Source organism: Rousettus aegyptiacus, unplaced genomic scaffold, assembly GCF_014176215.1.
Source record: "Rousettus aegyptiacus isolate mRouAeg1 unplaced genomic scaffold, mRouAeg1.p scaffold_m13_p_11, whole genome shotgun sequence".
Classification (NCBI taxonomy): Eukaryota; Metazoa; Chordata; class Mammalia; order Chiroptera; family Pteropodidae; genus Rousettus; species Rousettus aegyptiacus.
In genome coordinates this window covers 80,627,716-80,771,894 of record NW_023416286.1, presented here as the reverse complement: position 1 = coordinate 80,771,894, position 144,179 = coordinate 80,627,716, and the positions used below count along the sequence as shown (strand labels likewise).

General features: G+C 32.2%; 1 long non-coding RNA gene and 1 pseudogene across 1 annotated transcript; both read left to right on the top strand.

Annotated features, from left to right (window-relative positions):
• The first annotated feature begins 24,099 nt into the window (after positions 1–24,099).
• Positions 24,100–138,652, top strand: LOC107506487. Its single transcript, XR_001595941.2, has 4 exons — positions 24,100–24,207; positions 62,096–62,179; positions 105,130–105,194; positions 138,576–138,652. It is a non-coding gene; the product is annotated as an uncharacterized LOC107506487 (long non-coding RNA).
• Positions 73,164–73,282, top strand: LOC118609511 (annotated as a pseudogene).
• Positions 138,653–144,179: the final 5,527 nt, after the last annotated feature.

Genomic DNA, 144,179 nt, shown 5'->3' with positions numbered 1-144,179 from the left:
AAGCTTTGATATTTTTAATCATTAAGTACGATATTAGCCATAGATTTTTGTACATATTTTTTTATCAAGTGGGAAAAGTTCGCTTAGTTTACCAAGAATTTTTTCATTAATAGGTTTGGATTTTGTCAAATACTTTTTCTGCATCTGTTGATATAATCATGTGATTTTTATTATTTTACATATTGATATGATGGATTGTGCTGTTTTTCAAATGTCGAACCAGCTATTCATACCTGGGATAAATTCAAAACAGTGTGGGTAAATAATTATCTTTATTCAATGTTTAATTTAATGTGCTAATACTTTATTGAGAATTTTTTTCATCAATATTCATGATAGAATTTGAACTGTAGTTTTCTTGTTATGTACATCTGTCCAGTTTTGGAATTAAGTAATACTGGCCTCATAGAATGAGTAAGGGAGTGTTCTCTGTTTTTTCTTCTGAAAGAGATTGTAGAGAATTGGTATAATTTATTTCTTAAATGAACCCATCTGTGCCTATTAGGATTTTTTTTTGGTTGTTGTTTTTGATGCTTATTAATTTCCTATTTAATTTCTTTATAGGTATAAATGTATTCAGATTGTGTATTTCTTTTTGTGTGAATTTGGGCATATTGTGTCTTTTAAAGAATTGGTTCATTTCTCTTGAGTCATCAAATTTGTGGACATAGAGTACTATGTGTTCATAGTATTCTTTTATTATTCTTTTAATGGCCATGGGATCTATAGTTATATCCCCTCTTACGTCTTTGATATTAATAATTTGTGTCTTCTCTCTTTTTTTCTAAGTTAGTCTGGCTAGAGACATTGATTTTATTGGCCTTTTTAAAGAAACAACTTTTGTTTTTGTTGATGTTTTGTTTTCACATTTATTGCTTTCTGCTCTAATTTTTACTATGTCTTCTGAATACTTTGCGTATATGTATATAAAATATATAAAAATATACGTTTCAGTTTTTCTACTTTTCTAATATATGTATTCAATGCTATAAATGTCCCTGTAAACACACTTTCACTGAATCCCACAGATTTTAATAAATTGTGTTTTCATTTAGTTCAAAACATTTGTAACTTTTCTTTATTTTTTCTTTCACATATGTGTTACCTAGAAGTATGTGATTTAATCTTCAAGGGTATGGAGGAGCTCCAGTTATCTTTTGGTTATTAATTTCCATTTTAATTGCATAGAATATATTGTATGATTTCTAGTCTTTTAAACTTATTAAGGTGTGTTTTATGGCCCAGAATATCTATTTTTGTGAATGTTCCATGTGAGCTTGAGAAAAAATGTGTAATCTGCTGTTGCTGGATGAAGTAGTTTATGGATATCAATTACATAATTAATTGGTTAATTAATTAGAACATCAACAGTATTTTTTTCTCACTGACCTGTTTAGCTTCTAATTCATTAATCTTTTCCCAAAAAAATAAAATAAAATAAAACAAAGGTAAATTACAGTTAGAAACTGATCATTAATTTTAGTTTTAATTGTCTGTTATACAATTGATATTCTATTTTAGAGAAACATGTCAACAATCTACTTTTCCATTTTATCTAAGAAAAAAATGATATTGCTAGAAAGTTACAAACCTGTAATGTATATCTTCTAATCCCAATAAAAATACATTACATAGTTAACTACAATTTCACATTTCGTTTTTAGTTATATCAAAGTTGAGGTAGAAAGATGTTTTTCTGAGTTAGCAGATATTTCAAATATTTACACAATATGTTCTGTAATATAGTATACATGATCAAAAATCAAATTTATTACTACCACTATCACATCAGGAAACTTTACTAAGTATTGAGAAGGCTGAAAGCTCTCAGTTTGTTATTGGCAACAAACACTGTGGTTTTCATGAGCTGACAGGTTCACTTTGTTTATTTTTAAGAAATATCTGCACTATGATTACCCACAACTGGATAATCATAGTTTTTCTGTGAAGCTGTTTTTTTCAAATAAAAATGGCTTACAACTCAAACAATGTCTTATGTACTCTTTCCAGAGAGAACTATCATGATTTGGTATGCAACAAAAGAAGATTTTCTCATGAAATTTTTTAAAATAAAAAGATTCTCAAAGTTTGATATTTAAGGAAATGAATAAGAAATGTATATTCAATATAGAGATTTTAAGGTAATAATTTTTGTTTTTGATTTAAAAGAACATTAAGTGAAATATATATTCTCAACCACCAAAAATGTACCTGCTACTGCTTTTGCATATCCAGTGAAAATGTCAATACAATAAAAAAAGGCAAATAATCTTAATATCATTATTTTTAAAGTTTTGACTTTATGACCCCCCAGGAGAGAGTCTCATAGTCCCCAAGGTACATATTTTGAAATGTATAATAAAACTATAGCTTTGCAATTTTTTTATCTTTACAGAAATTATTTGCATTTCTTCAGGTCAAAAATCATTTTTAACATATTTATATTTTATATGTTAGCATAAACTTTAGATTTATGGACCTAAACAATAGTAAATTTCAGGTCAAACAAATGCATATATATACACAAAAGATAATCAGAGACTATTGTGAACAACTTACGTGATTGCATTTATAAATGAAGGTAGAATCAACAGATTCCTAAGAAAATGTAAATAATCGAATCTTAAGTAAAAAAATAAAACAACATGGGTATGTTCTTATAAACATTTAAAAAATCGAATCAATAATTTAAAATGCATTTTTAAAGACAATACTAACCACACTGTTTTAATGATGAGCTATTTTATATGTATAGCACAATCAATTCGAATTTTACAAAAACTCTAAAAGAAAAAATAAAGTCAAAAGATTTAAATAAAAACTATATATTAAATATTAATGTTTAATCACTAGAAAATCACAAATATCAATTATTAAAACTTACTTCTCAATTTCTCGAGATGATTGTATCTAAAGCGAACTTAATGAAGAGTACTTTTGTAGAAAAATATTTCGTACATACTCTCCATGTACATTCACACGCATATATACAATCAACAATATGGTAGTTGCGTCCAAATACCAGTGCTGACTTTTCTGTAGTGTGCTTAGCAACAATCTGTGAAGTTTTGAAAAAGATTTAACCAGATCCCCCTATAAAAAACTTCTTGTACTAATTTCTGAGAGTCTTGTCAGGAGACAGTTTTTAGCTATCTGCTCCTTCGGGAATTGTCTCCATTGGAGAGCCACTGTGCAAAGACACAACATATCTTTTTAGGGTTTTCCCCGTGATATCGACACATATGTTTAAAAGTAAAATGAAGGCATTGCCCATGAAGAATTCCACTTTTATAAAAAGAAAATATTCTTTTTTTCCTTGCAGATAATGACAGTATCTACTGTATTCCCATAAAATCTCTAAACTTTTTTGGCCTATTTACTGAAATTTAAATTTTTCGTTGTTATTTTAATAAATTATTTGATCAATTAAATATGTTCCTGGGTATTTTTAGAAGCTGACAATATACAAATGTAATAAATGTCAGCTGCACAAATATATTTACAGCACCCACTTAATTCTTTAGTTTAATGAAACCCCTATTAAATGCATGCATGATTGTTTAGGGTTTGCCAGTTCAGTTTTATTTAACTGTTTTTTCCCAAGTTGCCACAGCTGACAATAAATCATGACTCTTTTTTATTCTTCGTGGTGTCATCAAAATAATGCAGCCATTTATATTGATATAAAATATATAAATATGTAATTAGAAAGTGATTCTAATTAGTATCTTGCTTGCTAATAACAATAAGCAGTCAGTTGATGACGTAGTATGTCCTAACATAATTCTTTTAATAATCGTTAATAGTATACAGCTACAATTAGTCATTAGAAATATGATTTTATATGTAAATCCCACTTTTGATGCACAAATACTTTGTTAGACATTTCTTTTATAAAATAAAAATGAAATAAATACAACATTTAGGGTTACAAAGTATAAAATTCACTTCCTGGTGATTGTTATTTTAATTGATAAAATACCATTTTTAGTTATAATATTTATTCTTAAGAGAAAAATAAGGAGCAGATGCAATTTAGCATACATAAAATTACTTCACTTGACAACAGATGTGTACTTCAACACAAACATCTGCTTGCTATTTTTTTCTTTGGTGTTTATTTGTATGTATGAGTATATAATTTACATTAATTTATAAAATAATCTTAAGAAATGCTAAATATTTTAATGAAAGTGGGGCTTTAGTGAAATTGTGTGATATTTTAAATGAATTCTACATAATGGAGAAGCTTATATCAGAAAAATTATCAATATTTTATATGTCTGAGATGCTAAAAGTGTACTGAATATATGTACAGTCCATTCATGCTAGGAAAGTATTAGTAGCATTTGTGTGGAGTCTGGATTTCCGTTTGATAAAAAATTTCAGTGCTTTTCCCTAGTTATTTTCTGTGAAATCTTCCTAAAAAACATGAGTCATAGTAAATTTGTACTTCATTTGAATCCTGAGTAATAGAATTGTTTAAATCATTCTGTTAAAGTGCAAATAAATAAGTTTAAAAATCAGTTGTTTTTAGAATGAAAATACTTATGCTATGTGGTTAATGAACTTGGACATTTTCTATAAATTCAACATCAGTCAATGAAAACTAACACTTCAAATGATATATTTTTTTAATTTTATGATTCTGAAATGTCCAAAAAATAATTGTTAAACTCATCAAAACATTATGCTAATTAAACATTATCGAAGTTTCCTTATTTATTATCTGTCACCTCAGCAACCTTCATCCCCCTCCCCCCACACAACAGATATTTTCAAAATATGAGTTTCTTTATGGTTCCAAGGTACAGGTTACCAATGAACAATTTTTGATTCATCTGAAGTTTATTTCAGGACCAATGCCGCTTTATTAAGTATTCTGAAACTTGTAGCTTATTATCCTGGTTACTTAGTAGATAATTAATTTTTTCTTAAGTAATAATTGCCCTTATCTAGTTCTCACTCCTTTCTGAACACACAAAAAACTTACATTTGTGTTTACATGGAACACATAACATAGGTTTAAATATCTCCCCAATTTCGAGGGTCTCCTAAAGATTCACTTCAACAGTGGCAATTTGCCCTACAGTATTTCACGTCCCCATCTCCTCATCATTCCTCATAAACTCATTCTCAGCCAGCCATTCCCATTCCATTTACAGATCCTTAAAGGAAACAGTTGGCACAAGAGGGTTTGGGGACCATGGCGTTGTTAGTGTCCAGCTGGAGAGAAAACTTCATCTGAGTTCCCAGAGTACTTTATTTCCCTGGCCTTCGTACTCCCCTAGAGTATCTTGCCTTATCTATTTTCTCATTTAACTTCCTTTCTGCTAAATTCCTGTTTACTGAAGGAGATAATTAGCTCTGGGTGATTATGATAATTTTGTCTTCACTCTCCAGTTATCCTCCCAGTAGACACACACACACACACACACACGCAGAAAAATGCTTAGTAAAGTGGTTTCCGTGCCTCTTGGAGAAACACAAGCTTTCTGAGTAGCTTCTGTTGTTAGAATGTTTTAGATTTGTGTATTTATCCCCAGAATTTCTACTTAACCTAGCCATCCGCTTCACTACAAATTAAGAGTAAAAGAAATTTTAAGATTTCTATTACTAATAATTTTATTTTCTCTCATATTATTTTATTTTACTCTCTCCATTATTTTAATGTATCTCATTTTCACAGAACATTTTGTGTGGTAGAGGAGAGTGGGCAGGATTAAAAGCTAAGAGATTTTGCCTTTCCTAGTTTACGAAAACCACTTGGGAATGCAGGCGATGACGTGCATTTTTGCCATATGCTGTTTGAATTATTGTGATATATAAGTGTAAATATAGATGAAGATAATTACCTATAGATATAGATAAAGAGATGTAGAGATACAGATTTAAATCAGTTAAAATTTTATTTCATTTTTTTTACTTCATTTTCCCCCCAATTTTTAGCAGTGATGAGTAGGACTTATTTTATGTGACTTTACTCTTGTCAAAGTAAGCCATAATTTGATAGGGAATTTGGATTTAAAGAATTTTTATTTAACTGAACTCAAACCTCTTTCTTATTTTTGTTTATTTATTTGTTTGTTTGTTTGTTTTTGTGTTATGTGAATGGTTCTTTTAATTCTATGCATCAATACACAGGGACTTGATTAAACATGGTTAAGAATCATGATGTAATGATTGAACAAACATCAGTAAAAAACAGCAAAACAAGGGTTTTGACATAAGTGTTTCAAAAAGTCTTAGTGAGCAAACAGTGTTTTGATACTGTCTTTTGAAGATGAAAGGTTTAATGTATATCAAGATGTTTTTTTCAGAACAGTTAATTTATTTGCAACATTCACCTTCCTTGTCAAGATTTTCCTGAAGTAGTCTAATGTCATATGGATAAAGATAGTGAGATAAGAAATTCATGTTGATAGAAACTTGAGAACTCTGTATGTGTAGATGGTTTTGATTGTCATAATGCATCGACTTAAAAATATGTAGATATTTTGCTAATCCTCACAGTTTTAGTAACTAATGTATTACCCCTAGCATATGTTGTTTGAGTTCTTAATAAAATAATAGAATCATAAAATAAAACTTACAATTAAAAGGGAACTTATTAACCTTCCTTATGATGCAGATAAATGCTCTGCCAAATTCTTGAGAGGCTATTGTCCAGTATTGGCAAAATAAAACAACCCTGCCAACAAAAAAGCTTCTTCATACGAACATAGAAGAAAGATGAAAAACAATTTAACATTAAAAAACATCAGATATGCATTCATGTAAGTTGGCACAAAAGCGACTAGAAGTCTGGATGGGATATCACACCAATTTAAACAGTAAAGCGGAAGAAAGAAAAATTAAAACTCCTCATATTCTTGAAAAACGGATACACCAGCTGATTGTCTCTTGTATATATTATAATAAGGTTAATTTCAGAGCTATGTATACATGGTCCCGAGAGTCAGTAAGTTTGCGACTTTGCATTGTAAAATCAAACCTTTGGTTCTCTCATCTGGCCTATTCTGCTTTCAAGGAGACATGCTACAAAGGGATGAGTAGGGCTCCAGCTGCTGCCTCACCTTCAACGAAAAGTTTATTATGTTAACCCTTATACAATCTATGTTTCAGTGCTTCATTCCTTTCTTCATTCATTCAGATTTGACATCCTTTCAGCTTTTCCCATAGGTTTTTGTACACATGTCTATCATTTTTAATCTTGCATTAGGATGTATTCATTTTTGTCTGCCTCCTTTAAGTGGATGCTGAGTTCATTAAAGAGGAACTGTATTCTTGGCTTAGTACCTCCATGTAGCAGATACTTGAAAGATATTTGAGTTATTTATTTGATATATATATATATAAAATTTTATCAATATTTCTATTAACATACAATGTTCAGAACAGAAAGGGGTGCCCCAGTGCAAAGCAGAGACTTACTTTCTGTAGCTCGCATGGTTTGCTAAAATTTCCAAGCCTTTGGAAGCATTGATTTTTCTGCTGCTGGAACATCATGAGTGATTATGCTCTGTTGCATCCGATCATGCTTACCTCGATCTTTTTAACTTCTATTCGTTTGCATTAGCATGGACTAATACATTTTTCATTAGAAACTGCATCTAATGCTCATTTCATACTTATTTTTGCTCTATTAATGGTTTTTATGTTTTAAGACCCAAGCAATCTAAGGACGGGTAATTGTATAAATGGAGGATCATCAGTGTGATGCACAAATCACTTTTGATCCAATGTTATAAATGTTTAATTTCCACAACTTCTGAAGTGACCTCTGCACTAATACAGCTTAATTGCACTTCTAAGGGCAGCACCATATATCAGCTGTAGTAAAACTATTGCCTTTTAAATTAGAATCTGACTACACATAAGAAAGATGTAGAAGCTGCAAATATCTTCAAACCCTTTTTAAGTTCGGAACTATGGAGCTTTTTTACTTAGGCTTTGATTGAAATGTGTATTTATAGCTTGGTATATTCAGCTATTCTGCTGGGTTTCTACAATAGAAAAAGACTAAAATTTATAGACACAGCTTTCAGTTGGATCAACTGAAGATTGCAAAAACAAGTGGAAAGAAAATAGACCATAGAGTTTAAATAAATTAAAAAGTCTTAATACTTTAGAGGAGATAACATGGTTGAGAAAATTTCCATTTAAAAACAAACCATAAAGCCATACAAGTTTTTCATAGTCACTTGTTTATTTTTTGAACATCAAAATACCACAGAAGCAATAAAAGCTAATAAGCTTTCTAATGCCTTCAACTAAAATTGAATAAAATATGTAGAGGTTACCTGCTGAAAAAAAATGTCATTATATTAACAAAATTGTACAAAATATCAAATTGGAAAAGTTCAAACTCTAAAAATATGTACTAATGCATGAAATACAGAAAATATAAGAATTAAAATTTTTATCCTGATTTTTCTAAGAAACGATCAAAAAATGATTGCTATAATAAAGTATGTAAACCATATTAAGTCTCATTATATTATACAATGGAGTACATTTTTAATAAATGTTTTTTCAAATGAGATTTTAGAGGGAGGTGCTTTCTGATCTCTTTGTGTTATTAAAATTTCAGCTATATATTTTGCAGGAAATGGACAATTAACCTGACTGTAATTTTTAATTCTGAAGTGATTACATATGGCTACTTCAAAGATATGGATTGGTTAAAATAGTCTTTTTCACATTCTGCTTTATCACAATGTGTGTACTGCTACTATGCTTAATGTTTTCATTGTTAAGTAAGATAAATTCAGCACATTTTACATATGTTGTAAAAGTTTAATCTTATTCTGTATTCAAAATTATTGAGAACTAATAGTGCATGATGTAACTGTAAAGAAAACTTGGAAATAATTTAATACAAATGTAGAAAATGAATAAAAACATCTTGCACCATATTTACATACATACACAGCAAACACCTACAGGAAAAATTCAAAACTAAACTCTATACCAGATATATACACAGATTTTTAGATTTCCCTTCATGATTTTGATATATTTTAGTGTGACATCTTCCCATCAACATCATTTTTGTTTCTTTTTCTCCACAATGTGTTTTCATTTAGATCCTTCTACTACTTCACCTCAGCCAATAAATCTATTACGTATGACACAAAGACTTTGAAGGTAAGTGAACAATAAAATTAGACAGTTATTTTATTCACATATGTGTAAACAAAATAGATTTTTTTCAAATTCTATTTTTGTTTATCAATACTTTAAATATAAAGACATATTTATAAGAGACTATAATGTTGAAATGTATACAAGTTTAGATTCTTATAATAAGATCCATCACAATTCTACTTGCCTGGACTAGAAAAAAAATGGTATAGTTAAATTTAGTAAATTCAGAATCAAATATTAAGTGGGTTTCTTTGCCTATAAAAAAATATAGAAATTTAGACAAAAAAGAAAAGTCATTAAAATTGGATTAGCTGGGAATGGCTTTTTAACTTCATAATTTGGAACTCAAAGGAAGAGTGAAATATGGTTATATGAGAATAGCATTTCAGATTTAGACTTTGGCATAACCAAAGAAACAGATGCTGTGTTTTATCAAAGTGAAATTTGTAGATCACTAGATATCAAACACACATACACATATATATATACACACACTACTATATTCACTGTGTATTTCATATATACATATATATTCATATTTATATATGTGAATATATCACAAACCATTTGTTTTGTTTTATATATATCCATATGTAATTACTAATGCTATATATATATAAAACCATTTGTTTTGAAGTCATATCTTACAGTCAAATGTTTGTTGATTATAATATTTAAGTTTTAATGAAAGTTATTCTGACAAGGTTTCAAAACATTTGTTTTTCAGACATTTTGATGATGAGGCAAAGATTATCAGTGAAATGCAAAGACAGCTAAAGGGTTTAAACATGAAATTATAGATAATCAGAGATCAATGTAGTTTCCTATTATAGTCAAGAAATACAAAAGAAAGCTTTAAAGATCATAAGATTAGAAATGGCATTTGAGGAAAGATGGTGAATAAAATGTCAAGAGCCAGGAATGCCTATGAGGAGTAGTTTCAGTAAAGTCAAAACATCCCCCAGAGTTGGCTATTATGAGTTTTGAGAAAATTAAGACAGCCACATACAAATGTATTGTAAGTAGCTAGAAAAATGGAATAAGACGTTCAACGAATTTCATGGTTAAAATATCTAAGACAATGAAGTCAAGTTCTTCTTATCTTAATTTGTTGCCTAATTTGTTGTCAAATAAAATTGACAAAGTGTGACAACTGGATCTTTCTGTGATTAAGTTAAAGTATAATTATTGTAGCATAGTAATACCAGTATGTATAAGAGTCTCATCTAATCATCTTCAGGTACACTTCTCAACAGAAAGAGATGCATTTCAAAGGAACTCATATGTAGAGTTCAGATTCTATTTTTTGCTAATATTGAAATCTGTCTGTAGTTTATACTTCCTTGACAAATAAATTAAACTCATATACACATTGATAGTTTTTCTTTTCCCTTTATAAAGCACTGGCTTACTTTGGATCAAGGTTTATGCTTAATAAAGCATCAAACACAAGGCTCAATATTATAGAACTTGACTAAAAACATATCTGTTAGTTTAGGCAGTTCAAAAAAGCATAATCAATTAAAGATTAAAATTTGTATGAGTTAATATAATTTAATAAACACAGTTTTTGATTCAGTCAGGCTTTGTTTCAATGACTACTATTTCATTTGCTAGTGTTCACTTATTAGACATGTTTCTTGAACCAGTTATTAAAACTTCCTTTATCTAGATTTTTTTCATTTGTAAAATGAGAAAAACTAATGTAGTTATCAGATAGATAACGATAAAGTTGTTACAAGATTTAAATGAGGGCTCGATGCTTCACATTTTAAATATTATTTAAATATTATTATTGCCAATAATATTTTTTAATTGGCTATATAAAGAATGATGCTCAACTCGAAATATAAAGTATGTGAAACAAATTAGATATTCATAAACTAGAGCTTTATTTTTTTAAATCAATATGCATAATATCATCTATCATAAAGTATTAATCAAAGATGAGAGAAAAATAAATGACTATATTAAAAGCCTTTTTAAAAAATTGTTGGACAGTTAGAGCCAAAGCAAGATGAATTATAGAAAAAACTAATATAGAAGGGCTTCTTAAGGTGAAAATAAATTTCAGTGGTCAGTAGACTGAGGAGAAAAATAAAACAATTGTAGAAAAAATTAGCTATGTAAAGCAATCTACGAAAGTAACTAAAATTATAAGATGAATTGAAATTAATAAAAATAGAAGGCATAAAATAATTTACTAAAAAAATGTTAGGGTATACTATCCCATAAAGAAATTCCAGGTACAAATGATTTCGTGGTTAAATTTATCCAAATTTAAGAAAAAAAAAACCACTAATATTATATAAAACACTTCAAAGAATAGAAAAGAAAGCATTTCCCAGCTAATTTTATGAGACCAGTGTAATCCTGATATCAAAACCTAAGAAGGATATTACAAGAAAAGGAACTACTATGTCAGTGTCTTTTATGACTGTAAATACAAAGCTTAAACACAATGTAGTAAATCAGATTTAGTGACATATAAAGAATATTACTTCATATTCCAACTTTATTTCAGAAATGCAAGGTTCGGTTAACTTTTAAAAAATGAATCAATGTAACTTATTACATGTAATATCTTATTTTTGCTTGTTTGTTTGTTTTGTTTCTTTTGCAATTTGATCTTGACTCAGTTTGGAGGCCTTAGTACATACAGTCTAGTCACTTCCCCTTTAGCAGCTGATTAAGTCCAAATCCCAATCATTTCTCTTATCAGGATCTTCCAATCAGGGATCACAATGCACGATCCACAACTGCCTCTGGGGCCAGATACTAGACACCTCAGGCAGCAGTTATGCCCTGGGCATGAAGAAATTACTCAAATTAGTCACTTGAGAGTAAAACCAAGCTAACTCCACCTCCCTGTCATACAAAAGCTGCCTCCTCCAAGTCCTAGTTTGCTAGGTTACCTGTGCTCAGCTGAACTCCCTGAGTGGCCCTACCTAGTGATCTCCTCTCATTTGTAAATAACAGAATCCTGTCTTTCATCTATGCAAGTGTCAGTGGGTAGTGTCACGTTATCAAAAGTCCTTAAATCTTATAAACCACCACATTAGAAATGATTGGAATTTTTCAGTGTGGATATATTACATTGTTTTTTTTAAAAAAAAATACTGAATATTGTGTTATTTTACATTTTTATATTTTGTATCAAAATAATGTTACTTTTAGTTTCATATTTTGATAATTTATTTCTAATATATAGAAATAATATTGATTTTGTTTATCTTATGTCTAGTAATATAGCTAATTAATTTATTAATTCTATTTATCCATTCATAGATTCATTGTTTATTGTATTTTTATTTATATAAATACAATAGTAAAATTTATAAATAATAATTTATTTATTTATTTTTCTTCAAACACTATATACTTTTTTTTTTTCTATCATGGCACTACCCAGGATCACTAGTTTAATGTTTAGTAGAACTGCTGGTCATACACATCCTTGTTTTGATTCTAAACTTGGGACAGAAACACTTAATGGTAACATTTAAGTATTTATTTATTGAAGTTTTTTTCTTATGAACACCTTGTCTATGTCTAAGTAAGAGAACTTCTATTTAGAGTCTGCTAAAAGTTTTTATTGTAAATAAGTGTTAAATTTTTCCAAATATTTTTTGCAACTAACAAGATGGTCGTGTGGTTTTAGTCTTCGTAATTTTGTCAATGCGTTGAGTTTATATGGAAGTCGTTAAAAAGAAAACCAAAAGCCCAGAGTGGCACCATTCCTGATAAAGCCCTTCATACCAAATCGAGATTTAATACCTGACCTAATTCCATTTTCAGTTCCTTCCAGAACACTAATCTTAGTTCTAGAATTTTCTGGTCAGTGTCGAGGAGGTAATCTGGTCATCCCTCAAGTGGCCTATCTATTCCTACCTGCCTCCCTGGAAGCTGCAGTCTGCATGATAGAGACCTCTGCTGTTGCTGTCTCCCAAAATAAGGCTACCTGGCCTGATGCAATTTGTTCTGTCCTTTCACTCTGCCTTCTTGCCCCACTCTTCTTCTGCCTGTACAGACTGTCCTTTTTTATACAACTCCATTTGATTCATGAGTCGCTCGATAAAACAAATTAGATCCTCAAATTTACATGATAGAATTTTGTTTTTAATAACATGTAAGGGAACTAAAATAGTAAGATACTTTATTATTGAAGAATAAATATTTAAGAGAGAAAGGACCAAGAAAATGAAGAAAATACCCACGATCCATAAAAAATATAAATAATGTCATTATAAAAATTAAGAAACTCTGTTCACCAAAGAACACTAACATTGTGTATCAGTAATTAGTAAACAGGTAAAATATATTTGTTATACTGCATTGGAAAAATGACTGTTATCCAGAATACATAAAAAAAACTCCTCAATAAGAGAAGACAAATATTCAATGGTAATGTCAGCAAAAGATTTGAACTGGAATATTAGAAAAGAAGATAATGAGATAGCCATGGATATATGAAAAAGTGATCAAATTTTCTTTTCGTTAGAGAAATGAATATTATGACCAGCATGAAATATAACTACTGTGTTGATTGGTTCTTCTGGGAAGCATATATCGGGAAGAGGGTTGATGTATGAAACTCGTTGAGGATAGTACGTGTAAAAGATCAAGGGGAGAGAAAGCAAGTACAATCCTTGAGGTGGTAATGCATGTCTGTGAAAGGAGAACGGGAGAATGGAGGATGGGGAGGCAGAACTCAGGCTGCAGAGGAGCCCCGAGAACGTTCAGCTCAGGGAGCAGCTCCAGTGCAAATGTTGCTCCTAGAAAAATTCTACACTTTCGAGAAGTGGGAAGACCTTATCGGAATGTTCTGCTCAGCTTTTGGCTGGACATTGCCGGAAAAGTGCATGATCTCAGCTCACATTCTAAGGCAGATAAATGAGGCAGAAAAATGAGGCCAAATCCTGGTGGCTATTAGCCTACTGCACTTCTGGTGTTAGGTTCTCTCTCAAAGAATGTTGAAGAGACACAATTCCAAGTCTGCTACAACCCTAATCTCATCACAATGGCTACAATTAAACTTAGAAAACCACTAAAACCCACAAAAATTACTAAAGCTAATCATATAGAGATATATTCATTCCTAGGCACGCTTTCCCAAAAGAATCGAGAACATATGCCAGAAAAAAAGATTTGTACAAAATGTTTACAGCAGCTTCAGTCATAAATGCCAAACACGGTAAACAGTCAGATGTTCATTAGCAATAAATAAAGTTTGGCATATTCACATAATGGACTATTGCTCAGCAAGAACAAATAAAATACTTATGCTTCGCACAATAACATACATGAATCTTAACAATTAATATGTTGAATGGAAACTGCCAGGTGCCAAAGAGTACATAGTATGTGATTCTATTTATGTGAAATTCAAGAACAGGCAAGAGGTCCAGCTTTCAGAGCTAGTGACTCAACCACTGTGCCATACCTCGTCCCTGGAATAATGCAGATTCTTCAGTAATAGCACTCTCTATCTACATTTTTTTTTTTTTTCTGAACACATCACATCGTGTATTTCAGATGTAATTTGAGCTCTGTCTAGAAGAAAATTTTCAGTCTCACCATTCTACCACTTCTTGTTTGGTTAAGTTATTCTAATCTTTAATTATTTAAAAAAAAAGTCACCTTAATTTTAAAATTACTTCATTTGGCAAAATTATAAACAGTAAGAATAGGCTCCTTCTGCATTCCCTTCTAGTAAAAGATTGTGAGATCTTGTTCTAAGCACTTTACATATATCATCTTAATTACTCATCACACACAAAAGTATCAGTTATAATTATCGTTTCCAGTTTACATATAGAAATACTAAAGCATAGAATACTAATCTGTAATATAACATACATTTTTAAAACGGTGAATTCTTCAAGTTATTTCTTTTAACATTTCCCTTGAATGCTCTGATTCTCTTTCTCTCCCTTTAACTCTACAACTATACTATATCTAAGATGTTCAGTATTAGAGATTTTTTTCATGTTTTGTTATACTGATACTTGCTACCTTCAAGTGCCTCACATGCATTAGGTCCGCACTGGCTATTTAAATTTAAATGAATCTCTACAATGAATAAAAGTCATTTCTTTATCTTAACGGATAATAATACATGAAATTGTTTATCTACCTCCAATATTTCACACTAAATTCGTAACTACCTGTTTTGCATGTCTTCATTATGACCTTATTTGAGATTAATCAATTTAATTTCCTTGGTCTTTTCTTTAGTAATAGATTACCAATATATTTCTGTCAGAGATAGTTGGTAAAAGAAGAAAGCACTTATGAAGTAATATCCAGGGACCAAAGATACAATGGTTAATGTGAAAGATAATTATAATTACATTCTATTATAGCATTGATTAGAGTGCTTCTGTGAATTAAAAGTATCATCATTCATTGGAGCTTATCATTATGGAAATATATTGTGCCAGATGACTCTAGCATGATGTCTTACTGTAGTGATTTTAAGCAAAAGGTCATTTTGCTGCTAGCTAAAATTACATATATCTAAAGGAAATTATTAATATTTTTACATACATCTCCACATCTGCATTTAATCAATCCTTTGTTTTGCATGCCCATTTAAATATCGTATTCAAAATATTAGCTAAGGTCTAATTTGTCATATATTAACTTTCATTTTATTAAAATTCTTAATTCTCTAGATATATTATTGACTAATTTATTCATTAACTTATTATTATAGACTTGGTGTTTTACTTCCAAATCAAAGTAAGGTCAAGGCCAACTTGTTTATAGGTAACTCAATATTTACCAATATTTTCTTTACTGGTATCATTATCTCTCCAAACTACTTCTGTCATATTTCATGAAAGGATCACTTGCAACTCAAATAGGAAGAGAGAATATATATATATATATATATTTTTTTTTATTCAGATGCTTGGTGAAAATATTTAAGATAAATTTAATTTAGTAATTTTATAAAAAGTTTTATTAACATTAAAGTACTGAAGATAGCAGATGTAAAAATCCATTAAGTATTAAACTGACATCTCTGGGTGTGCATGTATGCATGTTTCATTAATAAATGACATATTAAGCATTCAAGAAAACAATAACATTCTTAATTAAATGACTTCGCAGATGGATGCTGAGAGCCTAAGCTATTGAAATGTAAGCTGTTACTTCAAATCTTCTAAACATTCTACAGACTGACAAGCATTGATGAAGCAATGCTCATTTTGTCAAATTTATTCTATTACTTACAATTTTATCACACTGCTGTGAAAAATAAAATCTATCTTTGTGAAGAGCATCATTTTAACACTTGAATAATCCATGTTTTTCTCTGGAAGTACTATGTCAGCATGTTTGGAGAATTATTTCCCCCATGTATATTAATTCCAAGTTTGTTTATTTTAATGAATATAGATTGTTTTTCTTTGGAAGGGTGGAATGTACCTAATCATAGGTATATCTGATTCTCATTTTATGTAGTGAGCGAGATATAATTGAACTAAAAAAATACAACACACTATAATTAATTATACTAATGTTTATTAGCAACCATGAGAGTTGAGTTTATTTTGTAAGATTTGGGATCAATATTTAAGTTAACTCATTTCCCCTGTCATAAAATATCTAATATGTAGTCAGTACCAAATTGGAAATATATAGGTGGTTTGTTTTGAACATATTAAAGAATAAATTAAGACTGTTATTCTGAGGCATTGTTATCTTCATTATCCACCGAACTTCATCAATTCAAATTATTAGATCAACATCATTGCTTTGCAATATATGCATTTACGATTGAATACAACTGAACCGAATTGATGCATGTTAAGAAACCTATGTCTAACTATATTATAAAGCATATAAAACACAGAAAAAATCCCCCATGCCTTCTATTTATTAGTCAAATCCTGTGTTAGCAACATTTTTAATAATGAAAATTGTGTGTCTTTCATGTAACTATGTACTGGGTGAAATTATTAAATTTTAGCTAATTGCTATGAACACAAGCTCCCAGAATGCCTTGTAAACGAAAGACAGTGTATAAAATGGTCTCATTCTCAATTACAAAATAAAGATACAGTTATCCTGTATCAGGTACATTTTTAGGAACAGTAAAGACATTTTTAAAAACATGCTTCTTTAACTAGGGCTTACTCATCCATAGGTAAACATGGGCAAGTCCTTCTGTAGACAAGCATAAAGAAGAAACTGGAGACCAGGAACAATTTTGAATTAAAAAAGATACTTCAAAAGTAAATTGTTTCAGAGTTTCAAATAAAGATTGACAAAAAAAAAAAAATGACCAATAGCTATTATTCCCCAACTTAAAGTGCTTTGAACAAGATAAATGTTTCTGTATCTTTGATATCAAAAATCAAGCCTGAGGAGAAAAAATTCTCCAGGTAGCATATGTTGAATGTCTCTTAAATGCCTGAAAATGAGCAGATAACCTTTCTTGATTGGTTCTTGCCCAGTACCTAGTATTTACCATCATATTTACTTTTGTTTGTTTGTTTTGCATCAAGAAATACCTAAGTCTTCTGAAGTTTAATTTATAAATATAACTGGACTCTGGATTCATCCCAGGACCAAACCATAGAGATTGAAGAGGCGAAAGGTAGAAAGTATCTTTCATGAAACAACAATAATGACCACAACAATAAAATGATAAAGCTCAATAAAAACAACAGTAACGACACAACAATAATAATAAATTGATGATAAGCCTTTGGGAGATAGAAAGTGAATAATTTTGGATTGGGAAAGTTGGGGAGCAGGGAGCATCGGCTAGGAACAGGGGTGGCCAGGAAAATCAGAAATGTGGGGACATTTATGAAGAAAAAAATAATCCAGAGATAAATTGTTAGAGGTTTTAAATAAAGAGCAATAAAGAAATTGGCCAATAGCTATTACTAAAAGTCTCTGGAGACAAAGACTAATGAAATAAGAAGTAGAAGATAATTTTATCCACCCAATAAAAGTTACTTATCAAAAATTATCATAGTGCTTTTCAATGGTTGAAACAAAATAAGAATGTTCGTTATTGCTACTAATTCAGAAATATAAACTGTATAGTCATAAATATACTGATCATGTCATTAAAATAACAAAAAGTAAGTAATATAATATTCAAATTTTATTATCTGGAGACATTATAATGCTTTAGGTAGGAAACTCTGGAGAATCAGTGGACCAAATAAGAGATCAGTTCAAAATTTGGCAATATTTTCGATAAAAAATCAATACTAAAAAACCAACAGTGTTTATACCAAAGATAACCAATAAGAATATGTTAATATTACATTTCCAACAGTAGCAACATTAAAATGCATATAAATATTAATTGTGGATCTTTATAGAGAATATTTTTAAATGCCATTATTGTATATAAAAAATATTTTAATACCAGAGGAGACATACATTGTTCTAAGATGATTAAATATTATAAATATGTCAAATTTTTCTAAACCAATCAGTAAATTTAATTAATTCACTATCAGAATTATAGCAAGATTTTTGGATAAGCCAGACAAGCTTATTCTAAAACGTATATCAAGTAATAAAGTCAATAAAGAGCTGAAACAATTTTGAACAAGAATAGAAAATGACAAAAGACTCACCTTATCATATATGGTGACATATTCAATTTTAGCTAATCATTTAATATGTCTCCATACATGATGTCATTTAATATGGCTGAGAATCAACTGAATAAATAAAATAAATAGTCCAGAGTTATAAACATACTCTGGAGCATCATATGTAATCAACTTTGTTCAGAGAAGTTTGAATTAAAATAGCATCAAGGTATCACTTTACAACAATTAGATTAGCAAAAAATTAGAATGTAGAATAAGATTAAGAGTTAGGGATGGTGTATAGAAACTACCTCAGAAGTATAAATGGACGACATAATTGCGAAGGGTAATACAATCCCATTTAGTAAAATTATGGATCCAAATATCACACTCACATAAGCAATTTCATTTTTGGTTATTTACCAATGAGAAACTAACATAGATTTTTTAAGATAATCCATCACAGCATTGTTTCTGAATGCAAAGAGTTAGACATGATATAGATTTTCATCTGTAAGTAATAAGCACACTACATATCTATTTGTGATGGGTATCTATGCCGCAGGCAGCAGTACTGACTTAGAGCTACAGAGAGTAGCATTAACTAATCTCAAAAATAAAATGCACAATTTATAACATAATACAACTTACCCAAATTAACATATATGCAAACAAAACAAACCTATTTTTTAAGGATACACCACAAGATATCTTTGCATACTTTAATTGTATATATACATGCATATCTTGTTCTCTTTGCATATATGCACAAATATTTATTTACATACATGTATACTTTATGATATGTATATAGGTGTATACATGCTTGATTAGAATATAATTATGCATGTACTGTCTGTGTGTTCAGTGAAAAATGGATTTGATTACTATGTGTTTGACACTGATATGTATCACTCCAACTCATGACTCAACAAACACTTCCACAAATGTTCTCTCTGCCTTTCAAATACTTAGTATTTATTCACAGACTTCCACATGTAAAAAGAACAATGTTTCCAAACAAGGATATGCATCCCATTTGGGTCAGAACAACTGGAATATTTATTAATTGCTTATTACAGGTCCTTATCTCAGACCTATTGAATCACAATCTCTAAAATTGGGCCCAAGAATCACTACTAGAATTTTAAAACATCCTAGGTAAATGGTATGCCGACAAGTTTGGAAAACAGGTGTTTACAAATGTTTACATTGAAGATTTCAAACTATGACAAAATATATATATATATTTTATTATGAAAATGTGTCATTTTATTATTATTCTCTTAATTTGTACTGAAATTAAATATATCTTAATTAAAAATGTTATAAAAACTAGACAGTAATATTTTAACATATATTTAACTCATATCTAGAATATATTTTACATTCTAATTTGATTTATATAGCTAATTTGTATTATCTAAGAATGGAACTCTTTTTTTTTTTTTAGGACAGCAATGTTTAAGGAAAAGAAAAATGAACAATTTTACTAAGTGAAGTTGAAATAGCCTCAGGGGGAAAAAAAAGATTTCTCCTAAAGTTAGGTACTTTTGCTTTATGTGTCAAATTTTCAAGAATGAATAATTGCCAATTAGTTTTCTTTTAGTCTCCAGATCAGGTTAATGCTTCACACACACACACACACACACACACACACACACACCCCTGTTTCATAGAAGATGAGCACTCAAGGTCAAGTGGTAATTTTGTCTCTAGAAAATACATACATGTGTTTTAAAGCTGATTTAAAGTGATTGTCAATAAGGAAAAATTTGGCTAGAAATGCAAAATTATATAATAAAGAGATGTAGTCTTTCATCAAATTTTGAGAACAGAGTTGCCTAAGTGAGTTAAATATACATTTTTAAAAATATGTCCTTTTGCAATTATTTTGAATTTTTGATAATAGAAAAAGTGTGATGAGAGACAATCAAGGAGGAATTAATGGTACGAAGATAAATTAATTAAAAATAAGGAGAAATTAATGAGAAGACTGAATATAATCTATGTGTATTTTGTAAGTAAATACATATGTGATATGAAGTCCAGTAAATACAGATGTGCATTTTTGTTGACTAAATAATTTATAAAATTGATTGAATATCTTAATATTACTATACTAGTAAAAAAATACGAGATTTCAGGTAGGCCCTTTAAAAAGTCTCCTTAGGAAAAAAAGTAGAGAAACTATAATGTGGTTTGATAATTTATTAATTCTACTGATATGTACTGAGTATATATTAGGCTCCGATCACTGTATGATTTTCAGGAGCTACAAAGGAAAAGAGAAATTCTTTCATCAAGGGCCTCACAGTGTAGAAGACTTACTGATAACCAAACCATATGTAATAATAATTGTATTACTTAATACTTGTAATAAAAACAAGTAATCACGCATTGTGCAATGTGTGATGACAAAGGCATAAACACAATCAGATTACATATATGAAATCTTAAATGGCACTTTATTCTGGGTGTGAAGGTTGTGGATGATATAAGGGGGGATTTCTAGAAAAGGTAATATTTGATTCATGTCATTAAAACTAAGTAGAGTTTTGTTGCAAGACCAAAGGAGTAAGCACATTTCACATAAGGAAGAGCATATGTAAATGGAAAGAAATGAGAAATGCCTTTGGGAAATTTGAGGAACTACATGAAGTTTATTAGAGAGATAAGCAATATATTAATGTCCATGAAGCATGTCTTGTTCTTCTGTCACCAACACTTAGTAGAGTTGCCAAATATGGTTGGTAATGGGAAAGTAAGTTAGAGCACAGCCAGGAGAGCATAGTGTGCGGATGCACTGAAAGAGTAGAGACTATGAGGAAGCAAAGGCTAAGTCTGGCAAAACTATAGAGGCGTCCTACAAAGGTAATGGAAAATTAATGAGCACCCCCTCCAAAAAAAAATCACTAAGCCCTATCTACTGAGAGCATAAGGTACATGAGATGCAATCGCAGGCATGGAGCTCCATGTGATCCTGATTAGGCTCTTGGTCTTCAACCATGGCCCCACTTTCTTTTGAGCCCTATGTGTGTTGCTCTTCTTTGCAGTCACTTCTTTGTGTTTATGCGCATTTCGGGGGTTCTCTCCCATTTGGAAATAACCTGAGTAAATCTGTTTCTTACTTCCATGAAAACCTAATTAAGAAAGCAGATATGATATAAAGGATAAGAGCAAAGGCTTTCAAACTAGACAAACTTGAATTCATATTTTAGCTCTCACAAATACTAGGTATTTGATTTTGGCCATATAATCTTTTGAACCCTTAGTTTTCTACTCTGTAGAGTGGAGATAATAATATGCATCTTCTAAATATTTCATCATCAGTGATTATATTTTATGCTTGCTATCTGGCATACAGTGAGCCAGTAATAAATGTTATTCAGTATCATTCAGTTAATAATAATTATTTATTGAAGGAATAAATAAGCTGGGGTAGAGAGGATATTTATTTTCAACCCCCAGAGTAAAATCACTAATCTTGTCTTTCTTATTCCAAGTATTTGTCAATGTCTTAGTATAGATTTTGATGGCATGCTTACTAAATTTGCCAGCCACACAAAGCTAGTCACACCAGTTAATGCTGGGTAGAAATTAAGTTTTCAGAGTGATTTCGAAGGAGCCTAACAATAAAATATTAAAGTCACGCATTAGGAATTTCTTTTTAAATGAAGGAAAGATTTCAGTACTGATAAAAATTTTAAATGTGACTACTCTTTAAACTAGGTATTTGCTAGAAAACTATTTTGCAAAATTAATTACTCAGGTGTACAGAAAAAAAAAAATATATATATATATATAATTGCTTATTGCCGTATAATTCACAATTGCGAAAAACTGGAGAAAACCTAAAAGTCCATTACTAGAAAACTTAAATTTATTTTGATGCCTCTATGTTATCTAATGACAGATGGCTATTAAAAGGATGAGGCTGTCCTGTCTGTAGAAATGAAGTACAACACGGCATTTAAAAACAAGTTCTCTGGAGCCAGGTTGCCTGAGGTAGATTCCCAGCGAGGCATCCCACAGCTCAGCTCTCTGTGTTTGTCCCCTCATCTACAAAATGGTAATAACAGATCTACTTCATAAGGTTGTTTTGACATTTATATGAGATTTTATATATGTAAATAAAATTTTGAGCACAGTACTGTAATATAGTAAGTGACACATGCCTGCTCTCATTTATTAATAGTGTTGGTAAGGAAAATGTTTACAATATACCAGGCAAAAAATAAAAGTGCTGAACTATATCTATAGCTTGAATCTTTTCTGTTTAAAAATGAAATAAAGTGTGATCGTGCCTTATATAGAAATAAGGATAGAATTAGGTAAGGGTAGAGATAAAGAATTAAATATAAATAAAATATAGGTACAAATATAGAATTACAATTGAGAGGGAGGTAGAGTTATCTGTCTGTCTATCTATCTATCTATCTATCTATCTATCTATCTATATCTATTTATCTATCATCTATCAATCTATATATATATATATAGAGAGAGAGAGAGAGAGATTTATTAATGACCAAAAGTCATATAGCTTCTATAACAGGTTAAAAAACAAAACAAAACTGTATATTAGAGTCCCTGAAGTGCTTTCAAACTAGAGTGACACCAGTGTCAAATATGGCTCTTTATTTACACGTTTGGAAGGAAGATAAAGGTGAAAAGATTTGGTGACAAGCAAACAGGTAAGTATAAGGAAGCAAGAAGCACTAAATGAGTGTTACAGTTTTCACAAGAAAATTAGTACACGCAGGCAGAGATTTTCATATTCTATTTCTTATGAAGAGTAGCCTTTAAAAAATTTCTGTGAAGAACACAAGGTAGTTGGGAACACACAATGATGTTACTCATACATACAATTTTATTTATTTTAAAGCAATCTTTACGGAAAACCTAGTTTTTCTTCTTATCTTTCCCTTTTTCTTTACTTCCTATTAGCAGCATTTTCTAAAATTAAAATAAATCTAGCAAAACATATCAATTTTCACAGAGAAACATTAATGTTCTCTATTTCACTTTATAATGAGGTGAAACATTGTTAATGTGTTCTGGTTCTTTCTACTGATAATATTGGTTCGTGTAGGTGATCCTTAGACTAAGAAGGTAAGGTGACTCTGTCAAAATGCTGAAGAAAAACAGTTAAATGATGATTACAAGTCACTTAGAGGATAATTAGGACTAACACCAGTCATAGATTAGAGACCTCTGGCAGCCTACCTTTGCCCCGGTCAAAACCTATTTTGTCTCTTTGACACTGGAGCAATAAAAACTCTGCTGAAAGTTTGGCCACAGAGAGGAAACATATTTATCCCAGGTCAATACGTATTGCTGGGCTCAGTGGGGCTTGAGAAATAGCAGTGACACCGTCCATAATCAGCTACTCGTGTACTTACCCCCATGCCGCTCGTGCAACTGATGGCATGCCTTTCGGCTTTCCTGTTAGATGTGCTATTTATCCGGCTGCATAAATTAGGTAAGTCAAACAGAGTGCAAGGATAAATCGGGGCTCATGTTCTACATCCACAGATATTATTGAAAAGGAAGAGGCTTTTTGTTGTTGCTGTTGTTAGAAAGTAAATTTGTGCTATCACCTCACGATTGTATTAAATGATTACGCTGCAGTACAAATTAGGCAATAGGGGGCAAGTAAAAGGACATTTATGCTGTCAAGAGGGTTAAACATTAAACTCACATGTGAAAACGTTAAGTTTGTAAACACTGTAAAGATAGTCATGATTCTTAATTATAACTGTAGCATCTTCCAGGTGAAATGTGCTGAATTAATAAAAATGCAAATTCAATATTTGGTCATAACAACATAAGAAATTGACAACAAAAAAGTTAATATCACAGATTCAAAAATCTAAAAATGTTTTCAGAAAAATAGCATATTCTGTTTTAAAAAATACTAATTGCAGGTCACTGCTTACGTTATTTAGTATTCTGAGATTTAGAAGGCTTTTAATTGGTTAATGTGAAATATTGCCTATGCACGATGTTGAAGACATAATTACGTAAAATAGACTGCCAAGTAGAGAAATGACTGTATATTTTATTTTTACCCCTTTTTGAAGGGTTAGTGGGTAGTATTTTCATCTAGCTTTCCAGTCTTTGCTATGGATGTTTCCCTAAGTATAAGTCATCTATAAAATTTCTAATATATGTCATTAACAAGATGAAGTTCTGTCAATTCTTCAGTGTAAATAATTATACTATAGTATTACAGGTAAGGTAGAGCTTTCTCCTAAATTTCTATTTCTTTTCTTGAAATATTGGTAAAATGCCTGGTACCTTATAAGGAATAGTTACTCTCACAGACTAAAAACTCATTAACACAACCAAGAACATTTCCTGATACTTATTTTTTTCTGACTCAAAGATAGAATTTAAATAATAAAAGCCTTATTACTAGAATTTCAGAGGGGACAAATCCATATATTGACTTTTGAACCTGGAAACTTAGATAACTTTTTATGCTTGTATTTTTCATTTATAAATTTTGAACAATCCATTGTAGTTTCAGATAAAGCAAAAGAAAATGTGGCTTTTCAGAGTGTTATGATGAAACAGACTCAAACTCATACAGAGCTCTTAATTTAGTTATTATTCATTTTTTTTAATTCCATTTTTTTTTTTTTTTTCTCATTTAGCAAACACTTAGACATCCTTACTACAGGCCAAATAATAGGTTTGGCTCTGGAGACACAAAGAGGACCAACAAGGACTCTGCCTTACAGCAATTCGCAGCTTAGATCCCCGGCCCCTAAACATGGGAAATGGATATTCAAACTACATAGTCTTATTCATTCATTTATTCACTTACTTATGTGTTATTTTTATTCATGATATTTGTAAAATAAGGAATAGTGATTCATACTAATTTATGTGTGGCCTACTATGTTTCAGGTCCTGTATTAAGCATGTCCTAAATATGTAATCTTTAAAGTTTGCGATTACATTTGATAGATACATTTTTTTTTTGTCCTAACTAGATATGGGAAAAAATAGCTTCAAAAAATTTACATCTCTTAACTGGGATTACATAGTTAACAAGGAAAGTTTGTATATCCTTTATTTAAATCCTGTAGAATGAATAGTACAATAGAATTTGCTAATTCTTGTCACCAGAAACCTAAACCCTGATTCCCGGACATGTCCCATAGAGGGAAAATGTGTGCCTGGTCAAATAATTTCTGGAAATACACATATTCCCTTTTTATACATAATTTAGCTTAGGCTACATAAAGGCTATGAAAATATTGCATTGAAAACACCTTCTTGACTTTTTTTTCAAATCTATCTTAAAACCCATTTTTTAAGGATATGTCAATATTCCTTGCTACTTGTAATACACAAAAAAATCACTTGGATAAACATTGACCTACAGGAAGAGTTAAGAATGTGAACTCTCATTATGGAGGATGAGAACCACAGAACAAAGAAAACCACCTGTGTTCTCTACCAGAAGTCTAAATATAAGAAACCCGTAAATTCGCTGGGCAAACAATGAATAGTTATCCTGATCCTTCCAATTTAAAATGTTTTAGGAAATTTTGGGACAGATTAAAATAAAAAAAATACTTTGATCATCACTATTTGCTGTGGTACTGCTACATAAAATTACACTCTCCTCCAATACCAAGGATGTCTGTGTCTTGGAAAGGTGAGCTTTTAATTACTAGAAGTAATAAAGAAAAGTATACCCCTGGCTAATTAACAATCTATTACCACTATCAAAAATAGAGCTAAATTACTTGTACCTCTAATAGAGACCAGTTGATCTATCATCTTAGTATAAAGGAGACTAAATGAATGATTTTGTGCCTTTTTACTTTCATATTGTAACCAAGATTATTAATCTGGTAGATGGTGCTTAGTAAATTCTACATGGGGATCTGTTACTTTAGCATTCTACTGTGGAGTAAGCAAAGATGCAGCATAGGATGACACTTAAGTCTTGTGAAACAGTGGCAAAGAGAGTGAACTTATTATCTCCATTTCAAAAGGTAAGATTTAATCATTTATCAAGCCCAAAATGATAATGCCTCACTGGGAAATCCATCCTAAGTAACTCGCCATCTTTTTGCTCAATCACTCCCAGAGATTAGTGGGATTAGTATCATTCTTTATTCCTTGAAAGGTGAGTTTTCTAAGTTTATTTCCCATTATTCCTTTTCTGAAGAGGCCTAATAGCAGCACTTTTCTTCCTAAATTTGTATAGATTGTCATGTGTTTCTATTTCTCCCTCATTCTCTTTTTCTCTCTCAGAGCCTAAAATGTATGGTTTTGCAATTTCCTGCTCCTGTGCAATCATTTGCTTCTCTTTAATCTATACTAAAACAAATGGGAAGCAGTGCCTAAGAAATTATTCTGCAGTGCCTTAAACATCCTCGCTTTAAAATTTAAGAGAGGATGGTAATGAGGTTCCCACTGTCATGCAAGATAGGTGAATCTGTAATTTCATGACACATTCAAGAATTATTTTCCATTTCGGTGGACTAAAAGAAGTGTTTCTCATTCCCGGAAACCAGGGGACTATTTTCTGGCTTCTTACAAAATGTGTTATGAGTAAATTTAGTTCAATGAGCTGAAGGAAAAAAGGTGGAAGTAAGTCATAGTGATAGACAAAATGGAATAATTTTTTTTTTTTTGTAGTGCATTAGGATGTACTCTTCTTTTTACTCATTACCTATATTTTCTCTCACTATATTCAGAAGAACCTAAGTAATGAATTGTTAGAGGCTTTTAGTAAAAAAACTGATTTTTGAAAGATGAAAGAAATCCAGAAAGAAAAGTGGTGCATTTTTTAATTAGTTCGGGAACCAGGGAGGGGGGTGCAAATTAACCAGATTTATTAATCCTCCCACATCATTTGGAACTTTAACACATTATGGAAGTTATATCACATGTCTGTCTTAGGTCAGGTTGCTGTAACAAACTATGATAGACTGAGTGGCTTATAAACAATAGAACTGTATTTCAACAGTTCTAGAGGCTGGAAGTCTGAGATCAGGGTTCCAGAGGGGTGGGTCTCTGGTGGGAGTCCTCTTCTAGGGTTCAGGCTGACAAGTTCTCGCCATGTCCTCGCATGGTGGAAGGGGTCTCTTTCATAAGGACATGAATTTCATTCATGAGAGCTTTGTCCTTGTCACTACCCAATTGACCCACCTCCAAATACAATCACATTGGGGATTAGATTTTAACGTATGAATTTGGAAGGAGAGGGGGGACACAAACATTTGGTCTATAGCAATGTGTTTCTTGAGATAACCTCATGAAAAGAAATACAAGTGTATCAAAATATTTCTTTCCTACCTTGGGAATTAGCATTGCTCTTTTTTTTTTTTTTTTTTTTACACCATGGAAAACTTTTTAATATCTAATGTCATTCACCAACTATGTCAGCATATTATCAAAATTTTCTGTATTAAGTGATAAAAACTTCTAGATAGGGTTTTATCAAGCCATTAACATGCAATATTTTTAACAAATAAAACATCTGCTACAAGTTCATGAAACAGTTGGAAGAAAGAGCTAAAATACAGGCACTAAATAGAGGTGAAAAAGTTCTGAATATTTTAGATTTTACTTTATTAATCTCTATAATAAGTCTGAAAAAAATTTTATTAAACATATAGAATAAAATATAAAAATACATTTTCTATATTTCAAAGCATTTTTTTTACAGATGTAATATTTAATATTTATGGAAAACAAAAATATCTTCCACTTTTTCTAAATTTCACCTACCTGTTTCTTTTGCTCACTTATTCATACTTAATATTTCTGTAATGCTGTGAGAATTTGGATAGAAGATACACCGTATATCACAAAACTACCATCTTTGATTTCTTATAATATGTGGTGATATATTTATTCTATTTATTATTCTATTATTGAATTCTACAGTGGTGTTTTCACTTCCTTTTCTCTCTGAATTCTTAAAATATTACAAGCTTCTATGTACCGACAAAATGCTCCTGAACCTGAAAAAGATGTCTTTAATTTCTAGCTTTAGAAAGCATTAAAATCAGGTAAAATCTCCAAGGACTTAAAGCCAACACATATTTTGATCTAAAACCTTTTTGCTGTTGTTTTTGTTGTTTCATAGGGAGAAATGTCTAAGAGATTAATGTTTTACTGGTGTAAAAGGGCATTTTTCTTCACTTCCATTGCCAACAAGGACCGAATAGCAAAATATTTGGTTGTATCATTTTTAGTATTGGAAGCTCCGATGGGAAAATATTTTTTCACAAATTATTTTGGGCATTACAAATAATATTTGTGCAAATGGTTTAGAACAGCTTTTGGACTAACATCTTAATTACAGAGGGTAAATAATTTTAATGTTGAATTTAGTTCAATTTTTTTCTCTAGGAAGTATCTAGTGATACCTCAACTCTCTATTTTATTCAGTTATATTCTAAATTTTATAAACCAGAATAGGGCATCATATACTAACTCTATTCACATTCCCTGTGTGACCTTAGGAAAATAAGTGGGTTATTCTCTTCTTTGAGATTCTTTATTTGTAATAGGGTAGTTTTAATTTAATAACAAATAATTTTCTCCACTTCTTATACATGATGATTATATGGGGTCATATGAATATGGGTTTGTTTAAATTAATATTGGGTGGCTGTTGAATCGAAGAATAGATGTGTTGAGATGGAATTAAATTTTGAATATTTATATTCTCCTCTAAACCCCAAATTAAGGTAATACGTATTGTATTTTTTTCTTCTGCCAGCTGTCATTGCTTTAGTTAAGAAAGACTATTAGGAGTTAGAAACCATAATTCGGGTATTCAAAGTAAACACATTTTTAATTTGCGCCCATTTTTAGGACTCCTTTGTGGATATTTTTGGGGATTGTAAATTGAGGCTATTCAAACAATCATCGACACCCTCAAGCCTGAAAGGTAGATGTGAGTTTAGCAAGTGCTAAAATTTGGACTTCTGAAGTTTGAACCAAATTTAAAGAAAGCATTCCCTACTCATCTTTAAGGTCACTGGAATAAAAAAAACTCCCTCCTCTTCCAATTCATCTTCCTTGACTGCTTTTTTAGAATTATTTATGGATAAACATGGAACATAGGGACTCAATATAACAGTTATTTTGCAAAGAACTTCTGGAGAAGAACGGTTAGTATTTATATTTTGTCAAACAGAGTCCAAGGAACAGAAGTATTCAAGTTGCGAAAGATATTACTAGGCATGCTGTATGTTCCAAAAAATGTCTCTGTAGGCTTAATATGATAAAAGAAAAATAAAATAGGGATCCTTGGACAGGAACAAAAATAATTCTGTTTCTGTTCAGATGATTCTGAAGTGGCGAGCAATTTAATAATTTAAAAAAGTAAACAGAATACAAAAATCAGGACCACATATGTGGTGACACTATAAGCTATAATCTGTACATAAAACAGTGACATAAAAATTATGAGGAAGTTTATGATAATTGAATTTACAAAGGCAGAGCAAGATACAGAGACTCCAAGGAAAAAGTTACATTAATAGTTGTTGTTTAAGGGTTATCTTTCTCATGAGGTATTATTCTTTTGTCTCTTTTGTTTTGGTTTTCTGTATTACCAGAAAGCAAAGCCAATTTTCGAGGTTGTTTACCTTTTCAATTTCAGTTAAAAAACAAAAGGAATTGAAGGACAAAAGAATGAAGCAGGGGGAAAAAAATGTCCCTTCAGGCAAATCTTGAACTTACCTTGTTATATTATTAATGCATTAACCTCAAAGGAATCAACAGTCTTTTGAGGTTAACACATTAGCAAATCTAATCTCTTTTTTTCCTTTTTTTATTTGAAGCTGTTATAGAAATACTAGTTATGTGAACTATGGTTTTGGAATTTTAATCCTTATGTATTTGCATAGTAATTTAAAGTTTATAAAACATTTTCATATGCATATTTGATTTTTGTTTTTATCTGTACCAGCACTGTGAGAGGAAGGCAGGGCAAGCATCATTGCCCGATTTTATAGAAACAAGGGTGAAAATGATTGATTGGGAATATCTTGCACAAGTTTATGAAGCAAGTAAATAAACCCAGGTTCTATGGATCTAAACCCACTATTTCTCGTGGCTTTCTCTAATAGTCCATTGATTATAGGCACTTTTTAAACACACGATAGGCTCAAAATTGACTTCCCAAATACCCTTTCACTTTTTCCCCCCTGTAAAAGTGAAGATGTTTCATAGTTTGAAAGATAAGAAACAAAAAATATCAGATGTCTTGGCAAAAATATGTTTTTTAAATTCTTGTTAATAGCAATTTAAAAAGTCCCATAGGTATTTACATAGGTTATCCCATTCATGTTTTAGCACTGTAGCAGGAAATTCCTGCATCCTGCTAAAAACCCACAAACATCTATTGCAGTTTAATGACAAACACTATGTTTAAACAAGGGAAGGTAAACATTTTTCAGTTATCATGCCCTCTTCATTTCAAAGTGCCCTTCCCTTGGCTCAATTGACACATTAACTAGTTGTTTAATACAAAGACTAAGCCAGAAATAATTGAAACTCAGAACAGTGCTGTGCATATTTTAATATTAAATAAAATTAAATACAATCTATATACTGTTTCCTTTCTTTAATAGAGAGGAAGAGCTATGTCTTATCCAATTTCATTCCTAGTGTGGGAAGATTCATGAGTGTTAGTAAACTGTCTTTGTGTAAGTTGTATTTCAATAGGTGAATAAATCTATCTTCTATCTTCCAAGTTGAATTACTTCTAAAATTGTCCCATAATTGATACCATCAATTTGTATCTAATCTGAAAATGATTTGTGTGGAATAATTAGTGTATCAGGTTGAGTAAAATTATGAAATGTATAAATTTAATGTTAGTTTCGCCTGGAAATTTTAAGTGCCTTTAATTTGATGTAAATTTATTATTTTATAATTATAATTTAGTTATAGTACTTTTCAATTACAACACATAGATGTAATAAAAGTTTCTCAAAGTTATTAAAACTTAGGGAAGAGACTGAGTTTGTTGAAAATATTAAAACGATGCACACTGAAGATTTAAGTGACAAAGAAGAATCCAAATCCACTCATTCAAATTTACAGGCATTTACACAGAAAATCTCCAACTCTAGATGATACAAAACCCTAAGCTGACGTTTGGCTAAATAATTATCCAAGTGTGATCAGGTACTACACAGCAGTGGTCCCACAGTGGCTCCTTACAGTGTATCTGAAACCCAATATTCTTTTTTAAAACCTGTCAATGTGCAAGGTAGAGGAGCTAACTTTGTATAAAATACACTTTAAAAAGTTCAGTAAGATTAAGAATTCTGGATAGATAGAAGATAATTTCTCTCTATATTTATATACATGCATGTATATATGTGCTGATGCATAAATTTCTCAAAATTAGACTTTTAAAAATGTCAGCAAAATTAATACAAATTTAATACTGACTCAGTGAAAAACATTCCCTTTGACCTAGATTAAATAGCATCTGATAGTTTATTATAGCATAATTTGTTAAAATGAGATATTTAATAAAAATGTGTCCACATTAATATGGATATATGCTTATTTCCATATTAATGTATACACTTATATACACATTTCAATTGACATATAATTTCTGAATGAAATAAAATTCTAATAGTTAACTAAATACTATGATAAAAAAAGTTATTGGATAAAATTAAAAAAAATAAAAGTTAGCAAATCGTCTAGAAATGTAAGCATTTATATTACTAGGCTTTATATGTTATTAAGCTTTGATAGAATTAATAGCTAGAATTTTAATTCTGATTTTTTATACAGATTAATTTTTAAATGGTATTTTATTATCATTAAAATTATTAAGAGCTCTTAAGGCTAACTATATACTGTGTAAATATATTTTTGTGAGTTTATAAAATGTGACAAAACAGATTATAAAACCAAAATGGAAGTGTTTCTTTTAATATTTTTTCAACAGTGGAAGTTTACCCAAAGCAAGCAAGCTTGAACATAGAGTAACTGAGTAAATAGGTAAAGACTAATAGATAAAGTTTAGAAAATTAATACAAAAAGGCCCTTTTTTTAATGGTATGATTTCCCATTCACATTTGAATAGAGAAGTGGACTACATTGCTATTAACATAATCGATCAATCAATAATTATTAAACTTAATTAAAAATATTAAAATAAAACACTACATGCTGAACATTATAAGTTTTGTTCTGGGAATGAAAAAAATAGAAAAAATATCTACTGTTATAGAGTTTATATTATAGTGGGAGAAGACTGACAATAAACAAAATATACACTTTCAGATGGTGACAAGTGCTCTGGAGAAAATTAAGAGAAGGGCCTAGGATGTGCCGGATGTTTGTGTACTTGTGGATGGAGGATGGTTTGAGATTTAATGTAGAATGACTACAAAAGCCAAAGGGCAAATGTCATCAGAACAGAGACCTGAAGATTATGGTAAGCCACAGAAATACACAAAATATACATTTTATACAAAGGAAACAGGAAGTGCTAAACTTTTAGGCTGGGGTTTGTCTGCTATACTCAAAAATGAATAGAGGTAGGTAGGAGGTGAATAGTAGAAATTAGATCACACAGAGCCTCTTGGGACATTGTAGGTCCTTGGCATTTGCTCTGAGAAACACTGAAAGGGTTTTGAACACAGGGGTGCTTTGATCTAACTTAATCTGGTAAATAGACCAGAGTAGAGCTGTAGAAACATGGCAGAATTCTGGACACATTTTGATTTTGAATTTGAACTAGTTTGATTAAGCATAACACAAACAATGACTGTTTAACCCATGTTACTGCTGCCAAAGCTATCTGCATGTGTGAAAACATGCGTAGAACTGTTTTGTATTGTTTGTTTCATCACTATGTATGCAAGAGACCACTTTTATATTTTGAATTGATTTATATCATACTATATCACAAGAATATTTATGCACAACTAAATTGCCAAGACAAATTAAATACATTTAGTTTAATTAAGGAGGTTTTTACATTTAATCATTGTTATTTGTGTTTTTATTTTTTATTTTTTTGGTACTAATCATTGATAAAAGTTAATAGGACTAGTGAAAGTATAAGCACTAGTCTTATTCAACATAAATATACAATACTTATTAATGGGCTTACACATATCACAATGAAAAAATGTTCAATGAGTCATTTATATACATGTGAATACCATATCTTTTTCTAAAGATGTTAAAGATATCATATAGTAAAAAAAAAAAAAATGGAAAGAAATTGATTCAGAATGCCCTTTCATATGGCCACAGTTTTATACTGAATTGTCCTTAGGTGTTTTACAGTCTGTACATTGTACCAAGCAGCAGGCCTCAGGAGAGTGTTTATGAGCTTTGATTAGGAGCCAGTATATGGTCGTTTTCATTTAATGTATCCCTATAGCAGAAAACCTAAAATGAGCGCACACTGTTATCTGCTCTGAAAACAACATACCATAATAACCAGAGGTCATCTTTCAGACAAGTCTATCAGCAGGAACGTTGGGATCCAATGAGAATCCGACAGAGAAGCAGTCATGGCATGCAAGCTGCAAGCTGAGAACTTCTTCAGTTAAGTGTACTACAGTAGATTTGACCTTGCCTCTAGGTACCAAAAAAATTATACATGACATGAGCTATTTTATGTTAACCACAGACTCCGTGATTCTCACAGTTTGGTTTTGGTTCTTATTGCTTTCCTGCAGCATATTTTCTTTAAAAGACATGATTATACAATAGTAGAAATCATTTAGAATATACAGAAGAATGGATACCTGAGCTGCAGTTTCTTTTCACAGTGATAGTTCCCTTAACTTTCAAATTTCGTGTGAATTTAAGCTCTCTTCTTGCTCTACTGCTGTGTGATTATAAAGAAACGATGGCTTTTTTATCAGTCAGTTACTTTTTATAGCATAGGTCATGGGTCACTGGAGTAGAAATCAAAATAAATAATTACTTATTTTTATTTTATGAATTATCATCCTTATAACCTTGGGAAATCTCTTTGACCTACAGTTTTAGTTTGTAAAAAGGACACAATAATATGTATTGTTTATCTCACAGACATATGGTAAAATATTTTTAATTGTGAAGTCTAATATGTATAAGGTGTTTAAATGCACTTTTTTTGTGTGTTTGGTTTTCACTATGTATGTCATGTGTATAGGTAGAGATAGTCCTTGACCGAGTAATAAAATGTGACCATTTTTTCACTTGTTCAAGATATTATCCAGTATTGCATAGATTAAGGTTCTTCACATACGTTGGTCTTCAGAATCTTGTCTCCATGCCAGCATTAAAGATCTGATATTATTACTATTTACTCTCTTACTAAGTGTTTTCAAAAGTAACTTCTTGAATAAATTAATACATAGATCATTAATTAAAGAATTAGTGGTTTATTTTGGCAATATCTATATTTTTACCTATCTGTACACCAAATTGTGGATAAACACTATTGGATTCATATATGGATTAAGCAATTTCAAGATACATATTTTTATATAAAAGTTTGTTTAAAGTTTACCTATTGTTTATTTTTGTAGATTAGGATCTCAGTTTTGATTCTATACATTTTCTGCTTAGTTTATGTAGTGGTGCATGTCCATAAACTGTGTAACAAATGATGACTAAATGAAATTTGCTCATCAAAAGACACCATTGTGAATAAATATATCTCAACAAGAAGCATGGGAAAAGTATACTATTATGTTATCCCGCAGGATTTATGTGAACATGTGTTAAAAGAGAGCATAGGCAATATTTGTCAGAGATGAAATTTAACACAGAACAGAATTTTAGCCTAGGGCCTTGATAAAACCATCCAGAAACTTTCACATAGATGATTGTATGTATGTATATGAATGTGTGTATATATGTTTGTGTATATATATATATATATATATATATATATATATATATACACATATGCACACATACACATACATGATTTTTCTAGAAACATCTGCTTGCTCCCATGAGTGTAATTGTGACACATGCCACATGTCACCTTCAGAGATTGTGTCCCAACAGTGTTGAAAATTAAGATAACTGGAAGACGTCCATATGTTAACTGAAAGAGAGGAAGAGAGATTTGAGCAGTAATAAATAATTTGTCTAATCTTATTCAGTTATGAGGACAGCTGGTTCATCAACTAAGCAGATCTCTGAATTTGTTTTGGTGTGCTGAGATAAATTAGCTTGAAAATAGCAGAAAAAGCTGCCAAATTGACATCATTTAAGTCCCTTAATAACATACTTGATCCTCTCTACTATTTGCTTCTCCATACAGGTACTGATACCAACAGTGAAAAAAATCTCTGTGATATTCTGTCTTTTACCATTGATCTTATATTCTATATGTACATTTCTTCAGGTTTCAACTATTTACTTTTGGTTGTGCTCTGAATTTCTATTTGTACTATTCTTTGATTCATTTTTTTCAGTTCCAAAAAGCACAGGGAATTCAATTCATCTTATTTGTCACTTGATATTGTAAGTGCTCAATAAACAATTATTACTCTGGGTATAAAAGTTAGATAATTTCTAAATTTATCAAAAACTATTAAAATTACTTTATTCTTAATAATTAAATTTATACTTAAGTTTTCTTATTCAAAGCTAAATGTTGCAAACAAAAATATGTTTAAGCAAAATTCAAGTTTGTATCATGAAGGTGAAATAAGAAACAGGTGAAGTAAAAAAATTTATGAATATATAATATGTATAAATTTTATAATATTCAACAATACAATAACAACTTACTTTACAAATCTATACTTGCGCTCTGAGAGAGAATTTAACTGTTTCTTTAAAACAATGAATAGCCCAGTTACTTATATATTTAACATACATACATATACATGTTATCATAAAAGGTTTATTATGAAAATATGAACACTCTGGTTAGTGTGTGTGTGTGTGTGCGCGCGCGCGTGCGTGTGTGTGGTGTGTACTGTTAAGATAATGGTGGTCCTAAAGATCTGTGTGTCCAGGCCAACACTACTCAGTTTTCTCCATGTCTGAAACAGCTGAGCTGCACATCCAAAGGCTAACGAGAAATTAAACACTCGTAGGCTTGGCGATGAGATGTATAGATCGTCTGAGTGCTATGAGTATAATTTAGAGAGAAGGAAAACTCAGCTTGTGATGTATTTGAAATCTTAGTTACCATTACTTTGCCGTGACTATTAATTCTATGTGTTAACATAACTGGGCCACTGGATGCTCAGATATCTGGTTAAATATTATTACTGATTGTGTCTCTGAAGGTGTTTCCAGAAGATACTGGCATTTGAATTGTTAAACCGAGTAAAGCATATGGCCCTCCATAATGTGGGAAGGCATCATCTTATCACTTTAGAGCCTGAATAGAACACAAAGTTAGAGAAAAGTTGAATTCACTCTCTGCCTGACAGCTTAAACTGGGACATCAATTTTTTTTTTTTTTGTGACCTAGGCACCCCTGGTTCTTAGGCCTTTGGACTTGAACTAGAATCCATACCAACAGTTATCTCACTTTTAGCCCTTCGAATTACAACACAAGCTTTCCTGGGTCTCCAGTTTGCAGTTGGCAGATTGTGGGACTTCTCAGCCTCCTTAATCTTGTAAGCCGATGTCTTCTAATAAATTTTACGAGAAACGAGAGAGAGAGAGAGAGAGAGAGAGAGAGAGAGAGAGAGAGAGAGAGAGAGAGACCTTAATGGCTCCATTTCTCAGTAGTATTCTAACACATTCCCCAAAATATCAAAACCTAAGTATTGTTATAATAAGTTCTGATTACTATGTATTTCTCATATTATACTTATCACATATATATAAGCGATGCTTTTGCTGAAACAAGAATATGAATGCTTATACAGAGAGCAGATGTGTGTTGGCTGTGGCTAATATATAAACAAAACATTTAAGACATTGTAAGTTTAGTATAATTACTAAACTTCAAATATTTAGTCCCTAATATACAAGAAGCTTTATATTGTCCTTATGACTATTCTTATGATCTACTTAATATTTAAGAATAGTTAATATTTCAATACTTAATTAACATACCACAAGTTAAGCAGCTAGTAGATGGAGGTGGGGAAGTTGTGTTTCTAAGGCTGAATTGTTTATGCCATGCTGCATCAATAAATAACCATTATTAAGTTCTTAGCAATGTGACAATCCAAAATGGGAAAAAATTTTGTGTTTTTAATAAATCCATATAATATAAAACTGTCAAAAACAATGAAGGTAGAAAGTTACTCGGTAAATAAAATTATTTTTCAAACTTCAAATAAAAAAATATACCAAGCTTCTAAAGAATTTGATTCTAGATATAATTGTCAACCTCTGCTACTTGAATCCATAAGTTCCAATGACCCTTCCCTAGCTGTTTACAAAAATGTTCAGTGCAAGAACAAGTCACTTTCTTTTTATATGATGTAGCTTCAAAAGCTTCTAATATGATATAAAGCATAATAATTTTCTCTTATAAACTGTCTGATGTTGATAATCCTTTAACATGATGTTTAAAACATAAAATTTTCAAAGATTAATTTATTAATTTTTATATGATCGGAGGAGCTAGAAGTTCTGTTTATCTTGATAAGAAGACAAAACTGATTTGATAATTATTTGGGGTACTATGTAAAAAGTAATGGAAATTATTATGCAGAAAAGTTTTCTGTTTCTTTCATGACCAAAAATAATAACCTCGGTAACACCATATGAATGCTTTTAATTAAATTTAATTAAACATAACCTTCCACTAACTTGTTTTCCTTAACACACACATGCACACACACACCTGCATTTTTCTTCTAACTTAATTTTTGCAATAGTTCAAAATTATTTTCAATGCTACATAAATCTTTTAAAATTTCCCAGAAGTCTGAATAAAAATATTAAATTAGAAGTAATTTGTATAAAAATATGCCTTGAGAAAAAAAAGTGTAGCTATTTAATTTGAATTTTATTTTTTGCATAAGTTTTCTTAGAACATATCGTTTCATTATTGCCATTTTGCATTTTGAGTTTGTAGTGTGAAGTCTCAAAACTATTTTCCTTCATAGATCCTCTCTAGATATGTAGTTAACTATAAGTAGTTTGGATAGATTATTCAAATCACAGGGCCCAATTTTTGCATAAGATTCATTCAAGAGTGAATACCTTTTAAACAAAGATGAGATCTTGATAAAATGGCTGAGTGTTATCACAGTAAAACAACTTTGGGTACACACATTTCAGATACATTTTTTGTCACCTTAATTTCAGACACATTTTTTGTCACCTTAATTAAGAATTAACACCTCCCTTAATCCTTAATAACATATTTTTTGCAAGATTACAGTAAAACTGCTCTTAGTGTCAAAAATTTATGAGGATTGGCACATATCTCTGGAATGTCATCTTGTTCTGGCTACTACATGTGGACAATCTATCTTAGCAGACATTCCTGGGTATCTTATTATTGATGGTATGGCGTAGAGATAATTGCCAGAGATTTTGACTCAAAACATGAGCCCTAGAGAAAATGATTTTAAACACCACTAGATCTAACTCTAATTACCTGATTTACTTTTTATGATTTTTATATATTTTAAATGTAAAATAAAAATGATAATTCTTATCTCATATAAATAATGCTTCTAAAGCACTGAACATATAATTGCATATAGTTTTCCTTTACTTTCCTCCTCATGTAAAACCAATTTTTGTTCGAATTTATTTCTTAAGGACATATATACATATATAATATATATTTAATTTATTTAAATTAGTTTCAAGTAGACAGTACCTTGGTTAGACGTCTATATAGTTCATTAAACAATCCCCCCAGTTGCTCCCTCCCTCCCCTGGCCCTCCACCTCGCCATCATATTAATGCTGACTTCATTCCCTCTGTTGTGCTCCCCATCTCTGTGACCAACTATCAACTACTAATTTGTACTTCTCTAACCCTTCACCCTATACTTCCAGCTCCCCAACCGCCCCTCCCCTCTGTCTGTCACCAAATTATCCACTATATTTGTGAGTCTATTCTTGGTTAGTTTGTTCTTTTTGTTCCTTAGATTTCGCATATAAGTGAAATCATATGGTATTTATCTTTGTCTGACTTATTTCACTCACCATAATAACCTCTAGGTCCATCCGTGTTGTTGAAAATGGTAGGATTTCTTTTTTTTTTTTTTAATGACTGAGTTATATTCCATTGTATATAAGAACGATAATTTCTTTATCCAATTGTCTGTTGATGGGCACTTAGGTGGCTTCCATATCTTGGCTATTGTTCATTATGCTGCCATGAATATTGGGGTGCATAGATCTTTACAAATTATTGTTCTGGTTTTCTTTGGATAAATATCCAGAAGTGCAATTGCTGAGTCAAAAGATATACCCATTTTTAATTTTTTAAGAAACCTCTAAACTATTTTCCATAGCAGGTGTACCAATTTGCAAGCCCACCAACAATGTATAAGGGTTCCCTTTTCTCCGCATCCTCATCAACACTCGTTGTTTTAAAGACATATATTTTTTAAATACAGAAACAAAATCGATTAAGTTATATAGTAGGATAAACATCATAGTAGTTCTTTAGAGGACCAGGCAGAATGTTTTTCTGGTTTGTAAAATTTAAGGAACATCAGCCAAATCCTAACAAAGAGAAGATAAAAAAAAGAATACCTTCAGATTAATAAGGCTGAGTTTGCTAAGGCTTAAAAATCCTTAATTTTAAACAAAACAAATAGCCTTGATTTAAAAAAAATACAGATGGAAAACAACTGATTGTGAGCTGGGAGAATTATGGTAATAAAAAAAAAAGCGACAAGTTGGTAAACTTATACATTACAAAGTGAAAAGACTTAAGAAAGTCCCCTCAGTTTGTGAAATGTTAATTTTTTAATTGTTGTGCCGAGTGCTCAAGTGTTTTGATGGCTAATGAGAAAATGTTCATGATGGATGGGCAGCCAAAACAAGTACGTGTGCAGTAAGAAAAGCTCTTCTAATAATTTTTTTAAAAAATCATAATAAATATAAAGTTCGCTTAAATACGTGAAGATATTAGAGAGTTCTCATGTACCCTATGCCCAATTTCTCTTATTATTAACATTTGCAATATGGCTCATTTGTCACTATTAATGAACCAGTATTGATGCATTATTAACTAAAGTCCATAGATTTCCTTAGGTTTTGTCTCATGTCCTTTTTTAGTACCAAGATCTCATCTATGATATTGCATTTGATTTAGTTGTTGTTAACTCCTTAGAATTCTTTGGATTGTGACAGTTTCTCAGACTTTCTTCGTTTGTGATGACCTTGACAGTTTTGAGAAATACTAATCTGTTATGTTTTTGAATATTTCTTAATTGTGACTTTATGATGTTTTTTTCCCCTCAGGATAAAACTGGATCTATGATATCTTAGGAGGAAGACCACAAAAATAAAGAGCTATTGTAATCACATTATCCTGAAGATATGTACTATTGATATAACTTCTCACTGTGGATATTAAATTTGATAACTTGACTGTGATAGTGTTTGTAGGATTTCTCCACCATTTGTGCAAAATCAAAGAACATAACATGCCAAGAGATGTCACTTGTGGGTGACATGTGTATGTAGGGACAGGAATTTATACGGAATCTCTGTGCTTTCTGCTCAGATTTTCTGAGAACCTAAAAGTGTTCTTAAAAATAAAATTTTTTAATTAAAAAAATCAATATTACTTTATTTTTTTGGCTCAAATAGTTCAATTGACTAAATCATCCTTAATTTAAAGGGCTACTGTTATATATTAAGAAGTAGAGCTGACATATGCATCTGGCCTTTAAGTGTGTTCTCACTGCATTACACCATTGGTTCTTGAGAGTCAGGACCCAAATAGTGCCATGAAAATCATTTGGCAATGTGTTCAAAGTGCACATTTTGAACCCTTTCCCAGACATAATGAATCAGAATCCCTGGGACTGAGGACCGGCAGTATTTATTAAGAAAGCCTTCCAGGACTTTTATGTAGGCAGAAGTTTGAGAACTGATTCACTGTACCATACTAGAGAATGATTTCAAATGTTGTTAGAAGGTTAACATACCACACACTGAGGAATACTCTTGCCATACCTCCTGTTTATGTAACCACAGAGGGAGTGAGCTCGATTCTGCCCCAGGCCAGAATGTATGGGCAGCAAAAACAAGTAAGTGTGCAGTAAGAAAAGAAGCTCTTTGAGCTGTATGATTCATAAATATGACAAAGTTAGTCCATTAGAAACACACTTGACTGGAGATTGACTAACAAATGCCCCTAATTTGGAATTTGGCTTTAGGATTCACTTACATAAAAAACAAAACAAAACAAAACAAAACAAAAAAACCTCATAAGTTAGCATTCCTGCATGATGACCATTTTCAAATATAGTCAGGAAAGTATGAAATTTACTCTGCCCATAAGGAAGAAAAATGAAGCCAAAATGAAGATTATCATTGAGTAATTGAGGCAGGTGCCTTCTTGCTTTTCCCACTGTCCAGTGTCAGTAATACTGGTTTATTCCTAGGGTAAAGATAAAACTCCTAACTCTGGATTCTTTGTGAAACTTATGCATACTTTTAATTAGGTAGCAATTTTGCTTGAACTAGCTTGATTGTTTTTCATATTTAAAAAAGTAATAACCATCACAGCAGGTAGAAGAAAGTCTCCTAATCATTAGGAAACATTTCGTTCACATATAATGCCATCTAATATGTATTTAACAAAAGACAAAATATTTTATACCTAATTTGGAATGAAAAACTCAATTGAAAACTTAAGAGGAAGTGTTTATGTATTACTATGTATGTGTTCTGGTGGAAGGGCATATTGTAGAATGGGCTACATCTTTGTATGCAGACCCTGTCAACCTTATTTGGTAAACTATAGGACAGGTCAGCATGGCATCATGTGCACAATTATGTATAAACCTCTCTAGATTGCAGTAGTTTCTGTAGACACACACACTAATATATACTCACTCTTTTTTCTGCTACTGTCTTAAACATCTGAGGATATTACACAAGAGACCTTGCCTTTATCCCAGATGTCTGTCAGTCTTTCAGTCTTTCGATCCAGACATAAAAGAAGAGTTATGCAAAATATATAGTTGACATGTATATATATACTACCCATATATTTTAGTACATATAATTTAGTATAATATGAGAAGGAAAAATCGTTTATTGTGTATTTTTTTCAAATAATACCTAAAAGTCCTGAAAATAGAGATGCCAAATCAAAATAAAACTAAACACATCAGGGAGTTTCAAGAATAGTCTTGCTCTGTACAAGCAAGCCAAGCAGAGCCACTTGTTTATTTTGTCTTAAGGTCTCTTTTTAGTAAGACATTCCCAATAAATCCCAAGAGAAAGAAGGCATTATTCCTGTTTATTGAAATGTACAAAAATCCCTCAAGTCTCTTCCAAGGGACAGCCATTATAAATGCTCATTGACCATCACCATGAAGCAGAATAAATATCTGAATGCCAAACTAAAGCAGAATAGCAATGTTGTGGCTGTATTTGCCTTAATTCATGGCCTGACTATTGGTTAAAATGTTAAGGGAGTTTTTGAAAAATTTTAGTGTTCTTTTTTTTATTATGGTACAAAACATATAACATTCCTAAGTAATTGTAAGTGTACAGTTCAGTAATGTTGAGTATTTTCACATTTTTAAATGTTTCTAGAACATTTTTATCTTGCAAAACTGATCCCATTAAACATTAAACCTTCCTTTTTGATCCTCCCAGGTTTTGGCAATCAGATTTCTACTGTTTCTGTGATTTTTGACCACTTTAGATATTTTATATGCGTGTAAATCTACACTATTTGTGAGTTATGACTAGTTTATTTCACTTTGCATAATGTCCTTGAGGTTCATCCATGTTGTAACATGTGACAGAATTTCTATGTTTTTAAAAGCTGCGTAATATACCATTGTATTTATATACCACTTTTTTTTTTCTTTATCCATACATTCTTTCATGGACATTTGGGTACTTTCTATGGATTTTTAGTGGCTACTAGAATTTACAACACAAGTTTGTGCTGCACTACCTACACCATTCATAAGGTCATCTTTATGCAAGAAAGTTAGGTTATCTAGATAATTAGCAAATATGTTCCAGGTTTCCACGTCCTAAAACATGGCTCCGGTAATCCTCACAGCTTTTTGAAAATACCAATGTCTGTATTTATTCTTTAATTATATTTAGTCATTAAGTCTGGGATGGGATCTGCATATTCTTCTTATAAAAAAAGTCAGAAGTTAATTTTGAGGAACAGTTGAGCACACTGATTTAGGAATAAAACATAGAGAATGATTCTTACTCTCATTTGGAGTTCCCCACAAGTACATTGGAACTCACATGACTGCAAATGTCTTTGAGGCATCAAATTATAAGCAAGGACACTACCAAACTATGTCGAACATAGTCAAACAGAGAAAAATATCCATTATAGTGAGTAGTGAGTCTTTATATACATACACACACACACACACACACACACACACACATACACACACACATATATATATAAGCGCTTCTTATATTTTAAGGTGACTAGGAATCATCTGGGAATCTTGTTAAAAAGAAGATTCCTATTCACTTGGTCTGGGTTAGTAAAATGTAATTCTGCATTTCTGTAACCAGGTCTCAGGGGAGCTGCTATCAGATACCAGAGCACATTTTGAGCTTTTTAAGGAGAAGTAATATCAACTCAAGTAAATTTCATAATGTCACTTTAAAAGTATTCAGCAAAAATAAAAGGAAGAACAAAAATCTGTTTTAAATAATACAAAATTTATTCTCATGTAAATTAAACACTTAATTCAGACAACTGAATACTCATTAACATAGTGTGTAATGTAAAACGTCAAAAATATATCCTTACTGGAAATATAGGTACAATCTATTAGGTTGGCATGGTATAAATACACTTCAAAATTTCTTCTATATCTTGAGTTTAGGTGTCTTTTGTGTGATACGTTGTGTTATGGTGAATTTTGCCTTATGCTAGAATGGTAACAATGGTGAGTTAATCGTTTGCCAGATATATTTCCAAATATTTTCAGTGATTTGAAACCAATGTGATCACAATAACTTGTATTACATGAACACTTTTATTTTGTTTATATATAAATGAAATTGAATTAGATAAAACCTTTTGGATACTAACGTGCAGTATTCAGGTATGATTTGTACTTGAAGTTATTTTTAAAATGTTATTTATTTTTTTTAAAGATCCATGAGGGACCAAAAGATAACATCTTAGGTATGTACATGAGACACTTAGAGCCTGATATTTTTGTTCTTCTCTATTATCTACATTTTAAACCATTGACAAGCACAGTAAGATGATCTTTTAAATCACTCATTATACATGATTTTCTATTATCTTACATCCATTATAACTTGTTAGAAACTTTTAATAATGCATGACTCCAGAAGGCAATTCCCTATAATAGATATGGATATTTAAATATTACTCCATCTATATTTTATTATTTTATGAAGCATATTGGCAACTGAGCCAGTAATTTTGTCAGAAATGAAGGGTTACTAAACAGTGTCAAATTATTCAAAATATTAAATATGACAGCATAACGCAGCAAATTTATTTCATTTTCTTAATTTAATTTTATTTTCCCAATAATGAAAGAGTTATTTGAAGCTTTCTTATGAAATTCAAAACTCAATAAAGAGGTAAGATAATAACTTAGATTTGCTAAATATTCAATATATATCATATTACCTCGATCAGAATGCTGCAATTTAATGTTTTGCATTCAAAACATTCATTTTGGCAGTATCTGTTCTATTATGTTCTCTCATCAGCATAAAGAATGAAAATTAATCAGACACTTGGTAAATTATAGCAGTCTCTTGCTTTCTCTCTTCTTCTGGTACCCCTAAGATGTGAATGTTGCTACGCTTGACGTCTCAGATCTCCTTTAAACTCTCCTCATTTTTTTTTAATTCCTTTTCTTTTTGCTGTTTCAATTGGGTGTTTTCCGCTACCTTGTCTTCCAAATCACTGATTGGATCCTCTGCTTCATCTAATCTACTGTTGATTCCTCTAGTGTGTTCTTCGTTTTATTCTATTCTTTATTTCTGACTTTTTTATGGGTTCTCTGTCCTATTTCATGCTTACTGTCTCTTCGTTGATGTCCTCACTAAGATCATCTCTTCTCTCACTAAGTTCATTGAGCATCGTTATAACCAGTGTTTTGAGTTCTGGTAGGTTACTTGCCTCCATTTCATTTAGTTATTTTTCTGGAGTTTTCTCCTGTTCTTTCATTTGGGTTATGTATATTTGTTTTCTCATTTTGATTGCCTCTCTGTTCATTTCTATGTATTAAATAAATCTGCTACATCCCTCAGTCTTGGCCAGGTGGCCTTATGTAGTAAGTGCCCTGTGGGGCCCAGTGGCATCGTCTCCCTAATCACCTGCTCCAGGTGCTCCCTTGTGTGAGTTGTGTGTGCTCTCCTATTATAATTAAGCCTTGATTGCTGATTGGTTATGAGGATATCTATGTCCACAGCCTATGAGGTGCTGTGTGCAGGCCGACCCCACAGAGTGGGATTTGCCCCAGCGGGCTTGTGTGCCTGTTGAGACCATCCTTTGGTGTGTGACACCTATGATGCTAATAAGTCTGTGCTCTATTGTGGTCTGTTGCCAGCCTCTAGGTATGTTGATTTTTTGGCCCCTTAGGAGGGGCTCCCATGTTGACCAGGGCCAGCCTCTGCTGGTGATCTGCCCGGGGCTATAGAGTAGGAGCTATGAAGTGATTCGTGGTTGGTCTTTGCCTATATAGGACCTGGTGGCACATGGGCGAGGCCATGCTCTGAACCAAGGCTGGCATACACCAACGCCAGGCCTCGAACAGCTAAGCTAAAGTCTCAGGGAACCCCCAAGACCTAAGGCTACCTGCCGGCTGCCCATAAGGCTCAACAGCTGAGAGAGCCTTGGGTAGTACAAGAGTTAGGTGAGGCCGGGATCACAGTAAGTCACTACACTGGGGTGAGTCATGTTCCTCAGGTTAGTGCAGACTCAGATTTCATGCAAGGCTGAACCTGTGGCCACTCACAAAAGTCTTAGATCACACCAAGGCCAGTCACCAACACCCTCAGGCTGGCATATCCCTGAGATTTGTTAAAGAAATATTGTAGCTTGGGCTGGGGCTGATTGTCCCACACCTGAGCCCTGTTAACTTGAAAATGCCTCTAGCTGAGCCCTGTTAACTGTTGAAATTGCCTCTAGTTGAGCCCTGTTAACTGTTGAAATTGCCTCTACCTGAGAGGATAGGGTGGGGCTGGTTGCCTAGCCACAAATATACCTCTAGGAATTTGCAAATTGGGTAGGGCAGGATCTCAAGGAATCACTGGGGTGGAGTCAATGAATCTCACCAGGCTAATGCAGATTTAGTTTGTCTGTGTTAGGCCTCAACACAGGCAAGATGGCCCTTGCCTGTAGGCCCCACTGGAGGAGGGCGCAGCAAAAGGATGACAGGGCTGTCCCTCCAGACCTCATCTTGAAGCCACACAACTTGGTCTTTCCTCATAGTCTCTGGCACCTCCCGAGATGCTGTCCCTCTGCCAGAGCCCAAGGTGGGTGCTTGCAAGTGAGTGTGTCTGTGCACAAGTCCTTTAAGGGAATGTCTGGGTTTCCAGTTGCTTTCCATCTCACCTGCACTGTCAGAAAGCCCACTGGTTTTAACAGCCAGACTTTGTGGGGACTCCTCTTCCTGCCCTTGGAACCCTGGGGTGGGGAGCCCCCACGTGGGGCTGGGTTCCCTCCCTCCTCTGGGACAACCTTTATAACGAAATATCCTTCCCAGTTCTCAACTGCCATACACAGGTGTGGGGCCAGCCTGTTTTGGTCTCCCCACCTCCTACCAGCCTAGATATGGCCTCTTCTTATATCCCCAGTTAAAGGAGTTATTGTCAGTTAGTCTTCAGATACTTCTTCGGGTTGATTGTTCTATAATTAAGTTGTAATTTTAATGCAGTCATGGGAGGGGTGTGAGCTCAGTGTTTCTCTACTTCACCATCTTTATCAGAATCTCACATTTCAAATGACTGAAGTATTAATACCTTTTCCAAAAGCAGAAACAAATCAAATTATTTCTAGTTTAAGGCTTACAATGTAGGGTAGAAGATGCCACATCTTTCTTTATAATTTATTCAAACATTTAATTTTCTAGTCAGTAAATTTACTGTACATTTTAAATATGCTTTGGTACCTTTTTGGTTAGTCCTATAAATTATGATATAACTTAACCTTCATGTAATTACTGCTGACATCTTCAGATGAGATAAACACCAGGGCAGTTTCTAATGAGATATCATACATCTGAAATTTATGGAAGTAAGGATTTTTACATTTCCAGCTCAAACTGAAATTATTTTTATCAGACTGGAATTTTTGTTTTGTTGGCAAGTTAACAAATTGCTGCAGGCCTACCTTCTAAATGTACATTTTTATATATAAAAGTACAAAGTAACTTCATGTTCTATATGGTGACATTAATATTCTCTAATGCTAGTTTTAAAAGGGATATTGTAACTGTATGATAGGTGTTTTTAATATATGGTGTTGTTCTAACAATGAACTATTTTAAAATACAATTTTGCTCATTAGGCCATTTTTGTGTTTCTTTTCTGTGCTTTCTCCAAATGAGTTCAATTTCTTATAAAGCATTGCTACTCTTTCCAGCATGCTATTTTGTTTGACCCTTTTGAATATTTTTTTTCTGAGTTTTAAGTTTTCATGGGTTATGTTATATAGACTTCATTCAGTTACTTTTTCATGTGGCATTCCAAATGGAAAAGTTGACGTTTCATTCAATGGGAATGTAAAGAAGTCTCACACCAAGAAAAATACATTTTTAACTGAAAATATAGATAGTAAAATCCATTTTGATACCACTGTCTGGTTATAATGATAATGCAGTTGTATGTTTAGTATAAAACAGATGCACAATGCTGATTCAGGAGCTGTAATTTAATATGTAACATAACTGAATATGATGCCTAGTGAGGCAATTTATCATAAGATTTTACTCTATGTTTACATAAAATTCAAATTATTATAATCTAATGTCTGTCTGTGGTACAGAATGTAATCATTGATCCTAGGTAGTGATTAGTTTAGTCCACAAACTTGAATTTGATTCTTTTATGCAACTGAATAGTTCTGTCATGTTTACTTTTCCAAGAATTGAATTAAAATGCTTTAAGAAATTTTTATGTAAAAATATAGTACACAGCTTCATCTCTATGGCTATCTTTTTTTAAATTTAATTAAATATTTAAATTATCAAGAAAAATATTAAGAGAATACTATGCAATTCATTTAAATATTTAAAGAATCCAAGCTATCACAAAGTTTGTGTAATATTGGAAACACATATCACGGAAGACCTAATTTAATGTAGGTTTTCAGAAGTGTTTCACTTTTTTATTAAAAATAGAGAACTAATCCAACTTATAAATATTAATAAAATCATACACTAAAAATGGAGCTAGAATAAAGTCAGCCAGTGTTTTGCTGCAATTCTTTAAAGCACACATTCTAAATATATGAGAGTAGAATTCTTGGCAATTTTTCTTTTCTTTGTCTTACCCTGAGATTAAATTGCAGATTTTCCACATCTAAGCACTACTAGAAAAATGTGTGTAATGTTCAATAAAATTGTATTACATAGTGAGTGAATGACATTCAATAAATGGTTTTAATAATAAGCATGTTTAGCAAATATGCATAAAACTATATTAAAACTGAATTATTCACAGAGGAGTAGTTTTAGAAATTTGAATAAGATATAGTAAGGCACCAATTTTGGCACATACTTTCATTTTCTCTTTCCTTCACTCTGCAATTAGCTAATTCATCAGCAAGTAGGGTTATTGTGTTCATTACTTTATAAATTCAGGGAAAGTGAGCAATAAAATATCCATTAAAACACTAGAAAATATTACATATATGCATATAAGGTAGATGCATATATATATTACTATATATATAAGTGATAGACTGTAGTGTCATGATATAAATATCCTTTAATTAGCAATAGGATATTACCAAAATGGTTTTTACAAAGCTATTTTTCAATATTATTAAATTTATTCTCAATTACTGAAATTATAATCAATGGGAACCGAAAGTGCTTGCTATCTATATCCAGCAAGTTGTTAAGCTATGATTAGAACATACGATTTCTTATGTTTAGTTTAATTTTATCCACCAAATGTCATAAAATTGTTTACAAGAGTATATACAAAAAAATCTGTTTGCATAGTATTCACAGGGTTAGAAGATAAATGGTGTTATGTAAAATGTTCCATTATAGTGTGGGCAGCTATGTATGGGTGTCGAAGGAATTATTAACTGAATATGTTCTTGTTCTCCTTAATCATGTTGTACCTCCTGCAAAAAGTTAACTTTTGTTGAATTACGCCTAGTTCATAGTCTATCAACCAATATTTAGAAAAGTGGTTTCAAATTTCTCTCAAAGTTATACTCTATCGAGAAGGATTTATTATATTACACAGTTTTCTTCTTAGAAGATGTTCATCAAATTTTTCTTTTTCTTAGAAATAGTTACATTTCTTAAAAGTGTATTTGTTTTTGTCTTAGGTCATTGAAAACTCAAAACTAATCATGTTTAAACCTTTCTATTGACTTCTAGAAAACAATGTTAAAATTTTTATCAAAATTGTTCTCTGATTTCCTCAGGTGATTAACTAATTTAATTACTTTATTTTTTTTCTCAGAAGTTATTAAGATTCAAATTTTGTATATTAGGATTTTAAAAATTGACCAAGATACTATGAATAATAGGAGGAAAAAGAAAAATATAAAACAAAGGCATTGGTAATAAACTAAGTTGAATATGTAGCTATGATGGCAAATGATTTTACAAAGATGATCTTAGCTTTCTCAGGCAGCCAATCTCAAAATGTTACACAACTCAGTAAATACATAAATTTAAAACTAGATAGTTTCATAATCATAGTGCTACCATTCGTAGTCCATAAACAATTAAAAACATATCTTAAAATGTTTAAAAAAATAAAGAACAGTCTATACTGTAGTCAACATCATTATTGAAAATGCAGTGACAGATTTCTTAAGACTCATTTCTTAGAAGGTTTCTCAGTGTCTTCATCCACAAAATTAAAGAATTAATTCAAGCCTTAAATAATCATCTGAAAAGACTTTAACATGGTCTCTGGAAGGAATGTTTTACAACCCTTCTCATTTTAGAGTTAGAATGTACAAAAGGTGGGCATGAGAAAACATGCAACTATAAAACATCTAAAGTTAACATTAAAGTTAAAATAATGATCACTAAAATAAATTGAATGGATATCCTGGGAGGAGAGGAAACAAATTGTTTTAGAAAATTGGGTCCCTAAAGGAAAACCTTTTTGACTCTAAAATTTGGAAGGCCTCTCAGCTTACATTATAGGTGAAGCCTCTTTTATCACTTTATAATAAAAGCACTTCAGGTAGTCAACATGACACAGGTATATACAGGTTTCAGTCATCTTTCTTTCTATTAAAATGATGATTGAAGAAAAGATACAATGGAGAAATGAAACCTAACTTTCATCAAATATAAGATTAGATCACCTAAGGTTAATATGCATATGAGGAAAATTCATGAGATAAAAGAAAGAATTTTTTTTTTAATATTGAAATAAATAGTAAAATGAAATCTAAAGGGCAAAAAATGTAGAATAATTTTAAAAATCAACAGCAAATTTCTATCAAATTGACAGAAACCAACAGAATAAGAAAGTTTTCTTGAGATTTTAGAAAATGTTTAGAAATAACACATTTTAGTTGCAGTGGCGGATTTAATTTGACAATATTGCATAGAACACAGAACAAAACACAGTTGGAAAATATGAAATAAGAGGGAAAATGCAGTGACTATTCAGGATTTATAACAGCCAATTGATATGTGTTCAAAAAGAAAGAAAATGAAGGGGGAAATGATCAAGGTGAGAATAAAAAATGTTTCCAAAATTAAAGTTCCTGCATCTTAAGAATGAAAGTATTCATTGGAGATAAAACAAGATAAATAAAAAGAGAACTAAAATTAGTCTTGAAAATTTGGAGGGAGTGACTGGTTAATAATATAAAATATAGAATACAAAATAAGTGAGAAACAGGCTTCAAATTGCTAAATAACATATGAAAAAGAAAAAAAAAACCACACATTTAAAGTCCTGAGGGAGAACAAGTTGTTATCTTTACAGACCAAATTATCAACTAATTGTAAGAAAAAAAATACATTCTTAAACACATTAAAACACAGGTTAGCGTATATATGGATTCTTCTGCATTACAAAATTAAAACAAGTTTATGTGTGTGTGTGTATCCTCCCCTCTCCCCCATCAAAAAAAGTTACTTGAGAATATATTCTAGTAAAATGAGGGTGAAAGCCTAGATGAATCCTAAACTTCAAGAAATAGTTGATCTGGCTCAAGGGTAACTAAAAAATTCAAAAGAAATGTCTACCTCTAAGTAAGAAGTGATTGGTTATAACAGGTCAAAATTTCCATTAACAGTAACTAGAAAGATAGACACACTTTTAAAATATCATAATTTTAAAGGTATTTTATTTCTGTGGAAGAAACAAGGAAAATATGGAATAATATTCCAGAGGAAGCGTAACTATTTACAAGTGAGCTAATAACAGGTAGCATCCCTCCTCCCTTTGAACCATTTGTCCCAGCTGAAGGTAGGGGATCCAGGCTTGGGTTAGGAAGACTAGCAAGTGGGAGAGAAATCAGGAAAGGTCACATGATGTTCCTTCACATCCCTAGATACTGATGTCAGTTTGGAACATGTGTTCATAATCCTCAAAAGGTTTAGATAGTCCCTGTCCTCTAGTGCAGTTTTCTGAGAAAATGGAGGGTGATTTCTTTGCAGAGCTTGGGGTAAGTCATTGCCACACACTCTCGCCCTGGTGTTGCAATGTCCTTAATACTGACGATCCAGCCTCTCTCTCTGTCATTGTGTTCTCTGAAACAGAACTAATACATGTCCATAATTTCTCAAGCAGCTGCCCCTCAGCCTGTTATTCATTCATTCATTCATCATTCCATTGGGTAGCCATCTATATTGCCCAGGATATTGCAGTACTAATTTCCATAGCACTCTGCAAGTCAAGCCATTTTGGCCATAATTTTAAAGTCATAGTTATCATTGTAGCTTCTCCTACCTTGCTTTTGACAGTTAAACTTTGATTCTTTGGCCTCTGTTATTTAATGATTTTCTGTTTCAAGAGCATTGAGTATAATACTGTAATAGCATCTTCCGCCATTTCTGGAATCGTCTGTATTGGAGACCAGTCAACACTGTATGTCTCAGTGATGCTTTTTTCCCCTCTCTCTTTCTCTTCACTCTAGTGAATGAATTGACTTCAAGGCCCGCTAGCAAAATGCAGTTATCTGATGAGTTTTCCAGCTTTAGTGATCTAGCATATCCACTTCCCTGAACATTTTAATTCTTTCTAGCTTCTTCCATGGCAATTCTGGCATTTCTACTTCACCTAATATGGAACACTGCTTTCTCCAAGTTTCCCAGAGCCATTCTCACAGTGTGTTAGCATTGATTCCACAAGTTTCTACCAAGGGACTAATTATATTTCATGGAAAACTTCTCTCACAGGAATAGAATTTCACTTGTCACTCTTATATACGACCTTGCTGATCCAGCACCTTCAGACCCAGTACCATACATACTCCTTAGGCCCCGCTGTTACCTGTTGACCAGATCCTGAACCTCCTCCGAGATACACTTTTCTCTTTTATTAGATGTTGAGTGGGCCAGGTTATGTTATGTGACCTTATAATAATTATTGGTTTGGGAGGCCAAGAAAAGAGGTGTCTATATCTTTAATAAGAAAATATGTGTTGCATCTTCATTCTCTTTGCAGTAAACCATATTAAACTAATATAGATATTATATGTTGGCTTTTAATTAGCCATTCAGAGTGCAGTATAGGCAAAGTCAGAAGATTTAAATGAGGTTAATAAGAATAAAAGTTCTTAGTATTATTATAATAATTTTGCATTATATTTATTATTATAATACTATTATAATTTATTACCTTAGTATTTTTGTTTTGGCCATGCAAAAGTAAGCATCATGCTAATAACACACTGTTAGTGGAAACAGAAAGTTACTTTGTTTCAGTTCTTATTGTGTAGAGAGAGATATACTGTAGAAATCTGACAGAATAAGAAATAGAAATTTAAATATATTATTAAAATTTAGAAAAATCAATCAGAGATGAATTTAAAAAAACAGTAAAAACTGAGGAAAATTAAAGTAGTATAATTGAGTTAAATACTCATCTTACTTATGATATGTTCACAACGAGAATATCAAAAGATAGAGACTTAAATATGCTATTTAAAAAGAGACTACAAGGAGAACCCCTCCTCGTCAAAACAGATTAAAATAGATTATAGATAATGAGACTGTAGGTGGAGAAAGTTGAATGAATTACTTGATTCTTATTGAAGATCCTATTTGATATTGTTTATACTATGTGTACATTACTTCTAGTAAAACAAAAACTTAGCAAAAATCAAAGGTTATTCTACAAGTAACTTGTTTTACCCCTATGGTAGTGGTGAAATTCATCTGTTCTCTTAGGAGATGCTTCTGCTATCTCTGAGTCTTTTGCAAACATTGCAAGATTTTAGGGCGTTTGTTGAATGTGTTCGTTCATCTCATTCCTGACATCATTTAAAATCCCCATTCATCCTTGATTTCCCCTTGCTTCATTGTCTAATTTAATTATTTTTTAAAATATCTCGCCTTATTTATGAATGTCTGCAAGATGACTTAATTACTTTCTGAATCAAGGCAATGCAAAGTAAATATTTTACATTTATTTACATGAATTTCCCTTTTGATACTATAGTGCGGATTGCAACATAGCTGCTCTATGTGCACAATATGATGGGTAATCTTCTCTCTACATTAATAATCATTAAAGTAAAAAAAAAAAGTCAGGTTTAAAAAAATTAGAAATATCTTCATTCTTAATATTTTAAAAGCAGTGGAAATAACTATTCTTATCATTTAACATTGAATAATATATTTTAAGTATTGCACTTACATTTTGGATTTAAAATAAAAATATTTCTTTGGAGAAAGGATTTAAGTTTTGTGTAGTTGAGAGCCTGCATTCAAACTGACATTGTATGGGTGAAGAGGGTCAATAATGAGTTCTGATTAAACAAGCACGTTCTGTAAAACACAATTCTTTGGTAAAGAGAAATAATAATTAAACTTTAGTATGCCCGTTGAGCTGAAGTTAACACTTCTCATTATGACTTTTGCTAGCATCCAAACCATCCTGAGTGGTAGAGCGAAGTGTGCAGCAGAAAAATATCTGGTAGTAAGAAATTCTGGAAAGAGTATAATGACATAATTTCAATAGGTTGTTTGAGGTTACATTTGTTCTGAGAATATTTTGATTATGAATTTATGGATTTTTTTACATTTTCCTTTATATCAAACACCTGCTTTTCCTATCTTTTATGAAAGTTGTTTTGCTAGCATTTCCATACAGTCTTGAATTAATGCACTAATCCACTAATTTAAGTAGCCAACCACCTCATTGCACAGAATTATTATACAGCTAGAATTGTATAATGTTGTTTTGCTAATCAACATAAATCTACCTGTCCGACAAAAGACTATTGAAACATTTCAGACAGTGATTTTACTAAACCTCACTTTCTGTCACTATTTGTACTTTAAGGATAGTTTTACATTTGTGGATAACTGTATTTAAATATTCAGAGAACAGATTATTACATTTTTGCTGAATGATTTATAAAGAAAACATTAATTAGAACAACAAAAAAAACAGAATTACAATTTTCCAAAATAGTAACCGTGCCAGGTGAACTCAAGAACTGCTTCTGCTAACTGAAACTCTTATATAGAAACTGGCAAATAATACTTTTAATAATGATTAATGGTTTTGTTCTGGATATTTAAAAGCAGATTGCTTACTATAAGTCAGGACTTCTGGTTCTTATTCTAAATTCTGTCACAATTTTACTGATTGACCTATTCTAACTTATTTTTGTCTTAATTATTTTCTCCAAGTATAATTTGGGGATTATAATTAAAAATGAACAAATAAATACACTTGGTAAAGTGACAAAATGAAAAATATCTTCTAGTTAAGAGGTTCTGACTTAAATTTTGTGTGTTTTCCACATTTAATATTAATTAGATCCAATAGCACCAACCACTGTAAAAAAGAATGTCATGCTATCAAAGTATTTACACTAAATAGGAAATAACCTTTAGTCATTCTTTCCTTGGACATTTTCCTCTCCTAAGAGGATAACTAATTAAAATGTCATGAGTTCCAAAGTTCCAAATTAAAGTCTGAAGTTTTAATAACATAAGGATAGAGACCTCGAACTACTTACTAAAGTATATAGTGAGGAAAACAATATTTTCAACTCCAAAACAAAGTAAAGACACTAATACCTTTCCCTAATTATTTCAAATTAAATTTTTAAAAATTAATATGAAAAAGAATTAGAGCCTTTGTATAAAGGGTTTATCTATTTTTCTCTTTCTCAACGAGTGCCACTTTTTTTTCTATTATGCATAACAGACTTCATTTGGATTCAGATTGTACCATATCTTTAACTTGAGCTCATCAGTTTTCTGTTAACAATTATGTAGCCCCCTTGCCACCCTGTCCTCCCAGTGTGCTCAGTTGCATTTTTTGTGTCTTTTCCAATGTGCAGTGCCACCATGTCTGGATAATTGTCTGCGCTCATGACATTTCCAAGCAAACAGTTTCAAAGATCGTTTATCCCAACACAAACATCTATAGAGAGATGGAAGGTTTACTTAAGATCACACTACCCCTTGTTCGATCTCTGCTAATGCTGCAGCATTTGGAAGTCTTTCTGAAAATAAATTGTGTGATGTTTTTCTACAGTATGCAGAAAGTACTGTACCTGAAAGATTGTACTAGTCAACTCAGCACATAAAATTCCTTTTCTGGCACCAACTAAGCTCCAAGGAAATAAAATGATCTGCCCTTTTTACAGTGCCTTGCACATATAGATGCTCATTAACTATTTGGAGCCAGAGCAACTTTAATTCCCTCTCTGTATTGCAGTAATAATACCCCTGCCATTGACTATTTTGTTCATCTAATTTTTCACTATAACTCTCAGGGCCATTAAAAATACCACCTGCCAAGTCACAATGTATCTGTAGGTTTATAATAAATTCAGCATCTCCACTTCATTTGTTAGCAGATGCTGAGCTATTCTGGAATGAACCTGATTCTTTGTGGTATCTTGTAGCAATTAAATTTGTGGTGTTTTTATGAAGTGTTGAAGGATCTAATTTTTCACTTACCTAATTATTCGTTCTAGTTAGAAAGTTGTTCAAAATCAAATATTACACAGATAAATGTAAGGAAATAAAAGAACATTAAGTAAATCAGCCATTTTGTACTTGAAGGAAACGTAGCTGTAACTATTCATAGTCAAACCTACACTTAAATTTGTAGAAATTCAAATGACAAAAATTTTCTGAGTTTAATTTAAACTTGTTAACACATTAGGTTTTCACACATCATTTAAGGGAAGAAAAACAAACAAACAAACAAACAAAAAACAGGGAAAAGAGAGGCATGTCTGAATAACAGACAAATTTCTTTTAATGTCCAAACAAATTGCCCTCCTGTAGCTTCTGATTTTGTTTTCTTTTGTTTTTGTTAGTACAGCTTCTTTCTTTCGTATGTATGATTACGCTACAATGCTATGATTCTGGGATTTCTCATTCTAAGAGGCAGAAACACTAACTACCACAGTAGCAACCTCATGTTTTTTTCATCCTCACAAGAGAGTGAGAGTATCAAAAACTCATATGGAGCTTTACTAAATATACTTCTTTAGCATGGACGTACCTACTCAAAACCTCGACACAGACATACATACACAGTCCTGCATGTATAGACCTCTTTCCTTAGCATGGATGCACAAATTCCATTCCTTAGCATGGAAATTTCCACTCAATGCTATAGAACAGACATGCACACACTATTCCAAAGAGATTATGCAAACTTTAGGAATGTCGAGGACATAGAAAGTCTTCGGTCTCACCAAATATCTCCTTTTCCTGTCCTATTATTATCAATGTTGCCTGAAATTTCTAAAATTCATTAATTCATCTTCGTGATCAAAATTGTCATATTCAGTTGACGTTAGTTCAGAATCCTTTCAAACCTGTCAGTTAACCAAAATCAAGTTAATTTAACAATGGAAATCTTGAGAGTTTGATCTACAGGATGGTAAAATTGTTCAGGTGAGGTGTGCCTAGTTAGAAAGAAAAAGAGGAAGAAATGAAAAGGTATCATAGTTAAATAGGTGTAAAGTAGGTATGAGGAGAGAAAAATATAGCATAAAAAACCCTGTCAACTTCACTATTTTACCAAGTCAGCGCATCATAATTTTGCACAATTCTGGTGAAAAGTGTTTCTTGACATGTCCATATAACTAAGTTGCATCCCTATTCTGTGTTTCTGTATGCATCTCTAGTATTTTAAATTTTATTATAGAAATTTTAAAATATGTACAAGATAGAATGGTATAATAAACCCCTGTATACATTCACCTGCTTCAGCAAGTGTCAACTCTTGGCCTATCTTGTTCCGTCTGTTCCCAAACCCATTTCCCACATTTATTTCTCCTATTGCAGATTATTTTGAATCAAATTACAGACATCAGGGTATTTCATCTAAAGTTATTTTAATCTCTACTTTGAAAATACAAGGTATTTTAACTAGAATACTATTATTACATTTAAAAACAAATTTTCATCTTTTTTCCTGTTTGCTTTTTAATGTTTTTATTGTTGTTTTATTCAAATTTATATTCAAATAAAGTCCCTTTTGATTAGTTGATATGCACCGTAACTGTTTTTAATTTGTAGGTACCCAGCCCTCTTAATTGTTCTCTTTCTTGCAATTAATGTTTTGAAGGAAATTGTGCTGTTTTTCCTGTGCTATTTCCTGGAGTCTGGGTTTTGCTGATTTTCTCCTCACGGCATTTTTAGCATGTTCCATGCATTTCCAGAAGTTGTCAGAGGGCAGTATGTGGTGGCACATTACAGCCTACAGCTTATTTTCGAAAATAAAGATTTATTGGAGCACAGCAACACTATTCACTTATTTATTGTCTATGGTTGTGTTAACCAAAATAGGCAGAGTTGAGTTGTTATGACAGAAACCACGTGGCCCACAAAATCTAAAACGTGTGCTTTCTGGCTCTTTACAGAAAACATTTGTTGTTGCTGAATTTTGAGAATTGAAGTTGTTTTTGTTTGTTTCTTCTTATTTTGTATACTTCAGATTTGGAGTTATGTACTTCCTGCAATGTAAATAAGGTCAATTGTCTTTCTTTTTGTGATATTAAAAAGCACTGATGATTATTCCTGGATCTAATCATTTTATCAAGGGGTCGAAAATGCTTAAGGATATACAAGCTGGTTTTTTTTCAGGACCATGTCATAAAACTATCTCCTTGAGATCTGATTTTTATAAAGGCCCTTCAAATATTGCATTATTTTATAAGGAAAGAACTTACAAAACTTTTTGAAAAAAATTAATGAAAGAATGTTAGATCAAATTTGTTTTCAAAAATGCAAATTCTTAATGTTACTGAGTATCAATTGCCTAATATTTAAAATAGAAGTATCAGGACTTACTTAATAGAAACTTAGTGAATATTGGAAATCGTATGTATAATTTGTTACGTATATAAGTTATATACTTCCATGTAAATCATATATGATTTCTAATACATAATAGATATTCAATATATATTAGTCATTTGTAGTACTATATTTTAGGAAAATGCAGTTTTTTATATTTTAACATCTCCAAAATTGGACTGCAGTGTATAATTAATGAGTCTTAGATCTAATGAAATAAGTAGCAATGTAACCAAGGTAACTACTTTTTGTATAAGTGTATTGACTCTGGGCCTTTGATGTTGATCCTAGAAGCTCATATAGAATTTCTTTGGGTGACTATATTCTGTTAAAAGTTTCTATTGATTATTAATTTTTCCAAAGATTTATGGAAATTCTTCATTCTGATATTTTAGCTGTCTTTTCTATATGTCCTATTCAGATTAACAAAGGTGAATTTTCAGAAATATTTGTAATTATAATGTTATCATTGGGACTTTAAGGGACAAAAGAAAATTGGAATTTAAAAAATGAGTTTCTACTTTTCCATTTTACATTTTGTATTTTCCATTATTTCCTTTGTGTATATATCCTCATGGAATGTCATATGGAGGAAGAATTGAAATTCCAATGCTTCATCCAAATTATGACTAGTATAAAATATTTTATCATCATGGTCTGCATACTCTAAAACAAACATCAGAAATTCTGAGTATCCTCTATTTGCCTAATTTAATCGTTACTTTTTTATTTCCCACTTTATTATATTCTGATATATAATATTATAGCATTTTAATATGTTACATATTTATTCATTATAAATTTTGTAGAAATACATTAAAATTAAAAATAAAATCATAGTGCCATAACCAACCCAAACTAAATACCATTTTTTTGTATTTTCTTTCAACTTATTTCTCTCATATAGAAATTATTATGCTATATATTTGATCTTGCAATTTTAGCATATTCTTGGATCATAATATCTTTCAAATTTTTTAATGTTATTTTAAATATTAAATGTTAATAGTTAATATTTTAAATTATTTCATTTCATAGTTGGATGTAGTTCAACTTACTATTATTCTATGTTGAATACCTTTCCTATTTTTTTCTACTAAAACACCTTGCAATGAACATATTTACCTCTCCCCCTTCCCACCAATATTTCTTCTTTTGGATCAAAGTTCTTGTCTTTAATTTCATCTCCAACATCTGGATTATCAGTGCATCTTTCTTTTGATTTTTTCTTGATTATGCGTCACATTTCACCTTTGCATGTTTTGCAATCTTTATTCTTGTCTATAAAGAACACAGAGCTGAAATATACTGTGTGTATGTATTTGTGTGTATTTGTATTTATTTATGTGCCTTCTCAACTTCCACCTTGAGAGAACATTCTTCTGTGATAGAACTAGAGTTAGGATGATCATTTAAACACATTTAGGGGTGAATTGCTTAGGCACATGATTGTAGTTTTAACCTTCTATAATATTCTTTTTTCTTTTTTTGAATTTTATTTTATTAGTTTCAAATATACAGTACATTTTAGATATATAGTACATTGGTTAGACACTTATATAGTTTATAAAACGATCCCCCTAATTGCTCTTTCTCTCCTCTGGCTCTCCACCTAGCCATTACATTAATGTTAACTGAATTCCCTATGCCATACTCACCATCCCCACACACATCTATTAACTACTAATTTGTACTTCCTTAAGTCTTCACCCCATTGTCCCAGCCTCCCAAGCCCCTTCCCTCTGGCCGTCACCAGATTGTCTTCTATATTTGTGAGTCTGTTTTTGATTAGTTTGTTCTTTTTGTTCCTTAGATTCCACATGTAAATTAAATCATATGGTATTTATCTCTCTCTGACTTATTTCACTTAGCATAATAAACTCTCTAGGTTCGTTAATGTCATTGCATATGGCAGGATTTCCTTCTTTTAATGACTAATATTCCATTGCATATATGAACCATAACTTCTTTATTCAGTCGTCTCTTGATAGGCAATATTGAAACACTAGAGATCAAAGGAAACCCCCCTATTTTATGCCTTTGTGGGCATATGAACCACTTTTCTAAACACTCTGAGAGAAAAATGTAAAATACTACTACTGGTAGTAGTAACAGAACATACTTTATTTGGAGCAACAAATAATAGTGTTTTTTTTTTCTTTTTTATGGTTGTTGTTTTGTTTCTCCAATAAGACTGAAATCTGGCTTCAAGCCACAAAGCAGTCTGGTAACAAGAGGAATTCTTAGAATCTATATTCTCCAGTCCTGCAAGAGTGTAGGGAAACCAGGTTTCCCTGAGGGTGGAGGTTTTCAACCTGCAGACTCAGTAAGAAAACCAAGTTAAAAGAAAACTAAATTAAACTTATCCAAGTTCTTGATATTGCCAGTTTACCTCCCATTCTGAGCACACAGGGAAATTGCATAACTTACTCCCTCAAATCTTATCATCGTTATATGATATACATTGGCCAAAAAAAGTAAACAAAAATTATGTGTTGCTTTCAGTCAAAATATTCACAATCCAACATAAATTCTCCATTTCTTTCTACTCTCACCACAGCATCATATACGGATCCCTGTATCAAGCTCATGAATGATGCTCTGTGAAGGGAAGATGGCTGCTGAGCTGCAACAAACATAATTAGTGAGTAAGAGTAAATCTTGAATCATTAAGGTCACTGTGGTTTGAAAATTATTTGTTACCATGGACTAACATAATTTATCCTGATAGATATAGTCAGTTATTTTGTAAACACAATTGAACTTGCCTAAGCCTTTGTGATTTGGCTTAGCTCACTTAGCTATAGAAGGTGTCCAGCACTCAAGGCCCCCAAAGTTCTTTCAAACTCTATGCCATTTCTTTTAATAATTTTTTTGGATAGCATATAAAAACTATAGGCATTTTTATCATATATAATCTCCCATATATAATTATTATTATATATAATCTCCCCTATCTATAACTGCATTAATGTTTTTGCTTATACTTTATATTCCAGTGGTATGTATATAAATATGGAAATATAAAAAATCAGTTTTAAAAATTTATTTTAAAAAATCTTTTTCTATCCCTTCTTAAGTTTCCTATGCCACATAAAGAGCCATTTTCACATATTTTAGGCATTATTTTAGGAATGGTTTAAATTTCTAGATAAGGTAGTGTTACTAAGTTCATTATTTTTTTAAATGTGTTTATTTTCTTCTATCAAAGAAGAATAAGAACTTAGCTTTGCTTTTATTTTCCTATAACTACAATACACACTCATCACTTTCCACTTACCAGGAGATCCTTTCATTATGTTTCATCATAATTTTGGCTAGATCAATATTTTTATTTATTTCATGATTATTATATACATACTATTCAGGTCTTAGTAATAAACTTTAATTTTTAAAGTTTTTACATATCTATAAAATTTCTATATTACACTGACAATTGAGTGATAATAGTTTGACCAATTATGAATCTAAGTTTAGATTTCACTTTTCTTCAGACTTTTTAAAACATTTTCCATTTCTTTTTAGCATCTATTGTTTTTCATAAGAAGTCTGAAGCCCTTCTAATGACTGAGTCTCATTATGTAGCTGTTTCATTTTTTTCCCATCTGGAATATTGTAGGATTCTTTTGTTGAACCCAATATCCTGAAATTTTACAAGGAAGTGCTTTGTCATTGGTCTAATTTTCTGTACTGTTACAGAAAGAACACAGTGTATCCTTGAAATATAAAAATACATGCCCTATATAGCCACAAAAAAATTCTCAAATTATTTATTTAATAAGTTTTAATTTTATTCTTCATGTGCTTTTTTCCCCCTCAATCTCTTTTTATTTGGATATTTGAATTAATGGAATATGTCTCTCAATTTCTTATACTTCTCTATCCTCTTCTGTATTCATGTCTTCTTGTTTGTTTTCTCTTTTTCCTGTGAGATTTTCTCAACTCTTTCAAACATACTATTGAGTTTTTAATTTATAATTGCAAAAGAAAATATACAAAGAACACACAAGAGAGCTACTAGAGCTAATCAACAAATATATCAAAATTACAAGGTATAAGATCAATATATGAAAGTCAGTTGTGTTTCTATACACTAGCAATAAATAATCTGAGAAGAAAAATAGTAGAAACATTACTTATAATAATATCTAAAAGAATAAAATAGCTAAGAATACATTTATTAAAGGGAGCAAAAGTCTAGTAAATAAATGTAAATATATTTCACATTTAAAGATAGGAACACTTGATATTGTTCTATCTAAAGAAACCCACAGATTCTATGCAATTCATCTTAAATTTCAGCAGTCTTTTTAGTTGAAATGTAAAGCCAATCATCGAATTCATATGGAGTTGCAAGGGGCTCAAATAACCAAATGATCTTTAAAAAATAAAAACAATGTCTGAAGACTCACATTTCTTAATTTTAAAACATAATGTCAAGCTGCAGTAATCAAAGCAATGTTTTACTGCCATAACTATAGATATATATAAAAATGGAATAATTGACATTCCAGAAATAAACCCATATATCTATGGCAAATTGATTTTTGACAAGGGTTCTGAGTTCATTCAATAAAGATGGAAAATTTTTTTCAATAAATAATTCTGGGACAGCTGGCTTTCTACATGCAAAGAATAAAATTAGGCCCTTACATTATACTATATATAAAAATTAACTCAAAATGAATCAAAAGCCTAAATATAAAAGCTAAAACCATAAATCTCTTAGAAGAAAACATAGGAGTAAATGACTTTGGCTTTTTCAATGAATTCTTAAATATGTCACCAAAAACATGAACAACAAAAGAAAAATATTAGGCAATTGGACTTCATCAAAATAAAAAACTTTTGTATATCAAAGGACATCATTAGAAAAAGCAAACAAAAACACTAAAGAATGGTAGAAATCATTTTCAAATAATGTATGTGATAAGGGTTTAATATTCATTATATATAAAGAACTTCTAAAACTCAACAATAAGAAAACAAACTCAATTTAAAAATGGGCAATGGACTTGAATAGACAGAGAAGGTATATACATGGCCAATAAGCACATGAAAAATACGCTAGTCATTAGTAAAATGCAAATCTAAACTACAATGATATACCACATCAAAGCTACTAGTATGGCTATTCAAAAAATAAAATAAAAGTAGAAAATAAGTATTGGCAAAGATGTGGACAAATGGGAACACTTGTACATTGCTAGAAGAAATGTAAAACATTACATGTTGTAGCTATTGTGGAAAACAGTTTGGTGCTCCTCAAAAGAACTCTACATAGAATCATTTATGTCCCAGCAATTCCACTCCTAGTTATATAGTCCAAGAATTGAAATCTCAGCCAGATACTTGTATGCCAGTATCCATTGCACCATTATTCACAATACCGAAGTACGTAATTAATAATATAATGTAATATCCATTATTACAGCCCAGTGTCTAACAACAGATGAATAGATAAACAAAATTTGGTGTATAGAATATTATTCAGCCATAAAAAGGAATCAAGTTTTGATACATGATACAACATGGATGGACCTTAAAAATGTTATGCTCAGTGCAATAAGCCAGACACACTTATATGAATCCATTTATATGAAATATTTAGAATAGACAAATAGAAGACAAAAAGTAAATTAGAGGTTACCAGGGGTGAGAATAGCAGAGAATGGCAAGTTATCATTTAATGATAACAGAGCTTCGGTTTGGGGTGATAAAAACTTTTGGAAATCAAAAGTGGTGATGGTTTATACAACGTTGTGAATGTAATTAATGCCACTGAATTGTACTTTAAATGATTAAAATGGAAGATTTTGTGGTATGTATATTTGCCACTGTAAAAATCTTTTGTTGATAATTATGTCCAAATTCCTTCAGAGGGATGTTATAGAATCATATTTTAAATTGCTATAAAATGCATGTTTGAGTATGCCTATGTGATATTTTCTATACAGTAGTAGAGAGTGAACAGTTTGTCATTCGAATTTGCGAGCTCCAGAGTCAGACTGCTAATGTCATGTTAAAACCCTGGAACTATTTCTTACTAGTTGGACGTACATAGCAGTTTAATTATATTATTTTTCAGTTTCTTCATCTGTAAAATAAATCTTTAAAATTACCATATAAGATTTTTTTGAGGATAAAATGGCAAAATATATACATAACACTTAGGAGAGTATAGTTAGGTCAAGTATATTAGCAATTATATTTCCTGCATTTGCACTAGAGGATATTCTTAAAATGTTGTGAAAATATTCAAGATAGCAAACTTACATTGGTTTTCAAATAAAGGAATTTCTATTAATATGCTTACACATAAAAAATTTAAAAAATGCAAACTTAGTTAACTATCTGAAGAATCTTAGCCCTGTTATTTCACAGATAATGTAAAATTATGATGGAGGAAACAAACACTTTCCCCTCACCCTAAATATATCTCTATAACCTTATAAACCTTCAATTAATTTCACAAGTGTAAATAATTTTTCAACTATATGAAGGTGACAAAGCAAAATAATGTGTAAAAATAAACATATAACAGGCCCACAAGCCAATTAATTTATAATATAGTTTGAGAAATACCTAGCAAAATTTAATGTAGACCTTTATAATTTGAGTTAAATACCTGTTAACAATGATTACACTTATGGTGACAGAAAGAAATTTAACTTTGGGTCGTGAACACACAATGCAATGTACAGATGATATAGACTTGTACACTTGAAACCTATATAATTATGTTAATCAATGTCACCCCCAATAAATTTAATAATAAAAAAAACGATGCTTACACCTTCAAGACAGAAATTTGAAAAAATGCAAATATTGGTAGACTCTTTTCCTTTTTACAGATTCATGTAGTACCTAGTAAGCTACCTCATCTGAACAAATGACAGATGCTATCTGTGATAGTTGAGCAATTTAAGAACCTGCTGTGTCGCAGATGCACGAATCCTAATACATGCAGAATATAATCTTGCCAAACACAGAGACTCATCCTTAATTACTTTTCCTAGTGTAAGTTATATTTATAAATTTTTTGCAGGTTCTTAAATGGCTGAAGATTTACCGAGAGGATATTATGTCAAATTGTTTTTGCAGCTACGTGTCATACCACCTCCAATTTTTTTTAAAGTGTGTCATTTCAATTTTTTTAAATTAACATTTTTCATGGAAATCTTCATTTGTCGGGTAATATATAAAGTAGGTTAGGGTTGCTTTTGCAGTTTCTAAGACAAGATTTCTGTGTGGCTGTGGCCACAATGTTATTTGCTATAATTTTGATGTATTGCTGATGAGGAAATATTTAAAACAAAAATCAGTGCTATAGCCATTTAGTTTTTCACACTCACAAATTATAATAACACTCATTATCAGTAGCACAAAAAATGACATCCTATGAGACTTATTAAAGAACATATGGGAGGTCATATTATATAAACACATTTAGATTTACAAAAAAAAAAAAGCCTCTTTAAAGTAATTAAAACATTCACCTCAATATCATAATGGAATGGCTTTAAAAAAAAATATTTATAATTTTATCTGGAAAAAATCTAAAATAGCCTAAATATTTAAAACAAGCCATTTACCTTCTTAACAACAGAATTAAGTTATTTTAATGATGCATGAATTCTTTGAATACTCCAAGAATGCATTAAGCTAGCTATTGTTCATGTATCTGTGAGTTTTGTAATTTTTGCCAAAATTTAATAGCACGTTACATTGTGATTATTTCAGAGAACAATCACAAAGAAGGCCATTTTTGCCAAAATATTTTAGGACTTCGTCAATTTCCCAAGGACCTCCCTCAATTCTTTGATATTCAAATCATTCTCTTTGAAGTGCATATTGGTATCACCATACTTACCAAAATGTTTCTTCAATTTTTAACCAGTCTAACTCTGCTACACTATTCATTTGTCAAAGGCTTGTTTTGTTTCTGACTCAAATAATTCAAACTTTACTTCATTAGCTTCATGAATTCATGTAGTTTCTACAGAATTGCAATTCCACTTTGCATTGTACTGTATGGCCTTTTCAATGAATACAATACCTTAAAACCAAAAGAAAAATGCCTGAAAAAGGTGTTATTCTGTATTGGAATAAACATTGTTGAGAAGCAGAAAAAGAATTGAACTAGTCAAATCAGTGATATTATTAAGTAATGTTATGTTATGATGAGTTTTTTCTAATAAAATTGTGGATAATAGATACTTGGGTACTGAAGAATTCTTATACATCTGGACATGCGAGGAGAATTTTTGTTTTCAAGTTTGATTTATTATATTTTTCTTTTGCTTTTCTGAAAAAGATAACATCACCAATAATATTTAAAAGACTCAGCTACATCTGACAAAAGCTAGTGAGTAAGGAATCTTTGTTTATAATGGAAATTTTTAAGCCACTTTGAAGTCTGATAGTTGAATCACTAATTTAAAACATGTATGCATTTATATGGTAATGTGTCATATTTCTGGAAAGTGGTCAACCATCCTTTATTTGGATACCAATCTTTGAGGATTATTTATTATCTACGAAGTTATCTCATTTTATTTTGAACCTTTCTCATTGTCAAAAAATAGATCTTTGGAGTTGTTTTATATTTGAAAGCATTCTCCCTAAACACATTTCTTTGCTGATTCTGTTTCAGAATCTGCACCTATATAGACTAAACCAAATTTCCATTTCATGAAACAATGTCTCATACATAAAAAATGTACAATTTGATATGCTTTAAGTGGTCTCTCTTCCAGGCTCATGTTCTCCAGTTTCTTGAATCATTCCATATGATATCTTTACGCCCACTGTTACAGTGTCTGGATTCAATTTGGTTGTAGATGTCCATCTTAAAATGAGGTATCCAGAACTAATCAAGTCAGTTAGAAGACATCCTTCAAGAGTATAAAAGGCGTGGGCTATTTTTGTGATGGTTCTCTCAAAGAATAAAACCTTATTTTCTCAAGTTTCTGCTTGTGCTGAAACTGACAGGGGGTCATCTATTACAACTCTCTCTTAAGGTGACTTATGCCTCATGTCATTTCTCTTACCTCAAATTTTACTTGGGGAAAAAAAAAAATTGTCTTTTTTGAAATAAGTATGTCTTATCTCTACTGCCATACTGTGCCTCTTTTTAAATGACTTGTGGCTTTAAAATACTGAGGTATGTTACACATGTTTATTATGCATGAACACTTATAAAAAATTTCCCAAACAACATCTATTTATAAAATAATGCTTATGTTCCCTCTAAATTTAATATATGAACTTAAATTTTTAAAACTTTCTATGTTTTGTATAACCTATATCATTCCCTTTCATTCTTAAGAGTGAATTGCAGTTTTCTCTTATTTCTTCCTCTTTAGTAATAGACTAATTAAAATTAGATTTAAAAATATTTTCTGTAAAGGAACAAGAATAATAACAAACAAACATACACATTCTTTTAATATACAAATTATTTGACTTGCTCACTTTTGATTTGAAAATTTACATAGACCATATGCTCCCCTGAAAATAAGAAGAGTATAGATGTAAGATGACTATAATAATAAACAAAACAAAACAAATCTGGTTATTGCAGGAAGCCCAGAAACCCCAATATCAATAGGCAAAGACAGTACCTAGACTCACAGAATTAACATCCCAGATGAAGAGATATAAAAAGAGCAAATAAAAAATTGTTTTTAATTGTCATAAATAAAAAAAATGTAAACAATTAAAAAATAAGTGGGGAACCCAGGATGTTCACATTTTCTGACCAAGAAGCAGATCAGTTGAAATCTAAACAATGAAAAGCAGCTAGTCCAAGAAAGAGGTAGGAAGCACATTCTAGAAATAAGAAAGAAAATTTATAAAAACAACTTTTATTTGCTTATGAGAAGTCTGGCATTAGAAGACATCAGGATACCTACAAATTTCTATGGAGAAGAAATCTAAAATAATGGAATTCTGTACTCAGAAAAGTTGCTATTCAAGTCTAAAGACAAACTAAAAATACATTTAAATTAAGTAAATGAGAAGGTTTACCACTCAAAGATTTTGGAGAATTAATTTCACTGTTCTTAGGAATGAGGACAAAAACTGATCATAGAAAATTTAACAATGGCCAGACCATATATGGGAATGAAACTCTTACCCACAAACTCCACAATAACTATTTCAGGAAACCAAATGACAACTTCTAGACAATTACCCCAAATTGTCAAGACCTAGTCACTGGCTGCCAAGTTCTCTATATTTTGTCTTTGCTTCTAACATAGAATAAAACAGATAAAGCTAAATATGCTTTCCAAACCATTTACATAAGATGACCACTTCTACTTAGTTTTCCTCCAGCTTTCCCATGCCAAAAGTCTCCAATTAGAGGACACCCGAAGTCTTCCTTTCCTTTTTTTTCATAATAAAATTTGCTCACTTCCCTGCCTTTGAGTCTCTGCCAAAGCAAATGGTGGTGGTTGACTCACTTGCTGTAGTAATCTCCGGATCAATAGAGTCTGCTTATTCTCAGTTGTATGATTCTGGTTTATTTTCAGAAAAGAAATAGGAAATTTAACACAGACTGATATTGAGGGATAAAAGAGGAAACAATGAACACAAATTAGTTAAAAACATAGGTGAATCAAAATAGGTATTGCTAATGGAACAACTGTTCAAATAATTATATTAACTAAATAAAGTTTAGGGAAAAAAAGAAAGAACTGAAATACAGATGGTAATAATTCAGATGGCATGATGAGGTAAGACACCCAAACGTCTTTAATAATATTCTGGTAATGGGACGATAGTTATACTTTGTTAAATCAAGTGTATCTGAACAATTTAAGAATTAATATGTATAATTTATGAAACATTTGAGAAAAACAAGAGAAGACAGCAAGAAAACTTAAACAATTCAACAGATTGTAAAAAAACATATAGATTTATTATAACCCTAGAAAATACTAGAGAAAGAAAAAGCTAGGGTTGTTAAAACTCTTATTTCTTTTTTGTTTTTCTATCTTCTCTAAAGAGTTTGATGTTTCTATCTGAACATCTATCACAATTGCTTTGAAAGGTAGGACTCTTCCTTTTCAATATCAATGGCTACATCATTATATTCTCAGCGTGCATCTTTCACTTTAAAGTAGATTTGAACTTGAGGTGAGCACATGAGAGAAAACAATTATTATTGTGCCATTACACGGATAAAAGTATTAAGCTATATATAATTTCAGTTAATCTTGTAATTTAAGTAACACAGGTGGTAGACTGACTACTAGTTCACAGGTAGAACTTAAGACACTATCTAGTATTCTTTGCAGCATTCTAGTTGCCTCCAGATTGACTAAATTATATGCACTATTCTCCAAACAAATGAGGCTGAGAGCAAGAAATGTTCAGTGTATTAAAAAAACAAAGCACAGTCTTAATGTTGGACAGAAAGTAGCATTTTAACATTATTCTTCAATTAGAAAAACTCTGTTAGCATTATGAGAGTCTTTCGAGACGGTGTTGCCAGTAACATCCACCAGCATGTTAATCAGTTGAGATTTGACTGTCCCAAGGACTTCTTGCCCCTGTTGAACTTGACCCTTTGCCTAGATGGAATGTAAAATAAAAGATGCTGGAATAAGCACTCCAAACCTTGAAAACTGCAAAGTGGATAATTCAATCTTGAGACAGCCTCTCAAAGTAATATTTTTTCTGTAACAGGTGACAAGAAGATTTTCATAGTAGAAGCATGTTTTAAAATGTTTTTTCTTGAAATGTTATTTTCTGAAATTTTAGGTGTTTTTACCACAAAAATATATTTTGCTTTATTTTTAAGAACATAAAAATTATATATTTCATTGTGTGTCATTTATTTCTATCTGTAGATATTTGATTAAGAGGCTTATGTTACCTAAAATATTATATCTAAAGTAAGTTAACTCCAAGTTAATTTTTTTAAAAATATTTACTTTTTTGGCTTCAAAATTATTTTAAAATTTAAACTTATGAAATTAGTAGTCTAGGATGCCAATTTTGTTATTATTTCTTAGCTTCTAGACAAAACTGAGTAGCCAAAAGCTCAAATAATGAATACCTTTTTAGCATCAAAATTAAATTATAGCCAGATTATGGCTGTCAGCATACAAGTCAGAATAACATTACTTTTCTAATATTTAATGTATTTTCTATAGATTACTTTTAAATATGTGGCTATATATGAAGCTAAATATAAAAGAATATAATGTTAAGCAGTTTAGCCGAAAGCACAAACATCTCTAAATCACATATTTGATTAAAAATGCTAAAGAATTCAAACATATAAATTCTTTTATTGTCTACCATTGAAAGACATTCAAGCAATTTATGACCCAGTTTATTTTAGATAATATACAGCTTTTTCAACTAAAATTATAATGAAAGAAAACAAAAATAATTTAATACATTATTTGTTGTGAAAAATAATTATGTTGTGACTACAAGTTTGCTTATATTTCAAATTGCTAATATATGCTAAAGAGCAAAACATAGTTTTGTATTTTTTTGATCATTTTGAGCTACTGAGTTTTAGTTTTTTTTTCCAGTCTCAAGTTGTTCATCTATTCATTTAACCTATATAGTCTGTTTATTGATTAGTCATTATATTCCAGAGACATAGTAAACAATAAAGAAGAAGATAAACTTAGACCATAACTTTATGAACCTATGCTGTAATTATAAAATTATCTAAAGCATTATCATTTTAAAAGCTTTAAAAGATTGAACTATAAATTTCAGCTATCTCATTCAGTGAACTTGAGAGATAAATATATATGCACTTCTTGAACATTCAATTATTACATATGGCATATGAATATATTACTTTTCTACATGAATGGATATAAAACATATATTTGCTGCTTATTTTTGGAAATTCAATACTGTATCAGGTACCTACACAACTATTCTGTTACATAATTAATTCCTTTATATAAATTTCTAGTGTTATTTTCTTTTTAGAAAATTATTAATATATGGAGAAAGATAGCCAATTTTTTAGCTACACAGTACTCTTCAATTGTTTTATAGCAAAATAACATGTAGGTTAAGATTTATTTATAATTATGTTTGCATCACATGCTTGCAAACCTCAAATCCAACAATGGGCTCTACTGAAGAGTGTCAATGGGTTTAGATGTAACAGAGGCAACTATTTAGATGAAGAGTCACTGTTATGGCCCACACTGCAAACACATAAGGCAAAGAAACTTTCATTACACATCTCAACGTTATATTTTAAGACTGAATGAAATAGTTATAGTCACAGTGGTCAATGAATTTGACCACTGTGACTATAAATATTGGAATATGCCATGAGATGATAGATTATAATTTGTTCTTTATATGACTTGGCATTTAGAATATTAAATATATTGATAAGGGTAATGTCGATGATGTAGTATGTTCCAGAAAGTTAAAGTAGTCACTTGCTTTTTGTTAAAATATCTTTTTAAATAAGATCGTGGTAAAATTTTTTTTTTAATTAAAAAAAAATTTGGAAGCTAGTGGGCTCATTTTCAAGAAAGCTTACCCATTTCCTTTTGAAAAATTTAATCGGTTACAACAGCATCTTTTAAATGTATTAGTCAAGGTCTTTTTTTTAATAATGTATTTCTATCTATGGCCATGCCACCCTGAATAAGCCTGATCCTGTCTGATCTCAGAACCTAAGCAGGGTCAGGCCTGGTTAGTACTTGGATGAGAGACCACCTAGGAAGACCAGGTGCTGTAGGTGTAAAAATAAATAAACAAACAAACAAACAAATAATGTATTTCCACTTGCTTACTGGTTTTCTAATTGTCTACTTGAGTTTCTTCCACAATTAAGAAAAATATATTTTATTATATAAAAAGGAGGTGGAAAAGGTTTTCCTAGCAGAACATAGAACTAAGAACCCTCAGCTCTTTCTATTTAGTACTGCTTATTCCCATAAATAAACCTACAAAGCAATTTGTACTGAGAAATAAACAGCAGTATCTCTGTAACAATCAGAGTTCATCTGACCTATCCTGGATAGGAACGTATTTAACGTTATCCTTGCCTAAGGTCCTTACTTCTTAATTTCTTTCAGTTTGCAATCTTTGGTATTCCTTGGCTTGTACACACATAATCCCACTTTCTGGCTTCCTTGTTCTCTCTTTGAGTGTCTCAGTCTACACATGGTCATCTTGCTATGAGGATACCAGTCATAATGGAGTGAGGGTCCACCTTACTGATGTGTGACCTCATTTTAAGTATTTACATCTATCATTTTCTAAATAAAGACACATTCTGATACACTTGGGGTTAGGATTTCAACACATACTTTTCAAAGAGACAGAATTCAACCTAGAAAAGACAAAGCTCACTTAATGCAAGAATGGATTATGTCAGGTAAAAGGAAAAAAGTTAATTAGGAAAAAAAAAGGCAATAATAAGCCTAGTAATCTAACCATGTCTCAATACGAAGATAATTCAGGCAGCAAAATTGTCTTAACGTGAGCCTTAATACTAAATCCTCCTGAAGAGAAGCATAATCTGTGAACAAGCCTGGAAGATTTGCAACTGCGGTGCTTGAAGGGTTTCAACACAGGAGTCAGTAACATAAACATGAGAAAATGCAGATCCCAGTTCACAGGACTTATAGTGGTGAAGATGAAAAGGGCACAGGAAAAGAATACAGATAACTCTAATAATAATAATAATATAGCAAAATATGATATGTATCGCCAGGGATAACTATAAAAATTAAAAAGTCAGGATAGCATATTGTGTCACTGTCTCATTACTCAGGTAATTGGGCATGTGCTCTAGAGCCTGGCTATTCTAAATGTCCAAACTAGATCAGCATTCCTGGGAGACTGTGAAAAACCTGCTCAACTTTGTAACAGTCTTCTCCAGATCCCCATCCACATTCGAATTTGAGAAGCACTGCTCTACAGGTTTATATACAAGAGACATGTATACAATAATTCTACTTTTTATTCAGCAATACGTTGGTTTTCACTGAAATGTGTGTTTCTACATCTATAGAAGGGGAATTTGAACTGATTCTCTCTGAGATATTCAAACCTTGTAACTCTACACATAATAAGTTTGCCTCTAAATTATCAAAAGAATGTCAAAAAAAATCCATCCCCAAAAATAATGTGTAATTTTAGCAAACGAGAACAAGGTATTTTTCTTGAATAGGGGGACAATAAAAGAAGCCATGCTATTTTCTTTGGCTTATTTGATTAGAAAAATACAAAAGTTTGGATAGGATTTTCACTAAACAAAAGAGCTGAGCCTCTGAAAAGATATTTCTAACTTGAATTAATGATGATTTATACTTATTATTACTAATAATTATCCCAACATCTTTTGTTCCTTAGAGCAATAGGGTTTCCAGACATGTAGTTCAAGTTTAATCAGTAATCAGTTACATGGGTAAGAAGAGATTGATGATTTCATTTAAACAGAATTATAAATTTTCTCAAAGTTACTAAAAAAGGCAAGGTTCAGACCTGAATTCAAAACCAAACTTACAGTCAGTTATCCAAAAAAAGGTCATAAACTAGGTCAGAATCTAAGGTTTATTGTTGATATAACATGCTATAACTGACAAGAACACACAACACAGTTTTTATATCTGTCTTTCTGTCTGTCTGTCTATCATCTATCATCTGTCTAATCTATCATCTATCTCAGTCTGACTTTTATTGGTCTGATTGCAAATAAAACAACTTTTCCCTAGAGTCATCTAAAAGATTCTATGTGCCTTGACATAGATTCTTTTAAGGAAGTAATCCCTCTAGTCAATTTTATCAACAGACATAACATCTTTTTATGTTCACAATCTATTCACATATTTTGTATCATGTCTTTGCAAGAGGCATTTTTTTGTAAGGTTTACCAATAATTGGGCCTGCATAATCTGGACTTAAATTAGAGACTGAGAGTAAGGGATAGGAAAATAAACTTCCTGGTATTCATTTTCTGTAAAATATCAAATCAACATGTCATACACCTTAAACCTGTACAATGTTATATATCAATTACATCTCAATAAAAAATGTGAGTCTAAGATTCATATAGGATGACATACATGAAAGTGCTTCTTATACAATAAAATGCTATAGAAGCATGTTTTAGTGTTGTTGTATGCATTTAGGTGCTTCCCAAGCCTTCCCCGCCCAACATCAATGCTAAGGTCCAAGCCCTCTTTTTTTAACTGTGAAATTTGCTTAAGAAACTGTCGCTTAGAAGCTGCAAAGTCTGCCGGCACTAAACCAATTTGATAGAAGAATCCTAGAGCGGAGAGGACCGAAGATTTTCTTTCCTCTGCAGTTCTAGTTATAAAGCCCAGATATAAAGAGAGAAAATCATTGTGGTATGGCATATGAATTTTAAGATGCTTTTATCGGGTTCATTCATATTCTAAAGTGATGCCCTCAAGACTTTTTACCATCTTAGAAAATAAATATATATATATACACACACACACACACACACACACACATACATATATAGTCTTTCTCTTAAAAATATTAAAATAAATATGTCATTTTTACAAAAATGGGTTATTATAGTCATTGATCATGTAACTACATAGATAAGATTCTGGACTTATTCACAGCCAGCTGCAAACCAACCAGCAACTTCATATTTGATATATAGATGAAGTGAAATTGCTTTAAAGCTAATGCAGAATTTATTTGTAGTGCACAATTTATTAGTATGCATAAAGATGAATTAGAACCTGCAAGCTATATTAAATTTAATGCATAAGAAAGGGAAGTAATGAATTACTTGAAAATCATTCTAAAGCATCATTGCTAATGCAGCTGCTAAACCACAGTAGTACTAACTGCAGAGACTAATATTATTAAACCGTCCAGAGTCCCCAAAGTGTTTTACACAATTCCTTAAAGAAAATAAGCAAAGGCATTTACTCCCAGTTTCATGCATAAATATAGCATGAAAGTATATATACCTAAAAAAGGTATATGTACCAAATATACAGGAAAAAAAAAAAAAGCCCTCATGATTTAACATTCCTGTAAAAGAATTATTATTCTAACAGTTAAAACAAAAATTGCCTTTAATTTTCAGAGGGATGATACATGAGATTTATTAACTTCCTATTTCTGATGGATGAAAAAAAATATAGTAAATGAAGAGATGAGCTTGCAACTGCGCTCACTCAGCTTTATTTAGTGTTGGTGCTCAGCTGACTTCACTCTCTGGAACTCTAATATTGCACTGGCTAAGCCTTTTAGTGTGCACTAAATCCTAGCCGCATAAAAGTGAAGCTAAATAGTATTTACAGGTCTTTTTCATACAAAGTGCAAACCAGCATTCCATTTACAATCCTATAATAACACTTTGTAATCTTCATACCAGTGCAGTGCAAACAACACATTTGCTTTAGAAATGAGCATAATTATATAGATCACAGTTGAGTTAGACTGGGCGACCTTTTGCTAGCATTCTCTGATAACTCAAGAAAATTTTACTTCTTGGCTGCTTTTTCTCTTTTTATCTAAATGATCAGTTTTTGGCCTGAGCCTCTAAAATCTTCAGAATCTTTCAGTTTGGTTTATATGAAGATTTTTTCCCCCCAGCAGCAGTATTGCACATACTCAAGATACGAAGAGAAGCATAAAACACAATGTGAAGGATGATACAATTTTTTTTTTCTGTAATTGGGTTTAGAATGGTTTGTAATTAAAATTTTAATTAATATTTTTGAGGATACACTTTATATGCATAATTTAAATCAAATCGATAATATATATTACATAATTCAAGCCTAGTTTTTCCACTTACTAATACATCAGAAATTTTGTATCAGATGATTTCATGTCTTCCAGTCATTTATTCACTAAAATAGTTTTGTATACCTATTGCGAGTTTCATACATTAGGACAAGCGGTGACAATCGTATGCTTGTTTTAAAAGAATTTTCCTCCTGAAATGCAAATGGAAATCAAAGCTAAGGGAGATATGATGATAATAACAACATAAACCAATTTTTTACAAAGCAAATTCCAGCTCCACTGATTAAGAAAATGAAAATGTATTAAGAGACATCTATAACCTTAACACATTTCTACTCTCACTTCTAGGACCTTCTAATAGGCACAAATCCATACGAAGCAAGCAAGTATTTCTTCCACTAGACAAGGACTCTTGTCTCTTCAAGATAACGGAGGGTTAAATTCATAGCAAGTATCCGTTCATCCCTGCATTCTTCCACCAGTGAAATTTAAAAACCTTAGGTAAAACATTACAAAGACAGATTGGGAGATTATCCTAAGTATATATATTTCCCCCCCTACTTCATTTGTAAATTCCACAAGGAGAAATTTGTTTCAAGGTCTCCTCTGCTCATAAAACAATCTCAGAGTAAAAGAATCTCATTCAGTTGCTTTAAGTAGACCATATTTACTGGACAGTAAGAAATATTACAACCTGTAAAAAATATAAAATTTTACTTAAAAAAAAAAAAAACAGCTGGAATATCGGCTTCTTGAGAGTCCTAAATCACCAAATATATAATAGATGTGCATGAATGTGTGGATCTAAATGTGAATAGGTATATATGTATAATGATATATAATTGCAGACTCACACTTCTATGTTTTATATTCATATTCATCCTAATAAAGGAAACACAATGTTCTCATGGTTAGTTTGCTGTCCGTTTTCTCACCCCCATATGATTCCTGATATTCGTGCATGCTTAAAGATATCTCGTGAATTTCTATTGGAACCATTTTAGCTCATGTTCCCCTAAGAGCTCTTATAAGCTGCCTGTAACTGATCTCCTGCATCCATTCTAGTAATGTTCAATTAGTTCTCTACACGTCAGCCAGAGATTTAAAAAAAATAATCTTCTCTTTTTATATAAACTATCTTGTGCATTACCATTGCCCTCATATCAAAATACAATGTTTAATCACAGCAGTGTAATCACATGTAACATGGCTGTTTCTCACTTCCACAAATTCAACTTGCACTATTTTATCTCTTAACATATTAGTGTCATCTAGACACATGGTTTCCTTTGGGCTCTCTGAACATAAACTATTCTTTTCCTCTCAGGCTTTGCATTATTTACAGCTACTAACTAAAAAGTTATTTCCCCAAAGAATGACTTTTTGGATTCTTCAAATCTCAGCAAAAATGTCACTTCGTGGAGGATGTTCTATATCTCCTCACTTAAAGTGACCTTTACCGATTCAGTTTTTATCCTATCATTTGGATTTTTATTATCCTTTCACAGCATTTGTCACAGTCTCTAATAATTATATTTATTGTTTTACTTGCTTACTCTCTGTTTTTTTTTGCAATAGTGCAATCAGGAGTAAGGTCCTTGATTTCCTGGTTAACTTTTTTATTTTCATACCTGCCTTGTATCCTGCAGCTAGTAGCCACACAGTTGAATGTTGAGTAAATGTGTTGTATCCACTGGTAGCAAGGGGCGGGGAATATACTTCATTTGTGAGATTCTTATGGGTCCAAATGGCTTCTGCTTAAGGTTCTATTTAGTTATACGTAGCTGTCTATGGAATACAGTTATTTTATATCTCCTGGTGTAATAAAGTTTCTGTAAAGATTTATTTAAGCACAAGATTTTCTTTTATATTTATACAATTTAAAAGTTGCATGAATTATTTTGTCACTAGCGTTTACATCCCTTCATGATTCTGTTTCTTTGAGACCTCTTCTGGAACTTTCCCTTTATTTCCATTGGATCTATTGATTGCAACTTTTCTCTTAGGTCTATATTCTTTATTCTTATCTTTTCACATTGCTAACCTTTGTGAGTTCACTCAAGTTCATGACTTCATCTGTAACATTTACATTGAAAACCACTCGTATAATTTTGATCTTTTACATGTGTAACTGTAACCTAATACTTTGGAACAGGGAATGATTTGAGTAATAGACTTTTATCTTAATCTTGACAGATTTTTTAAAAAATCACATTTATTCCTTAAATTATTTACTCCTTACATATTTCCTATTTCTTTTATTGATACATCCTAGGCCAGAAATCTTGGAGTCATTTTTAAATCAATAGTCTTTATTTTGTCTCTCTGTTTTGTTTGCTCTTAGCATTTCCTTTACAATATCTCTTGGACCAATCCTTTGTTTTTCTTTTCCCATAGCTCTCACTTTAATCCCTTAACTCACTCTTAAATAACTATAAATATTTTCTATTTAGCTCACTTCCTTCAGCTGTTTTCTACTACTCACCACTTCCAGATTATATTTTCAAAATACATTTTTCATCAGTTTTGCTTCCACACAAGGACCCAAAGTGGTTTACAGTAATCTATGTTGAAATCACACACACACACACACACACACACACACACACACACACACACACACACACTCCAAACCAAACTTCTAAAACCTACTGATAAATGTGGCTCCTTTAAAAATTAACTTGCTATTTTATTTTCTTAGCAATGGTGAAACAAATTTATTTTCTCTTCCATGTCATTCAGTGTGTTAGTACCCTAACTTCAAATTTTTATAATTTTATTCCCTTCTCTGCACTCATGTAAGATATATCATTTAGAGCTAAATGTTGTATATACTGGTATATACTCAAATATCTCCATTAATTCTCCTTCTACTTCATGTTGAGCTTCTTCTTTGAATTTCACACTCCCTTATATCTCGTACCATAAATATAATTGCTTGAAAATGCATGTCTTGTTTATGTATTCACTTTTTGTATCCTTAATCATGATCATCAAAGAAATATAATTTTAAATGTTTTCAAAGATTAAGGTTGGAAAGTGGTTTATGCTTCTAAATGTAGGAAGTAAACTAAAACAATTAATTTTAATAAAATACTAATATACAAATAAGTATGTGTCTACACTACATTTGTAACAATTCTTATATCTGACCTAATATAAGCATTATTTTAAGTCAAAATTGACAGATGTATTTTAAAAAGCACCTTGAGACAACATTTATTCATTCTTTTACATGAGTAAATGTTTAAAAATTCCCTAGTGGGTTCCAAACAGGATATAATGAACACGTTTTAAGATGTCTTTACATTTTAGAATCAATCATCTTTACATATTTTACAGCACCAGATGTTTTATAATTTTGCTTAGGAGTGTAGTATAGTAATTTTAATAAATTAATTTCACGGGAAAATGAAAAATATTAATAAATCCTATAATTCTATGCTGAATTCATTTTATACCTAAGTCTGTTCAAAAGGCTTTGACTCTGGAATACAATTTTGAAATATTTCATTTTTGTAAAGCTACTCAAGACAGCAGAGACAAATAGTTTATAAAATGTTCATAGTTAGGAATGCTGCTTTCTCTTCAATTTGACACATCTAGGGCATGCAATTATTCACAAAGGTCACTTTCTAAAGAAGAAAAAGAACAATGACCAAAGGCAGCATTTAGGTTTCAAATAGACTTTGACAATTTAATCAATGACAAACTCCCAATGTCAAGAACTGTCTTATTTCTAGGTAGACAGAGAATGACATTTCATCATAGTAAGTACAATCACCCACATTAAAAACTAGCCCCCCAAATTACTATGAATACTCAGAGTAAGATTTTAAGAAAAAAAAAAAAGGGAAATACAAAATTATATTAAGTTTAAATGTCATTACAACTTTCCTTTCCTTACTGACATTTTTTTTAAAAAGACCTCATTGTGAATTAAGTAACACTTATAATCTTAAAGAAATATAAAATTCAAATCCTGATTGAGAAAATATAATTTACCACATTGCACATTGCCCCCATTGCTTTCACTTTCCAAATTTGTACTAAAATTAACTGCCTGAGATACGCAACATTACGATTGCCCTTTCAACTGATTGTCCCCTTTTCCCACCCATCCCAAATCAAAGAGGTGTCTTAAACCATGCATGGAATACATTTTAAATTGTTTTGAGATATAGCTTAAGAATGACTTTCTAGAAATATTCTAGGATGCCAACTTTTATATTAGTTTTTAAAATAATATTGTTCACCATTATCAGTCAGCAACCATAACCACTTCAATTTATGTATATCTAGTCTACAATTGGTATCAATATTCACCTAGGAAACTGCCATTTTTAAAAGATATTTCAACTCTTTGTGGCTCAAATTCTATTCCTTAAGATAATGTAGCAACACTTTTATACACAACAGGCTTTGAGATGACTCAGTAACCCAATATATGTAAGCCCTAGTAATGTTTTAGACATATATTTTTGCAATAAACATTCTTAATGAAATGTACTAAAACAGGAGGCATGATAAAATATTTGCATAACTTTTGTTCACACATTAGTAAAACAGTATTTTAGGAGAATAGACAATGAACCTGATTTTTAATGGAAATAGCTAATCCAACCATCGTGTGATAACATACATACTAGTGATAATGATTATGAGATTTTGAAACAAATAAGAAGTATAGAAAGTGCAAAGTTGTAGAATAAAGTTATATTTTAGTATGTGCCTGCAACTGAAATGCCTGAATCAATTTTACTAAACCATAAAATTTTATTTCACATTTTTTATAAAAGTATATTATGGGTACTTAGAGCTGGGAAAACGGTGTCCTCTTTCCTCATACTGCCTCTACTAGATTTATGGCGTGGGCAAAATAGGTGAGGGAGATTAAAGGCACAAACTTCCAGTTATAAATAAATAAGTCATAGGGATATAATGTACAACATAGGGTGTATAGTCAATAATATTATAAGAACTTTGTATGGTGAGAGATGGATACTAGACTTATTGTGATAATCATGTTGTAACATATATAAATATCAAATCACTATGACGTACACCTGTAACTAATAGGATATTGTTAGATATATATCTTTTAAGGTATCTAGTCTACTTAAATTCCTTGCATTTTATAAAATGTAACCAATATCAAGGACAGATATTTTTATCTTACCAATTCATCATGTACACATAAAATCTAGTCTATATTTAGACAATATATAAAGGATTGAAAAATCTTTTTGCACATGTATTAGTTGTGGAATCCTTCCAATAAATCTAGAGTTTCTCAATAATGCATATATCAAGGAACAAATCTTCCATTTTATTCTCCTTTGTACCATTAAAAGAATAGATTACTGTAGGTTTTTTTTTTTTTTTTTTTTTTTTTTTTTTTTTTTTTTTCTTAATAGTAATACAGCAAACTAAGGATATCATTACAGTTCAATATCCCAGGTCAGCTTTATGGAGAAGTAGAGTGATCAACACTTGGTGTTAATTCAGGAAAGTCCAAAGGAGGTTTTTATTTTTGAGGTTAATCCTTTTATCTCTAGGCTTTGGTCCCTATTAAAATTCAAAGACCCCTGGGGGAAGGAACACTTTATCAGCTATCAGTCATTAAGTGTGAATAAAAGTTCTGAAATCTAAAAGGCAATAGAGGCATGGGAATAAGATATTGGTGAGAGAATTTTAAAAATCAAGTAACATGAGAAAAAAAAAGTCACATTTACTTTTTCTCTCAGGTCTTTAGAAGTAAAGTAACAAGTACACTGGCCATTGAAGTAGAGAGAAATACTCAGGACTTCAGAATTTTTGCCATTGTACTAAACTATGTACAACTGACCCATTTCAATGTTTTCCCATATGTGAATAGTAGATGCTGCAAAGTCTCTTGGTATTTGTTTCCTGATTTCCCAAGTTTCTTCTTTTCACCTTTGCCAATGTTAGACCAGAAGATTGAAGATAGCGATAATGAATTCACAAGGAGTGAGATTCCTATGTATGCATACGTAGAATACATAACACAGCTTTAAAAATCCAGTCAAAAACGTTCATTCAAGCATTAATCATTGGGCAAGTTTACTTCTAGATCCTAAAGATACAGAGTCAATTAGTCCTTGGTGACTGGATTCTAATTACAGTTCTGAGGATTCTGTTGCTAATATCAACACCAAAAGCTCCAGCTGTTCATTTTAGCCTCAAGGAGCCCATTATTGACCCTTTTCATTATGTTATTTTCATTAGTAGATAGAAATATTACTTCTAATTGTAGGTTATCTTCCTCAAGGCATATGCACTGAGTTCCAATTTCTGAAAAAAATATTGAGTGTCATACAAGGTTAATAATTCACTAAAAATAAAGATAAATTCAGTCACTTTATGATGTCTATAAGTCACACATTTTACCAGCAATACAATTTTTTTCCTAATTCCTGAATTTCAAAGTTTAATTACACCCACAAATCGGGTTCCTATATTTGATTAAACGAGACCCGAAAGAGAGATATAAGCGTGATATCTTGAAAAAGTTTACATATGTCTAAGCAATATTTGTAACAAATGAAATCAATAAGATACCTGATATTTTTATTGTTACTTTATAGGTAACATCGCAATAGCTTTACTGTTAATTAAAATTACATAAGCCAGTTAAAATCAAGTGAGCAAGTGATATCAACTCCCAATTTGAAATACTTTGAAGTTTTTGATAAAATTTTATTGTTTTTGTTTTTCATTTTATTCCTATAATAAGTGAATGTTCATAACAAATTGTTTCTCTTAGAAATGATGAAACAAATTTTATTTATAAATAATACTTAGCTCTTTATTGGTTGTCAGGACAAGAAACCAGTTTGTTTCTCTATATCGCTTCTTACATGCTACTCTAATATTGATCATCTATATCACTTCTATCCACTGTATGCAATGTCAAAACCTTTATCAACAGAGGTGAAACTAATAGAGCAGCCAGAGAGATCTATGCCAGTATATCAGAAAGGTAGATATGGTAGAGCATTATAAAATATTAAGTAAAATAATGCCAAGTTATTTGGAAATGATATATTTAAGTTTGAAGTCTTGCAACATGGAATAATTTAAGACTGCAGGCAGTGAAATGGAAGAGGTTCGCCTGTGCTAAGACAGGACAGGGTCAATATTTTGAAAAGAGAGGTTATAATAGTACATATAATTTATACCTGTGAATAGGTATACAGAAATCAAAAAAAGCAATCCAAATTCCACCTTCACCCTCTCCAGAGAAAACAAGGACTACCCAGAAGAAACATTTTGTTTAGTGGCAAAATAGATTTTGACTTTTTCCAGAGTCCTTGCTTATAAAAAGACACTTTAAGGTGCCTACAGCAGAAGCTAGTTCCAGAAAGCTTTATGAATAGTGAACAGTGTGTGTGTAGTGGTCATTCCTTCCCTAGTCCATTGATGCCGGAACATTTATATATAATAATAATAAATATTTCAACTACAATTTGAAATTTTTGCTTTTTAAATGACTATTTCTACTTGGAAAAAGTCACAGTCTAACTGAAATCCATGTATCAGGGGAAAAAAAGGAATGTTTGAAAGCTTCGGAAGAATATAAAAAAGAGGGACCACTAATTCTGAAAGTAAAGCACTCTCTGTGATTTTATTTCTCATTCGGAAGATGGAGTTAGAAAGTGAAGAAGCTCCTGATAAACTAAATGTGAAAAAGACTACATAAACAAAACTATAATTAAAACTGAATATTATATAAAAAAATTAATACCTCTATATTCAAATTGTCCATCACTTTAAATTTACCTGACTTGTGTATGTTATCATTGTCATCATCATCACCATCATCATCATCTCTATTGGTAGACTTCTATTCAGGATGACAGTGAAGTAGATAATTAACTCAATGTTTACCATTTTTACTTCATCTTTTATTGAGTAATTTATATATAATAAAATTCACAGAAATGTGTCATTCACTTTCCGTATTAATACTCGTACACAATTATATAATAAAAACACGTTTTAAAAAATCAATTCTTTGATACCTCTTTTCAATTTTCACAAGCCCTCTGATGCAATCACTTTCTAATTTTTATCATCATAGATTAATTTTGTTTATTTTTTGCCCTGATACATATACTATGCACACTTTTCAGTGTGTTGTCTTTCAATCGACTTAATATTTTTGATAATTGTACCTGTTACATGTATCATTCATCAGTTCCTTTTTACTGCTCAGTAGTCCATCATTGTATAAATAAGGCATAGTTTATTTATTCTGCAGTTGATGGACAATTAGTCTAATTCTTCTCCTCCTCCTCTTCCTCCTCCTTCTTCTTCTTCTTATTATTAATTGTAGCATCTGTGAATTTTATTTTTTAAGTCTCTTTGGAGATATAGGCTTTCTTTTCTTTTGGAAAAATACCTAGGAATAGAATTCTAGTGAAAATACTAGCAGTGATTATATGTTAAAGGTATATTTATCTTCATAAAAAAACTTCTGAACAATACTCCAAAATGGTTGGACTGTTTTGTAATCTCACCAGCAATGTGTAAGAGATGTAAGAATTTCAGTTGCTCCATATCTTTGCCAAGCTGGTATTGTCAGTTTTGTTTTGTTTTATTGGCGCTTTTGTTATTTATTTAAGTTAAAGTTAAATATAAGTTAAAATTGCATCCAATTTGTGCTTTAAGTTTGAATTTCCTAATTGCTAATTATGTTCAATACCTATTCAGGTGTTCATTAGCCACATTTTCTTTTGCCTTTTTTAAAGTATATTTTTAAGTTGTTTGCCTACTTTTAAACACCACAGCACACTGTTTAGTCTCAGTAAAATGAATTGGTTTCTTAGATATTCAGTACTTTTGTCTGAAGTTTAAAATATCGTGTAAGTAGAGTAGTCTAGTTTCTTGTCTTTTAAAAATTTAGTTTATAAAATTTGGCACTTACAAAAGAGTTTTGTTACTCAGGTTTTTAAAATATTAAATAATAAAGTATATACAAAGTATAAAATATATCTGTATTAATACATAATTTATTATTTATAATGTATTTGTATTACTTGAAATATATATGTGCATATTTGTCCATCTGTCTGTCTATACTATTAAGTTGTCCAAAATATAATTTACATATTCTATCATGTTTATAAACCTGTATCTGGTTGAATACAATCACTGTGACAAGTCTGCAAGAATCATATCTTTAAGAATATATTATAGAAGAAAGCCCAAAGGTTTCTTTCAGATAGCCATAAAACTTTGTCTCAAAAATTAAAAACAGAATTACCATATGATCCTGGAATCCCACTTTCAGGTATTTAGACAAAAGAATTAAAATCAGAATCTCTAACAGATATATGCACCCACATGTTTGTTGCAGTATTATTCACAATAGCCAAGATTTGGAAAAAACCTAAATGTCCATAGACAAATGAATGGATAAAGAAAATGTAGTATATGCATACAATGGAATGTTATTTAGCTGTAAAAGGAAAGAGATCCTGATTCATAAATAGATGAATTTTGAAAACATTATGCTGAGAAAAATGTTAGACACAGAAAGACAAATATTACATGATTCCACTTACATGAGGTATCTAAAATAGTCAGACTCAGAAGCAGAACACAGAAGGGTGTGTGTGTGTGGAGAGGTGAGGAGTTGGTGTTTAAAGGGCATAAAGTTTTAGCTGTGCAAGATGAACACATTCTAGAGATCTGCTGAACAAAAGTGTGGCTGTGGTCAACAATACCATGCTGTATACTTAAAATTCATTAAGAGAACAAATCTCACATTATCTATTTTTACTACAATTTTTAAAAAGCACGAAAAAAGTACCTTCTAAAATGCATGCACTATTGTCTTTCTCAGGAAGACGAAGTATAAGACTTGCACACCCTTGTCCTAGGTCTATTTTCTCAAAAGATAATGAGTATCTCAATTAGATTTTCTCATGTTTTAAAATCATTTACCTGCGGAGGGCACATAGTCACATGCAGGAAAATAATTACAGCTGTGAAAATATTCTTTGGACAATGCAAAAAATCCTTTACTATTTATCTGCATAGTTCCATAGCAGTAGCAGAACAAATTTAAATCAAGTTAGAGCTGCAATTATTTATTATTATCTTTTGGATTATTTTTTACTTGGGTAACACAGAAGAATAAACATAATCAATTCCAGCTGGAAACACCTCTACAGTATATCAAGGACAATAAGTTCGCAAATTGACTTTACCCACTATTCATGAGGTATATGAAAAGAGGAATGCAAAAGGGACTTTAATTAGTGTATCTCATAGTAGAAATAAACAAAAACAGATACACTACTGATTGCATTGAAAGTGAGTAGCATGCTTTAAACATGCTATTCACATGAGTAGTAGCTTTAAACAATTGAGCAGAATTGGTTTGTTAGCATTTTACTGGTCACAGAAACTTTGATTTTATTATATTATCTCATGTGGAGCTTAACCTATAAATGATTTTAAGTATAAATGATAAAATGCAATTCTCTTATACTTACAATTATAGACTTGTTAATAAAACTGATATGACAAATATTTACCCTGAAAAACTAAAGGATTATAATATTTATGGAAGGCCTTTATAGATCCGAAGAATCAAGCAGAAGAAGAAATAATACCAAAGAGAATTTATTTTTATATCTAGGTTCCCCCTCTTAAAAACTAGAATAAGAAAGCAATAGATATCTCTGATTTGGTGAAGTGCATTCTCAAACACTTTTTATCATGTATTTGTGATTATCATTTACTACCTTATTTCAAAAAGGGAAATAATTTGCAAAGTGGAAATCAGGAAATTTTTTAAGTAATGATTTTGTGCTAGTAACTACTAGAGGTAAACTGTGTAAAGGATAAGTATAATAATCCTTATCATGGTAAAATGAACCCGTATATTGCCTTAGCATTCATATAAAGAATAGTAAACTCATATACATATTAACGATTCTTTAAAAAATGGATAAAGTAATTTGTGTATTTGACATTACATTATATTCCTAACATTTAACATCTGCTCTAACCTCGTTTTACATATGAAGGATTTGGACCACACTGCTGTCACTCTAAATGTTAAGGCTGCCAACCAAGGAATGCCCACTCCCCCTAGATTGTCTAGCCTGACAGCCAACAGAGCTTGTGTTTGAGTCCAACAGGACTATAGCAAACCAGGAAGCAGTTGTGAAATGGGCATGTGACCGCTCTCTGTGGCTCTCTTCCCAAAGCTCAGCACTGAGGGAGCAGACAGAAACACCCATCCACCAGATTTTCTCTGAAAGGGGTTTGACTGCATCCTTTCCCCAATGTCACTCGAGGGTCTGGCTCCAAATCAGCCTGCATCTCGGTGCTGATTGGCATCCTCTTGGGAGCCTGAAAGAACTGTGGGCACATCTCCTATTGTCTCCTTCAGCTTGCCTCAATTATAAAACCAGTCTATGGCTCCTCCCTGCAAGCAACTGGCCTATGTATCTAGAACCCCAACTTTTGCAACAGCCACCCAAGAGATGGATCTGTAAATAACCTAGCTGTGATAGCAAATGGAACTTTGCATTCATGAGTCCCACAGGAACATATTAAACAAACAAACAAACAAACAAACAAGCATTTCAGATATGCACACAAGCACTTTCTATAGCTATCTGCCCTGAGTTGATTGCAGATGAAACCAGCAGAAACATCCAAGTCCTAGATTTTCCCTGGAAGGAATTTGAGCATATATTTTCTCAGCTGTTGCCTAAGCCTTCAGCTTCTAATCATCCTGCATGTGGAGCTGCCTAGGGTCCCCCAGAGAGCCTGGTAGAGCTGGTGGGCACATCTGCCTGTCTCCTCACAGCTTCCCCCAACTGTAAAACCAAGTTTCCAGCTTCTCCCTGGAAGGAGCTTATTTATACATCTAGCACCCCAACTGTTAATACTGTCACCTGAGGGACTGGCTCCCAAATCAACTAGCTCTGGGACTGATAGGGATTGACATTCACAGGTTCTGCCTGCAGCACAGAAAACATGGAGGTGGTTTTATTTGGACGCGCGGACACTGCCTTTTCCCCCTCAGCTCAGCACAAAGGGAGTGATCTCAAACACCCAGAGCGCAGTTTCTCTCTGATAGACACTGGACTGTTCATCTAATACCCTGAGTTTTCCAGGTGCTGCTAAAGGTGGGGTTTCCTATTAGCCTGTCATGGGAAGCTGAAGAGGCAGGCAATTAGTCATGCTTTGGGAATCTGAACAGGCTTATGGGCATTTTCCAAGTCATTGAGACACTGACTGGTCTTGACGCACCTGAGATTATCGGAAACCATTAAGAACAATGACAGCAGCTGGGACAATAACAAAAGCTTGAAAGGCAACAGGGAGCTCAGGGTGGACTGATTGACAAAGTTCCTTTGCTGCATGAAGCCCACCTGTCAAGACAGGGAGAGGTGATTTATCTATTGTGCAGAAATCAACACACAAAGTTAAGGAAAATGAAGAAATAAGAATATGTTTCAAACCAAAGAACAAGATGAATCTCCAAAACCACCCTAACTAAACAGAGATAAGTGATTTACATGATAGAGTTCGAAATAATAGTCATAAAGTTATTCCTTGAGGTCAGAGGAAGAAAAAATGAATAAAGCAAAAATTTAAAAATAGGATAGAAATTATAAAAAATACCAAAGACAAATCACAGAGGTGAAGAATACAATAATTGAACTGAAAAATTCAATTAGAGTGATTTAACATTAGACTAGATGAAGCAGAATGAAAGATCAGTAAATTCAAAGACAGTGGAAATCAACTAATCAGAGGATATAAAAAGGGAAAAGAGTGAATATAGCCTAAAGAACTTATGGAATATTATCAAGCCAACCAATATATGCATTATAGGGGTCCCAGAAGGAGAAGAAAGGAACAACAGAAAGCTTATTCAAAAATACAGTGGCTGAAAACTTAACTCCATCATTAATGCTACCTATCATCTATGTCTAAGCTACCATTATTTTATGTTTGAATTTTCTCTTTCATTAATAGGAGTCAGTGTGATTGTTCTAAAACATTAAATTAATTATGTCTCACTTAAAAAAAATTAAAGAAACTTCTAATGGTTTCATTTTTCTCTAACAATAATATAATAAATAGCCTTTGATGATTTATACAATCTAAACTTCTATTCTTTATCTCTTCTTCTACCAATTCTCCATATTATATGAGTCACCAGGACCTCTTTGATATTCTTTAATTATTCCAGGAATACTCCTGTAGCACCTCCTTTGCATTAGCTGTTTCCTATGCCTGAAATATTCACTTCTGGATCTTTGCATACGTTGCCTTTCCATCTCTTTTAGTTTTTATTCAAATGTCAACTTCTCAATAAGGCTTACTGTAGTGTCCTGACACTCTCACACTCCTTACATTGCTTGATTTTATCTTCTAATAGTAATTATTACTTTGTAACTTATGATATAAATTATCTGCTAATTATATTTATTTCCATCCCCCTCATTGGATTATTATTTCCGCAAAGCTCGAATATTTACTATTGAGTCTCCAGCTATTCTCATTACCTAAAACATTACCTATTGCATACTATGTTCTAAGTAAGTGTTTGTTGAATCAATGTCAAACAAGGCATTTATGTGAAGTTCTCTAGTCGATCACTGAAAACTGAAGATTAGAACTGAAGAAATTGATCAGGGTTGGAGATGAATGTTTAGAAGTAATTGGTGAGGAATACAGATCTTATGTATGGAACTAAGAATAAGGTAGAACTTCCAAAATGGCTAGAATTTAGGGACTGGAGGATGTTTAAACAGGAGCTGAAAATAAGTATTTAGAATATAAGACCTCTGTCATTAAATATATTTTGAAGCATTTAACAATTAATATTTCTCATTTAAAAAATACTTAGTAAAAATGTATGGAAAACCATTTTGGGAGGATTTTTTTGGAGAGATGTCTTTATTCCTCTACCTCCATCCTCAATTTTTTTCTAGCTAGTCAGCAAATGCTAAAAGAATTTAGAACATAATGATTGACTATTTCTAAATTAAGAGAGGAAAACTGATTTCTTAACATGGATGCAGAATTAAAATTTTTGGTTTGTTAATTTAGCTACTGTTATTAAAAATTTTAATTCTATTATGCTAATAGAAAGAAAATCTATTTATCCTGTTTAAAACATCTAAGAATCTCTTGATACATATCAAATAAAATCACTTAAATATTTATAGCCTAGAGATTATTTTGCTATAATTTGATTACCAAATGCGTACAGTCTGTACTTTTCAGTAGCATTTTAGAATGACTGTGAATATTCCTTCTAGTAACCTGGTTTAAACACCTTTGCTGAGTCAGTGCCACAGGTGTGTTGTAAATTTAAAATGCTTAGAAGAGATATCAAGGACTTGTTTTCTAGGCACTTTTAATTGAAGACAAAAAATTGTTACTGATATTAAGAATATAATGCCTGAATATTATACAGTATTTGAAAGAGTGATTCAATCAACTATTTAGGTAAATGTTGTATGTCAACAGATAAGGTACATTTTAAAGGTTATATAAATTGATAAATAAAGATGTGACCCTGAGAGTTGTATAGCAGGGGGCTTAATCTGTTCTATTTAAGTCTTTTGTAATCAGAATTTTAAGATTTGTTCCCACTTGGCATAGTGCTTCATTTTGCTTCACATAGTGCAAATCTATTGGGTGATCTCTGCAACAAGCATTTAGCTCTTTGAAAGGCAAAACTGTGAATTTTGAATGTTTACATCATTACAAAGTTGAATCAAGAAAATAGAAACCAATTAAATGGTGGCTGTGAAAACCATAAAGCTATAATAATTTTTAAAAAATCAGGAAAAATAAGGCATAAGTAAAATGATAGATAATTAAGATTTCTGGTGATATTACAAAAATCTGGCAAAGATTAGGAAGTAATAATAACAGCGAGTGCTACTGCTAAAACTAGCCATCCTAGACTGAAATTGAAGAAAGTTATATTTATCTTAGATATTTAAAAAAACTTTTGACAGTAAGGTCAATCAAACCATAGAAAAGTTTTCCTAATGAGGTAGATATGGCAAAGTCACTAAATGTCTTTAAATAAAGTTTAGCCATATTAATGGAAATGGTAGGAGAGCCCTTGTTTGGATTAGACATTTCTTCCAATCATCACATTTGCTTCCAACCTTATCAACTGGAATTTTCAATGGGCTACTAGTCTCCAGGTAACTGGTATTTTCAATGACAGCCCTTTATCTTTCTGTCTACCTCAGGGCATTAGAAGCCTCTATTAAAAAAAAAAAAAAAACAGTGTAATTCTTGAAGTCAAAGATTCAGAATCTTGGTTTGCAATAAGAACAAAATTTAATATGGTGAATTAGGCACACAAAACAAACCAAAAATAAAATTTAAAGTAAATTCTTTAATCTCCATGATCATATTTCTAATAATTTCCAAATGTGTAATTAAAAAGTTTTATACAGCATATAGGTTTAACTCAAAATGTATCTTTTTTAAAAAATTGCTTTTTTAGAAGAGATTATGAGATACATATTAAGATCAAGTTATAAATTTCTACTGTATTCATGTAAAAATTAGCAGCTAATGGTCCTATATTGCTATATCAATTTGCAAAATTATAAATTATGTATCATATGATCTATAAACCATAGATGTAAAAATGTGGTTAGACATTTTAATAATGCAAATGCAAAGGAATAAAAATAAGAAGAATTTAATCAGATCAAAGATGGATCTTAAAAGAAATGAAGAAATTCACTAAATGAGAGAAATGATAAGAAAATATGGTTTTGTCCTTTACAAGAAAAAATTGAAAATTATTTATTTTAAAAAGAATTATGCTTTAGATATACAAGAAGATATAATCTTCTGCAAAAGATTTATTAAAATTAAATAATCAGTAACTAAATCCAGGCCCTGAAGGCTGATTTATTATACTCTACGCTCATTCCATCTACAATCATTTACATACTAAGTCATTTTCTCAGGCCCTATGCTAGGCACCAGGTATATAAAGTTGAAAAATGCAAGAACCACATAGAATTTAATTGCAAGTCAGTTTCAAATATAACTTATAAGGAAAGTTTGTCCACTTTCATTTAACTTCAAAAAACAATTTTTTCACCATTTATAGTTTCTTTTCACATAAAAAAATGTACAGTAATATCGACTGGAACATACCCCCCATTTTGTATTCCTTCAGGCACCAGTGCTGTACATGGGGATTACTAAATTCTTACAGGTCTTATACAGACGATCCATGAAATAATTATATCTCTTGGTAATAACTATATGGTCAGACACAGTACTGAACTTTTTCTGTGCATTGCACATTGTAGCTATATGAGTACCTCTTTATATAATTATGGTAACTGAAGCTAAGAGACATTTGCAACTTGCCCAGGGCTAAAATCGTGTAATTTGTCAGGGACATGATTTTAGCTCTTGGATGGCCTAACTCCTAAGACTGCTTTTAAGTATTTCACAATATTCTGCCAGTCACGAGTTAACTAAACTTCCAGGAAAGTTCCTATAGCAAACATCTCCCAATATATGAAAATTTCCTAACACAATTATATAGCAATTATTGGATTGCTGTGTAATTGGACATCTGCCAATATATATTTAAACATGCTAGATATTTAGTTAATATATCATCCTAGTAATTTTGCATTAACTTTTGGAAACTAGATACCATTGTGCATAATAAGGAAAATAGAATTAACAATTTTTTTTCATGAGAATATAATATATTTTTACCTTTAATACTATTAAAATGTATGGTAAGAAACCAGCCATGCTTACTCAGTGAATACAGGTAGCAAGTCTTCTTTGGGAGAGTGACTGCTCTTTACCAAAGCTGTTGCAATTGGAAATGTCACTTCTTCACCTGGCTGCACAACACCTTTGCTGCACTGATTGCTCCACACGGGTTGGACTTTCCCCTGCTATTATTTCCTAGTATTCTGCAGCCATGCTTCATTACTTGAACTTGTTCTTCAGTGTGTCTGCAGCATATTCCTTCAGCTAGCCCTGTTTGAGATCTCTCCACTTCAGCTCACCATACAACAGCTGGCCAGGTATCCTGCTGTCATCCATTTTTTACACTGGTGCAGTCCAGTGGAGCTGCACGGTACCAAGCGTAACTTCACTGCTGTTGGTTTGGCTGTATTCCAGGACTTTGTATTGGTGACTATGTCCCTACTTGTGATACTAACTAAAATCAGTGTTAAACATAACGACCAATAGTCTGCTTGTTTTTTAATTATGGCATGTTAGTAAACATCTATATGTCTTTACACTTTACATAAGCTTTCTCATTAATCAAATTAATCAAATATTTCATTTAATATATTCCTTTTACCATGATTTAAATACAATATTGATAATACATAACAAAAATTGAACCACTGATACAGTTACCTTCACCTTACAGGCTACATCATAGTTTCCATATTAATAATCAATTTCTGGTAAAGTATTTAGAAATTTTATAATGTACATTTATGTAAAAAATAATGAACACAAACTATCCACAGAAATATTAAGGTTGCCCTAGACAAAATATATGCAAAACCACAAATATTCTGATAAACTTCCCTTAAGATATGGAAAAATATTCAGAATATCAGCATTTATTTTGGAAACCTACCAATAAGAAACCTGATAGTAACAAAAAGTATGAATCTAGTCCCTAATATGTTTAAGATATTGGCCTATGTATTATTTTGAGCTCCAAACATAGCAAAATATCTAAAAATTATTACTCTTTAAGCTACTTTGATGCATAAGTGATTTCATAGCTGACTTGATATTCCGTTTCCACATAAAATACTCATAAATTGTAGCTAACATGAAATGGCCAGTGCATAAAAGAGATCATTAGCATTTTTCATTCATATTCAATATATGGTAAGGTTTATTAGTTTTTTTGTATAGAAATATATCATAATAAAAACAAAATGTGATTAAAATTGTTGCATTAGAAAATTAAGTGGAGACTACACAAGCACCATAGAAAGAAGTGCTGCCAGGAAGAAAAAGTACAAGGAAATAAAGTATAGTTAGAGATTGATTATGACAGGATTAGACAGACATTATCAGTATGCAATAGACCATTCAACTGTAGTAAATTATATAGCTTCTTTGTCTAAGTGCTAATCCTCATATATCATAGTACTACACAATTTTATGATTGGTTATATTAAAAATTCTTACCTAGAAGGTGGGAGGAACAAATAAAAGCTAAAGTTGTAATCAGTAAAACAGCAACACTTATAAATATTAGTCAGGATAGAGAGGTGTTTGGCTTTTTTTTTTATTGTTGTAAAATGTTCTTGGCTTGCTCACATATGGTTATAGAGTGATTTTCTTTTTGTCTTGAGCCTTCATACTTACAGTGACCTTGTGTGATGTATTTATTCAAAAAGTAGAACACCATGGCTGGGTGGTGAATGAATGTATTTATTCAAAAAGTAGAACACCATGGTTGGGTGGGCAATGCCAGCCACAGCAGCTCCCAACAACACCGAGGCATGAATATTAATGTCAGACCACCTCCCAGCTTTCAGGGGCTGTTAATAGTCTAAGAAAGCTAAGACACATTAAAGAGAACATTTTTAAACATCTAGATAATGATTAAAAAAAAAAAAAAAAAAAGGATTCCAGTCTGCCTATTTGTGCATCGTACCACAGTGTCTTTCTTTATTCTGATGCAGAAAAGATCCAAAATCATACTGTCAAGAAACCAAGCAGCACTCGAAGAGTTGGAGAACTCAGGTTTATTATGCTGGTGGTCCCAGAGGAGCTAGTGCTCTGAAGATCTGGAGCCCAGAGCTCAGTTGCAACATTTCTTATATAAACTCTTTTTGGCATGGGCTGATTGGTTAATTTGTCCTCAGGCCATTACAAAGCAGTGGGAGTTGCTATGGTTGCAGTAATTACAAAGTATTACAAAGTGGGAGAGTTGCTAGGGGGTACAAACAGTTGCATTTGCTGCTTAGACAGATCAAGCAAAAGAGGAGGTGAGTCTTTTGTCAATTTCAAGTATGGCCCATGAAGCAAGCATATTTACAGAAGCAGAACAGAGAGCTGATTAGCCCTTTAATTCCTCTTCAATTCTAGAATAAGGGACAGGAGCCCTTTCCTTAACTTCTATCCCACCCAACTCTGCCACATCATCGTAGTGTTATTCCAGTATGATGCATGCCAATATATGTTGTAGTTATCACAAACTTCTATTATGCAAACAGCAATGTTTATTTTCAGTCAGTTTGCTTTTTCCCATCCCTTCTGTTCCTGATTGCCTCAGTTTCCTGTGGATGAGTCAAAGTTCCAAGACCTGAGACATTAAAGCACTATTGTATTTTTTGGTGAATTATCCTCTGATCTCACTCATTTACACAGAGACACATTTTTGCAGTTTTCTTTAGAGATCCATGTATGTCATAGCTGTTTCCTCCTCATCTAGACTGCAAAACATGTCAAGTTCATTGGCTCTTGGAAACTAGTCTTCAGTACTCTTAAGTACATACAAAGCCCACTGGAGCCAGAACAAACTGCTGGCTGCCAAAACACATTTGTGCAGACAATTCACAGACATTTGTCTGTTCTTCTCTTACCATCCTGGTGAAGGAGCACTTGGATACTTGGAGCCTAGAAGGCTCAGTTAGAGGACCCTACTCTTATTTGCCCAGATTGTCTGGGTATTCTAACACCATGCTTTCATGGAGTTAAATAGGAAAAAGGTTCTTTCTTAGCATCTCCTAGCTTTCAGTGGATAATCTGAATGAATGTTTTAATCATTTTCTTTTTCTCAATTCCTAGCATCTATATCTAGTTCAGTTTAGTCCTGACTCTTAATCGATTCCTCTATATCTATTACGTATAAAATTAATGATATTCCTTGACTCTATCTAATCTTGGATTTTGAAATCAACTATTTTGGAGAAGGTTCAGGGGTACACCAGGGGTACATGGTAATATATAGAAAATGACATAGTTTAATATCCCAAGGTATTATTCTACAAGATATATTTTTGAATAGAGCAAAATTATTAGCTATCAAACTGTTTTTAATTATTCTAGTGTATACTTAAATCTTGTTTATAAAAATACACCATTTGAAATTTTAAAAATATAAATTTGACTTTAATATAATAAACAATCATTGTACTTTGGCGTGTGATATGTAAACCTGACAATATCTGATTGTTAAAATCCTCATTGATTTTATTATTACCTGTAGGATATATATGTAACTTTTAAGAAACAGTAAAACCTTTGCTACATTATATTCTACAGAAGTAAATAGTCTACACAATAGCAGTATTTCCTATATGTTGAAATATAAAATATAAAAAATATATGAAGTTTTTATTTTGATTTCATATAAGATAAAAATAATGAAACTATGTACGAAAGTTTATGGAAATGGTTTAAATTAAGTTTTCCTCAGGTTGATGTCTTGTGGGCAAAATCATGCAGAGATTTTAAATTTTTCCCCAAATTGTAAATCCTCAGGAGGAAACTCAGTTTTTAATGGGATCACTGTTGGAACCTAAACTTCTTTAGAGTTTACTAGATGATGGAAGTTTAAGAGACTCACATAGGTGTGCTGCTACTGTAGACTGCTAAATGCAGCATTCTCGAGAAGAAACTGTATCCAGATCTTTATCAGGAGTTCAAGGATGTGATGCTCCTCTAAGTAGGTCTCATGATTCTTCAAAATTAGGTTCTTTTTGTGTCACTGGGATAATGTTAGAGAACTACCATCCTGCATGATAGATGATCTGTATAATCAAGTAAAAAAAAAAAAAAAATGTGCCACTGAGGACCTCAAAATCACCTAGAATGATCTCCTCTTAAAACAGAAATTTTGAAGTTTCATGGAGCTTTAAATCTTAGTAGAGTTTTGTTTAATGAAAACATGTTGCTCATATGATAAAGCTACAAATTTCTATTTAAGAACCTTAACAGAACTTAAATTGGACTGGACATTTTCCAAAGAAATAACTCTTAAAGGTATATATTAGACACATCAAAAGAAGTTTTAAGATCTAAGAAACCCAACCTTAGAAGGTTACTCTTACTAGTATGAAAGTGACGTTTAAACTCTCCTTTACTAACTTTGAATATAAAGGTAAAGAAAATATGATAGGATTTTTAAAAAATTCCATTAGATTATAAATAAAGTTAAAGGACTATTTTAATGTAATTTATTCCAACTTTTGTGAACTTTATCCAAATGTGCATAGAATTTAACTTGCTATGGTAACACATGAACTACGTTTGGAAGACGTAGCACCCTGAAAAGACCAGCACAACTCTTTTTGCATGATTGAAAGTCATACTTACCAAATATTTACTTGCTAAACAGATACTAATTTCTTGGCCCAATATTCAATTTAGAACTATTATATTTGTGTCTCTGAAATATGAAGCAAGGAGGCCACAGTTTCATTTATTAAGCATAAATATCCCAAATCATTTTTTTCTGATTTTGATTTTTAAAATACTGTTTTTAAAGCTTTGTAAGATGATTTGCCGCATCCATGTAATTCAATTCAACAGATATTTATTAAGCGTGACTCACTCCCTCAGTCAGGGCATATAATAAAAAAGATAACTAAAATGGAATGTCCATCCTAAAGTACCTTAGAACAAAGGAAAAAAATCAGGACAAAGCCTCACTTATATTTTTACTAGTATGCACTGGTTTCTTTAAACAGCCAAAGAAAAAGTCACAAGGCTCTTTTCATTTGGGCCTTAACATATCCATTTTTAACATTGCCTTTTTTTTTACATATCCTTTTTAAAAAACATTTTAACATATCCATTTTTAACATATCCTTTTTAAAGAGAAAGCACTATCACACGTTTTTAAGAAAAGTCATTTTATCTTCCATGAGGCTGATTATGGTGTCTCCATACAGTCAAGACAATTCAAAATAAAAATAAAAACAATTAAAAATTTTAAGATCGATGTCAAAGTAACCACGTTTAAAAGAAATAAGAGTCAAGAAACTGAATTGGTGTTTTAGATGGATTGAAAGAAAGAATGTGAATTATAATGTGATCCCCAAGTACAAAAAAATATTCACACAGATCACTTATGTGTATTTATCTTTGAGAACATAAAGCAATTGCAAAAAAATAGTAATTCCCTTCATCTAAATGTTCTCCTCCTCTGTCGTTACTATTATTATCTCTTTGAACTTCACTATCGAAGGCTTATTATATTGTTCTATTACAACCTTTCATTCTATCAGAGTTTACTCTCCTGTGCAAAGCTGTTTCACCAGTGCCATACGTTAGCCCAGTCATTCATTAGGAAGAAATAATAAGAAGAATTTAATAATAATAATACCTACTCCTAAAACAACCAGTGCTTTGTACATACGTTACCTCATGTGATATTCTCAGTTGCCCTGGAAGTAGATAAGTCAAGCTTACTTCTTTTCATTTGAAACATTAGTAAATAAACTCTGGTAATATAGTTTGTGAATTCAGAGTCCCTAATATATTTCCAACTTCTCAGGCTTTTCAAGCCTTTTTTAATAAACAGAGAATCTTCTCTTGCAAATAAGAAAGCTCAGATCTCTCCTGACCAGTTTCTGAGCCAACTGCAATCAATAAGAACAGAAGTTACTCTCATAACTTCAGCCCTTTCTTATTCTGATTTCAGAACAAATATAGTGAACTTTATTTCATTCTTTATCTGATAAGGTTCCTATGCTGGATTATTTTATTGTGCATCTCCTGTTTTATGTGTTTGAAACTGTGATTCATTGGATCTGGTGCCAGATCTGAATAACCTCATTGACCCTGTATTATTAAAGTAATTAACCACCCCCATTCATTCCTTTGGAAACCAACAGCTATCACTGTCTCCTTTACTCACCTTATCTGTGTACTTGCCCACATGCATATCACATTAAGGCATCACTTTCTTTTCTGCTTCTGTAGGACCGGCTACATCTTCATTACCTCTGCCTCACTTCCTCACATTTGGATTTTTTTGTGAGTGTGTGTGGTGGGTGGGAGATTTATTCAAGCAATTCCCTCATTTAAAACCAGGAATTCTTCCCTGAGCCCTAGCTTTTTGTTCTTGTTATTACTTATTCTTTATCCCAGCACTAAATCGTTTCAGTGTGTTTTTTTCTTTTTTATATATTAGCCTACAATAAATATAATTTATAACCTAATAAGCCAGTACAGAAATTCACACACACACACACACACACACACACACACACACACACACACACACACTTTTGTCAAATAATTCTAATCCTTGGAAAATGAATGAGCAAGTGTCAGCATTCTGAATGTTCCATTTTGTTCTGTTGTACCCTACTTGATTCTGTTTTATTCTCGTCTTTTATTTCATCTAAGAAAAAAGAGATGAAAATAAAATAAAATGAATTTCTAGCTTGCCAAATGAGTCATGACCCACAATTTGATAAGACAATGCTGTACCTTGCTAATAATGTTCCACTTAGGAAAACATTTACCCAACGGGTGAAAGCTACTGTTCACCAGGCTGCAAAAGTCTTTGGTCTCACATTTGGAAACTTCCCATCAAGTTTGTATAAATTCCCGTTCCTTCTAGAGGTTAAAAACACCTGAACCACTACCATTTGGTCATAAATTCATAAGCAATTATGAATTTGGTCATAAATTCATGAGAAATTATGATATTATTAAGGAATCTTCTAGCTGCTGCTTTTTTTCTTAAATCTATTTGTAAGATACAAGAGAACAAATAATTTATTTTGTTAATTTATTTCATCCTGTATCTAGACAGTAGCTAGTACATAGTAGACACTCAGGTATTTTTTGAATGAATCAATCAATGAATCAATGTTGTTTGGAAGAAGCCTAGTATATTGTTATTCATTTATCTAATAAGCATCTGATAAATACATTATATATTAATCACTCCAGTTGTTCTTGGTTACATTATACAATTGACTCAAACCATCTCTGTATTTTTATGAATCTCCTGAACTAATAGAAAATATTTTCAAAATGTTTTTGAGAGTTAAGGGACATTAAATGATAGATTAATACCTATCCCTTGCTATATATGGAGCTCATGAAAGTCACATATGTTAATTTTCTCCTTGTCAATCAGTGAGCAAATATTTAGAGAACCTGGAATGTGTCAGACATTTGTTTAGGTCTGAGAGAAAAAATTATAAAAGAAAAATTTCTTACCTTTAAGGAACTCACAGTTTAGCGGGGCAGGTTAGAAATGCAGTACCAACAAAAAGCAAATAAGGTTTTTTAAAAATAAACACTATTAAGAAATAAAACATAGTGAAGGCATGAGGAATGATTTGGGAGGAAGGGTTAGGTTAGAAAGAAGAGAGATTTCTACCTTAGCATAGCTTCTACATTTTTCTAGAAGGCAACAGGAAACAGAGGTATCGCGGAAACTGTTGTAGAAAAAGGCAGAAAGCTACCCTCTTTTCTCTCAGTTCAGGACACGTGCTAGTAATGTTCAAAGTCTGAAGGAGAAAAACAGCTTTCACTATTGCTGACCGTTCACCCTCCATGAAAATAAAAAAAAAAAAAAAATCACATAAATATAAGACAAGAAAAAGAAGAAACAGAACCTTGTCTTTTTAAGTAACCAAGGTTAATACACAGTATTTTGCTGGAAAGGAGGACAGAGTGTTAAATTGAATCCATGTTTAAAGGGAAATGATTGCTATGACATGCATTTCTCATATCAGAGCAATTTAGATAGGAAATAACTAGTAAGCAAACATTCCGTATTACAAATGAAAAAATCCTGAAAGGATTATTGTTGTCTTTTCACTGAACACATCAGCAGGAAAATTATTCAGCCTCAGGCAGAGGAAACAAATATCATCAAGTACAACAGTGTTGTTTGGATCCTTCTCCTCTCCTCAAGGACTGTCATGTTTTCAATACTCATTTCTTTGTATGTCGCCTTTTGGTACAAGTCTTTATGTCTTGTACACACTCAGTCTGCTCATTTTTGATTGCTGCCATTGTGAATTTCTAGAATCTTAAGCATACAAGGACAACTGCTTTTCCTGAAAGAACATTATGATGCAAAAACTAAAAATAAATGAAATTTGAAGACATCTGAAGTAAATTTATATAAGTAAACTGTTTTAAATGTTTACTTTTAAAACTAGATCTTATTTTTGCAGAAGTCAGAAATAGACCATATATAGTATATCTAGCATAGTTTTATGATAATTTCTCAGTAAACACAAACTAAATGGGAAAAAAAAGTAGTAAAACCATTTTATTAAAAAACTCAGCATGAGAAGAAAAACAGAAATATACTCCCTTAAGACATTTCTCACTATTTGCCTTCCCTGCTTCTATGATAGGGTTCCTGACCCTAGAGATTCATTTCCCAAGTTCTCAAGTCATCAGACTACTGACTTTGGAATGGGAGCCTCTGGTGGGACACACAGAAATGGGAGAAAGGAAGAAGCCAGAGTAATTCTTCCCGTTTGTCAGCACTTTTATCACCGTGTCGGTGATATCTCCAGTAGCCTACATCTCCTCTGTGGCTAGACAGGGCTGCCTGAATTCAGCTTTTGCAGAAAAAACTTTTTCCTGAACATAGGAAACATGGCCTCTTTCCTTTTTTATTTTTATTTTTAACATTTTTTATTGGTTTCAAGTATACAGCACATTGATTAGACATTTATATAGTTTATAAAACAATCCCCCTAATTGCTTCTACTCTCTGATTTTTGCCTCTACCCAAAAGAACTTGTGGCTCGCCATCGTTGCCAATACCTGCCTTATATCATTGCCTCATTCTATTGATCAACTTTCCTATTGCTGGTGCAACATATTCTCTTTCTTAAGTTCTCTCTGCTTTAAAATTAAGTGTTTTGTTTTCCTAGTTAATACTTGAAAAATATAATCAATATATTTTATATGTATGTACAATATTAAAATATTATGATATCTATATTAAAATAGTCTTCTCATAAATCTGGTCATAAATACCTATTCCTATATTTTTTCCATTCTCAAATTTTTAAGTTGGACATTTATTCAAATGCTCTATAAATCATTCCGACAATATTATTTCATAGTTCTCATCAGCTATGTGCTGAAGGCTTTCTTATTTCTCTGTAATAGTTACTAGACAAAATGGAATAAATCTATATTGTTCGTCTTTCCAGAACACTCTCCCATTTCATGAAAGCAAACCACTTTTCTCAGTAAGCAAACCTCTTCTTCCCACCTCTTGTTCTTATTGGAATTGCTATTTTTTCCAAGAATTCATCCCCCCCCCCCCACCACCACCAACCGATCCCCCTACCCCTGCCACAAACCCAAGCCAGGCAAAATAAAAAGGAGAAGAAGGAGAAGGAGAGAATCAATTACTTTTTCAATTAGTTTTGGACTTAGGATTGCTCTGACTATGTTAGGTTAGCTATGGTTTCTGCTTTATGGAAAACACTAATCTGCAGTGAAGTGATTCAGAGAGAAGCAGATATGAGAAAAGTAGAATTTAAGATTTTCCTTGCAGTTCTTTTGAAGTCAACCCTGAGTCCTAACCATTCCATTTATTTTTTCTAAACAAATATAAGCATACATATACATGTACATGTATTAATTTAAATAGCTGGATTATTTATTATTTATAAATTATTTTTTATTATTTATAATTATTAGAACATTGTTTATAAATAATTGAGGGATATACTCATAGCCAATATAATCATTTTGATTAAGCTAGGTTGAGTTCATTCTCTGCCATTTACAACCTAAGATGTCTTAATACAAATTTATTTTATTATATTAAATTGCCATGACATACTGTTAAACTTATTTCTCAGAACACATGTTTTGTGTTAAGGTAATGAAGTCTCACATAGAAGTTAAATTATTCTTGTTGTCTAGAATCCATTTTCAAAAGCTTGAATTTCAGACTCCAACCAGAATTAAGAGCAAAACCCACAGGTGGGCTGCAGAGTGGAAATCTGACTCTTCTCAGCCTTGACCATGAATAAGTCAAATGTCTACCCATGTTGGGGCTGAATTTTAAGATGGTATAAAAAGAGCAAGCTTGAGAGAGAAGAGATCAGAAAATATATCAGAGGGGTTGAACCAACTCTCTGAGATACGATATATATATATATATTTCATGGTAATGAGTGGAATAGAATTAGTAATTGCTAGTAATTGCAATTGAATAAGTTGACTGAGAAGAACACAAGAACTCACAATGTGAAATTACACTTTGTGTGTTTTATTTAATGCATTTATTGCTCTCCTGTTCCTCCTTACATAACTGGAATAGCTCCAAGGACAAAATGAAATCTGTTGACAGACACAGCATGGCAGATCAGAACTGGTAGCCAGCAACTTTTGAAATATCTGTTTATATATGTATTAAAAGGAAACTTTAAAATCTAGATGTTCATAGTAGCACTATGAAGCCTTATGTTAATTTCATTTTCTCCAGTTTTTAACTCTTTAAAAAATACCATATCAAAACTATTTTTTGTTGTTGTTGTTGAATGGGACAGTCATGTTTAAAAACATAAAAGTTCTTATTAAGAGAAGTATTGCCCTGGAATAACAGAGAAAAAAGACTTTATTCAAACCCTGTGCTTTTCTTCAACAAATATTTTTTTTTATTATTTTTTACCCTTCCCTAAACACACACACACACACACACACACACACAATTTCTGTTTGTTAACTAAGGTGATAATGTCTTAAAAAATAAAATTTTGGCAAAATAATCAAGCAGATAAATTTGTGTATTTACACTTTGCTTCTCCCACTTCTTTTTCTTGTCAGAACCTTCGAGTGTATGTGCTCTTCCTTCCTCAACTCACCAGCTATTTTCCAATCAATCTAACGGGGTAAGTCGTTACAAAGATTTTCTCACTTCATTTATACTTGTACCTTAAGTGGGAGATTTTTGGCGATTGAATCTTTCTGGAGTCATAGTAAGTAAATGTTTGGTGATGGAATATCTGGCCTTGATCATATGCTGAGACAGGTGGGCATGTGCTCAAAGAGTTCACTGAAGTGAATACTCACTCTACTAAATTGCTAGTCAAATATTGTGAAAGTATGGCTAAGGACTGTAAAATCGCATATTAGAATTTTGCATTCTCTGTACATAAACAGATTAATTGGTCTGTCACTTATCTAACAACAAACATATTTTATTCTTTGAAACAGTGAGTTTATACTTATTAGCTAGTGTTCTTTAGGCTCTTAGAGCCTAGGGTCAATTTGATTCAATAGGACATACAAAGACTTTTTTTTTTTAATGTTCTATGCTTGTTTAAATTTAAATTTCTTTTCACTGACATAAAAAATAAAACAAAGAACTATCTACTTCATAAAATGACAGATCTATGGATAATCGAGGTTGTTGTTTTTTTTTAAATTTAAGATTTAAATTTAAATTTAAATAAAATATTAAGATTAGTCATGAGAACACTGATAAATTTCCTTGATAGGTTTTTAGAAAGTTTTTTTAAATCTCATCAATTTAATCAACATAAAAATATTTTAGTGCATGAATGTGTCTAATAATGATAAATACCGGATTTACCCTAGGAGTGTAAAAAGTGGTGGTGGAATTAGAACCTAATAGAGTGGCCTTAAACTTCATATTCTTTCATACTACTAATAGCTTTTTCATTCTAGAATTGTTCATTCAATAAAATTACACAGGACATAATTTTTCAAAATAGTGCAAAGGAAACCACTACTGATTCTTATGTGTAATGAAAACTTTATTTGTGACCAAATTCCATTTATCTTTAAAATGTTATTCCTTATTCTACCACCTGATAGTAATTACTCACCTATTAGTTCACTGTCGCGGAGATTTTCTCTTCAGACTCTCAGTGACAGCCTGCTGTAGTTAAAATAGCTGGACCATACTGATCTACTCAATTTTATGTAATTTTTAAGATTACTTAACATATTTCTTAAATTATTTGTAGGACTGTTCATATAAATGACTTCACAAATTAAAAATAACCCTTTGTTATACCTCTGGTAACGACTTCTATTTTGGTAATCAGGATCTCCATCATTACAATAGTTACCTATGGTAACTGCCTTCTCTTGGCTCCTGCACAATCATGTGTAGCATTAAGTTAAACACTGTACCTCTTATTACTGTCTTATTACCATAACTCTTAAGACCACACTTTTTTTTCTTTCTTGGAGCTGTTATTTGTTCTAATGGAGGTGTTCTTATCATTGTGACATATCATTGCTTTCATTGGTCTTTACTGCCCATCACTGCCATCTTCAAAGCAAAGTGATTCTATCCTTCTATCCTTGACTATATAAGTGGTACTGTTGTGGTCAAGACTGGCTCCACACTGACCATTAAATCTTATCATTCTAACAGCTCCTATAAATCATTCTGGTTTAGTCCTAAATGCAATGTGATTATAAGTTGTAAGCCTCTGAATTATAGATGTTAACATTTTGTTTTTTTCACTCTCTTTCTATCTGTATTCTGAGTATTGGGATAAAAGGGATATTTCCCAAGGAGAGAGTGTCACTAGAAGGTTTTTTAGCATCCGTTCCATAGGGCATGTGATGATATACTCGGAATGATACACACAATATTTCTGAAAGTCGAATAAAAAAAGCTTGGTTAAAGAGTAAACATTCAAAAATATTCAAAGATAAAAAGTAATGGCAAAATAGTTATTTTACAATGAATGTTAAAAAGTGAGATATACATCAAATACACTAAAATAATGTTTAATATGCCATTCTGTGGGATAAAGTTAACATGTGTTTACAAGAGATGGTATCTACAAAAGAAAGTAAAAGTTCAAGAGAATAACACTGAGTTGTTTTTTTTAGATGAATGGTGAATGATATATTTAAGCAGAAAAAAATAAATTCCAGCTTATAGAATATTGCACATTGACAGAATATAGTCAAACTGTTTACTGAATAAAATAATCTTAATAATGTAATTAAATTCCAATATTTTATGTTTTTAATCATTTAAAGGAATCTAATGTAGTTGGAAATGACAAGGCACATAAGTATTAATAGACATATTAACAAACCCAAATTATACATGGGTTAATTTCCTTTATATTCTATTATTCTTTGCTGCTTTGATTCTAGAAACGTCATTAAATATTTGGCTGTGTGAGAGATAAAATACGAAACATGATAAAGGGGTGTGTTTTCAACATGTAAGAAAGGGGAATGGCTATAAAACATGAAGAAACAACTTAGAGTAAGATACATAGTCTTGAAATTTATAAATTAATGATAAATTCACCGCTTTCAGGTTCCCTTTTCAAGTCTAATGATTATCAGGTGATGAGGGAAGAAACGTCATTGATAGAAGATAATCCAAATCTAAAATACACTAGGAGATAAGAAATGAGCACCTAGGTACTCTAAATAATGTTGGATGTCTTGAGTCAAACACATTAGTTTCTTAGGTACAGTAAAATTTGCCTCAATATCAGTAATCTGCAGTTAATGATCTCTGAAGAACAAAGCTAAAAATAACACTGTCCTGAACGTCATGTCCTATTTCAGGCACATCATGAGAAGGCATGGGTTCTTTTGAAAAGAGAATAATACTGGGGAAAATAGAAGGCAGTGGGAACAGAGGAAAATCAAATATGAAATGCACTGACTCCATAAAAGAAGCCATAGGCATGAATCTACAGAAGCTGAGCAGGACTGTTGAGGACACAGGACATTGTGGATACTATTGATTCATGAATGTCACTTCTCTCAGATGAAAAAGACATTAATGCTGGGAAAGTAGAAGGCAGCAGGAAAAGAGGAAGACCAAATCTGAGATGGACTATTCCATGAATAGGGCCCATAGGGGCTGAGCAGGGCTGTTGAGGACAGGACACTGTGGACGTCACTCATTCATAGAGTCACCAAGAATTAGAGCTGCCTCAAGAGCACATAACACACAGAAAAGGTGTCAATCTGGTTAAATTGTGGGAAATGACAGACACGATTTAAGAAGATTTTATTAAGTAGATGCTTCTGAAAACTTTCGAAAATAAGAAGGGAAGAGGTCTTTGCTAAGAGTCAGAATGAAAGTATAAAGAACAACAAAGATCAAGTCTCAATAAGCACATCTCATTTTCTCTTTTACTTCCGCTCTCATTCCCTCTCTCTCCCCCCCTTTTTCTCTCTTCCTTTCTCTCTCTCTTTCTTCCTTCCTCCCTTCCTTCCTTTCCGTTCCTGCCTTCTTGTCTTCCCTCCCTCCCACTCCTAGACCCCTCTCTTTCTTCTCCTTCTTCCCTCCCTCCCTTCCTCCCTTTCTTCTTTCCTTTTATTCCTCTTTTCTTCCTTCCCTCCCTCCTTCCTTCATTTTTTCTTTTATTCTGTCTTTTTTTTTTTTTTGTATACACTTGTCATGTTAATTTGGGAAATTATATGGCTAAGGTTTCTTAATTTTGCCATTGTTGATTTCTTGAGCCTGACAAATTTTGTTGTGAGGACACTGTCTAGTGTATTATAGGATGCTTAGCAGCTTTCTTAGCTTCAGTTGATGAGGTGCTGGAAAAATCTCTTTCTCCCTTCTTACTCCTAGGGTTATGACAACCCATTTTTTCACTGGAGGGCAAAGTTTCACATGATTGAGAACAATTGCTATAGATATAAGGCATCTAAAAATTTCCTAGGAATTTGAAAGAGTCTTTCATATTACTTGGATAAAATAAACAGATATAAATGGAAGAAATTTAGCATATTCTTATCTGGTTGATTTACTTATTCACAATTGTTTATTGAAAATCTTCTTAGAGTCAGACATAGTATCTGGTGTTGGGATCAAAAACAATGTGACTTAATATATCGATATCAATTTTCAGGAAGTTTTTTATGTCTCTATTTTTGGTCCTGTCGTTTTCAACATTTTACTGATGATCTGGCTGTAGACAAAGATGTTGTGGGTTCCTAAGAAAATTTGGAAGTGTTATTTAAGTGGATTTCCACAGATTGGTCAGCATTTGCTGTGCCAAGAGGAAGGGAAGAAAATCGAGTTGGAGGGTATTTTAGGCTGCATAAATAACATATCTGCAAGTCCTGATAATGGAAATTGCAAGGACTGTAGAAGAACTTTAAAAAAAAAACAAACAAACTTTTTAGTTGGAGACGGAGTGAGGAAAACTGTAGGAGAACATGAATGTATAAAGGTAAAGAATAGCAATGCCATGATGAACTCTGTAAATAGCACTTAGAATGTTTAACTGTATATAAGACAATGAGAAAATATTAAAGGGTATTAAAGAGTGTCTAATAAGAAGACATTTGTTATTTATAACATTAACTCTGTATGCCCTAAAGGAAAAAGATTAAGCTCAGAACATAAAGGACCATCACAGTAACCCAGGTAAGAGGTGACTGTAGCCTTGAGTAGAATGGTAGCAGTGAGTCTGGAGAGAAGTGGAAGGATATGAAACACATTGAAGAAGTAGCAAAAGAAGATGCCATTGTGCAAGAGCCAGGTTTAGCCTCACCTTTTTAAAAAATGACGAGATCTCACAGCTTTGAGAGGTGTTGGAAACGGACAGCTCTTAGCTGATAGCCTACCTGGAAGTTGCCTTCCGGAAGAGAGCCAACCTCATTCAAGGTCACGGCCCACTTCTATAGTCAGCCTGCATCCAATGAAAGGTCAATGCAGAGTTTTACAATTCTGGTACATTTGTTACACACAAATAGTAACTAGAAGATGCCCACTGTGTCAGACACCTGTGACTTTACTTTTAGTTCATGAATATCCTGTAAGCTACATATGACTAATGTGATTAAACTAGTACTCCACGATGAAATATTTGCATATCTCATCGACACTCTATTAAATGAGTAATAATGTTGGATGGAAATTTCTCTGAGAAGTGGTGGCTGTCATTGGTGACAAAAGGTTAGCTAAGGTGTTGACTTTCTTGACTAGGCTTGTGGAGCTTCCTGAGTAACTTTCACAGTTTGGAGTTTTCAAAAATTCTATTTATTCTGCTGCAATGTCAAAATTGTATTGATAGCCAAAATATGCACAAGGTGTCACAGTTTTCACTTGGAAATATTTTATGTGAAAGGCTAAGTGACAGCCAAAACTGAACTGTGCCTTATAGTTGCATTAAAATGAAAATAAATCTCTGCCGATGAATATTGACTCAAAGTTACTTGCTCCTGTCCACATTTGTACCTTTCCCCAGAATGTTTGCTGTATTGTTACTAGAATGACCCAGCCAACTGGCAGGTGTGTGGTGGTATTTTTGACTGGAACCAGTGAATCTCCATGTGTTTCTTCCGCATTGATTTTTTTTTTTTTTAAATCCTTTGTCTGTTCTAAAATGAGTCAAGAAAGGTGAACTTTTAGAGATGAAGCACAGTTCAAGTAGTCCTTACTTTTAAGTTTTCCAATTGCTTCTCATTCAGGAGACATTTATTTAAGAGTGTTCTTGATTATTATTAAATCTGGCAGATTCATCCTGAGTGCCTGCAGTGCACCAGTTTCTTTTGGAAAGCTGGAGGCAGATGCAGAGACTGACGGCTGTACAGAGAATAATATCCGTCTGAAATAGCACTGGGCTTTGACCTTGGCAGTTCGTCTTTAGCTACTTCTAGTATTTATTCAGAATGGGCAGTGACTCATTGGCTCTGTCACTACCTTGGTCATGTTATATTCATTCTAAAGCCTTGATGCTGCAGAGCCTCTTTCTTTAATTCTTATTCATATACCACAAGAGTTCAGACTTGAATACACTTAACCTTCAAAATAAACTTATTTTATAGTTTTTAACATTTATTTGGAAATAATAAATAAGATGGCATTTCTAATTGGAGAGTAATGTTAATATCATCATTTGCTGGACTAGTTTATGTGCGGCTACTTTATGCTGGCTTTTGAAAAGTAACTTAGTAACTTTCCACAAGAAAAATAAAATGTTCTTTTTATTTCTTCTCTCTAGTTTCATTAGAGTAGGCATTTATCTGCATACCTACATACAATGTTAACATCTTTATATACTTTATCAATATGTAAGAGTTATGATATGTATTAAATAACATATGTATACATTTAACTTCATCCATGCCATTGGAATTATTTATGTGAAGGTTTACATAATGGTAAAGTAATAAAATGCAGAGCCTATTTAACATGTTTTTCTTATTCTAATCAAGAATAAGAAATGTATATGTATATATACACACATACATATATGTACACATACACATATATACACATATATAATTTTTGCACTTTATTTACAGGCATGATGATTTATACATGGTGAAATTTATTTTCATTTGTAAAGCATAGTTTTTGAAAAAATACACCATATCCTCTCATTAATTATGATCTAGATTTGGGGAAACAACTGCCAATTTTCATTGAAGAAAAAATAGAGAAATAAACATTTAGCATTGAAAAATTTAGTTCTTTTGTGACTCCAAAATATCTCATATAGTTCGTACAGCATATTTTCTGCAACTATCAAACAAATGAACACAGAAAGAAAACTGTACATTTTATGTAATCATTGTAAAAATATACTTTATTTCCTACAGTAAAAATCTAAACCTTCTTAAATTATATCAGAATGATATCCTTCCAAAAAATTGCCTCTCCAATTTTATACTAAAAGTACAGTTTTAAAAATGGCATCTTAATTAATCATTTTGTGTAGTGAATTCACCATTTTGTATAAAGTACATTTGATTGTTTCTTTTGAATAGTGAGGGAGTAAAATTATGCACTTCCTCTTTCACCTTATCACATGGTTATAATTTTCAGTACTTTATTATTGTTGTTCGTCAATTGAATTAATGAACTGTGAAGTCAGTTACTATTCTGCGTGTATATAAATTATAATTTCTAACTAGATACTTTAAGTCATACAAATCTGGGAAGCATTTTTCACAAATCCTTCAAAAAGAATTAAATAAACAATAGCAACATAAAAGAAAATAAACGCTAATGAATTGGGAGGTGTAGCTATACATGTGAGTCCAACTGAGGTATTGTACTGTGTAAAGCAGCTACAGGCAAATGCTGTTGAAAGTACAGTACTCTGTCAGGGTAAATCTGTCCTCTGGGTCTCCACCGAACATAATTAGTTTCATGTAAAATGACTGGTTTTCACGCTTGTTATATATGAATTTAATATACCAAATAGATAGAATACAAGAAATGATAAGTGGAAAAATTTCAAAAGATTTATATTTCTCCAGTGAGCACAAAAATAGCCTATCCTGCATTCTTCTCAGTTGCTACAAGATGTGTATTACTGTGACTTTTCCCACAAGTGAAGTGATTAACTGTTTTGTGAGGAGCTTTTTACTCCTTAATTTTTTTCTTCTATGGATAAAAAAGAAAAAAAAAAAAACAAAGTGGATACATGATGGGGTTTGTAAAATTAAAGTGTGTGCAAAAATGACACCTCCTTTATATAAAATGTTCGAATTATAAAAATCCTTGAATGATAATTTTGGAAATTCTGATAGGTGCCTTTCAGCTCAGTTCAGTTCATCTAGTTTATTTGTTATTGATAACGTGAATGCAACAAGGAACTTAATTTGATGAATTTGTTCTGCCTGTTAAAATTGCCCATGAACTCATAGTTATTTTTTGCAACTTTTCTTATTATAATGAATTAATAGGTACTTCTACAGTATTTTATCTTTATTTTTTCTTAGTATTAGACACGGATATTTATCTTGTACAGAGTAAGGTTTTTCTACAATAGTTTCCTTCCATTAAAGCTATATTTAAACAAAAGTACTTTACAGCCAGCGACAGCTCATCTAGACTATATATTTGATGGATCAGAGAATTTATAATATGCATACTCAGATCTTATCTCTTTAGAAAATCCTTCTCTGACCACCAGCTCTAACTCACTCACTTGTAGTTTATTGTCAGACTCAGTCACTTGCTACCATATCATTCTGTCTCATAAATAAGATTTAGTATTTGACAACACATCTTCTTTATTTATTTTGTCTTGGTATATTTTCCCCCAGTTTTTCCCCCAACTGCTATCATTCCCACACACTAAAATATCACTGTTATTGCCAAACTGGTTTAGTTCTTTGTCCTTAATACCTAGGGTTTTGCCATGAACCAGTAGGATTCAAGAATATTACTCAAAAATACTTTTAAATATCAACGATAAAAGGAAAATAAATAACACACATTTTAAGCATCAACTATGAGTCTGACAATAAACTACAATCATGTAAGTGTGTGATATGGGTGTAACTGGATCTTAAAATATGTTTTCACGGAGGCATTTTCCAAAATGTGTTGCTGATACCGTGATCCCAAATTTTTCAGTTTAGTATGCAAAAACCAGTTAGATATGAAAGTGTGAAAATTGAGAGAAGAGAGAAACAGACAGAGACAACATATAAACAATGTAGGAAGCATACATTTAAGGTATAAAACTCAGTTGTGGCTTTGACTCCCCTGTGCTCATCTACACAGTATTCTGCAATCGTGTTCTGTGCATTTATAATTTCCAATGCAGCATTTTATTTCTGCACCCCAAATGATTGCTGCCCCAGAAATGATCTTTCCACCAGAAAGATCATTTGGAGTAGTTAAGGCTTAACTCAGTTGCCATAGCTTCTCTAATTGTTTTCTAACCTCACCAAAACAAACAAATAAATAAACCTAATATGCAAGTGTTTCATTAGACATTTAAAGATATATTCATATCTGTTTCCCCTACTTGATTTTAAAGTCCTTCATTTTTAGTGCATACTTTATCAATCTTAGCAGCCTGGTGCAGAAGAGGATAGAGTCATATGCAAGTGTGAGCTGATCTAATCCTGATTCAGTGTGTTTATTTTCTGTGGCTGTGTAACAGATTGCTACAAACTTAGTGGTCTAAAACAACGCCCTTGCATTGTCTCACAGTTCTGCAGATCAACAGTCCTGGCAAAGCTTAGCAGGATCTCTACTCTGGTTCCCTTAGGGCTGTGTCACCTGTCAGCCAAGAGCATGGTGTCATCTGACGCTCAGGGTCCTCTTCCACGCTTGCTGGTTGTTGGAAGAATTCACCTCTTTGCAGCTGTAGAACTCATGAAGGCTGTGTATTCAAGGCCAGCAAGTCTTTAAAAATGGTGAGACGTTTTAAAATGTTTCATCAAACTGGCTACATCAAGCAAACCCAAGACAACTGTCCTTTTGATTAACTCAAAGTCAACTAATTACTAACCTTATTATGGGATTGGCATTCCATCATATTCACAGATTGAGGACAAACTCAAAAGGAAGCATTCTATAAGATATGTCCTGCTAGGAATAGAAATTTTGGGAACCGACTTAGGAACCTGGCAACCAAATTTAAGATAGAAAATGCATATTTGTAGTTATGTATTATAGCAATGTATTCATGTGTGTGGATGAACATGTGGTGTCTGCAGCTGCCTTGGAACACACCAAGTGAGAAATTATGAAGATTCTAATGGTGTACTTACATGTGAACAAGTTGTATCTGAGGCACTGAGAATCAGAAACTTAGGCAAATTAGAGCATATTTGTATTACTTTCAAACATTCATAATTATCATTTAAAAAAGTAGTGCATGTGTGTGTATGAGTGTGTGTGTGTGTGTGTGCGCGTGTGTATAATCATGTTATCTTCAGGATGAAGACGAACACATGCTCTACTTTTTAATTAGTGAGGAAAGAGAATTCTGATTAAAAATATAGAATATACTTTAAAAAGCATCCAGTTTGTTTTAAAAGGCTTTTGGTCTTTGAGTGGTCTTTGGACAGCTCATATAGGACAATCAATAAACAACTGTTTTAAGAGAATTAAAGAGAGATATGGAGGGATAGAGGGAAGGAGAAAAGGAGAAAGAGAGAAGGATTGGGGGAAAAGAGTACCACATTCCATTCCTTTCACCACAATCGGGACAAAAATCAGTGAAAGTGAGTATCAAGGAAGTCACCTGAAACTAAAACTTCAAAATATATCCAAACAGTTACATTGGGAATTATTCAGAATAATTAGAAATAAACTATATATTTAATTATAATGTATTACTAATTTATAGTGCTCAAACTTTTTTAACTAAAAAGTTTATATCATAAAATTATTTCAACTTTATTTTGAAATTTCAGAAACACCACACCTTGCTCAGCTGCTGATCACAGACTGTATAAGCAAAAAAAAGGGCTCTTATTAACTAACAGACACATTTGTTTTTTATTCCTTCTGTGGTCAGAAATAGATTTGGGCTAAATTCTGCACTGGAGGAATATCATTTCTCAGAAGCAAAACTGGAGAAATAAATAAATAAATAAATATATTTTTTCTAATTAGTTTCAAATTTGCAGTATAGTAAATGTGCTCATTCCTTGGGCATGGTCCCTGTAAAACTCAAAAGTGTTGGTGGAAATTAATTCTATATTTGCCTAGATTGACATAACTCTACACTGAATAGCCAAGTGTGTATATCAGGGAGATACTGGATTCTGCAAGAAGTTGGTAATGTAAGAGTGTAGAGCCTAAGAACTAAATGGAGTTTGGGGGTGAGGGGTATACCAATACTCAATAATAAATAAGGAGGAGGTCTTTCTGAAAATTTGCTGGGGCTATAATATTTAAACTAATCCTCTGGGACATTAAATGTCAAATTCAGAAACTATTGAGCAATACCTGATATAGACCTAAATGTTAGATAAAACAATATGCATCTCTTTAGAAATTTACTTATCTAAAAGGAGAAGATGAAACCGCATTGTTATAGATAAAAGGTTAACTTTCTTATGGAATTTGATGGCGTTTATGTCAGACGATCAAGAACACACAAATCTTGTTCTAGATGGAGATTTATTCAAATGGAATATTTGTAGAGAGTGAATCAAGCTGTCACAGTACTTGTATACACTACACACAATGACTTCAAGAAAACCCTGTGTTGGAGCACTGAGTTAGAATTGAAAGCTCAGTGAGACCCCTTATCAGCTCAATGTCTTCCTTCTCTCAATGGTATTTTTGGGACACCTGTTATCAGACAACTAATGGTAAGAGAGGTAGAGAAACCTTCAGTGAAGGCCCTGGTTTGATCAAACCCACAAAACAATATGCTCACAGGATTTCAAAAATAAGAGAAGGAAACTGGACCTTCAACACCTTATCAACCCAAGGAATGAAGCTTTTCATAGGTCTGCTTACTACATAGAGAAATGTAGCTTAAGAAAAAGAGTGAATTCTTGACTTTTTATAAAGACAATCCTTTTTCAGTAAAATTCTTTTTCAACCCTTCTTAGCTAGGGGGGCAAAAAGAAGTCTTTGCAAAAGAGATCCCAGCTGTTGGGCAAGATGATCTGCAACTTGATTGTATGACTTAGTGAATACAGTGATGCTAAAGGAGTTCATATGAGATAAAAAAAAAAAAAAAAAAAAAAAAAAAAAAAAAAAAAAATGTATGAGGTCTCTGGAAAGCTCTAATTGGAGTGTCTCAGCACAGATACTAGTGTTCTGTAGCAGACTCATGTCTTCGGCAGCAGAGAACTATTCTTACTGTGAGAAATAGCTCCTGTTATATGGATAAATTTCTAATCAAGGAGCAGCAAGTGACTGTGCAGTCAGAGCTACCTACCATCATCTTGGTATTGTCAAATTACAAAGTTACTTGTCATGAAGGAAGACCTGACATGAGGTCAAGATACACATTTTCTGAGAAATGATGATTGTCCAGCAATTGATAAGGGGCCTGAAAGCAGTGAGGCTACATGTTCAGAGTTGCAGTGAGATTAGAAGTTCAGAGTCCAAGCTTTCTGAGGAAAGGGTGCACAGATAGACTTAGAGGAGTCAAGATTTTTGCATTTCAAATTAATGCCTACTAAAGTTGACAAACCACAAAAGACACATTTAAAAACTAAGTAGACAGGATAAGCCAACAAGGGGACATTAGCCAACTTAGACTGTGACCATATGTGTTTGTGGAAGAAGTCATGAATACACTACCCATGGTAGTAGGGATTGAGGCTATATATACACTCAATAGTTTGAGCTTCTTCTCAAAAGCCATATCTACCTTCTATTGATGCTTGGAAGTCTGACATTTTCAAAGTAGAGATGAATACTGAGCCCTTTCTTCCTGGAGGGCAGTATTTTATCCTAAGCAGAATGGAATGTTACTTTATTACTGGTTTGCCTTTCCTGTCCATGGTTTTTGCCAAAACCAACATTCAAGACTTATAACATGTGACATTACTTTCTTCCTTTTTCCTTCCTTCCTTCCTTCCTTCCTTCCTTCCTTCCTTCCTTCCTTCCTTCCTTCCTTCCATTCATCCATCTATTCAAATCCATAATATATAGTTGTCTAGATGCTTAGAATGCAACTGAACAAGATAGTGTCTGCTTTTTTAGAACTTACACTCTATTTAGTAAACAGAATGAAATAATAGGTATATAGCATATTGTGTAGTAATGCATGCTAAGAATAAAACTATTATAAGGGTAAGAGAATAAAGAGAGACAAGTATTGACATTTAGATATGGGGATAGAAAAAGGTACCTTGAGAAGGAGACACTTCAATAGTATCTAGAAGGGACTGAGAAAATGGGTCATCAGCTATTTGGGGGAAAAATTTTCAAGACAGAAGGAACACAAGGAAAATGACCTAAGGGAGGAACATGCAGTGCTGGGTGGCAAAGAGGAGGGCTAAAACCAGAGGGCAAACCTGTAGAGACTTGTAGGCCAGTGAAACACTTCTGAGTTATTTTTTCTTAGTGTGATGGAAAGACACACTGGGGTCTTAAAACAGTTTTAAATAGCTCCCTTTGGCTGTTCTATGGAAAACATATTTTATTGAGGCAAGTAAAGTATTTTAAAAGAAAATCTAAAGTCTTGAAAAATATATGGGAAACTTGAGGATAAATTAAAATGACTAAATTAATTTGTTGGAAACATTCATAGACCTAGAGTCACTTTGTTAATTTAGGCACATAAATATTTGTTATATAAAAAGTGATTTTATATGCTCTGGGATATATCTTTCTCTTGCTCTTTCTCCACATCCTCATTAACTCTCCACTATGATCTTCTTACCATTTAATAGAAAAAACACCAAGAGAATTAAAAGGAGTAAAGTCTCATCCCAAAGAAATGTTTGCTTTTGATTAAAGAGAGACCCTAACAATATTGTCAAATAACCGTAGAAATCAGAAATATCTAGGATACAAAATCAGCTCGGAATAAACAGATTGCCCACAAAAGGGTTAGATCCTACAACTAGTAATGGAATATTGTGAGCTGGAATGTGAGTTCCACAAAGATACTGATTTATATTTTTGTCTGTGTATGCATAGTACATAGGACGATTAAGCACAAAGTAAGTGCCTAATAAATATTGAAATATAAGTTAAAAAAAAAAAAAAGAAAAGAAAAGGAATATCAGCATCTTTGCTTGAGCTGCTTTTTTACTGGGAGCTCCAGAGGGCACAGATTGTGCCATTTACCTTTGCTCCAGAAAGATCAGCACAGCACTCAGCAAGTCACCGACAGGCATATGCTCCTAGAAGTCCAATGTTGAGCATGAGCCAGTAGTGAAGCTGGGAATTCATTCCATTTTAGAGAGCCAGTGATCATGGAGCAGTGCCCAAAATAGAGGATTTTTTGAAAAGATCACACCATTGACTGTTATTTGTAGATAAAATACGAACGAACAAATAAACGAACAAACAAAACATTTGGCATTTATCTCTTTGATGCCCAGGGAAACCTTAACACAAATGTAAGGTAGAAATCAGAAATGTGATTGAGGCCCTAAGCAAGTATTGCCTGAACAAGAGTCTCATGGTTGCATTAACCATCAAAGCACATAACGTTAATTGGAAGGTTGAACATTTTGTAAAACAATTTAAAGTTCACTTTAACTCTAGGATAACATGAATAAAATTTTAGGAGACTCTTCTCTCTTCTCTCTTTCTCTCTGAATATCTAAAATTATTAACTGCTAAAATATGAGTAACTTCACTGTAATCTGTTACAACTGAACAGTGTTGATAAAATGTTGTGATTGCTGGTCTCTGACAGCTTCACAGACAGAATGCCGAAGACAGGAATAACGCACAGCCTCAAACCTCAGGGATCACTGTTGGTTAATTGCAAAGCGTATCTTTTTTCTCTTTTTGGAATGCTGTGTCATCTAGGGGTTCCCAGGCCGCTGGCATAGGTTCTGTAGCTGAGTTCCTCATGTCTACTGAACAGCTGCAAAATGTGGCAGCCTGGTGTCCTGAGACCACGAGTCACATTTGCAGCACGTGTTCCCACATGGCCATCATCATTTCTCAATTTTAAAGGATATCGACTGGAAATGCACAGTCAAGTTTCAAAAGGCATTACAAAACCCATTTAGAGAGATAGATGGCAGGTGACAGATGATAGATGGATGGATGGATGGATGGATGGATGGATGGATGGATGGATAGATGGATGGATGGATGGATGGATGAATGGATGGATGGATGGATGGACGGACAGATGGATGGATAGATAGAGACAGATAAACATGTATATGACATTTATATAAAAAACAGTTAATTAACACCAGAATTATTTATTTATTCAAAAATCCCAAAGTGCTTATATAACACCCACTCTATTTATAAATATATATATATATATATAATCATTATACATTTCAAAGGGAAAACATTATTGCTATTTTCAGAAAACCAGCTTAAGTTTTAGAATGTGTCTTGTATACCTATGCCCTTGATTTTTTCTTAATTGAGCATATTTTGGAAAATGGCTCTCATGAAATTCAATTACCATTTCTTAATGTGCCAGGTTTTCCAGAGAATATGATTACAGTTAAACCACAGAAATTATTCTGCTGGCCAATAGAAGGTGTTTACAGGGTAGGGAAAATGTCACCCAATCTGCCTTCAAAACAACTTTTCTACCAAAGGTGGTCTTTTTGGTAAGCCCACAAGCAATTACATGATTCCCACCCTGTGCCAAGAACCATACTGCTTTTCTAGCTCTGCACTTCCGCCACGTAAGAGCACAGCCAGAAGAGAAAACAGAAATAGGTAGAAATGGCAGCGTGAAACTGTGTGCACAGCAGGTGTCCAGTCACAGCCTCTGTGCTCTAATATATTTGAGTTTCCTAAGCAACTATGCTCCCTAGGAAACTAGTTGAACTGCTTCTATAGAAACTATTAACTGAGCAATTCCTCCTTCAAACCAGCTTTATGGGAGAATATTTTCTGCTTCCTTGATTCTAGAGATTTTCTTGTGGAGTGTTTCAGAACTATACTGGATAAATGCAAACCCATATTTCCCTGGGTTTTCATTACAGTTTTGCTTATTTCATTGCATATATTGCAGAGAAAACAATGCCACAGGATGTTGTTTCTTTTCTTTTCTTTCTTTTTTTTTTTTTTTTTGATTGGTTTGGAAGATGAGGGAATGAGGGAAATTCCTCAGTTTGCTTATGGGACTAATTTGACCTTTCCTTCTTCTAAACAATGGCACATGAATTAATATGCTGTAACGGGGCTTAAAAGAATATTGCATTAACCTTCCTCATGAATTACATCTTACCATTACCAAATTGCGTTACCTTTATGCATTCTTATGAGAAACATGAAGGTCCTTTTTTTAATACAATGAAAGTCCACATGTTAATTAAAGTACGTGTATTCTTGTGATTTCCATTTTTTATTCACATCATCATGAAAGTTAATTTTATTACTATTTTAATCTATTTAGCCAACCTTTACACATCCTGTATATTATACTTTTTCATTAAATTTAAGAAAAGTTAAGCAGTCCAGGAGTAAAAATTATCTAGGGCCAAGGTATTCAAGAACTGGCAAAAGGAAAGAGAGTGAGTTATACAAAATAAATATTTATATATAAAGTTCTTGGTCCACGTTATGGTTCTTATAAAGAGTTAAAGAGTAATAAAAAAAAAAATGCACTTGTTTCCAGGTCTATTTTATTCATTAGATTACCAGTCCCGTGAGGTCACGTGGGCAATTTTTATTCCTCATTTCTTACTCAGAGAAGAGTGCAAGATGAATAGAGTGAATTATACACCCCCAAAATATCTATGAAAGCTGAATCAGGTCATTTATTCACAATGAGAGGTATTTGTTGCTTTTATCTGCTTTGTATTAACTTTATGAATATCAGTACATAAAATAAGGTAAAAATCACATGAGTTTGCATTTCCTTAAATAAAGCACTATTTAGGGACTATAATTGAATGCAACTCCTTAGGCAGATTGAAGGGAACCCAAGTTTTGCCACCCCGAAGCTGCCTTTTAGGATATTTATTTTAAGCTATTTATTAAGAAACAAGACTCAGAAAGAACCTTTGACCCTCCTTGCTTTTTCCTCTTCAAGAGATTCAGACAGAAACGCCTGCTTCAGAAAGGAAATCTTTAGAACGTTGGCCTTAACCTAATTCGAATTAAGTCAGGCAAGTAGGAGGGCTTCATGCAGGGGCTCATTAGCGAAATATCCCTCGTCAACCACTGTTTCTGAGTTGCCTAGCTAGAATTTGCTGGCTGAGAAAGTTCCACTCTTCCTCAACTACCTGTAAGTCACCCATTCTCACTTCTGAAATCTAATACCTCATTCCCGCTTTCTGTCTTCTGTCCAAAATGTCTTATATACTCAACGTTGCCTCACTGTCTTTGAAATTTTCATGCTAATGTGAATTTGCCATTTTCTCCTGTTCATTTATCTCTGTTAATTTGATTATTAGCCCAGCTAGAAGAATTTAGGTGAGAGGAAAAGTGTTAATATGTTGTTAAGCCCACACAAGGTATATATGCTACAAATATGCACATACACAAATATTTGTACTTAAATAAGATAACAGTATTATTTTATCATACTCACATTTGTTTTCATTTTTTCTTAATCATATCCTAATCCTCTCTAGAACTTTCATTTTTCGTGACTGTAAAATTGATATATAAGAGAGTCGTGTATTACAAATTTTAGCCTTAGAGATAATAGCTCAATTAGTTTTTGTCTCTTGACTTAGCTTATGATATCTCTTATGGCTTATGAAATTCATGTTTTAGATTGTTTTATATAATGAAATATTTCTATGTTTTGTTCTCTAACCTTTAGCTTTCTGATATTTTTTAAGATACATAATTTTATAATATGCATGTGTGTATATATATATATACTCATATGTATATGCTTTTAAGTTCTCTTTTCAAGCTTTTGTTAAATTTTCTACATCTGTGTGATTTGTGAAGATAGAATTTATTTTTATTCTGTTAATTTGCAGTCTAAATTTATTTCCCTCCATAGTGAGCTGAAAGGAGAGAGATCTTGTATTTCTGCATATCCATAGAGGACATGCATGGAGAACATAGGGCTAATTAGCCATACGGTATCCTTTTAATCTTGTAAATTAGCTGTTATTCATCACAGAATTTACAGAGAACAACACCTAAATTACAAAATAATACGAATAATAATAATCACGTCTATGTAAATCCTTCTTAAAGGCACTTCACATTTTCTTGCTTTGCTAATAAAGTTGACTTGACATAGTTTAATATTTTATTGATGACCAGAATTATCATTATATACATCATCATTCCCCCTGCTCATTGATGACTTAAGCCATTTTCTGCTTTCATCTAACTCCTCACAATAGGATTGAACATTGTTTACCACTCCTGCCTCAATACTCCCTTCACTTAATGTGGTAGAAATACACACCTGACTTCCTCCTAGCTAACATGCCAGAACTTTCATCAGTGCCTTCACCACAGGATATCTAAATGCTGTGATTTTTCAAATGTTCATTACTAGCTTGTTTCTTCTTTCTCTATGCTTTCTTGATATGGGACTGTTTTGGTTTGAATTATATTCCATAAAAAGATATGTTCGAGTCCTGACCCCCAATACATCAAAATGCAATCTTCCTTGGAAACAGTGTCTTTGCAGATATAATTAGTTAAGATGAAGTCATACTGGAGTAGTCCGAGACCTTAATCCAATATAACTGATATCTTTACAAGAAGATGAGTGGGGGAGAGAGAGAGAATGAGAGAGAGAGAGAGAGAAAGAGAGCGCACAGAATGTCATGTGAAGACCCAGAGACACACAGAGAAGTCAGCCACGTGAAGATGCAGGCACAGATAGTAGTTATGTAACACAAACCAAGGAACATGTGAGACTACCAGAAACTGGAAGAGAAAACAAAGAACCTCTTATAGAGGCCTCAGGGGGCAAAAGGTCCTACAGACACCTGATTTTGAACTTCAAACCTCCAGAACTGTGAGAAAATAAATTTCTGTTGTTTTAAGTCACCCAGTTTGTGGTACTCCATTATGGCATCCCTAGGAAATTAAGGCCGTGACTTGCTGTCTTCCCAAGATTATATCCCATTCAAGTTGATATCATCAATTCAAGTGATTTTTTTTAATGTATACACAAAACAAACAAAAAATGAGTTTCAAATGTAACATTCTTAATAGCAAAGTTTCTGTTTTCCCTTTCAATTCTTTTCCTCCCTACCTCCACCACCCTTCCCAAAACAAAACAAAAAACAACCAAAACAGGCATCCACATTTCAGTGAATAATATTGCTATTTGCTGAGTCATTCAAACTGGAAGCTGAGTAATCACACTGGCTTTCACCTTATTCCTTTCAAAGAACACTGTCATAACTAATTTTGTCAAATTGCCTCCAAAAGCAAACACATTCTTTCTGGTTTCCTCTCTATTTCACCGGTCCTCACCACAACCAACATTAACACGAATAATTTTAATAAACCACTAATTTGTCTTAACCTTTTACTTTTGCTATATTTTCCTACAAAGAACAAAAATAAATACAAAATAGATCAAATAACATCTTTGCTTAGCATTTTCAATGTTTTTCCATTGTACTTAGACAGGAATTCAAACGCCTTGGTACAGATTGCAAGACCTGTCTATACAGCCTATGTTTATTTTTCTGACTTCAAGCCAAGTCACTCTTCTGCTTACTCAATACCATGTATCCAAACTGCCTATCTTTCACGTATCAGAATCTAATTCTGTTTATGCTAGTCACTTGAGTGAATTATTCTCTCCAACACAGTCATTCTTTTTCATGAGTGTCTCCTCACTGTTCAGATATTAAGTGCTACTTTCTCAGAGAAGCCATCTTTTACTATTCTGTCTAATGCTGTAGCTAAACTCCCTTATCACTATTAATCTACTTCAAAAATTGTGGCCATTGACTTTAATATACTTGCCATAATCTACAATTAAAACACACCATATACAAAATCTAATATTTATTTTTATGCAATTTTGATAATTTTTGAGTATCTCTTAGAGTCTAAACTCTGTCAAAAGAAAGGCCGCAATTATTACATTGTTCATTGTATCCATGTTTTAGCATAGGGTCTAACAATAAAATAGCAATCATCAGAGGAGGAAGGAAGGAAGAAGGAAAGAAATAAAAGGAGGAAGAAGGAAAGATAGACATAAAAGATGTTATCTCAAATGTGAAAGGGCTCTCATATGACATGCTGGAACCGGCTAGAAACAGATTTACATATTATCAGCTGTTCCTTGTCACTGCGGACACCTTTCCAGTAACTGAACTCTACCACATCATTATAAATATGCAGAAAGTGACCGTAGCTTCCAGATGGTTTAAATTTGGCTATTCTTTGTATTTTTTTCAAAATTTTTGGTTAACATACATTTTTAAATTTCAGCTTGGAGAAAATCTGATTCTTGTTCTATTAAGATATTATCACTACCCACAATTCTTATGGCATATATTATAGAATATGCATTATCAGTAGACAATTGTTATAAGGAAAACATTAAAGTGTTATTTTTAAATATGTGTCAAATATGAAAAAAAATGTTTCTAGTTTAATGCACGAATTTCTCCTATCAAACTGCAGATTTTAGGGGGAAAAGTATTCAGTTTTTACTAAATGCAGATAAAGCAGGATAGGAGAAGTTATCTGAGTTATCAGTAATATAATTGCACATTTTTTAAATAACTTTAAATAATTATAGGAAGAGTTAATATCTATCTATCTATATCTATCTATAACTATCTATCTACATATATATATATATATATATATATATATAGAGAGAGAGAGAGAGAGAGAGAGAGAGAGAGAGAGAGAGAGAGATGATTAGGGAGGATTTTTTTCTCCTCCAATTATTTTCTACTCTTCCGATTTGTTTGTTCTGTTCCTGAGACGTGAAATGAGTAATCAAGGAAAGGACAGCAGACAAAAACAGTATTTTAGAGGTCTACCCTCTGATTAACTAGGCAGCTTTTATTTGGGGATGTTCAGAAACCACATGATGTGACTATAGAACATATCCATGAACTAAAGTAGTGGAAGAAAACAGCTTTGGTGGAGAAACAGTAATTTTCCTTTTGTCTATGTTCTTCTGGCTGGTTTAATAATCAAATTGACATGAGACAGATTAACAGAAGAAAATAACCAAAGTTATTTTGTATGTAATGAGTTAAGAGTGAAGATAAGAAATATAGAAAATGGAGTCACTTTAACCAAGCTACTAAAGTTGTTTACGTTACAAAGTTTCAGGCATGAGGAAAAGTCCCACTCTTGTTCTAATTAGCCTAGGAACTTAATTTTTTAAACTTTACAGTCCTGAGTCAATGCCTGGGTATGCATCTGGGCCTTCAGATAACCCTCGAATTACCCACTGAAGGACTCATGTATCCACGTCACCAGATTACCCTAAAAGACTCATGTGTACATTCACCTGATATCTATTATTCAGACAACTGGACATGACCAGACTTTTTGTCACCCAGCTTCTAGAGCACTTGCTATCCATCATCCTGACTGCCTGTCATCTGACTGACAACTGCCCTGGACCAATCTAGGGCTAAGAATGCAGAACCGATAATTCTCAAGAATGTACTTTGTACTACAAAAACTTTTAACTTTTCTCTCTTCTTTAGAACACTTCTGGGTTTTTTTCTGCCTAGCTGTGTTTACAGTTTGCAAACTCTAAGACCCTTGAATGAATCTCTATCATTTATTTCTAGCAAAGCCCTCAAAATCTTTTTGAGTTCCTTTGACATACATATGAGTGTTTCCTAAGAATTTAGAACCCAGAGCAAATCAAGTAGTTGAGGATTTTATGTCATTCCAGACTAAGGAGAGGGAGGCAGAGGTCTGAGACTTCAAAGAGAAAGTAGGCAATTTATAGGTAGATGAGAAGGAGCAAATATGTGGTTAACAGGTTCTTACCAGGCCACCAGAAACAGTGGGACACAGAACGAGTCCAACAGACTTGGAAAATTCTTTGTCTGCCGCGATTACTTCATATTATGCTAAGGTGATAGCTCCCTTCTCTTAAGCAGGTTTTTCTGTCTGAATCTCTTTGACCTCTGTCTTAGACAAATTAAAGTCACTGAGCTTTAGCGTGCCTGAGAGTCAGAGTTATGACTCAATGCAAACTTTTCTTTAATAAAATAAAATAAAAAAAAAAAAAACAGAGAAAGCGGAATAGCCACTGATAGATGAAGGTAGTGGTCCACTTGTTTATGCATCCTGACCATAAGCAATCAGAATCATGGAAAAGTGTTTATTTTGCTGAGAAAGAGACAGCTTGAGTTGATCTAATAAGTCCCAAAAGTTATATTAAATGGAAATTCAGGATAAGATTCACATTATACAGCTATCAGCAAAATAGCAAATGTCTGAAAAATGGACAAGACCAGGTCTAAAATGTTTATCTTGATTTATTAGTGCTTCATCCCTTGATATTTCATGGTTTCTACTATTTTCTACAATGTAAGTAAAACTACATATCTCATGAATCCATAATGAATGCAGATTTCATGTTCAACAATGCCTATGAATGGAAAAATGCAACCATTCTTTTTGCACTAACTGCTAATTTAGGTTATTGCCTAACAAACTGTTGGCAATTTCAAAAAATTAAAATACTTAATCTAAAGAATTCAAACCCTCTTATGACATGTATGATAATGCTAGACTTATTCTCATTGCCTTGAATGTAGAGCTTAATTTTCCTAAAAATTTTTTATGTTCTTAGCGAATTCACACTGCTACTGGCTTAAAGAAAATTGTTAAATTTCTGAAAAGATCATACGTCTTCTCTTTTAATGTTCATCATATGTATATTTTCCAGGAAAGGTAGTTAAATTTGACTCTTACATTTGTATAGATAAATAAAGCTTAGAGGCAATTGACTTTATTCTTCTGTGTTCATCCATGACTATTTCCAATGAGCAATTTTGATACAAATCAATCTCAGTTTCCACAGACGTCTATATAAAAAGTGGCTGTGAGACCTTTTTAGCTAATAACAATGTACAAATTTCTTCATTGTATGAAAATTATCTCTCAGTTAATTTCTGTCATCACAAAGCCAGAAAGGATTCCAAAGATAATTTATGCACCCCAGTGTTTTCATATAAGAAAACAGCTGAATCATTAAGATCATTTTTTGTCTATTCTATTTTTATATTTTCTTAAAAGCTTGTTGAAGAAACACCATGCATATTTGATATCATGGGAAACTAGTTAGAATTTTAGGACAAAGATTCCGAAGTTGAAAAGACTGAGTCCCAGCTATCTATCTATCTATCTATCTATCTATCTATCTATCTATCTACACATACACACACACACATACACATACACACACACATATACACACACACACATGCATATATATGGACTTGGACAAGTTATTTTTATTATCTTGATACTTAGTTTTCTCATTTGTAAAAGGAAAATAAGAGTTCATCCTTACAGTTTTCTTATAATAATTAACTGGCATAATTCATGTTGAGTTCTTTACAAAAGTATCAAGTATATTTATAGTATCGTTATTACTTTTCCCAAAAAGATTTAATGAAATTTAACTTTCTAAAGATGTGACGTCAACCAACTTTTCATATAGGTTAGCTGGGGATTTGTCTGTGAGACATGATTGAGGGAGGAAAAATGGTATTACTTTAAAGTATTTTATATTTAAATCATAATTACTACATCCAATAAGCGCTATTAATAGTTTGAACCAGATCAAATTCTGAAAAAAATAAAATAAAATCTTGTCTAATTTATGATGTAGATTACACTTCTCAAAATATATTGTATAAAAAGTTATGCCATATGATCATTCTCACACACACACACACACACATTCCATAGGCAACTATGTTTAATAAGCATTCTTTCCACTGGGAATTTAAATAGCGTATTATTATATTAAGATTGGGCGAAGACATACATTCAAGTTTCACGATTAAATTTACTCAACTTACCATACATAATTGACCATAGAAGCTTTTTTCCTTTTCTAGAGATAACGATGTCCTTTGGAATTAACATTTTGTGGACTACTTTTTACAAAATGCTAATCTACATACTAATTTTAGGCAAGAAGCTTGTCTAAAAATTTTTGACAATAGCTGTCCAAACTCTACTTAAAATTCCCAAGAATAAAGAAAGTATTACCTCTACAAACACTATTCTGTATTTACGCAACTATAAAATATTAAGAAATTTGTCTTGATATTTAATTGTTATTTACTTCATGTAACTTCTACTCACTTGTGCTAGTTTTGATCTTAGATTTTAATCACTCGATCCCAGATTAGTCACTCAGCTTGATGTTAGCAGGTTTCATTCTGTAGCTTCCTCATTTAGTTATTTGTACCTCTCATAATTAAAATTCAAGTCATCTCATAATCACATTAATCCTTGAAATGTAATCTGGTTAGTCTACGAAACATTTGAACTGGCAGCTAAAAATTGTTCTTGCCATTTCTGATGCTTTTCTCTCCTCAAAGGCCAGGCTCCAACCCATCTGCTTTTTTTTTATGTCCTATCCTGCAGGTTTAAACTAAAACCAATCCGAGTTATTACATTAGCTAATGACAGACAAAGTATGGTATGTCCTAAAAGTTATTTTCTCTTTAAGGACAATCTTGATTAGCAAATCCATTAAAGTACAAAATAATTAAGCTCTAATGGTGGGGTGACGTGTTATAGTAGTGGTATTATATTTTAGAAAGAAACTTGGTTTCAGGCTACATCAAATCACAAAATTAAGGAAGCTTGTGATTCTAACTGCCTACAATGGGTCATATTCTTTTAAAGATTCACTGAAATAGACTCTCTAGATTTCTCTACTTTTCCATAGGGTTTTTCTTTAGATTTAAAATCCCATAACCATTTCAGTCAGATAATATTAAAAGAATATGAGAAAGTTTCAATTATCTGCTTTACCCTATCTTTTCATAGCTGACAAAAGGAAGCTCAGAAAAATTTAGCAATTTGCACAGGTTGTGCTGTTAGTTCACTCTGAATATGTGCCTTATTTAAATCTACTCAACTTGAGTCTTAGGCACAGTTTCATTCCCTTAACTCCATAAAACCACTATGAGCTGTTTTTTTGTTGTTTGGTTGTTTGTTTGTTTGTTTGTTTTTGTGAGGATGTAGTATTATTTTAGACAATGGAAAACTTAATTGGAGTTAGCGTGTTGTCCATATTCATTACATACTTCTGCATGGGGAGAGTAGTTTATTCCTTCACATTTTAAAAGACACATTGCTAGAATTTGTATGCCCTGTAGAAAACAAAATTTGCTAATGATATTAGAACCGTAAAAGTTACCTTTGAAATATGTGTGTATCCTCTTTTTGAAAGTTAATTTCTGTGCGACCACAAATCTAATCAGAACTTAGAATTAGTAGGCAGGTGTCTGCCTTCATGAGCCATCTAAATTCAATAGCTTCTAATGGCTATTTTATTGGCATCATCAATATAATATGCCTGTTCAAGCAGAAACCTATATCGTTCACAGCAATTTTAAAAATTAACACAAATTCTGTTTTAAGCCGAAGGGTTAATCATTGTCCCTTCTTTCAGAACAGAATTGAGAACAGTGGTTCAGCCAAACTGTGAGATATGTTGTTTGGTGCTAGGTTGCTGTGATTAAAACAATGGCCTTCAGTTTTCAGTGCCATCAGCCTGGTACATGTCACTAATACTGAATTCATTTTTTAGAGCAGAACCATATACCCATCTTCCATTGCAATTACTGCAGAGGAGGAGAGATTGAGAAGTAAAAATGAAACATTTCAAGGATGAATGGGCACTGGAAATTGGTAAAGTGGCAGGAAAGTCCAAGTTTGAAGAATGAAGAAGTGAACGTACATAGAAAAAGCAGTTTGGAAAACACGAAAAAAAAAAAAAAAAGATATTTTGTAGAAACATCTGTTTGCTGTTGCTGAAAAAACTTAGCATTTAAATGTTCTCATTTGGGCTCTGAAGTTAGCACTTCACTGAAGTAGTTCACACCTTCACTATTGCTCCTGTTCAGCTACAGATCGTTTTATTCAAGGCTGATTTTAACAAGAAAATGGTGCATTAATTTACAATGTGTTGACTATTTTAAAAGTGGTAAAATTTAGGCTTTTGTAAAATTTTAGAATCTGAAGAAAATAGAAATACTTATGTAAAGCTCTTTAAAATACCGGAATGGCTTCGCATATAAGAATTTATACCCTGAATAAGATCATTAGAAAATTCAGTTATTATAATTCAGTTATTATATATACATCAACCTCTAAACTATGAATTTTCTATGACTTTATTTAATAGTGAAGCCTATGTAATCTCAGACTTCATTTAGCAATATATTTTGTATATTTTTCACCTGCTTGCTCTTGCTCTTACATTTCCTACTAATTCTCTATCTCCTTTTTCCTCTTCTCTCTTTTTTAAATTTTTTATTCTTTTATTTTTTTTTTCCTTTTCTTGACTCTTTTTCTCTCCACAGCTCCTATCCTTTTTTTCTGCCTCTTTTTTAAATTTCGAATATTTTAATTGTGTTTCTGTTAAGCAAATACACTTGAGAAGTTGTTCATGCTCTTTTCTTCCTATCTGAAGTAGTTAATATTTTTGCGTTTTATGTTTCTGAAATATCTTGATGTTTTATATGCAATTAAATAAGCAATGGAGTTACCTAGGCATTACCTTGACCTACACATTTTTTTGCAAATATCAAACTAACAGGCCAAATTGGCTCAAATTTATAGATTCTGTTTCATTGTTTAACTGAATAAAGCTTTCCAAATTAAAATTATAGATATGAAATTAGGTTCTTTTACTTTAAATCATGAACACTGAAGCTGTAAAAGAACGCTTTTCTGATACATTCATTACACTTACCCAAAGTGCCATGAAATTTGAGTATCTAAATGAAAAAGAATAGGAACAGTACTTTAGGCACTTTATAGACTGAAATCATAAATATGTAGTAGAAAAGTGAGATCTTGCTTGTTTTACATATTTTGCATAGTCACCAACTTCCAAGTATAATAGCCCAGGAAAAAAATCTAAGTGGGAGGCAGGTTTATTCTTCTTTTAGTATTTTTATATAGGAAAATTAAGGTAAGAAAGCATATTAACATAAGGTAAAAATAAATGTAAGAATGGCAAAAATGTTCTCTAATGATAACATCAACTCATGGGTGGTGGTGGAAACATAGAGGCAAACACAATTATTGCTGCTTATTATATATGTTATAAAGCAGATTACATCCAACTTGACGTAAAGGCTAAAACACGAATTGCCAGTCAAAATCCTTTACCCCGAACCACCGCCCAGCCTGGAATGAACAAAGGGCCAAGGTCCATGCTGCATTACTGAGTCAGCCCATTCTAAAAACATAATTAGGATGTGTAAACTTTCTACCTGGATGTGTGATAGTTTGTCATATTTACAGAAACATTCTTCAAGTTATGTAAAATTATCATACATAAGTTTAACATATATAAACACAAAGGCATATGAAGAAATAGAGATAGATGATGATGATGATAGATAGATAGATAGATAGATAGATAGATAGATAGATAGATGATTGATAGATAGATAGATAGATAGATAGATAATGAATAAAAGAATGAGTCTTCTCTTTGAGTCACAGATTTATAGAATATATGCCATATTAAGTTCTTTCCTATTCTCAATTAATATTCCAATACTTTATAGACTTAATGTACTGTATCTCTTGGAATGTAATACTGGGACTGGAAATCTTTAAGTAATGAATGAATTTTACTAAACCGGTCACATTTTTGCTGTGAAACAAAAATACTGAAGATATGCCCATTCTTATAGATGTTAAAACTGAAAAAAAATACCAAGTTACAACTCACTATGTACAAAAATAGTTTATTGAGTCTCTGAAAACAGAGATGCAGAGGTAGAGTAATTTATTCTTAAGATGTCAGAATGATTATGCTTTTTTACTGACCTTCTCACTTCTTAAAATATATTTCCATTAGGCTAAGAATATGCTTTGTACTTAGATTACAAAAGATTACACTCATTTTCTAGGTTTCCTTTTAACTAATCTGTTAATATCACATTTTTTGTTCATCCTTTTATCCATTTCTTATTCCTACTTAATTCTTGTTTTTTATTTATGTTTCACCCTTTACCTTTGTCTTTTCTGTGCATGTTTCTCCACCTATAATTTCAAAGCAATGCAAATAGTCATACATGTACATATAATCATACTTCTGTCTGCATCCAAGTGTACTGTTAATTTAGTCCAAGCTTATCCAATCCTGAAAAATCCACACAGAGTAATTGCGTATTTTCTCATTATATCTGTGATTCACAAATCCTCCTTTCCTGACGGGAAATATTCAATATCTTTCCTTCTGAAAGAGGGGCATTAAATAACAGGAAATGTAAAACAGAGACTCTGGTGACTGATAATGGAGAGAGACCAAAACTGTAGGATGGTTTTATTAATAACCCATATAGGTTGATTTTTAAGTTATTTTTCTCAGCTTCAAAGGAAGCCTCTTATACTCTGCTATGTAATGCTGGGGCTGAGACTCTGGAAAATACATTTCAGCTTTTCCTGCAGAATACTTGCTAGAATCTTCTAACAGAGGACACATAAAGGAGACCTAAATACTAGAGAAAGAAGAAAGTACACTTTGTTTCCTGTGAAACTCTAGCAGTGGTTCTTCATTTTGACAGTGATAGTTTGTTCATGCAGCAGCAGTTAGTTGACTCCAGTTTGAGTATTCCCAGAATAAGGCCCCTCATCCCTCAGCAGAACAACAAGTAATCGCCTGGTGAGCCCCTTTCTCAAAAATCTAGCAGCCAGCTCCACAGGGCCCTTCCTCCAAGTGTGTGAGGATTAGTAACTCCAGCATCTTCTTCCCCTTGTGGTGGTAGCTGCTTCTCACAGTTAACAGATCAACGTTCCCCTTCTGTCTTCATTTCTCTAATACGTGGTTAACAATTCATTATGTTAAATTCTCTTTATTAAAATAATGATGCTGTCTCTCATCTCCTGACTGGACCTTGTATGATATACTATTTCTTATTTCAGGCCATTAGCTCCTAGCTACATGTACTTAGGTGATAATAACTAAAGACGTAAAAGCTGAAAGTTCATTTCTCTCCTTCGCATCCCTTCATGTGCAGTTTCCGTGAGAAAACACTGGATCATAGGACTGATTTGTAGTATTTTCTTCGGGTAAAAAAAGCTGCAACTTACAAATACTCGACTAGTTTTTATTTCAATATATATCATGGTTATAAAAAAATGAATCATTTATATTGTAATCTACTGCAAGTAATATTTTTGATAAAAAATATATTACAGTTTATAGAGTTACTATAGTGAAGTATATTTAGGTAGAAAAATTTTAGACTCACTGAGTAACAGCCTTAAGCAAGGAAGTGTTTAAATCATTCATTTATTTAAAAATAAGCATTGGTTATGTGACAAATATGAAAAGGGCTGAAAAACACAGTTCTTATTTTAAGAGATTTTATATCCTATGTATAAGGAAGCTTGACACCAGAACGTATATTAAAATTATATCAAATGCACGCTATGACTTTTTAAAAATACCAAGGCAAAAAAGAATATGAGACATACAGGGTGAAAAAAAATAAAGGAATTTAAAGAGTAGCGTATAGTGTTAGTGGAGGCTTTCAGGAGGACAGAGAATATTCAACAAACAAGCACTTTGATGTTTTAATGATAATGGTAATTATCTCCAAATATATAGTAAACATCAAAACTAGCCCTTCCTCATAAAGCCTGTCGCCTAAAGTAATTTATGTGGAAATTTATTCTTCTAGAATTATCTAATGCTTCATAACAAAGAAAACCAAGTGGGTTAAAACAACGGTAATCAATTATTTTGCTCCTGAATTTGCAATTGAAAACCCTTCATCTCTGCTTTAATCAATTGGAGATGCAGCATCTCTACTTGAGCTGGGGGAAATTTGCAGATGATTTGTTCACATGGCAGGTAAATTGACACAGGCAGTCAGTGGGAAGCTAAGTGCAGTTAGCAGCAGGTCCTAAGTTCCCCTCCAATGAACCTCTTCCCATGAGGAAGCAGGAGGTTCTTCACGAGATGGTAGCCGGGTTCCAAGAATGAGTATACAAGACACAGGCTGTAGAAGCTGCCAGTTCTGTAAGGCATTGGCTCTGAAGCAGGCACTGTCACTAGTTTATATGTTTTGGTTAATTAGAGCCCTCACAGATGCTTAGAACTAGGGCCACAGACCCCACTTTTCAGTGGGAGCATCGTCCGAGAATGTGAAGCCATCTTTAATGTACCATATATCCATTCTGTAATATTTGTTTATGTCTTTTACTTATATTAATGCATATTCAGGTAATAGATTTAGAAATGTCATCATCAAAACATCAAGAACAGCTCACAATTAAAAATCATATCCAGAATTGTCTTGATAATAAATAAGTTAAAGTATTTCTATTCCATTACTCTTACCTTAGTATTTTAAAAAGTTCGTTTGTGTTTAAAATATGGCGTACCATCACCGCTCTTTTTTTATACATGTCTACCTAACTTTCTATAATGTAAACTCCAGGTTGGCAGGAGTTGTCTTGTGATGTACTTTTCAGCTCATGGCATTAGGAAGTTGCTGAGGTAAAGTTAATAACAACAATGACTTATAGTAGATTGGCAAGGTGATAATTATTCTAAATATTTAAGAATTCTGAGGAAAAGAAACAGTACCTACATTTAAACTGGATATTATGGCGGAATATACACATTTGTTTAACTTTTTTTCTGACTGTTAGCTTTTGTTATCATAATTCTAACTGTGCTTTAGTTGTTGATTTAAGGGTGATTTACGACATTTGGGATTTACTTCATATTAATTTAAGGGGAAAAGAAATGGATTGGCATGTAAATTAAAACAATATTGGCCATGAAGCGAATTGGGGATTAGTTATACTTTTCATTATACTTTTGTACATATTTGAAAATTTTTATAGACATTTAAATACAGAAGTTTTACACATAAACATGCTTAAGAAAAGGCATATGAATAATGCTATTGGATTTGACTTTCTGACAGCAAGTTGTTAAATATTACTAATCATAAGAGTTTGATAACATCAATTTTCAATCTTTGTCAGTTTAATGATGATCTCTATTAAAAAGAAGCTAATATGCATTTGCTTAGTCAAAGAGAAGAACCTTTAGATACGCTAACATATTTCACATCTGATAGTCATTTAAAAACTCTGTATTCTAACTATTCATTTTCTCTTATTCTCTGTAAAAAGCCTATGTTTAAACATGAAGTTTTAGTCCCCTTCAGCAGCAAAAAATAGTTTTCACTATGTAAGTCGATGCATGACTGTCACACTAAGCCTGCAGCCAAACAGACTAAAACAATATGACCAAAGGTGATGTTATATTTCACATATTAATGAAGCATTACTTTAAGAATAAAAGAGAAACCGTTTAAATATTAACACTATTAGTCCAGTATATCAAAACAAACAGCTTCCCTTCATACATATTTAAAGACTGTGAAAATAAACTATTTCAACATCAGGCTCTATTCTTCCTGTAATAAACAGAACAATCCTCCACAGAACAGGGCTGTTGAGATCTTTCTTCACTGCATTTTCACCAGCTGGTATGGACTATAACATTTAGATAGAAAGTGATAGTGATCTGTTTTCTTTTCTGGATAACACATTTTGTATCCATGCTCAAGAAAACTCAACCACATTTATTTAACTACTTGCATTTAAGTACTATTTGTGCAAATTTACTTACATCCTACCTCACTTGGTCAATAAAAATGTGTTGAATCATTTGGTACCTACAGTACTTTGTCATACTTTGGGGGAAGAAATCCTACTTGACTTTATTTAAAAAAGTAGTAGATGATGTAAGAATATTTTAGGTAATGGAAAGAGAAAAACTTTAGGCTTTATGAAAAACTAACTATGCTTTCTAACCATGCTTAATAGTGTCTATCTATTTCTTGGGGGTTCAGATTTATCAAAAACCAACCAACCAACAAACAAACAAAACGATCAAAACAAAACGAAACAAAACAACCATGAGAATTGTGGCATTAAGTGGCTAATAACTAGTAGTTCCTGTTGGTCCTGGAATGGTTAAAATAATGATTGCTTAAAAAGATTAATCCCAGTAGATTTTTTTTTTTTTCCTCACTCATGGAGCAGTCCAATGTGGATTTTTAGTCAACATCCTTCTAGGAGGCAATACAAGAAGTCAAGTTTCTTCCAAATTTTGTCTCTATTATCAAAACATTTATTCACAATTTACTATTTAAGGAGTACATTAAGCATGAGGAAGCAGGCTCATTTCTTACCTCTCCCTAGAGAGCTCTGGAGTTCACTTAAGAAGCTTCAGCAATACAGTGGGAAAAAAACAATAGCCACACAAAAAGGGAAAAGAGAAACAGCCTCATTTTGCCTGTACCATTCAATTCCCCAGGCTAGCACCGCTTAGTGTGAAGACGGAACTCCCCAGCAAGAGTTTCCTTTGCTGGAAAAGGAAGAGCTGGATGAGTAACCAGCTGTCCCAGCTTTTGGGGATTCCTCACGAAGGATTCACTTTGGTTTCACTCCATCCAGAGGACTGGAAAGTTGAGATGCATTGAGACTGCCAGGAACAAGGAAGGAAAGCAGGGGCTACCAATATCGGCCAATCTCATTGAGAGTGATAATGTTCCCAGTGATGTGCCCTATAGACAAACCCATCAGTTTTGGCCGAAGATGAAATCAACAGGCAGCACAGCTGCTGTGGATCCCCTGCAGATTTCAATAGCTTTTCCCCTGTCTTCTCTCACTGGCTAGCACCACAGCACTGACCTGCAGCCAGTCCTTCTAGCTGTGCACCTGCATGGCCCTCTCTCAACCCCTGTCACCAGCCTCCACTACTATGTGTCCATGGAGAGACCCAGAAGCCAAGGTAATACACAGTGACAACCATGGCTCTTACTGCTGCCAGTGGGCTCACAGTTGGCCCTGGCCCTTGTTGCCTGCCCCCACCACTACATGTAGCATAATAACAGATTTATATACCAACGGAACAGAATCAAAAGCCCAGAAATAAGCTTAAGCCTAGATAGTTAATATTTGCCAAGGGAGCTGTAATACTCGATTGCAAAAGAGTAGTCTCTTCAATAAATGGGGTTGAGAAAACTGGATTTTCTCAGGCTAAATAAATAAACCCCTATCTTACGCCACTTAAAAAAAGTTAACTTGAAATAGTTTAAGGTTTTAAACGTAAATCTTGAAACTGTACAACTCGCAGAAGAACGTGTGAGGGAAAAGCTCTTGACACTGGTCTTTGCAATAATTTAGACATTTTTTTTTTCCTAAGAAGAGATACAAACAACAAAAAGGTACATGTGAAATGTGCCAAGATCACTAATCATCAGGGAAATGCAAATCAGAACCACAATGAGATACCACTTCACGACCGTTAGGTTGGCTATCACCCCAAGGGTAAAAGATAACAAATGCTGGTGTAGATGTGGAGAAAAGGGAACCCTCGTGCCCTGTTGGTGGGATTGCAAACTGGTACAGCCACTATGGAAAACAGTATGAAGGTTCCTTAAAAAAAATTTTTAGATATGACTATCATATGATCTAGCAATGCCACATCTGAGTATATATCTGAGGAAGATGAAGTCACTATCTCAGAGAGACATCTGCACTCCCATGTTCATTTCAGCTTTATTCATGATAGACAAGACATGGAAACAACATAAGTGTTCATAATACACACACAGGTACACATACACAATGGAATATATTCATTTAAAAAAATATCTTCATTTGTGACATGAAAGTGACATTAGTGACATTATAAAAGAAATAAATCAGGCAGAAAGAAAAATACTATATGTTCTCTTTTATATAGTGAATAGAAAAACATCGGACTCAAAAACAGAGTGGAATGATGGATGCTTGGAGCTGAAGGGTGTGGAAAATGAGAAGATGTGGGTAGGTTACAAATTTCTAGTTAGAAGATGAATAATTTCTGGGGATTTAATATACAGCATAGTGACTGTACTTAACAATGTTGTATCATATCAAAGGCTGCCAGGAGATTACAGCTTTAATCTTCTTACCATAACAACAACAGCAAAAACAAAGCAGTAATTATGAGGGTAACGGATATATTAATTAACCTGGCTGTGGTAAAAACTTGTGATATACACAGGTATCAAATCATCACACTGTACATCTTAAACATACACTATGTTATATGTCAGTTACATCTCAATAAAGCTGATAAAGAAAATGAAAGAAACAAGGAAGGAAGAAGGAAGGAAGGAAGGAAGGAAGGAAGGAAGAAGAGGAGGGAAAGAGGAAAGGAGGGAAGGAGGGAGGGAGGGAAGCTTCCTTTTATAGAAGGACTATCTCTTTCATAGTTCTAATAATCCTTGGATTGACCACCTGGGCACGCATTATCTTCTATGGACATATCTGAATCGGACATAGGGGAGAAGGGACAAGCACTTAGCTTGCTTCCTGTGAAACTGGCTTTACTGTTGACCTAAGTATTACAGAATTTTTTCCAAGATCATGCAGATGGTGGTTTCTTTCATGAGAAATTGTTTCACAAACTTAGCATAGGCTGACTACTGCTGTCTAGAAGATGTAATAGATAAACTTTTTTTTTTATTTGCCTAGCTAATAAAACATATCACATAACCTTGTCCATTATGTATAAACAGATGTTAAAGGATTCTTGAAAAGTAAAGAAAAGTAGGGAGATTGGCTGGGGGCCTCAGGTCCTGAGAACAACATGGTAGGGAATTTTCATATCAAAAGTACAATTCATTAAAAGAAAAATTAATAAATTTTACTCATCAAAATTAGGAACTTCTGTTTTATGAAAAACTCTGTTAAGAAGATTAAAACTTATGCCACAAACAGAAAAAAAATGCAAACCTGAAGTACAAATCAAAGACTAGGTCTAGAATATTTATGCAATTCTCAATACTCAACAATAAAAAAATATATCTAATTATAAAATGGGCAAAAAACATGAAGACATTTTACAAAAAGATATATATAGATGGCAAATAAGCACCTGAAAAATGTTCATTATTAACCATCAGAGAAATGCAAATTAAACACAATGAGAGATCACACCTATTTGAACAGGTAAAACAAAAAAATAGTGACAACATCAAATTCTAGCAAGGATGTGAACTGGATCACTTATACATTATAGGTCAGAATAAAAAATCGTACAGCCACTCTGGAAAACAGCTTGCCAGGTGTTTGCTTGTTTGTTTGTTTGTTTTACCATGTAACATCCATTGGCCCAGTGCTTGCATTCCTGGACATTTTATCTCAGAGAAATTAAAACTTATATTCACAGAAAAATCTATACCTGAATGATTATAGTAGCTTTATTCACAATAGCCAAAATAGTTTTTCAAAAAGTGGAAACAACTCAAATGTACTTCGATGAGCAAGTGGTTAGACAAATAGTGGTACTTTCATACCATGAAACCATATTGAGCAACAAAAAGGAACTATAAATGCACACGGCACCTGGTTGACTTTCCAGAGGAATATACTAAGTGGAAAGCCAGTCCCTAAATGTTACATACCGAATGATCCTATTGCTATACAAATCTTGAAACTACAGAATCATAGAGATGGAAAACAGATCAGTGTTTGCAAAGCATTTGTGAATGTAACTCACAAATGTAGCATGAGGGATATTTTTGTGGTGATGGAACAGCCTGTCACCTTGATTGCAGTGGTGATTGTCCAAATCTACATATGCAATAAAGGGATGTAGACTTATGCACACACATTGTACCAATGTCAAAATCTTAATTTCGATAATGTACTACAATTAATTATTTGATACCATTGGGAGAAACGGGATAAAGAATACATGGGGACTATGCCAGTATCTTTGCAACTTATTGTGCATCTGTAATAATTTCAAAATTCAAAGTTTAAAAATAGCATGAGATTTATTTTTTTCAAGTCTGTTCAGATATGGTGACCGTACTGGAAGTCTTTTCCCATACATAATTTTTAAGCCTATTTTATTGTTTTTGGCTTCCTTGTATTTATGTTTCTTTTTAATTTTGTTATGGTAACTTTAAGGCAACCTGAAACAAAAGGCTCAAATCTTTAACAATAAATTTTAATCTCTAACAGTAAGCCTTAATCTTTTCTGTGATACTGTGTCATTTGCTTAAATAAAAGGTCTTACAAGATCTTTGTCAGTCTAGGTCTCTTTGGTCTTCAGTCATTAATATTGGTAGCACAAGTGAAGTTATTCTGTAGTATAAAACTAAAATGTGGCACTGGTATAAGGCAGTGTAAGACAACTGATGCGAGCCAACTGATAGGAAGGTTTAAGAAGCCAGAGATCTTCATGCAATCACAAGGGACTTGGTAACTCGTCATTATTAATAATTTAAAAGGCAGACCATGTGCCTACTGAGTTTGAATTTCTATTGAAAATGGCAATAAAGAGCCAGAGTTAGTGTGGGATTGAATGGTATTCTCTGTCACAGATATTAACTAGCTTTTTAAATTTGGGGGGGGCTTTGATATTTTAAAAATATCTTGTTTGCACTCTAGTAGAAATTGTTTCTAAAGTGAATCACGCTATTGCCAGGAGGCTACAAATAACATCAAGTAGTTTAATGCAATGATCACTTGTATGTCAATGTAGCCGATATTAAAATTACTGTTCATTTTAGTTGTCCCTTGATCCAAATAACATGATATTCAATTTTTATATATGAAATATTTGTTATTTCAATATAATATATATAATATATGTATATATATATGTATGTATGTGTGCGTGTGTGTGTGTGTGTGTGCGCGCGCGCACGCACGCACGTATGTTGGAATTTCCAGAGTTTGTTCAGTGGCACAGTAATGTCAAGGGTCTGAGTCAGCATCTGTGTGGAGCTCTTGATCTTTCTGGTGGTTGCCAGATGCCTTATAGCATCTCTAAGCAGCATCAAAAATGTCAAAAACCAAGAAAGAGATGTGAGAGGAAGAGATGGTGAGATAGCTTCCATAGCATTTCTCTTTGTTGAAAATAAGTATTTTTCAGAAGTTCTTTCTACCAGCAAAATTCCTCTTATATTTCTTTACCAGATCTGATCATACAATCATCTCTAAACCAATCGTTAAGATAGTCATTAAGTGCATTCTCTAGAGATTATTTTTCACTGTCTGACAAACTTCGCTACCCCTTCAGCCAAAAAGACAGATGTGTAGATCACCAACTGTAACTACCACACCATATAGACAGAACTAGAAGACAATTATGAGTCTAATAAAACCTAGTGTACCTTAATTAATATAATAGAAATTGTATGTGGCAAATTTGTTAGTTTTATTAGAATTGGTTGAAGTTCCATTCTGATTCCACTACTTAGTACTTAGTCAAGATTAGAACTGTTAGAATCTCATAAAATATTTAATGTTATAATCTTCAGGCATAATTTTTTTCATTCGCTGTCACTACACGAAGTGAGCTGGTCATATCTCCAGTTCACTCTTCCCTATTGATGATGGAAGATTTGAGGGATGAATTGTTGCAACAGATATACTACCATACTTACTGGATCTCCTTCGATAATCATAATTTCAAATATTCCATTCCATTAATTCCTAAGTATAATAGTAAATTTGGATCCAATATCCCAAATACAGCTTCTGTAATCTTTCATATTTTCCACTTTTGCTCCATCCAATGTACCCATGGTACCTTTGACTAGAGATTCTCAAGTTAGTGAGAAAGGGAGGTAACTGTTTAGGTAGAGAAACTAGATTTCATTCACCCTCTTCAGGTAAGTTGATAATTTGTCATAATAATTTAAAAGAAATATTGAGGGAATAACAATATGTTTAATATTTATTAAAAGAAGACGTTTAAATAATAAATATTAACAATATTTTTCAAAAATATCTTATGCAATTATTATACATTGAACAGGCATTTGCTATGAGTAATACAGGATAAAGTTATTGGGTAATACAAAGATTAATCAGACTTGATCCTCATCTTAAGACATTTATATTCTGAAATATAGGATATGTCAGTAATGGTAATTCAACAGTTCAGTCTCAGAAGATATAAATGTCCTATAAATATTCAAAGAAGTAAAAGCTATTGCCCACTTTCTCTCTCTCCCACTCCATTGAGGGTGAGTAGGGCAAAGAAATACCAAGAAAATTTCAAGGATCAAGGAAACCTCAGTGTGAGAAGAGGCGTTTTTTCAGAGCTTTAAAACTAAAATAGAATTTGTATTTTCAAAGATAAAAGAATTTTAGGTGGAGAATTCTGTATAAGGAATGATACATAATAAATTTAGAGACATATTATAAAGAAATATAAATGCTAGCTGAAATTAATTATACTTCATATAGTTCAAAATTCCTCACCATAGTAGAAATTGTTTAAGTGCATACCAATAATTCCACAGGTGCTAAGATGAAAATCTGTCAAGAGATACAAATGATGAGTAATATGCAGAAGGTTAAAAGATGAGTCTGATTTGTAAATTATTATTTTTTCTCCTCTTTTTGGTACTTTTACCTCTCTGCTTTGACATGTGTTGTCTTTTACACCTATGTTATTTTTCTCTATTTTTTTCTAGTCTCTCTACCTGTGGCAACATTCAACAATATTCAAAGATAAGTGATAAATTACCTGTTAATAGAAAAATAATGGTTTGTTAAATTTAATAAACACATACATAACTTTTATGCATTAAAAACATTTCATTAATTCTTATAATAATAATTCTTATTTATTCAGTATAGTAATAAACAGAAAATATTCAACATTTTTACTTTTCCAAACAGCGCTAACATCAGTTTGAAGCTATTTCTCAAAATGGCTATGTTTAAAAGATAAGAAAACAATCCCCAAATCATGTGTACATATAAGAAAAACAAGTAGAGTTGTAAGAAAAGTGAAGCTAGGGGTGGATGGTTGTAATTATATATTATTTCTAGGTAAATTGTTTTCCATCTGTCATTGGGAGAACAAATAGAGAGTTTTGTCTGTGTTTATTTCAAATTAAAAAAATCTACGGGCAATGATTATGTTAAGGCATGGATAGTTTCTTGAATTTTCAAAACGAGAACTCATGATGCCAGATTTAGTATGTGGCAATTTTTCATTTTCCTTTACAATAATGGAAGCTGACTTATACAATTAATGTGTTTTGGGAAATACTAAATTATTTTCTTCAAGTCTCATGAAAATATTGACAGGAAACAAACAACAACAACAACAAAAAAACTAGCTGTAAAAAGAACAGGGGAGGCAACATCTTCTACCTTGCTTTCCTCATTCTTTTCCTTATCTAAAGGCACCAGCCTAAGCATTTCCTGTGTCCTTCTACCAAATCTTGGATTGTCTGATATTAACATTTGGCTTGACCACTCATGTGTGTAAATCTTAAGCTAGATAAGCACTAGCTAATGCAGCTTCTTTGGCCTACTATTGCTTACT